The sequence below is a fragment of the Apus apus genome, chromosome 1, assembly GCF_020740795.1.
Source record: "Apus apus isolate bApuApu2 chromosome 1, bApuApu2.pri.cur, whole genome shotgun sequence".
Lineage (NCBI taxonomy): Eukaryota > Metazoa > Chordata > Aves > Apodiformes > Apodidae > Apus > Apus apus.
The window spans coordinates 35839867-35984045 of NC_067282.1; the positions used below are offsets into that span (position 1 = coordinate 35839867).

A 144179-nucleotide genomic window follows, 5' to 3' on the forward strand; every position below is an offset into this window, starting at 1 on the left:
TAACTTCATTTTTAGCATTGTTATTTTGGCTTTTGGCTTTGGTTGATATCAATAGATGAGCCAGTATCAGAAATATAGAAGAAATGTTTTGTTTTTTTAAAAAAAAATCTTATAAACAGCCACTGACAATTTCAGAAGTATAAACGTCAACTGTTTTAATAAACATTTATTGGCAGATTTTGAGTTGCCAGATTTGTTAAATGCTATTCTGAAATGGGATAAAAGTTTGAGGGAGCTGATTCTTCACTCAAGACAAAATTAAAAAACCTCTTAAGTTGCTTTAAAGATCTGATAGTTGAAATAATTAGGTGTCACTAGGTAAAACACAGGTCATATATAAGGTCAGTTAGGAATGTGAGTTTCACATGTGAACTCCGATGTGTTCCTAAGCACTACATGGGCAGTCCACTTGAATGAACACTGCATGTGCCCCAGATCCATCAGAATCACTTCCAGATACTGCAAATATTTTTTGACTCTTTAAAGATACTTAAGCTAGATGTTGTTTAAATGTCGAATACCACTTGCAGTATTCCTTGTGTTATCTTATAGTGATATAGCTTATATGAGCTCCAAAGGTCAACCTTACCACCTTTTACAGATTAAGTCCCAAATCTCATAGCACTGTAGAAATTTATCACTATCTGATGCCTTGAATTGTCAGAATGCCAGGTAAAGCTGTGTATCTAATCATGCTTGACTGGAGGAGATAATGGCAGAGAGTCTGAGCTGCAGAAAACTACAGGGAGGTGCAGAAAACTGCCTTAGCACTGCTTGGCAAGTATGAAGCTCCAGCCATGTTTTGGGCACTCATGGAAAAGATATTAATGTCATTGTGGTTATTTATTCACATTTTGATAAACGCTACCTTATGCATACATCTCACTGATTGAGCACATACAAAGAACAAGAACTATTTTTTCATAAGTTCTTCAGCATGATACAGACCATGAGAAAGAAAAAAAGATGAAGATGTTGGAAACTGGGTAAGGAGATAATTATCAGTTGAAGGACTTGTATAAATGTCCATGAGTAAATAATTATTCATTGCCTTCAAAGATAGCTGAAGACAGAGGTTTGGAAGTATGTATTGTTGATGGGAAGAGGATGGTTCTGCCAGCTCAGCAATGGTCACTTGTTCAATTTGAGATGGTTGTGATTACATTGTTATTTTTGTACATTGACTTAGAACAAAAACAGCCTGGAAAAATATCTTAACCCAAAATGTGGTGATGCATAAATGCCTAAGAATCAGAATCAGACTGAGGTTTCTTTATCTGCCAGGAGAGATTGTCTTTGATGCTTCCTTGCTGCTTGAGCATTCATTTATTTTCATAAGTGATAGTACCTCATGAAATCCATGTAATGGCCCTTGCAGAATTAATACAGTATTATCCTCCCTTTCCTGTGTTTCAGAGTACACTGCAATAATGTTGCCCTCACTGAGCATGTGGCAATGGATATCTGCTGTGGTTATATTCTGCAAAACAGAAGATAAGAGGATTTTAAATTTGTAAGCTATTTGCCAGGTTGGAGAAATTAATTTGCAAGACCAAACTTCTGCAATATTGTGTTTATGTTGCAGTGTCATTTACTGTTTAATAGAAACATTTGCAATGCCCTAGTTCCATCTGTTATAAATAGTGAAGGCTGATAAACACCATGCAAACATAAGATGCAGCTTTCTGGCAAATTATGGGTAGTATAAGAACCCAAACATAAAGCAAGATTTATAACATTTGCATATGTTGGGTTTTTTTCCCCCTGTTACTCTACAGAAATTACTCTAGAGCTTTGAGTAGACACATATAGCACACAAAGTTTTACACTAAATTTTTGTTTGAGAAGACAGGGACAAATATTCACACACACTTTTCACACCTTCAGTTGTGCTGCAGTTACAAAACTTGTAGTGACTGAAGGTTTTTTGATGTAACTGCTTCTAAATATATTGTTATTAGACAAATACAGTTGAAAGGCAAGCCCGCACACTATTATGCACTGCATGAAAAAACCTTCCATTTTTTGATTAAGAAAATGGAGATGAGCCAGATGAATAGCAATAGACACGCAAAGGGCTCTCCTGTTGAATAACGAAAGATGAAACTACTGCTGTTCCCTGCTCTCAGGAGAGAGGAAGAAATTGTGTAGTGATAAAGGGTGAGTGAGTCACTGAACAAGGCTCTTTAGACAGAAGGTGCGGGTGAGGTGTGGTACCAAAAAAAAGGTGTCATCACTTTATAATCTACCAAGACTGAAAAAAAAAAATATTCTACATAAAGTAAAACAAATTTGCAATCTGAAATACCTAAGACGTTTGAGAAGACAGAGTTTAAGTTTATGTATTCTCTTGCTCAAGCTGGACGCCAGCAAGTGAATCACGCATCCACTCAAAAAGTGGAAGAAAGGTTTGTTTGTTTATTTTATTTTTGAAGCAGATATATTTCAAAGGAATTCACTTGTCAAACCTTACCATAGTCACTGCTGACTGTCTATAAGGTTAGTGGATAATTCTTCCTTTACAGAAACTCTTTGGTTTTCTAGTCAAGTTGCCTGACTTTGACTTAACTGTACCCTTTCCAGGACATAGCCACACCGTTTGAATCTTTCTGCTTGTGTGAGCAGATCATGCTATAGACTGGACTTTTTGAAAGCTAAGCTAAAATGCTTTTGGAAAGAGAAGGTGAAAAAATCTCTGAGATGAGTTTTGTACATCCTTCTCCTCAAATACATTTGATCTTGGAATAATTAGTAGAAGGAGACATATTCTTTAAGGCAAAAGGTATATTACGGAAAACAATTGCTTCCCAGACTGTTACCCCAGTGCAGAACACTTTTTCCATATCCACAGCCTTAGCTAAGCAACCCATAGTTCTCAAACATTCATGGTTTCATCTTTTTTTCCAACGTTTTAAGTAGTGAATTCTGAAGTCTTTTTCTCCCACCAGTATAGGGATGTGGCTTTCGTGGGAGCTTCAAACTGGTGAGAAAAATGGGGAGCAAGATGTGTATATTTACAACACACTGCCCAATGTTGCTGTAGTTTAATCCATAAATGTGTTTATTTCTGACTTTTTGCTGCAATACAGCATGTTTGGTTTCTGCAATAAAAATTCATTTTAGATATATCAAGTCAGAACACATAATCAGAAGGTGACCTTAATCTGGAATACAATAAAGTGTGAAGTAAACATATTTTCATCAGAATGATGAAATTTAGAGAAAATGCAGGTCCTTATCCCTCTGGGCATTATTTCCTTATATTCTGGGATTTTTAAATGTGCATTCTTCCCCTTCTTTGTTTATGACCTTTCTGGTAAGGACAGGCATTACCTTATCTTATTCTTTCTGGAGTTAAGTTAATTTAACTTACTGATCATATCAAAGGCCTAATTCTTTTGTACATGTATTTCACTGGATTAGTTTAACTGGGTGTAAAAGAATGCTAAGTAAAGATAATAGGATGATTCATTTGAACACAACATGTACAAATTAAGTTGTTAACTGTATCATACACATTGCCTTGCTTATCATGTCTGATAAGCAAGCTCAACAACATTTAGCTTTGGCACATCTTGTAGGTTCATCAGGAACATAACATTTCATACCAACTTTTAGTTGCAATGAAAGCAAAAAAGAGGGCTCCTGACTGAGAAACGGCTTTTGCCCATGCTTCCTTTCCTTTTGCCCTCCAACTGCTGTGGGGAGAAGTCAGTGTTTTATGCAGCAGCTGCTACTACATTGCAGGAAATTATGGCATGGTCTAGTATGAGGAACTAAGTCTGGTCTATTGTGAAGAAATTAAATTAATGCTAGTTTACCATAGCAAGTTGTGGTGCAAAGTGATGTTCATACAGGAGAGACAGGAAGGTCCAAGCAAAGTACCATGGATGGATGAGATGGGCATTCAACTCTACGTCCCCAGCATAGTCTTTTGTTTGTATGAATCAGCATCCTGATAAAATTCTCTGGTCCTGCCAGGTGTCATGTAAGGTTTGTGGAGAAAGATCTGCATTTTGAGCCTGAATTACAGCAACATTTCAGTTCTACCACTGAATAAGACCATCCCTCTAGAAGGAACTCTGGCCAAACCACCATTCAGGGTAGGTCTGGCAGGTTGCTCAGATTGTCCAGTTGAGTTTTAAGTATTTCCAAGGGTGGAGCTTCCTCAGCCTCCCTGGGCAACCTGTGGCTGCCTACCCTCAATAGGAGTACTTTTTTTTCCTCTTAATATTTTATCAGATTTCCTTTGTAGCAGTTTGTCTTCATTCCATCTCATGCTTTCACTGCACACCCTCAAGGAATGTTCAGCTTTATGTTCCCCACTTCTCCCAACAGGCATTTGTAGGCAACTTCCCCCAGTCTTCAAGGCTAAACAAACTCAATTATTTTAAGCTTCTCATAAGCCATGCACTTCAGGTCCTAATTACTCAGAACAGATAAACAGTTTATCTAAACTTGGACATGAAACACTGTATAGTGTTCACTTATTGGAATTCAAGTCCTAGGCATATAGCAAACTTATCTTTGTGTCCAGGAGACAGAGGAGCCAAAACAAATTACAAGACTTACCCTAGTTGCATGTAAATTGGCAGCATAACCTAAAATCTAAAGTGTCTGAACTAATTGCTGTGATTCTTAGATAAATTAACAAGAAGACTGAAGGGTGTATTTATATGCTTGTATTTGGCATTAGTGCAGAGATGAGTAAGAAATAATTATGTTTTCTTCTGTATAGTCTTCAAAAATATACAGTAAATACTTGTAGCTTTCTTCTGAATCTTTTTTAATTTGGTAGAGTTTGAGAATCCTACCTTAAAGACAGAAGATAGGTTAATGAGTTTCATTTAGTAAGTTTAGCCAACAGGAAAATCTATAGTTATTTGATCAGTCTATCACTATGGGATGAGACTTAAATCAGAGAACTGTAGAATCAGTAAGACAACATATAGAAGTTCTGTAGTTGGAAGACAAACATAAAAGTTCAAGCTAAACCAATGTACATTGTTTTAGCATGATGGCAATTTACAATCAAAACAACTTACCTTGGGAATTAATCAATTACTCGCTATGTGAAGCCTTTAAATTATGGTTGTGTGTCTTGCTAAGAAATGTACTCCAGCCCAATCAGGTCAGGAATTAGTGGGTGAGGTATTGTGACCTCTATTATGCAAAAGCTCAAAGTAAATTGTCTGTGTAGTTATTTCAGTTTTTAACTCTGTGGATCTATAAAGTGGAACCAGAGTGATGTGCCACATGATGAATCCCCGGTGGCTATCTGGAAGAAGTGGACTGGAAGAAATACCTTTCATCTGTGGCAGATACTACCATGTTCTCAAGTTTCCAAACTTCTAATCACTTGCATTCATTTTTGCAATGCCTTTACAAAAAGATGGCAGGAAGAAATTATGTTCTTTTTTTGTGGACGTAAGTTAGCCTGTCTTCTTGATATTTAAAATAACTTGGATTGTATCTCCTATTGCATATAAGTAGAATTTTTAGGGCAATTTCTGACCCCTGAGCATAATGGAAATGAAACACACTAAATAATACAGGTGGGTTAAAATCCGTAATAACATTTCACTTTCAGATCCTTTAAACTTACTTTTTTTTTTCTTCAATCTACTGAATATAAAATTCTACAAAAGAAACAACAACAAAAAAACACAAACAACAAAACAAAAAGAATGCATATAACTTCAGAAAAGAACAGAGAAGAGTTTTTCAAACTTAGGAAATATTTTGTCTCTCTCCTTTTGGCTCCATGTGGAAGCAGAGAAACATTTCAATCACCCAAGAAACCTATTAAGATAATTATGAGATAAAATCTCTGCACTTCGTCTTTCTGAGATGTTCCTAGTAAAAAAGCATAGGGCTTCAGTTTTCTGAAATTTCCTCTAGAAAGCCATTTCTTCTTCACTGAGAATCCTCCTGCTTTGCAGCACTGGGCTCTTTGTCCCTGGAGCTATTCCATCACTTGTGTAGTAGCATACCATCCACATCCTCAGTCTCCTTACACAACAGATTGCAGTAAATCTTCAATTTAATATCCTAAAACCTTTTTCATGAGGCATAGAAATAAGCTTTCCTTCAGTAAGAGATACTTCCTTAGCTTTCCAAAAAGCACAACTTAACTTGAGAAACCTAAAATAAATTGTATGTGTGTTCTATAGAAATCCTTTAAACAAATAAAACAGAGACATTTTATAGCAGCAATAATTTCTTACTTGCAAGTGTTTCAAAAGACTCCCACAGCAGCAGGTGTTAAGGAAGTATCCATCTGTTCTTGTTTCTCTGCACAGAAGTATACAGAATAGATAGAGTTTCTAAATGTTCAGGGTTGTCATTAAAATGGGTTAGCTGTGCTCATCACTTAAGGAATTCCTGATACTGAAATTAAAATGAAGACTATCTCTGGTTCAGTTGCAATTTGAGAATGCAATCAGTGGTTCCCTGAAGAAACATCCTGTCAACTGAGTACTTTTAAAATTATCTCCTTGTTGTGAAAACCACTTTCAATATTCCTGTGACTGAACTGGAAATGCTGTATCAGCAGCATTACTGTTCTCTGAAAATACAGATCAAAACCCAGCTGCTGCAAATAGGTTAATTGGTGAATAAGGTTAAGAGATCTGAAGCCTTTATACTACACCTGAAACTTATGTTTCTATTTAAATATTGAAGACTTTGCAGCTTTTTCCTCCACCACAAGAAGTTCTTTGAGAAACTTCTATGCAAGGCTTCAGAGACCCTAAACTTAGAGTGTTATGGTATAAAGACCAGAGGAATCAAAATGAGAAAGGAGAGATCTGCTGTACAAGATGAGAAACTAAACATATTAGTGTTCTTGCAGGTGAAACAGAAAATGTCTGCAGCAATCATATGAATGAATCTACAAAACATCTATGAAACTTTTTCAGCACTCCAGGATGTTTTTATACCTTAAGTATTTCTGTTTGAGCTACTACGTTGTCATACATTCAGTTCAGAAAATGTATCTTGGCAAGAAGTATGAAAGTGTTAAGAATTAAAATTCCCTCTTTGCTCTTTAGCATTGTGCCCCCTTAAACAGGAGGGAAAAAAAAGTTTTTTTGCATGTGGGAAATATAACAATTATAATATGCTTAGAATTAAAGCTAAAATAATGAGGTATTAAAGCTTTGTATTAGTTGGTGATTTGCAATGGCTGGTAGCTTCCATTTAAAAAACTGTGAGCAGTACCTTGCTCAAATGCCAAAGTTTGATCTGTCCATTATGTTTTCAGTTTTATTTCTATATTCCTTTGATTCTTTGTCTTCTCATGAAGGCACATTGTTTTAAGACCTATGGAACATCTTGCTATTTTTATGTGAATTGCTTGGTCTTGTTACCTGCTAGGCAAGCATTTGCATTCCATGATGGCATAATTCTGGCAATGTCAACCACAACTGTTTACAGCTGAATCTATCTGCAAAGCTTCAGGAACTTAGCTTTAAAATCATCAGTTAGAAAATCTTCTCAAAAAAGTGAAAGCTGGGCAGCCTCTTACTGGTATGGGAAATGTCCAGATTTAAAGTCCAGCTTTTAATGTAATGATAAATACATACCTTACACTGGCTTTTTGTGCTTTATGGAAGGCGTCTTTATTTTAGATCTACAAAAATGTGGGTAGAGGAACCTGTTTTTTTAAGCAGTTTTTCTGTTGGTAAGCAGTAAAATTACTAGAATAGTATTTTTACCGAGGTAAAAAAAACCAACAAACAAAAACAACCCACCATGCTACAATCTGGACAACAGAGCATGTGATACACTAATTTGTTTGATGGAAAAGTATAGTTTGTGTGCTAGGATTGTTTCAGCACTAGGCATTTTGCTAAGCCACCTGCCAGGTTAAGCCACTCTATTAATGTAACCATGGTAATACTGCTGGTGTCAGCGTGAAAGACTGATTTGTGCAGCCAGTAAGGCTTGAGCACCTTAGTGCATAAACTGGAGCTGCTGGGAAATGTTTGGAAATGAATATGTAAAATAGGTATAAAAGGTTCTTTTAGATTGTTTAGTGGTTTGCTTTGGGCAATATTTGTTAACAGCAGGTCGCCCTGTTTATGGGGCTAAGAGAACATGGTTGTGAAGGCTGAAATAGATAACAAACTGCTGGTGGATTCTGCTCTGCTGCTTTGCTTTTTGTGCTTTGATGGGAAACAACTGTTTCATTTCTAGCTGTAAAACTGTGTTAGCCCATGCCTGTGTATCTGCCGATGTAAATCTGAGACTTACAGCAGTAAATGCAGAAAATCTGGAAGCAGACTAACCCAGAAAAACATGAAAGTTTTAATTACACTCTATAAAAATGGTTAATGAGTTGGTCAAGGTTTTGCTACCACATTATATCCCTCTTCTCCCCTTGCCTTTGTTGTTTCCCATATGCTTTTTCCACATACACAGTTCCTGTCCCTCTCACATTTGCCTTTCATATGCCCTTCAGTTACGTGTTCTCCTCACACCTCTAATTTGCAGCTACACTGCTCCACAAGTAATGGGTTTGTTTTTTTTCCAGAGAGGAATGATGATATACTGTCTCCAGCATCAGTGCTGACTTAATTAATTTCTACCCCTATGTCAGCACAAGTGGTGCAGGACTGCATTGTGAACCAGATAGAGAAGAAACCCACTTTAAAGTAAAAACCTCAGCATCTCTTCTGCCCATCTTCTCTTTTTCAGCCAGGTGCCTTGCTCAGATGGTAGCCCTACAAGCATAAGCATATGTAAACAGAATCAAAGGAATGCCTCTGTGAATTTTATAGAGGGTGGAATAGAGTACTGTTTATTTCTGATTTTGTGGCCAGATGAGAGAAAAATATCAGCTTATAAAATCTATATTCATTTTCTGTGACAAAAAGGCAATTTGTGTGAGAAGAAAAAAGAAAGTCCTTAATGACCTCCCTGGACATTTTTATGTTGTATCTCCTTTGGTTTGGTTACTAGCAGCACTACTTGGTGTATTATTTTTTCATTATAATAAATTATTTTCATTCGTTGCATCTTATTTTACTGGTCTGAATTCCAATTGACACAGCTAGCCCAAATTGTTGCTCTAGGCTGTGGACCTGTTGTTGTCAACTTTTCTTTATTATCTCATTTTTTTATTGTCTTCCCCTAAAACATTTTCTTTTGATCTCTTATTTCTCTCTTTTCCCCTCTTCTGTTCGTTTTCGTGGTGAATGCTGGTTCTCAATGTTTCACTAATTTTCCAGACAGCAGTGTGTTTTCTGGAGCATATTTTTGTCCCCCAGGCTGTCAACTGTTGGATTCTGCATAGAGTAGCTGCTGAATTAGCACGTATTTGCTTCTGAACTGATTCAGATTTTTTTTGTTGGCTGTGGAAAAAGTGAGCTTAAGCTTTTGTACTGAATTAAGGAAGTTAGAGCTTTTAAAACAATTGTAGCAATGGAAGCTCACTTGTGGATTTGAGGCTATGCAGCTTTTCCAGTCTGTGAAGCTCTTCCCTTTGCTCTTATGCTCTGTTATTGTAGACTCCATTTGAAACATCTTAGGCATTCAGGATAAATATCAAAGCCAGGGAAGCTAGAAGTGTATACTTGCAAATAATGAGAAGTTGCTCAGGGCTTTAGCATTGCTGTTTCTTCTCATTCTTCATCTTCAACAGCAGAATTTAACCTACAAGTTAGCTGAAACATTTAGTTGGAAAAAGAGTATTTTGCTTTTAATAACTTTAAGTATTTAAGGCTGATCTAAGAATTATTTTGTAATTCTAGAATTCCCTTCATAATTCTTCACTTATTCTGATTATAGGGTCCAGTTCTCTATTGAAAGATGAAAAACCTTCTATGAAGATCTGTAATTCTTTCACATCCTTTTGGTTTCTTGTGTTTGCTAATAGACAGGAAACAAGGAGCACTGAGGACAGAATAATTACTAAAATCAACAGACAGAAAAGATATATAAATAAAAGCAGAATCAGAAGAAAAAGGAACTGAATAATTCATAAGTGAAGACCAGCAAATAGTATGCCCAGTTCTGGCATTTGATTGTTAGAAGTGTTAATTTTGCTCCTTCTTGAAAGTTCTTAAGAAATTTAGTTATTTTTCCAAACTGCACTGGTTTGGGCCTGCAGACTACAGGGAAAAAGTAGTAGTAGGCAAAAGTTTCTGCATCTGAATAGGAAAGATGCATGGCAGTATATTTTCACTGCCAGGAAATAACACAGAAACATTCCTGTCTGTTTAGTGTGTACTCAATCATGGATAGAAAGTCAACTGCTTAGCTGGAGCCTGGCACAGATTTCCAATAGCTTGCTTTTCCTCAAGCACAAACATACAACAGCACTTGAGGAAAACCACCAAGTGAATCTTTTATAATCTGAAAACAATCTTTTAGATTTCCATGAGAAAACAGTAATTATTTATTTGTTTGGTCTTTTTTCTCCCACCTGGCAATTATGTCAAGTGCTGACACATTGCTGGATTATTCATGCCCCAAACTGCTCATATAGAGATAACATCTCCTGGTATTGTGGATATACAAAAAAAAAACCTTAATGGTTTTAATAGTAATAATAGCAAAACCAATACTGAGTTACTACCCAGCCATATATATTGCTGCATAATAGGTAGTCACTGTTTCCTTGCACAGCTGTGCTCTCAAATTTAACCTATGTTTATAGTTAAGGTCATATTCTGTTTGTGTACTGTGCAGGATGATGGTGTCTATGCCTACATTGCTCTGATAGGTGGATCTACAGGCTTCTATTATTAGTGAGACTGGACAATCAACTCTAAAGTGCTGCATCCATGCCTATACTGCAGGTATTTTATGTCACCCTGAGAGCTATTGGACACTGTGTGAAGTGCCCTCTTGCATAAGAGCTATCTCACAAGTTCTTTAGCATGTCTGGGAAGGCCCTCCAAGTGCTTTCCCTAACTTGTCTACTTCACATATATGACACAATTTCACTGTGCAGCCTGTCTTGAGTGGTTTTGCTCAGCAGTGTCCACTAGCATCAACCTTAATTTCACTGAGACAAACTGACAAATTCAACTTGAAAGGCAGAAGTATGAGGAAAGCAAAAGTCTGCTGAGAGCACCAGGCATTCCCTGCCTGGGAAGAAGCTGCAGAGCCTCCTGGTACACTTAGAGCCCTGACAGCAGCATGCTTATTTCCAGATTTCCATCCAGCCCAGAAGGTATCAGTCTCTTAAAAGCAATCTTGTTAGAGATGAGGCACAGCTGTTCAGGGCCGGGATGTTTACTGCAGCCTAGTGAAAGTCTGCAAAGCCATATGCCATTTGATCCTCTGCTCCCTGGCTCTTTACCAATTCAGTGTCCAGAGGACCAGTAGGTTGAGCTGTGCCAGAATCACTGACAAACACAAGCCCTTCTGCTGGCCCTCAAGGGGGCCCACCAGCATCATACTTCTACAAGACTACATTCTGCCGTAGCTTGCGATCCATCATACCCTAGTGATCACTGCAGTGGTTCATCCGTGCTAACGTTCAGATCTGAACTGTCCACCTTTTGACAAGCAGCCACACAGACCTGCCAATAGCACTGTCGTGCCACATATAAATACCCCTATGCTGACAACAACAGTGCCTCAGTAATTGTCTTTTGACAGCAGTGATGCTGGCTTTGAGACTGACATAATGTGCCAGTGTGAACTACACCTTTGAGATCACCATGGCCGGCGATGCATTTTTTGATTTGCAGGAAAAAGTGGGGGGTATGGTCAAATTGAAGGGTTCCAGAAACACGCAGTCAGATGACAAAATCAATTCAAGCAGCCTGAGGAAAAAAAATATAAAAAAATGTTAGCCTTGGCCTTAGTGGAAGTTAACTCTCCTTGCAACATCACCTTAGCTGCACAGCCTGTGGCTATATGTATTGGTATTATGTCCAAGACTTCATAATTCTTAACAATTTCCAGGCTTCTAAATGTGCCCCCTGTTTGACTCTTTTCTTCATCCTGTTCTATTCAAAGCTTCTCTCCTTCTTCCCCCTATTAAAAATCCATTACTTCTGTAATTTTCCCTTCTTCTCTTTACTCTGTGAAAAGTCAATTTCTTCTCCAGATGCTATAAAAGATGACAGCTTCTAGATTGCCACAAGAAACAGCAGGTCAGGCTTGGCCCCTCACCCCACAGCAAACATCTCCCCAGTGTGAAAGACGCGTAGTAACTTGTGCTCCTTGCTCTTTGTCAAGGGAAGATCGTGATAGAAGAAGGATAAGGAGAAAGACTGAGTGCTGACTGCTGTCCTCCCACTTCAGATAGAACAGAAAACATTCACAGGCAGACCTGCATATTTTGGTGGAAGTGGAAGCAATAACACATGCAGTAAAGCTGATCCTTCTGACTGCAGCAAAATCAGATCAGAATCTACCCCCTCACAGGACACTGAGTGATAACCATTTCTCTTAAAAGCCCAGCACACTCCTAGAAATACAGTGACCTGAAATGAAGGCCCTTTACCATTAGCGCTTGATTGCTCTGGGTTACAGATCCAGGGCAGGAATCATCTGCTCTTGCATTCAGTGAAAGAGCCTGTTACATAAAGTAATGAAGACAGCATATTCTGTAAAAGATTACATAAAAACTGAGATCAAAACAGCATTCTTGACCTTGTGAGGGCTTCCTATCAAACCCAGTGTTCAGGGCCTGCATTCCGCTATTGCTGGTTTCAGAACATCAGGTTGAGTGCATGATGCCATAAGTCACAACAAGTGTCATGTGTTTCTTGCCCACTTCAGGCAGGTGCAGCCAACACTCTCAGCTCCCTGGAGTTCTGTGAGCCCGCTGCTGAGCCAAGGTGATTGGGACTGGAATTGGCAGGAGATCAAGGTAACCAGGATGAATCAAGGCATGGGTGGGAACTGTAGGGCTGCTGCAAAAGACTGGCTGTCCAGCTTTTGCTCTCTTGCTCTGTGCACCAGTTCAGCTTCACCAGTGTCCCACTGGACATGTTAAAATAGACCAAATGTTTTAGGTACTTAAAATAACAGAACATCGTGGAAATAACCTCTTTGTCATAATTAAGCTGGTCCAAGGGGAAATCATGCTTGACTAATCTGATAGCCTTCTACAATGTTGTGACTTGACCTTAGCAAGGCTTTTGACACTGTCTCTCATAACATCCTTGTGAGCAAGCTCAGGAAGCGTGGGGTAGAAGAGTGGACAGTGAGATGGATTAAGAACTGGCTAAACAACAGAGCCCAGAGAGTGGTGATCAATGGTGCAGAGTCCAGCTGGAGACCTGTAACTAGTGGAGTTCCAAAGGGATCAGTGCTGGGTCCAGTCCTGTTCAACACCTTCCTCAACGACCTGAATGAGTGTATCCTCAGCAAGTTTGCTGACAATACAAAGCTGGGAGGATTGTCTGATTCACCAGAAGGCTGTGCGGCCATTCAGCAGGATTTGGACAGACTGGAGAGCTGGGCAAAGAGGAAAGTAATGGGTTTCAACAAGAGTAAGTGTAGAGTGCTGCACTGGGGGAGAAATAACAATATGCACAAGTACAGGCTAGGAGCTGACCTGCTAGAAGGCAGCTCTGTGGAGAAGGACCCTGAAGTCCTGGTGGACAACAAGTTATTCACGGGGCAGCAATGGGCACTTGTGGCCAAGAAGGCCAGTGGTATCCTGGGGTGCATTAAGAAGAGAGTGTCCAGCAGGTCAAGGGAGGTCCTCCTCCCCCTCTACTCTGCCCTAGGAGTATTGTGTCCAGTTCTGGGCTCCCCAGTTCAAGAGGGACAGGGACTTACTTGAGAAAGTCCAAGGGAGGGCTGCAAGGGTGATTAAGGGACTGGAACACCTGTCTTAAGAGGAAAGGCTGAGACACCTGGGGCTGTTTTGTCTGGAGAAGACTGAGAGGGGACCTTATTAATGTCTATAAATATCTGAAGGGTGAGTGTCAAAAAGGAGGGGCTAATCTCTTTTCAATCATAGAATCATTGAGGTTGGAAGGGACCTTAAAGACCATCAAGTTCCAACCCCCCTGCCATGAGCAAAGAACTCTACCACTAGACCAGCTTGCACAGAACATCGTCCAACCTGGCCTTAAAAACCTCCAGGGATGAGGCATCAACAACTTCCCTGGGCAACCCATTCTAGTTCCTCACCATCCTTACAGTGAAGAATTTCTTCCTAATAACTATCCTAAATCTCCCCTCTCTCAGTTTAAAACCATTACCAGTTGTGCCTTGTGATAGGAGAAGGGACAATGGATACAAACTAGAGTGCAGGATGTTCCACCTCAACATGCGGAAAAACTTCTTTATTGTGAAGATTACAGAGCACTGGAACAGGCTGCCCAGAGAGGTTGTGGAGTCTTCTTCTCTGGAGACTTTCAAGACCCATCTGGATGTGTTTCTGTGTGACCTGCCCTAGATTCTGCGATGGTCCTGCTCCGGCAAGGGTATCGGACTTGACAATCAATGATGAGAGAGCTGGCAGATATCATTGCAAAGCTGCTCTCCATAATCTTTGAGAAGTCATGGAGATCAGGAGACCTCCCTGAAGACTAGAGGAAGGCTAATGTCACCCCTCATAAGAAGGGTTCTTACAGGTAATTACAGACCCATTAGCCTCACTTCAGCCCCTGGAAAGGTCATTGAGCAAATCCTCCCGGGGACTGTCAGAAGTAGGTTGAAGCACGTGATTGGGAAAAGCCAGGATGGATTTACCAGGGGCAAATCACGCTTGACAAACCTGATCTCTTTCTATAACAAAGTAACCTGCTTGGTTGATGCAGGGCAAGTGGTGGAGGGCGAAGCTGAGTCAGGGGAGGTTTAGGTTGGATATCAGGAAAAGGTTTTTCACCCAGAGGGTGGCTGAGCACTGGAACAAGCTCCCCAGGGAAGTGGTCACAGCACCAATCCTGCCTGAGTTCAAGAAGCATTTGGATGATGCTCTCAGGCACATGGGGTGATTCTTGGGGTGCCCTACACAGGGACAGGAGTTGGATTTGATGATCCTGATGGGTCCCTTCCAATTCAGCATATTCTATGATTCTAGGATAATATTTCCTAAAAAGGTTGGACCAGATGATCCTTGAGGTCCCTTCCAACCTGGCATTCTATGATCCTATGATCTCCAGAGGTCCCTTCCAACCCCTAACATTCTGTGATTCTGTGACTCGCCACTGCACATCCTGGCTCCTTATGCTGAGGTTTCTGCTCCTCCCTGCCATGTTACCATGCTCTATCCCTGGCCTCCCTTTCCTCAAGAAGTACCCAGCCCTCATTGATCCATGACACTTCCCTGTTTCATTTGGAGAATAACTGGTTGAGGCATTTCTTAAAATTTAACATAGCTGCTTTACATGTGGAGCATTTTTAAATAGGACAGTCACACATGGGTACATTTGTGGCAACCAACACAACTAAAATTACTCCCTTTTTTTGCTTGTTTGGTTTTGGTTTTGCTGGCATTGACATCTTTCAAAGGTATTACAAAAAGTGATTTTGTCTCACAAATTATCCTGAAGCTACACATGAAACTTAGGAGTGTTAGTTGTTCCTCACAGACCTTTTTTTTTAATCTCACACTTTTCCATGGCTAACATTTTGAAACAGATGCTTGGAAAGAGAAATTGGAACAAGGCTTTCAACTTCAATGAAGTATATCAAACTAGATTATGGTCTGGACAGAAGGAGACCATGTGAATTTTGTGGATAGTGATGCACTGATTCATTTTGAGTAACATGCATGTTTTAGAGAAAGCTATGGTGGCACAGAACCCCTTAGAGGTGTGCTTAAGTCTAGGTTCACTCCCTGTATAGCCCCAAGTACTCTGATGCTCATTAGCTACAGTGATGTCATTTATGGATATGAAGAGCTGCTCTAAGAATGTTTTATCATGAACAGTGGGTATAGGGGGTCTTACCCTCCCATTTGCAGTTCTCTGACTGCCTGGCAGGCATTGTATCACCTTCTGCTTTACAGTGAAGCTAATTATTTACCTCACTGCAGCACAGCTAACAGCTGCCTAACAGCAGCTAGAAACAGCAAAGATAGGGCAGTGCCCTCCATGAGCCGAAAAACATGTACTAATGGGGACTTCTCATGTACAAAAGTGTATGTGTGTGTGTGTGTATCCAAGTTTGCATATAATGAATTCGTTAGAACACAGGTGTCTGCAGACCTTTAAGAAGGACAGTGCTGGGTACTACATTTTCTTTATAGAAAGTGTTTCATGCCATGAGGTGCAACAGCCAGCCATATGCTGGCATAAATTGCTGGTATAATTGCCTGGTGAATTCAATGAAGATTTAAGTAAGCTTCCATGCCTTAAACCAACATGAGGTAATGCATAAAGTCTGTAATTCTCATTATCTTCTCCTAGGTCACACTCCATCCCTTACTAATTGGCTCTATGGGCACACCTTTTTGAGTTATAATAATGTTTACAACCTTTTCTTGCTAATCTAATGTGCAGCCAGGTCAGACTCCAAATACAAAGCGCTTTTATTCTGACTTCTTTTGCATAATAAGTGTCTGAGCTAGCACTGCACTTCCACCCCTCCGCTAGTGCTTTTCCTTGTCAGCAGCTGCTACAGTTGCTAAGTGTGCAACAAGGGTGCAACTTGGCTGCTAACATTTCAGCTTGGCTCTTCTGCTTAACTTCAGGGTATTCCTCAGCACTGCTTTAAGAGCTTCTTTGGTACAGACATACAGTAGGTGTATTTCAGGGCTCTTATATTAGTTCTCCTTGACATTATTCCTTTGGAAACTCATACTCACCTGGAGTCTCATCCTGATAGAGAACTGCATAAGCTGTGAAAATCTAAACAAGTGATACGGCATTAACTATATGGCTGGCTGGGTTGGCTCAGTTTACTGAACTCTGTGTAGCTGGCTCTGATGATTGCTTTCTATGAGCTTGCATCAAAAATGCATTGTTGCACTTTCCCAGTTAATAATGCTCCCTCTGCTATTTAGTTTTTTGATGATCTGCACAAGCATTATAACTTCCCTGAGCACAGTACTTGTTTCGAGTTTTTTGCTCGCAGAGATTGCGTTGTCAGACTTCTATTTAGGGCTAGAGTATATGCTTTCTGCTAGGACTCCATAAAAGCTTCTAGAGTTACTATATGTGTGATGTAAGGGGTAGCTCAGATTAATCTGAACAGTATAGGTTTTGTTTCCTTCTTCTGTCTCAAGCTTTTTATAAATATTGATTTAAAAAATGATGTTTAAGTTCCTGAAAAACAGCAGCGGTGTAGGACACCATGAACACTGGTGACAAAACCTTTGTCCTAGAGGTTATAATCCATATTATATGAAAGAGAATACAATGAATGAACAGGCCATAGTAAAAAGAAAAAAAAAAAAAGACAATTGTGCTGACCAGTATAGCAAAAGTCAGTCTGTCATGTCAAAAACTTCTGAGTGATTTCCACTCAGTATAGCAAACACAGATTTTCAGGTTGATCAAAAAAGCCCCCAAAACAAAACCCAATAAACTGTTTTGAAGATGCTGCACAAAAATTGAAACATCCCAAGGCCAAGAATGACCCACAAAGTAAAGTGCATCTTCAACAGACCAGGTAGCTCAGTTTTGAAACTAGTGTAGCAAAAAAGAACTAAAATTTGGCACTGATGGGTTACAGAAGTAGATGGCTGTGCCTGACTAACACAAATCGTGTCTTCTGGAAGGTTACTGCCCTCACCTGCAGGCAGGAACCTTGAGCACCAAGGCTCGGGGAGGCATTTTCTTAACTCCTGACCTGCTCTCATTCATCTTCTGGCAGTTTCTCTGAACGCTGGAGCAGAGAGGAAGTGAAGGGACATCACTCATGCCTTGTCTACTTCTGGCACCTGAGGAAACTGGGCACCTACAACAGCAGTTAACAAAACAGTGACATCCTTTTAAAGTATAATCTCCACTAAAAAGGTAGATCACAAAACTGAGTGTTCATGTTAATGGCCAGAATTCTAGGGCAAAACAAACAAACAAACAAATACGGAAGAACTCTTTACATCTTGTGAGTCCGACTGACTGCTAAAACCTCACTTCTCATCCCCAACAGCTGCTTTGAGGGCATGAAAAAACTCCTTCCTACACAATGCGAGTAGCAAGAACGTTGTTTATAGATGAAATGCACTTCAAATAAACTCTTCCTCTACTACGAGGAGGCAGACCGCCAGCCCCCGCCGGCGCTGCGGGCGGCAGAGGCCCGCCCGGGCGCGGTGTCAGGCCGGGGCGGGCAGGAGGAGGCAGGACCCCCGCTCTCCCGCCTCCCAGCCCCGCGGCGCCGCCTCCTCCGCCCTCACTCCCTCCCTTCTCCACCATGGCGGCAGCGGCTTCCGGGCAGGCAGCTGGACGCCCTCCTCCTCCTCCGCCGCCGCCTCCCTCGTTCCCCTAGCAGTCAGTCGCGGGCTTTGTTCGTTCCTCCCTGCGCCGCCTCCGCCCCTTCCTTCCTTCCCTCCTTCTCCTCGCTCTGCTCCCTCCCCAGCCGGAGAGCTGGCCGGGCCAAACGCCCGGGGAGGGGCGGGGGAACGAGCGGGCCTCACGTCCCTCCTCCGAGTGCCGGGGCCCCCTGCACAGCCCGGCGGCCCCGCCCCGCCCCGGCGGCCCTGAGTTCAGTGGGTGGCGGCGGCAGGAGGCGCCATGGCCGACAGGACGAGCGCGGCGCTCTCCGAGTCGGGCTGGTAAGTGGGGGCGTCCTCGGCTGCACCGCGGCCTTCCCTGCCGCCGGGGCCGGCCCGCCAGGCCTCCCCGGAGCCTGACCGCCCTCCTCTGGGGAGCGGGGCACCGGGCACGGCCCGGGGCGGGCACACGTTTGTGGGTAACTCCGAGCAGCGCTGTGGGATTTGAGGGTCCTTCTGTTCTTGAGGCGTGCAGCGGTGAGGGGACGCTCCCGCTCGCTGCGGCTTGGAGCCAGTCGCGGTGTCCAGGGAAAGAGGGTGCCGCTTCCCCGCCGTGCGTGGGGCCTGCTCCTGGAGCGGATTGTGCTGGTCGCGGGGAGCAACTCCCGGCCCCTGCTGGTGGCCCTGCCGGGAGGGACCCCCCGACCCCTCACCCCGGGGCAGGCCTCCCGCCGGCGGGGCTGTGAGCCTCCCCAGGGGCCTGAGGGGGCCGGCGAAGGCCGGAGCGGCCTGCCTGCCTGTCCCTCTCCTGCCTTTTCCCGAGGCCTGCCTCGGCTGGGTGTCGGCGATAGCAAACGCCAGGAGGCCTGCCCCTTGCCGATAGTTTTATTGTTTCGGCTTACACTGTGCTCCCGTTCGGCAAAGAAGATATGGTGGCAAAAGTGGAATTAAAGTACAGTAAATACCCATGTGAGGCTTGAACCCAGGTTATTTGTGTTTTCTAGTCAGTCCTAGCAATTTGGCACACCATATCTATTTTGGAACAGTGTCTTTCAATGAGTTGCACTTTTCATATACATAGCGCGAACTCTGCATCTTGTTTGCTAGCCTAGAGGTGTTCTGGCACCGTTGTCTGGAAGTTGTTCGGTTTTTTATGTCTTTATTTTTAAGTTTTAGTCCTTACCCTTTTTTCCTTAGCTACTTAGAAGTTTTTCACCAAAACAAAAGCTCAGCGTTTGCTACCAAGATACAAAGCACCTTGTAATTGAGTTATAATTGAGAAAAGCTGCTCAAATTGTGAGAAACATTGTTATTTCCAGTGGCATTTTGGGTTATTTCTATTCTGCTGTTTAACTTAGTGGTTCTCCTGGATTGTGGTTTCATGTGTGGCTAGGTTGTAAAACATTGTAAAACAATCTAAAACATGTAGACATCATATGGTTTAGAATAGACTAGGCTATTTTAGTGAGGAAGAACCTACAGCAATCATCGAGTGTAACGCCTGACCACTTCAGGGCTGATCAAAAGTTAAAGCATGTTATTAAGGGCATTGGTCAAATTCCCCTTGAATACTGACAGGCTTGGGACATCAACTGTCTCACTAGGAAGCCTGTTGCAGTGTTTGACCACCATTCCTCATAATGTCAAGTCTGAACCTCCCCGGATGCAGGTTTGAACCATTCCCAGAAATGCTGTCACCAGGGTGAAGAGATCAGCAGCTTCTTCTCCACTTGCCCTCCTCAGGAAGCTGTAGAGAGCAATGAGCCTCCTTTTTTTTTTTCCCAAACCTAGACAAGCCCAAAGTCCTTAGTTTCTCCTCAGAGGACATTCCTTCCATCTCTTTCACCATCTTTGTTGTCCTCCTATGGATGCATTCAGGGACCTTCACATCCTTAAACTGTCCACACAGTACTTAAGGTGAGGTTGCAGCAATGCTAAATGCAGCAGCATATGTCTGAAAAACACTGTTCTAAGTGGTTCTGGAGTGCACAATCCAGTGATTCCTGGCTATCAGTGAACTGAAAGAATCATAATTATTTCATAACATTAGCTTATTTAAAGGGAAATTTTGACTGTAACTGAGATATCACCCCCCTCCTCTTTCGTGCTTATTCCTCTCCAAAAAGGATAAATCTTTCTATAAAAGTAATTTTTATTTTCATGAGTTTGTTGTGGGGTTTTGGTGTGGTGTTTGTTTTTTTTTTTTTCCCCTCTGTGCTCTATTTCACATTCAGAATTTTATCACAGTTTTCGATTCTTACTTGCTTTACTACTTTGTCAGTTGAATGGATGCCACTGGTAAATGGCTTTCAGGTTTTGGCAGTACAGATATGAGGCACCTCTGAAATGATCTGTTATTCTGCAGTTTGGCTGTCTCCTTAGGGGCATATTCTCTTGAATGGCTATAAACGCTTGCAGTGCTGCAGGGTGTGAGCCAAATAGAGAGACTGAAAGATGATCAGGCAAGTAGTGGGTTGATTATCAGGTCCACTGGAATTATGCCTTGACCTATTTGCATTGGGAAGGGTAGTATGAAAGAGGGGCAAATGGATGCATACACTTTTGAGGAATGTGAGGGGGAGTGGAAAAAGTAATAATGTTCCAGAAGTCTTGTTTATCTGAGTGTTCATGCACTTTTAAAAGAACAATAGCCTACACATCCATGCTTTAGACTTAATGTAGTATATTTCTAACTACACTTGACTACATTGGTGGTTAAATCATGTTCTGCACCAAATTGGTTGCCACTGTTGCTGTCACTTCATGTCAAAATGCTGTTTTCTAGTACAAAACAAAGCTGAGTTTGTGTATTAAAATCCATCCCCACTTAACTGCAGAAGCACCACTTTGTGTTTCAAGCCAAGTAAGAAACTGTTGTTCTTCCATAGTTGCAAATCTGCTAGCTTGTAAGGTGCCGATTGTATTGTAACATTTTTAAGTCTTTAAAGATAAAGAGAGTTGGTATGGACACTGATTTATATGAATTTCTGCAATTAGTTTGTTATGATTCTGAATATAAAGGACATTTTTTTTTTCAAGTAGAGCAGTAAACATGGTGTACTTTATACAGTATAGCAGTAATTTGTTTTTTTCCGGCTAGGTATTATAAGAGAGTAATCATTCGTAAAAAATTCTGCAAGTTTTTAATGGTTGCCTTTTAAGCTTATTTCAGTACATCTGTTATGTTTTGATCAGCTTCTGGAAGATGAAGTTGCCCTTCGTAGTAAATGTAACAGTGGTGCCTTATGCTGTGAATCTTTTTTTGGTGGAGGTGTTTAATGAAAATGAGTGAAAGACATGTAGTTTGTGGGCAGAATTGTAGTTCTACTGAAGAGATGTCCTGGCAGCTGTCTTTAAAAGCATGCCTTTTTTTTAGGCTAGTTCTTTTCATTATGCGCTACGCTGTACCTTGGATGCTGTATCTTGGAATGAGATACTGGCTTGGACTTGAGAGATGAGATGAGGTGCGTTTGTATTAAATTGCAATGAAAAAGATATTCTGTCTCAGAAGAGAAGTTCTGTGTTAACTTTTTCTTTAATTATCAGACACTTACAGGGAGGAAGGTTAGGGGTCAGAGTGAGTTACCTTTTGTCATTGTGATAGTTACATTCATGAACTTTGGAACCAGTTTTCCAGTGTTCCCTTTAAAATATAGACCTTACTGGAACCAAAGTTATTGAATCCAGTTTTCTTACTGGAAGTGAAATCTAGAAGGACTGCAGAATACATCCTCCTTACGTAAATGGTAAATCGCAGAACACTTCTTACTGCCTTGCAACAGAATTTTTTATTCTTTTTTTGGAAGTCTCCCAGGTGGCATTTCAAAAGAGAATTGGACAAGTCAAGACCTCTTTGGTGTCCTATATTTTTGCAGGACTTGGGAATTTATTACATATAAAGGCCTGCACATTGTCAAAAATGGACAACATGCATGTCTTAGAGCAGGTTTAGCTTGTGTTCCCACAGATCTTGGGTCTGGTGACTGATCTCCGAACGTGGGAAAGCAGCACATGCAAACTAGATAACTAAGGGATTTTTTTAGTACAACTAAATGTACATGTGAGTTCCTTGTAAAGTAGTACAGATTTTTTTAATTGTGGTGTGTGATGCTGTAAAAATTAGCAAGTCTATGGGAAAAATATATATTCTTGTAAAAGTTCGCATATTTTGAACATTATGTGAACAGTTTTCCAATTATGAAAAGTTATTCCTGGAGATGAAGATGAATTGGAATTGTACTGGTTGTTTGGAAACAAAATAATAATGCTTAGTAATTAATGAGAAAACCCTTACATCAATTTAATACTTTTTTATATACTTTGTAAATTAAAACAGTAAAGTTAGTGTGTATCAAACTTTTAAACTGAATTTTTGGAATTTCAGCAAGTAATGTGCGTCATACTGGGTAACTTTAGAGATAAGATTGATGGGTTCAAACTTGTTTTTTGGAGGACTAATCATGGGACGTGATCCAAGCTCTAAAGCAAAAGGAGGTGCATGCCTAGAAATGCAGGGAAGCACTCACATGGGTGATTCTAATACCTCTTTCTAAGAGTGCAGGAGGAATTTGGCGAAGTGGTCAGTTCCAGGATTCTGCAAGATAATCTGCTTTTCCTGTGTGTTCTTTTTCTCTTCCGCTGAAATGTCTTTGGAAAGTTCAGCTTTGGTCCGTGTGTATGGAGGAAGCTAAGCTGAATACAAGATATTCCTTAGACACAGGGATAACACAGTGGTTCACAGGAGAGATGCATCCTTTTTGAGGTTCTTGAGACACCTTTTGTGATGTATGTCATGTTGTGAAGTTTTGTTGGTACCATGAAGTCTGAAAAGTGCTAGTAAAAAACAAAATTCTACATCAGTGCAGCTTTTGTTTGTGTGTGTCTCTTACTGGGTGATCTGATGGGCTTGCATTCTTGCTGGATCACAAATCTGGGTAGTTAGAACCTGAATTCTTCATGTCATTTTCACTCTGGCAGAGCAGAAAAGGTCCAGTGTTTTACCCTCTGTTATAGGGAATAAACCAAATAAACTAACACTTCAGAGACTTTTAGATACTTTTTTTTTTTAATAGAAGATGCTAGCTGGCCACAAATGGCTCATATTGGATGGAATTGTCCCAGCTTTTACAAGAAACTAATTTAGGGCTATAGTTAATAGTTAAAAAGGTAACATATTTGACAAACAGCCTCACCTAAAGCTTATTTACCAAGAGTAAGAGGTTATCCTCCTCAGAGGAGTCTAGGTGTGGCTGGATTCAATCCCAGACTTGGTCAACCGTTTCTGTCTAAAGTATTATATATGTGCAATCAATCCTTCATATCACTTAGCTGAGAGTACAAAGTTTCAGTGCGCTCATTCACTTACTGAGTATCTGACACCATAAGGATCCTCGCAACCTTGAGGAGAAACCTTGAGAGTTGTTTCTTCTCAAGGGAAATCCTGGTTTGCAGCCTGCTGCCACGCAGGAGAGCTCAACTGGCTCTGTGTTGTCCACTATTTATGGAGTGAGATAATTTACTTAGTCATATTTACATACCAGTTGTAGTTTGGTTGGCGCATGCTCAACTAGCCCTCAGCTGTTGAGCAGGATCTACAGCTCTTAGTTATTGTGTTTTTATCTGTCTCCCAGAGTTCAGCTTAAGCCAGATGCAACCAACAGGATCACCACTGGTGGCTATTGCTTAAGCAGAAGGGGTGATGGGAGCACACAGTGCTTTCACATAGAAGTGTAGTTCACATCTTGTAAATGCCCAGTGTTGCTCACATGGGGGAAAATAATGCAAACCTATCTACACAGTGATGGCCAGTGTTACTCAGAGAAGGACAGTGGTCAGAAAGCTGTTGGGACTTGCTCACAAGATATAAAACAATTGTTAGGTCAGTATGTGTATCAGTGGTGTGTCCAAATCATTAACAGTGTGCATTAATGTAATCAGCCCAGCAAAGGTTTCATAGACAGTGAAAAAGTAGATGAAAGTTGTGGAAGATAAAGATCTTTAGTCTGGAAAACAGAACAATGGAGGAAGAGGTGATAGAGGTCTGTAAAATCCGTAGCTCTTACAGAAATAATGAGTAGAATGCAAGAATAGCTATTTTTCTTAAGACAAGAATTAGGCAACCCCGTGAATTAAACCTGCTACCTGATGAAAAGTGAAGTAGCTATTTAAGCAACCTGTAATTACATTGTGGAACTTAATTGCCACATGATATTGCAGAGCAGAGAAATGTAAGTTGGTTAAAATTGTAATCGGGCAAAGTCAGGTAGGGTCAGATACCCTGAATACTGACCTTTGCAGGGAAATTGGACTACCAGCTCTGAAATGGCTGAACTAGGAATCATTCCAGATGCTTCTAGATAGTTGCTGTGGTTTACATTCTTTACCTGAATCATCAGCTTCTGGCCACCCTTGAGAAAAGGGATTTATCTATCTGTGTTAGACCTAGACTGCGTAAGTAGAAGCACCATTGATGTTAATATTTTTGTTGTTAGGTAAATGTCTTCATGCTGTAGTTCTGCTGAAGTAATAATTTTCTCCTCTTGATTGGAGATGGGGGAAGAGGGAGTGGGAATTCAGAGAGAAACAAACAGGACTGTTGGAAATAAGAGAGAAAAATCCAAAGCAAGTGTGACAGTCCCCTACGCGCTCAGTGTCACCTGTGATTTCCACTGCCTTCCTGTAACTGAGCCTCCTGGTTTTCGTTACTTCCTGGGAGAGACCTTCTTTCTCTCCCTTTGTTATGCCAGATCTCAGATAAATTTCGTCATCTCTGGGGACACAGACTTCACATCTGAATATAAGAGACTGAAGCACTGTGATTTACAGAATTGTTGCAAGTCAGATTGAAGAATGTTGCTACCATGAACCCTATACTCAACAAAAGGAGAGAGAAAAGAAAAAAAGCTTAGTCTACTTGGAGCACATCTAAAACTGAAAGTCCTTTAAATTGTTACAGACTTTTTTTGACATCCACCTTTTTAGTGGCCTAACTTCTCTTGATATATAGTGTGTCTCAGGTTGATTCTCTCCACTCAGTGAGTTCTGTAGGAGTATGTAGGCTTTCCATAGCTAGTCTCCTTTTTGGGGTCCATGGAGATTTTGAATGTATTGTGTCCAGTATACTTAACCTTATAATTCATAGGCTCTGCTGTCTTTTTGAGATGCAAATACTTTGTTAGGACAGATGTTACTTAATGGGTTTGTCTTTGTGACCTAGTAGCTCCCTTCTTTCTACCTTTTACTGTCCCCATGGTCTTTGAGCATGTATTGAACAATGCACATTACCTCTGAGATGGAGATGTTTGCTGAGTTTCATAACATTTTCAATCATTTTTCTGCCGATAAACTAATTGATATAATTGCCTAAACAAGGTGAATGAGTAGGGCTTGTTCAAATAATTGTGACTGATTTACGTCTTCCCTCCCACAAATTTTGCTTCTAAGTATACTGTAAGCAGAGCACATGTACAAACGTGATTTTGGTAGGGGTTTGAGAAGGACTTGGGCAGAGTAGAATACAAAACCGAATTAACTTCCCAACAGAAGAGCAAGTTATAAAAGCAACAAGTGTGTTTAGGAAGTCTACATTTTCTTGATGGTCAGTATCTTTTATGATTTGAGCAAACATAAAAGCAGGTGTGTTTTGAGCTTGAGTGGTCCTGGAGATTTAAATTATTAGCCAGAAAGCATGTACCTTCTAGAAAGTGGAAAACTGAGGGATTTGGAGTAGATGTGGCATATAGATGACCCAGGTCTCAGTAGAAAGCCCTTTGTAAAGGTTTTGTGTTCAGAAATCATGTTGTAAGACCCTTGAGACAGATGGCTTTTTCTCTCTTTAGACTCTGCATGCTCACACTCCCCAGACCTTAAATCCCTGAGCAACAATCTGGTGAGAGGGTAGCTGGAGATTTTGGAGTGAGATGCTGTTGTCATTCGTGCTGATAACAAATTGATATTCAGTAGTTTTTTAGATGTGCATATGTCCTGGTTTGAGCCAGGATGAAGCCAATTTCCTTTTACTGGTGTTTTTTTTTTTTTTCCTTCAGTAAGCTTTCCTTTAACTAGTAGCAGAGCATTAGTTGGATTTTTACTTACGTGTTACTGCTGGACGAAATACAGCTTAATGTACATGTAAAAGTATGTAGTTTTAACTTAGAATTATTCCCACAAATGTTGGAAATACCCTCTACATTGGTTAACTTTTTAGAGATTGCTTGTTCTGTGATAATAAAAGATATAATTAAAATACATTTAAGCCTCATTATCCAAGATGTACATATTGTTCATATTTTCAAGGGTAATTTTCTGTTTCTTTAGGGCAAAAGGAGGATATTTAATTCCAATAACGATAATTCTAATACAACTGACAGAAAAAAAGGAAAGGCCCTCTGAGGGATGAATGGTATGTGAATGTTTCTGTTCACATTTTACAAACTTACTGTAGTGCGTAGTTCTGAGTATCAGAATTTAGTAAGACTGGATGGCTCTAGGACTGATGCGCAACCTTTGAGAGAACTGCTTTGTACATTTAAAGTAAAGAAAGTTACTGGTTTAAATAATTCTGTTAACACTGGCAGTTGAAGCCTGATGTGCATTCTCACATCGACATAATTTTAAACCATTCAGCTTGAGAAATGTAGTGTGGGTGTTAGAAATGGGAGTGATGGCATTAACTGACAGCAAATGAAGACTGTTATAGAACAGACTGCTAAAATTGCTTCTGTGTCAGAATGCAGTGCCTGGGGAGAGTGGTCAAGATTGGCCTTTTCTTTCCTGTTGTTTGTCTCATAGTGCTCTGGGAATGGCTAGGAGATTCTTGTGCTGTGTCATGTCTGAAAAAGAGCTGTTGAGGAAAGCCAGAGAAGAAAATGCCATGTGTGTTCAGACAGCTTCAAGATACTCTCAGTGGCTGGCAGCTGTGTCTTTGGCACGACTCCAGTGTTAGAATATTTGTGTTCAGTTTAACACTTTAGGGTGGCTGCCAATGTTTTCCTGGGGAAATGTGAGTGAGAAACAGTATTCACAGCTTCTATCTCAGCAAGAAGAATTAATGAATTTCATTAGCTGAAGAAAGAAAACCCTCCTCTTTGTTACTTTCGTGTCTTGAATTGCTGTGGCCTGGCATGGAGTAACAAATCTTACCAAGAAGCAAAGCACACAAGAGCCCTCATCCAGAGCTTTCTTCACTGCAGGGGCTGTTTCTAGCATCTGCTGTGTAACAGCAGTGTCACTTGCTGAAAGCTTATCTTATCAAAGTTTGGAGTTAGTGAGGTTATCTTGGGTACATCTCTGTGTGTTACCTGGGAAAGGTTGACATTTTTGCATTGCAGCTATTACTGTTGGATAATTGTTTGTGTACTTATCACTAAATCTCTCCTACTAAGCAGTTGTAGAGACTCATGTTAAAGTTTTTTTACAATCTGTTCAAGTTTCACTGTGTTATATTCTTCTACTGTTGTAAAATACAGTCTCTTGTTAGCTCAGTGTTTAAAATACTTCTATACATGTAAGACATTATATACCATTAAAACATGGACTAAAAGTGTATGTGATCCAGGACCATTACCAAGTGCATTAGTAACATTATTTTTCTGTTTTATGAAGGTATGAAATATGTATTTAGTTCTGATATTGATGGCAGTGTACTGAATGGGGAAAAAAGAACTTTCAACAACTATATCATCTTGTTATTTAGTATTGCTTAATAGAACAATATAAATTGCCATTTATTATGGAAGCACGTTTACATTTCTTTATTTTGATTGATGTTTCCATAATTACTATTAGGGAATAGGGGAGACTTTAAAAGGCATGAGGACAGTTAAGTTTACTAGGATGTTCCAAGTACATACGTTTTTATTTGTTAAACGATAATGCTGTATCTGAGGCAGTTTCAAATACAAAGCAGAGAAGTTGAATTGTAAATTGCATTTTAGAATGGTAACACTAGTGAAGCATTTCATTTTTCAACTTCTTAGAACACTTTCTTTTTTATAGTGAAAAGTACTTGCAAGTGCTAAGGTTTCCATTTAACTGCTATTTGGAAGAGAGTGCAAGGGGAAAAATGTCAGTGAAGGAGCAGAGGAGAACGTGGATGATTTTTAAGGGTCTAGTTCTGCCTGCAGAGTAATGACTTCTGAATGAGGCATATTTTGTGTTGAAGCTATGAGCTGCTCAAGAATGCTGAGAGGATACTTGAATAAAAGTGATGATCTATGGAGCTACTTCTTATTTAAAACAATGTATAATGAGCACAGTCACGATTCTTGTTTTTAAAAACATGCTAGGGGTTGTGGTTTTTTTTAATTCAGCATACCCATACATCTCTGTAATACACATATGATTACTTATAGACCTGGGAGTTGCAGCTTGGAGTTCTGCCTTGTGGCAAGTATCTGCCAAATTCCTCTGCAGCTTTTCACTTGAATGCTGTCTGTGATGTTTTACCTATTTTTGTTTCAGAATAATATCAAATTTGTTTGTTTATAACTGTGAAAATCAGAGTAAGTGAAGGCAGTGGATGCATCAACGTTTATATTTAATATTTGAAGCTAAACAGGTTTGGGTTTGTTTAGTTAAAATTGTTCTTAAATATGTAGCAATATAATTTCAAACCATTTTTGTGTCATTAAAGTCAAGCATCTAACAATTTTTGCAAGGTTTGTTTTGTTTGTTTTTTTTTTTTTTTAAAGGCTGATGAGGACCCTTACTATCAAATTGGCCTGGAACATTTCTTGCATACCTTTTACAGTTTCCTTTTGAATAATTGGCTAAACTGAAGAAAATTATCATGGAATAAGTAAATGAAGAAATAAGAATTTGGAATGCTTTTTATGTGTGAGTTGTTGAGTTTTGTTAAGCTACCAAGTTTTCAACCTTGGTCAAACCTGTTACAAAAATTCATGATTGATGCTCATTAGGATCCTGGACAGTTAGGCAAAAAAGTTCTCTAATGTGTGGTTTCTGAGATGGAAAAAGATTTCCATGTAAAATGCTGCTAAATGTTCGCTAGCCTGTAATTTTCCATAAGCTTGGGAATGGGGAAGAGAAGAGAAAACTGCTTTCTAATCTAACATAATCACTCACCTTGTCTTCTGTTTTCTCAGGTCACGTTTTGGTTCCTAAGCCAAGTACATTGCCATGTGAAAATAACCTGAAGAAATGAAAAAAAAAATTAATTTAGTGTAGAATAATAAGTTTGTTATGTTCTAGCTATGATCATATTTGCTTCATGCTGTTGCACTGGAGAGATGAACTTGGTGCTTTATTATCTGTAGAGCTCCTCTCTTAAATGTTTTTCAGTATCTTCCTTAGGTTTGGGTTCAAGGAACTTTTTGAACACCTGCTTTTTACCTGTTATTTCAAAGAATATTTAAATAAACCATGCAAAAGGTAATATTTGATATGGTGTCTTACCATGTTTCTTTTTTGCAGTTTGTTTATAGCAGCAGTAGTGAAGTGTAGTGCAGGTTTTCTTTTATGCAAACCGGTCTTTTAATTTTTACTAACTTTGAAAAAGTGCTCTAGTAAAACTTTGATGCTATAACTACAAGCGTTTTAATAAAATGTACTATGAGTTAGGAGAAGTATGCTTCTGGTTACATGTTGAAACTGCACTTATGGATGAATACCTGACTGTTTTGCAGTAGTTTGGATGATCATATTTTTCTTAGACCTATACTTGTCTGTAGGTCAATAGTTGAATGAAATGGCTGTACAGCTGACAAACTACAACTTGGAAGTCATTCTTGGAAGCTCTTTAATAAATATGTAGTATTTTCCAGTTTTCGAAATATGAGAGCTGTAGAGCTGTAGAGCTTTCAAATAATGAATTGTAAACACGTATTTTACTGTATGTTTTTTAACATTGCACTGGTGTGCATGTCTTTACACTTCTTATTTTGACTGATTTTTTTTTTTTTTTAATTACGCTATAAATCTAAGTTCAAAAGTCTGTAGAAATGTCTGTTTATAGCATAAAGTAGAATAAAAAGAAACCTTCCACTTCTGCAGGGTTGAAAATAACTTGTCCCTATGCAAAAAAATTTTCTATGCTGAGTTAAAATTATGCAGGGGTAGTAACAGGGATGTGTGTATCGTAAGCCTCCGTGACCACACCTGTAATAAGTTATTTTCTGGTTAGTATTTTCACTCATATACTTCTTTGTCTAGGGAATGAGTACTTATCTTTCATCCTTGTCTTCTGAGCAGGTTGTAAATTATATTTTTGTTTATTTGATTTTGCCTGTTTTCATATGTAGAAAGGAGGGATGTGTGTGGGTTTTCTTAAGAAATTCAGTTTTTTTAGTTAGAGCACTAGAATAAGTTTTATAAGAACAGTACCCACTGTAGCAACTATTCTTGAGGACTTTGGTGACAAAATTCTGTTTTAAAGATTTCAAATAAAGCTGGAGGCATTTGCTTAGCATCTCACTTGGTGAGTCAGCAGGCACTGGGGATGTTAAGCTGCTATTATTTCAGAAATTAATACAAAGTGTCTTGAAGCAGAAGTAGTCCAGGTCTTTGACACTGATATGTAAGACATGCTTTAATAACAAAATACCAAGTAATAATGTTTCCAAGTTTCGTTTTGTAGTTTTATGGTTCAATGCCCTTTCTGTGTGGTAATAAAGTAAGATTTTACAGCTTGAATTGAGAAATATTAATAGTCTCCTTCATTAATACAACTGATAAGCTAAATCAAGTGATTAAAAATGATCAAAATTATACCCATTTGTAGCTTATGTATTAATATTATATGTTATATATTCCAGTCTCAATAAGCCAACTTTTAACTGTTCTTACTGGAAGAAATACACAAAGCATTGCTTTGAGAAAGCATTTTTTGAGATGTTTTTCTCAAAATATAAATATAATATAAAAAAACAGGTTTGCTTGGACAACCTCTGGAGAGGCCATCCGTTGCTCAAAGCTGTTGCTCAAAGCAGGACTAACTCCAAAGTTAGGTCAGCTTGCTGAAGGCCTTGTCCAGTTGAAGTTTGAGTGTCTCTAAAGTGTAGTGTTACAGTGCTTAGCCACTCTTGGGAAAATTTTTCTCTCCCTTATGTCCATTTGAGTTTTTTTGTGTTTCAGCCTGTGTCTTTTGCCCTTTATTATTTCACTCCACACCTCTCAGAATGTGTCTCCTTACACCACCTTCAGATAGTGGGGGAACAAATTATTTCCTTGTTTGGTCTGCTGTTCTTCAAGGTGAACGAACTTGACAAAATGGTGCTCTCATCTTCTATGACATGGGCTTAAGCCTCGAAAAACCTCTTCGTGGCCTGTTTGTTTGTCTTCTCTCGTAATGGGAACCCCCAAAACTGGACTCAGTATTTTGACATGGCTTTGCACTAAGAGAAAGGGAAAAATAGTGTCTCTTGATTTGCTGGGTACAGTTGTGCTAATATAGCCCAGTATGTCTCTAGTCTTTACCGCTATATAGGCACATTGGTTTGTGTTCAAATAGTTTTTCTTCATGAACCCACACAGCTGTTTTCTGTCCAGCCACTTCTCCACCTCAGCAGTATCAAGGGGTATGGATTTGTGCATGTCTTTGAGCTCTGTGATGTTCCTTTTGGCCAAAGAACTGCTGTAGTTATGCCTCTTGCATAGTTCAGTTTTTCTTGCCGTGTCATCCACTGCACCCTCCCTCCCCAAAATAAAAAATTAAAATTAGTTCTCTTGTGTTTTTCTTGAGGAAAAGTGCATCTCTTTTCAACTGTAAAGTGGTTGTGTTAATACAATTTTGATGTGCTTATGCTAGGAAAATCCAGGCTAATTTGTAGTGGAAAAAAATGTATTGTATGACTTGAATATAGAATTTGTGATACATAGAAAGTAATTACTTATTAGGAACCATTATTAGAATGCCCTTTTTTTTTTTTTTTTTTTTTTGTCTGGCAGCTACTTCTGATTTCTCAAATTTATGAACTGAATACTTACAAGAAAGGTGAAAGATCTTTTCATTTTATGTTGAAGTGGTATTTTGAGTTAACTTGGCTACAGAACAAAAAACTTAAATTGTTCTGTTCCCCATGCACTTCTTTCTTTGCTCACTCTCTACAGCGGATGATCTTGGGCTGTCCTTTGATGTGTTATTCAACATTTCTGTCCCAGTACTCTGTCTCTAATCAAGTCCAGTAAGTGATGTCTGCGGAGAAGCCTGATAGTGTGACATATACGCAGAGATGATATCTCAGTCTCTCTCCCCAGCATATAATGATTGTTTTTTCAGTAATTTCCTCAGCTGGACATTTCCTTTCTGTTAAATAGACTTTTGATTAGTTTATTCTGCATGGATTTGTGCAGTTGCTTTTTGAACCTATGTAAAATTTCAGTAGCCACGGAACAGTGAATAACAACATAATGTGCTGTATGAAGTGCTGTTTTTCTAAGTTTACTGAGTTTTCCACTTGTTAATTTAGAGACAGCGGATAACCAATCCCTTTTTATCTCTTTAATGTCACTTAACAACCATAAAAATATATTAAATCTCTTCTTCAGTCTTCTTCATGTTGAAGTAGCCTGTTCTATATAGTTAATCTTCAAAAGAAAGGTGTTTTGTAGATTTGATCTACTTAGTTACCGTCAAATAAAGAAGGAGGATCCTGAAAGGAGTGAGAGTTTGGGAAAATAAGTGATCTGACAGGACAGAGAAAGAGGAGCATGAGGGGAGGGGATACTTGTCATTCAGTCCCCATCTTTATAGGGACAAGTACCAAATTACAGAGAGAATGTGATGTGGTGTGATGTTGATGTGATATTACCAACCCTCTATCCCCTAAAAAAAGTTAATTAGCACCTTATTAAACCAAAAAAAAGGTTTAGCTTTATCATGCAGTCTCTCTTTGAAGACGATATGCCTGTTTTTCTGCTCAGTAAATGAAGAGTGTCATCAGTTACTGTTTCTCAGCTGAGAGGTAATCATGTCACCTGGTTCTTGCTCATCTGCCTTCTTTGATTGTAGTCCTGACCCCATAGTAAACTGTGAATTTTATTTTACTATGGGATGCAGATTATGTTTCACTTTGTACTTTCTAGTTTAAGATTACATCCTAAATGTTGTGACACACACTTGATTTCACTATTTCTTGGTTGGAATATTGGGACATAAATTTTAAATAACTTGCATTAAAGAAAGTAGGTAGTCTGATTTTGAGTCATAGCATCATGATTATTTTGCTCCATTGATAAAATGAAAAAAACCTGAAAATTATCTTTTGAGAGCTACGAAAATCAGAAAGCGTGGTTGTCTTATGACTTGTGCCCTCTACTCCCAAAACTAAACTCGTTTTTGTAAACTTTCCCCTTTAACTCCATGACTGCCTTCTGCAATGCCCTTGGTGCTGTCTGGTGTCTTCAAACTGTCATGCCTTCATTTCCTTCATTTGGTCTGTTCTCCCTCAGAACACATTTGGCTTCCTTACACGTCCCTCTCTCTTTGGCAAGCAACAGCAAGTGTTATGGCTGGTTTGGAGCTAGGCGAGTGCTTCAATTGACCAGTTGATTGCTTCTGCTCAAAATGGATGAGAGCCAAGTTCTGTTTCGCTTTTCCACAATGCAACTGCTAATTTGTATGTCTTGCTTCTACCCGGCAGCTGATTTCTGTGAAACTTAGTGAAACTCAGCATCTTTGAGACCTCTGTTTCTCTGTCAAATTTGGCTGAAATTGTCCTGCGTGATTAGAATTCATCAGTGTGACAGGGCTGCTGGACAGACTGCATAATATATAATCATTGTTTTCTAACGGTAGTTTAATTCAACTCCATTTAAAAAACTTTGGAATTTGTTCGCTAAAACAAAACCGAAGAAACTAGACTTCATGTGAAATAGTTTATCTATTTAATTTGTCAAGCATATTGAATACAAACGGAGGGAGGAGAAATTTGGCCAAAGTGTCTGTCTCTTCCTCATGCTTCTCGCTGGTTCAGCAGCTGGATTGCTTCAATATAAGTGCATACCAGCTCACACCATGGGGATTTGAGCCACACACTCTGCCTCCTGCAGGAGACTGCTTTGACTTTGAATCCATAATGCACACTTTGGTGGAATAGTTTTTCTTCTTTGATGCCATTCTATATTTTATAAATAATGAAACTTCCTTTATAGTTGCCTTGGCATCTTGGGCAAATTGCCCCTTAGACTTAATCACTCTGGGTTAGTTTGTTTTGTTTTATTTGTTTGTTGGTTGTGGCTTTTTTTTGGTTTTTTTGTTTGTTTGGTCCATTGGTTTGGGAGGTTTGGTGTTTTGTGTTGGTTTTTGTTGGTGGTGGTGTTTTTTTGTTTGTCTTATTATTTTTTAATTTTTTAACATTTGGAGCAACTTCAACGGAAGGAGTGGACAAAGGATCAGATACCTAGGCACTAAAGCTGTGGAGAGATGCTAATGCTCACAAAATGCTATGATTTGAATTCTAATTCTTGTGCACAATGTTATTCATCATGCAATTATCCACTGCAGTTATTCTTTGCTAGGAAAATGTGCAGCTGCTGTAAAGTCTTTTAAATCCCTTCATGTTTTATTAGAAACAAAAACTAAAGTCATCATTCAAGACAAATTGGAAGTGACCATTTCCTGAAAGACTTGAGGTAGATAAAATTACAACAGGTGCAGAAAGGATTTTATCAGAATTTTCCAAAATAAACATGCCTGAGAGGGGTGTTCTTCTCTTATGATTTAGTTTATAGGGCTTATATGGTTATTGGCAGATAGTTATCCTGCAAAGCATAAAAGAGTAATTTTTGAAGGAGATTCTCTTTATAGACAACAGACGTTTCAGTGCATCTTGTCTTGAAAAACATCAGATAGTAGAAAGCTAAGTGGTCTTGGTTGAAATGATACTTAAAAAAAAAAAAAAGGCAAACCAACCCAAAACTGAGAAACAAGTTTTTTTATTTTGTCATTTTTTCCTAGCTTTGCTCTTCATCCTTATTTTTCACTTTTGTCACCTTTTTTGTCTTGGTCCTTTGCATGTCTTTGTACCGAACCTCTCAGTTTCCAGTCATATGAGTAGTTTAAAGAGATTTGTTTTCTTCAAAGGAAAGCTGCAGAGTGTTAATGCTGCTGATGGCTGGAGCTGAGCATCTTAAATCTTAGTCCCTGTACCACACCCTCTACACTCTATGGCTGATTCTAAAATGACCCCATCCCAACTCACTGGTAAACACAGGTGGAGCTGTGACTAGACTTGTACTTAAATGTTATATTAAGTTTTGATGCTATGTTACTGTGTTGCCTGTAGAAGTTGAAAGTAGAGTTTGGTTAATTCAGACCTATTAAAAACTTCAGATTTATGAGCAGGATGCATCAATTTAATTAATATCAAGAATACTTTGTGATGCGTGTGTTATGCAGTTTGCTGTGAGCTGAAACCACAGTCGACTTTGTGGTTGCACTTGTTAGCATGGAGATCAGGAATTATGTCTGTGCATCACTCAAACTTCAGAGGAGATACAGGTGTATGAAGTTAAGCAAAATACATAGTAAAGGATTTGTATTGACTGTGGAAGAATGAGATTATGCTTGCTTCAGGAAAGAGTGTGAGTAAAAAGGCAGTGCTATGATCAAATTTGTATAGACGTAGCAACATCATGAGATCAGCACTGTGAGTCATGTGGCTATTTGACTAGCCTTCCTGAAAGCCAGATTTTCTGTTTTCAAGCCATTAACTTCTCATAACTTCTCAGTAGTAAATAGCATATCAGTCTTGCCAAGTTCAGGGAGTAGCTCTTGATCTTTCACAGAGTTATCAGAAATGTCTGAGGTGTAGGCAGTCGTGTTTGTGGAGAGGGATATGAAAATGGTCTCATGAGAAACATACTGTTTTAAATTATATTTTTGACCAGACATTGGCTAGATCCTTGAATCTGTAAAGACAAAATAAATAGTTGACCATAAAGGGTAAGCACAGTCTGAGTGTGAAGGAAGACAGAAGCCCTTACTGAGTTATTCAGGGAGGCATTTACAGCTTGTTAGTGGAATATAGAGATGGAAGAGAGGGAATACCTTCTATTTAATCTTGTAGTTAATTGTATAAAAAATACTTTTTTTTGTGTTCAGTGTGAATTAAAGAGCTCTGGTATATCAAAAATATTTTTGAGCCTTTAAGGTCATGAGGGACTTTTGCATCAAGTATATCTGACATCATTACATTAATAAATGACATGTTGCCAGAATAGAAAAATGGCAAGCCAGACGCCAAGTTGCTTTTTGTGAGCATACTTACCAAAGCACTCTTTCCTTGCCTCCCTGTAGATGTTACTGAGTCGCTCTGTAAGAATTTACTGATGAACTCATTTTTGGACAGTGATTGAGAGAAGACTGCTTTGCATCGGATACAGAAGACTAGGAAGTAAAAGGATTGGAATTCTGACTTGGGACAGAAGCAGAGTGATGAGGAAAGCTGGAGTCAGGACTTTCAGAAGTGCAGAGCTTATGACTATCATACGTTCAGTGCATACCTCAAAATTAGTCTGAAAATGCTGACTATTTGAAAAAAAAAGAGTGTTGTTTCAAGAAGGACATTCAAAGTTAGTGCTGCTCTTTTTGACACTTCTACCTGAAATCTATCTGCATTTTATCCCACATTGTGAAAGGAAGGTAGTTATCTTCTCACCTTACAGAAGCCCTTGAAGGCAGGTTTAATTATTTCATATTGTGCACTTGGATTCTCTGATGGCAATATCTGAACATCAATAACAACAACAAAAAAATCTTCAAGCTGCCATAATTTGTGTTTAGTGTGGACTGCAAATAGTAGCTATTGAAAATAAGGGTGATTGTGTATTATGGTATTGCTTGTGCCTGAGTGGTGTGTTTGAATACACATAAAAAGACAGTTTGACATTTTAATGTGTTCATTTCCTCTCCTGGTAATGTCTTTGAGACACTAGTATGTCTTTAATGTAATTTTTGTATAGTAATACATAGTTTATAAAAGCAAAATACATATTTGAATAAATCCCATCAGGTAAGTTATTGACAGCTTTATTTTTCTATTCCTGAATTTTCTATCTACATGCAAAATTATGGTTATAAAATCAGCTTGAGAAAATTGTGAGTGGCAGCGCAAGATGGAAGAATTTTTTTTTTTGTGGTGCTGCTCCTAACTAGTTACATACCTCTTGTGACAAATTTGAGTTGCACAAAGTAGAAATTTAGATTGATGTCTCTTCAATGAAACATTAATAGTAACTTTTTTTCCAAAACCCAGACATCTGCATTAGCAGATGTTCAGAGGTATTACAATAATGTGCATTTTTAGCTTGTAATGGGTTTCTTTCTTTAATGTTGAGGCAGTCATTTACTTTCTGATGGCAAAATATTCTAGGCTGGACTATGTAAGCAGTTTATGGCTGTAGCTGTGCTGTTGGCTCTGAGAGGTGCACTGCTGTGTGAGCTTTGAGATGTTGATTTCTGGAAGGAATATTATTCAGTCAACCTGACTTCACACAGTCTCCCTTCTGCATGCTGCTGGCATCTATTGCAGCAGGCATTGGTGCTGTAGGCATAAAAGTAACAGTGTTTGAAGCAGCAGTTTACTTGAAATCATCCAGATCAATGTATATAATGTTTGTCTGCTCACAAGTTCAGTCATGGGTGAAGGACTGTAAAATGATACGTTATTCTTGGGCAAGTGCTGTACAAGACTGACTGTTTAGTAGCTGTTTCTGTCTCCCTACTAGAGAGAAGTGTAGGAAGCAGGAGTGTAGTTCCTCCTAAGGTGGACTTACCAGCAGTTTCCAGGAAGCTAGGAGCTTCCTTGGGGCTCTCAGAATATGATTATGTATATAAGTGTTTTAAATTGTTATTTTTGAGGAGAGACTTTTATTTTTCCTAGCATTATGATTCTGCCTATTTTGTAGAATCTTTCTCATGTTTTCTGACATAGTGAAAGGCTGTCTTGCAGTTGCATTCAGATATTGGATAAATCTTAGCTGGAAGTATATAGCTCTTGTCTTGATGCCTGTTGTCAAGAATGTGTAGTCTAGGAGTTACACTCCAACAGCAGACACAAGTTTAATTCTCTGTCCAAATTCAGTTGTCTAAAATTTAGATGCCTGGGTTGAGCTGTACTCTTAAGTCTCCATTAAATTTACAGAAATAATTAACTCCAGAAGGCTATTAATCTCTTTCTAAGCTAGGTGTCCAAGATAAGAAAGATAAATTGCTATGATGATTACAAATGGAGCAGAGTGTGACTTGTTCAGATTCAAATACCTAACTTATCCTCTGCAGTGAGGGTTGCTGCATCTCATCAGAACTGTTCAGATGGCACTAGTTCAGTTTTACATTGCTTTTTCCTGTTTTCAGCTGCGTGGGCATGTGCGTATATATTATGTATAAAGTGTAAGTCATCCCTTTCTCCATGCCTTTGATGCTCTGGAGGTTTGATGAGTTACGGCTGTTTGCTTCACCTTTTAGTTCTAGAAGCCCAGTTCAGAGGGTCAGTGGTAGTTTATAAAATGTTCCTTTTCACCTGAGGCATTTTAAAAGGAGTATTTGTGCTATTCAATATTTTCATCAGCGACCTGGATGAGGGAACAGAGTGTGCCCTCAGCAAGTTTGCTGATGACACTAAACTGGGAGGAGTGGCTGACACACCAGAAGGCTGTGCTGCCATTCATCAAGACCTAGACAGGCTGGAGAGTTGGGCAGGGAGCAGTGTGATGAAGTTCAACAAGACAAGTGTAGAGTCTTGCATATGGGGAAGACCAACCCCATGTACCAGTACAGGTTGGGGGCTGACCTGCTGGAGATAAGTGTAGGAGAAAGGGACCTGGGGGTCCTGGTGGACAGGAGGATGACCATGAGCCAGCAGTGTGCCCTTGTAGCCAAAAAGGCCAATGGCATCCTGGGGTGCATTAGAAAGGGTGTGGTTAGTAGGTCAAGGGAGGTTCTCCTTCCCCTCTATTCTGCCTTGGTGAGGCCACATCTAGAATATTGTGTCCAGTTCTGAACCCCTCAGTTCAGGAAGAACAGGGAACTGCTTGAGAGAGTCCAGTGCAGAGCCACAAAGGTGCTTAAGGGAGTGGAACATCTCCCTTATGAGGAAAGGCTGAGAGAGCTGGGTCTCTCTAGCTTGGAGAAGAGGGGACTGAGGGGAGACCTCATCAAAGTTTACAAATGTGTAAAGGGTGAGTGTCAGGAGGACGGAACCAGGCTTTTTTCAGTGATCTCTAGTGATAGGAAAAGGGGCAGTGGGTTTAAACTGGAGCATAGGAGGTTCCACATGAACATCAGAAAAAACTTCTTTACTGTGAGAGTGACAGAGCACTGGAACAAGCTGCCCAGAGAGGTTGTGGAGTCTCCTTCTCTGGAGACATTCAGAACCCACCTGGACACTTTCCTGTGTGATGTACTCTAGGTGATCCTGCTCTGGCAGGGGGTTTGGACTAGGTGATCTTTCGAGGTCCCTTCCAATCCCTAAGATTCTGTGATTCTGTGATTTGTTTTCTGGGTTGTTTAGGCATAGTTAAAATGGATGTATAGTATAGTCCAGTGTTGTTTTTTTGTTTGTTTGTTTTATTTTTGTTTGTTTGTTTTTCCATGGTAGACAATATTAATTGTTTTGCATTTTAATTATATTTTAAATTATAGCAGCAGATGTTATAAATAATTGTATGTAATATAAATGCGCTTTTTCATGTGTCTTTTCCTTGAAGGACGTGGAGGAAGATAACACAGAAAGGAACGTCTTTGTGTGTGTGCTCTCTTTGTGACTGTGTTGCTTTAAATGTTTAGTTGCTGATCAAAAAGGCTCCAGATTTGCTCATAAAAATATCCAGGTTTTGTCTCTGAATGCTTCCTCAAATTCGGTTTTCCCTTCAGTGCTTTTATGAGGCAGGGAAATGTTATCACTCTTTTATGGATGGCAGCAGTGGCAGAAGCTTTTGCTTTTCCACTTTAAGTGAAGAGGACAGTGTGCCTGTGTGAGCCATGTGCCAAGTCCCATAGGTGTAAGGGCTCAGTTACCTCTACCTGCACAGGCAGGTGTCTAATGCCAGTTGAGACAAAGGGCTAACAGGTATGACCCACAACTTACAGGAGCCTGGTGTGTGCATCTGATCTGGAAGCTGATGGTTTCTCAGACAGTACTATTAGGTACCTTAATACAGAGCTCTTTAAATTGACTGCTTGAAGATTTGTTCAAGATTGTGTGCTGCTTTTGTGGGTTTTTGTTTGTTTGTTTGTTTTTAAAGTAGGAAACTTCTAAAACTGATACTTATAGAAAGATACTTATAGAAAGAAAATCTAAGGGGTTTTTTTTGCAAACATAGGATCTTCTCAGTTTTGAAAACCATGCAACATGTTATCATTCTTGCATGTTGTAACTTAAAGTATAACACGAGAGTGCCAAATTTTTTGTAGGTCACTATGCTGTGAATTGTCATGAGTGTAGGATTATTACATTGTAAATTATATAAATACTTGTGTTAGCACAAAGTTCTGCACCTGGGTTGAGGCAAATACAGGTTGGGATGAGTAAGGATTGAGGACAGCCCAGAGGAGGACTTGGGGGTAGTGGTGGACCAGTATTGACATGAGCCGTTAAAAGTGCACTTGCAGCCCAGAAAACCAACCGTATCCTGGGCTGCATCAAAAGAAGCATGGCCAGCCGGTTGAGAGAGGTGATTTTCCCCCTCTGCTCTGGTGAAACCCCACCTGAAGTACTGTGTCCAACTCTGGACTCCGCAACATAAGAAGGACACAGAACTCCTCGAGCGTGTCCAGAAGAGAGCCATGAAGATGATCAGAGGACTGGAGCACCTCCCCCATGAAGATATGCTGAGGAAGTTGGGGTTATTCAGCCTAGAGAAGAGGAGACTCCATGGTGACCTTATAGCAACTGCCCAATATCTGAAGGGGGCGTACAAGAATGCTGGGGTAGGGCTTTTTACATGGGTTTGTAGTGAGAGGACAAGGGGCAATGGTTTGAAGCTTCAAGACGGGAGATTCAGGTTGGACCATAGGAATAAGTTCTTTCCTGTGAGGGTGGTGAGATGCTGGAACAGGTTGCCCAGGGAGGTTGTGGGTGCCCTCTCTCTGGCGGTCTTCAAGGCCAGGTTGGATGGGGCCTTGAGCAAGCTGATCTAATGGGAAGTGTCCATGCCCTTGCAGGGGGGTTGGAACTAGATGTTCTTTAAGGTCCCTTCCAACCCTAGCCATTCTATGATTATGTGATGACTCTAGTGTGTTGCAGTCCATTTTCACTGCTTAATTTTTGACATTTTTGTTTCTGTCCTGAAGTTTCAGAAGGCACTATAAAACTAAATTAAATGTGAGAGTTTCACTTCTCATTAAGCAGGAATAATTTTACTGGTAAACTTTCTAAATGTGTTTAAACTATTGAAGTTTTAAAGGAAGGGTATGCTGTGGTTTTGGCTAGCTTGGAAAATGCTAGTGACACTAGGAATGATTCTACAAAACCATGATTCATAAATCCTGAAAACCTGTAAGTTATCTGTATAATATTGTGGCATATACTTTGATGGTGTAGTTCCTGATTCATCCTCTATATGGGGAAATATAAAACAGCAGTTCCAAAACTTAGGGTTGTTACCTGAGCTGTCATCATGACAGGTGGAAGCACGATCACAAAAAGAGCAAAAATCTTTTTTTTGTCAGTTCTCTTAATAGTTTTCAACCATTGCTCTGAATTGTCTTAACTGTAATTGTGTAAAATGAAACTGGATTTCATACTGAATACTGAATGTAGAGCTGAAAGTTACAGTTAGCAGTATTAAAATATCAGAGAAGCTTTGGAGTCTGAGAAATGTTATGCGTGCCTTTGAAAGCTGTTCTGGTGCTGAAACACCCATTTATCTCTTTCCCATACCCCAGGATAGTTCCAGGGGAACTCGGGTGAAGATAAGAGTTTAATTAATTTTTCAAAAAGGTTTTGTTTCTTGCTAAGAAATATCTAAAATTTTACAGTGCCTGCATTTTGAGGCTTTAAGTTTGTGTTACATTGTACATCCCTTCCTAAAAAGGGACCTATTTCTTATGTAGTGTTGTTGAAAACTTCTTCCTGGCTGTCAGTAGCAGTATTGGCCTTTTTCTTGAATTTTGATCCATCCCAGTGTAAGTTCTGAGCAGAAAGGAGTGGTTCTGTTTCTTCATTCTATGTAATCTCTACTTTTGTAATGCTCTTGAACATTATTTGTTATCATCCATGTTTTGTTTTTTTTTTCTTCACTTTTTATATCTCTAATAATGATAGCCATTATAGGTGTGTTTTCTCATCAAGAGAACTGTATAAAGAAAAAGTTTCTTCAACAACAGCTACAGTACCCTGTAAATGGTGAGGGGATCTGCTGTGGTAGTGTTGGCTTCCAATTCAGGGATCAGGGTGTTACTGCCAGCCCAAAGACATTTTTGCAGATTATGAAGGAACCTACTAGCTGCTTAATTTAAGTGCTGGTGGTGCAGTAGCCATTGCCTATTGTTTCATTGGTCATTTGCAGTCTGCAGCTACTGTATGCAAAACAGGGTTATAGGAGGATAAGGGAAAGATATCTTTAGAAGCACTGGGAGAATCTTTTTTGGAAACAGGTGATTGATGGCATCACTGTCCAGCCGTCTCTTTGAAGTGATGGTGTTTTTTTGTTTTTGTTTGTGTGTTGTTTTTTCTTTTTAACTCCACAGAAGTGGTGTTACTGTAGCTGTAGTAACAGCTTCCCTCCAAGGATAAAGGAAGTGAGGCTTATAGGAAGAGGTAATGAGTTTTGAAAAAGTGAACACTCTGTTGGGCTCAGAATCCTTTCAGTTTTTAACAATGAGCAAAATAAGAGGTAAATACAGATCAATGTAGATACAGGTGTTTTTTTTTCTGGGTCAGCAACTAAGCTTTTATACTTCAATTTTTTAATATTTTTTTGCGGGGGAAGAGAATTTAGCAGCCAGCAGACAAGAGGGAGAAAGAAATGGGAGCAGGGGCACTCTTTCCTTTAAGATCATGCCTCAGACTTTGAAGTGAGTTATCTGATTAATGAAATAGGTGTTTTTGGTGTCTGGGAGTTTTGCTTATTGATTGCTTGAATTCCATCTGTGGTGCAGTAGCTTAGATTTGTCTGGGAGTCTTTTCTGTGTACATTCAGCCTCTCAAATGTGAATACTCCTGTGCTTAGTGTGTCTTGGCTTTAGGAATCTTTTAAGTCTTCATGAATGCTGCATATGTGTGTAAAATTGGGAAATTGTGTTTTGAAATGCTTTTTCATGGCATAATGTTATCTTTTACTTATCAAGAGATAAACATCAATATACAGGTGCATGCCTTGCAATGCAAAGCTTGTTGCAGTAAGCTGAAAATTAACTTGCTTTTAGTTTATTTCCTTCCTGTTTCAGTAGGGTGCATCTAAAATAGCCCTTTGCTCTTACACAGCTTGGGCTAACAAGTGAGCATTTTCCTTCATAGGCTCTAAGAGGGCAGGTTAGAACCAGTGTATTTTGTACATCTTGATAAAAAGCTTGACAAATGTACTTTAAGAAGGTTGTGAAGCCCCTGTACTTCCCAGTAAAATCCAGTCATCTCCAGGAAGTTAATAGCTATTGGTTGGGGGAATGTGCTGATTCGCCTAACAAGTTTACAAAAGTGTTTTGGCAAGTTAAGAAAGATATTTTGTGGCACAAATACACTGCTTTGTTATACGAAGGAAGGGAATGGATTTACGTTTTGTAGCTGAAAGTGTTTGTAGCAGCTAGAACCACTGGTAAGCAGATCTTCTCATGGCAAAGCATGCTACATCTCCAGAGAAAGGATTGGAATTGCCATTGAGAGGTTCCAGATAATCTTTGCCCTGAATTTCATTATTACAGGCAGTTTCCTTTCCCCCGCAGCCTTCCCCCCACACCAGGCAAGATATATTCATTCTTCTCTATTGTACTGACACAGCCACCTGAATTCGACATAGCAAAAATGTTGCTGTAAGATGCTGCCAACAACTACTTGGCTGCCATCCCACAACAAGAATAGTCTATATCCAAGTTTTTATGCCAAATCATGTGTAGACTAACCTTTGTAACCCATCTCAAATCAGCATGCACTGTCTCTGGGGAACAAATTTGGCCTATTTCTAGGAATACTCTGGCTTTATTAGATAGCTTGCATGCAAACTATGCAATTAATGCCTGTAGCAGTTGTTGCTGAGAAGCTTCCCCACTGTGAAGCAATGTCTGTGAGAAACCACCATTGTAAAAAGTAAATCCTCTTCTCACCTTAAGATTCCACATGACTGAGTCGTTGAATATGGACGCATCAGTAAGGTGTCTATGGTTAGGAACAAGTTACAGTTCATGTCTGTTTACTTTCATCTGACACATGACATGAGTGGCAACTGGCAGCTTTTAAGTGAAAGACGTTGTGACCTGTAGTCCAGGATGTCATGTGAGGACTGTAAACTCTGCAAGGTGTACTGTAAGGTGACGAGTTAAATTTCAGATTTCATACTTGAATGCTAGCACTTAATGTAGTGTCCAGCCACTTGCAGTTGGCACAAAGGGAAAGTTTAAATGGCCATAGGTTCTCCAAAATCTGAACAGTGGGACATATTTTTGTGGGAGAAGTTGGTAAATATTTTGTGTGGGTTTTTTGTTGTTGTTGTCATTGTTTTCTAAATTTGCTTTAATTAGGGCTGAGAAATAGGCTTTTCTTTACATAACATAATTCTTTATCATAAAGAGGTATCACATGGGACATGTTAAGGTAGGGATCTTATTGCATGAAGTATTCCTCACTTCTCATTAATGTCTTTGATATATTAATCTGGATTATCTCTATCCAGAATTAGGTTAAAATTGTTGGCCTATAGTTCACTAAAAAGATTACTTCCCAATATGTCTTCTTTTTGCTATATGTAAAGTTGAACGATTCACACTTTACACTTTTGTAAATTTGGCAGCAGAAAAACACTGGTAAATAAGATTCATGAGCTTTAGCCATTGTTACTGCTCCATTAGATTTTTTTTTTCATGTAAAAATGAGAATCTTGAAACACTCATGCTGGCACTGTGTTCTGTAAACAGTGGCTAATTTTTCAGTGGTTTTATAACAAAAAAATAAACAGGATGACAAGCAAGCACAAACAAATTTAAAATACAAGTTTTGATAAGGAAAAAACAGTACAGCCTTGTATCTTTAATGGAGCTGTTAGGTTTTTCAGATACTTAAGAGAAAATGTAGTTTATGTAAAGCAAACAGTTGCTTCTAAGATGAGTATAACTTATAGTATGAGACAAAATCAAACCTGAAAGGTTTAGAGCACTTCAACAGCAAGTCTGTTGAATTTAAAATGAACTTTGAAAAGGGTGCAGAATGGAAGGGAAACAAAGACAATGTATTTCAATAGGTTTAATGCAGATTGTTTGGTATGTGGAGGTAGGATTAGACAGCTGCATAAGTAGGGTTCATAAGCAGCAGTTCTGCATGAGAAGATTTTGAGTATTTGTAAAGTTTTTTCTTTTTCTTTTGTTTTACACCATACAGGGCATGGTGTAGTACAATGCTGTTGAATGGAGTACAGAAAGCAGCAGTTCTGGTTGTTAATCAAGTATGATGTTTGCAAGATACCTGAAATTTATTTCACTTCGGTCAGCACTGTAAGGCATTAGCTAGTGTGTAGTGTCTGGTTTGGGTGCGTCACTGTATGAAAGGTGTGTGGCTGGCGAGAAGGGAAGAGAGAAAAAGTCTTAAGTAGAGAGCCAGAAAACAGCATGACCTTTTAGGGAAAGTCTAAAAGAGCTGGGGTCATTTAGTTTAAAAAGAGGAGCCTAGGAAATTCAAGACTTAACAAATACTTCAAAACTGTGCACTCTTCTCGTATCTCTTGACAATATTTTGAGGGCAGTAATGAAAAAGGTGTGGTCAAGGAACATCTTGACTTCTACACCTACTTCTGCACCTACCTCTACGAAGTATATTTAAAGGATAAGTTTATTTTGCTTGTGGAATTGATGTGTAACATTAGAGACCAGTCCTGAAAATAAAAATACTGCTGAACATAGGAATCCTGCAAGTGTAATAATTCTGCAGTAAGGTGGAGAACTGTGTACTTACAAGGAAGTGTATTTGTATCACAGATCTTTCCTCTGAAACTATCACTAACTGCCCATTTGAAAACTGGGCAAATCTCAGTTGTAAAGGCCTGGTATCTTAAATGCCTTGTTGCATGTTATTACATGAGATGAGCTTACATTTTTCTTAGTCCTTCAATTTGTTAGCAAGATTTGTTTAGATCTGTGGGGAGGAGGAAGATAGGGAAGGGAAAAAAATAAAAATGAATGCTTCCCCCACTGAATATGCTATGTCTTCATACCTTATGGCTGCAGGTTTTTTTAGATAAATGAGGAGGCGCATCATCCTCGTGTTAATTAAAAATGTTGACAAATAATGTTAAAGTGTATTATGTCTTTATTTGGAGACAAATAAACAAAACAGAGGCAGACTAGAAAGGAGGAGAACATCTGTAAAGATCCTTGTCTCTGTAGCTGTCATGTAGCTGTTAAGGTGAAATCTTAAAACATAAACCCAGGAGTGCAGTTCAGACTGGGATCCAGCTGGCTGGGAGTCTTGGTGCATAACAGGCTCAACATGAGTGACCAGTGTGCTGCAGTGGCAAAGAAAGCCAACAGGATGCTGGGCTGCATCAACAAGGGCATCATCATCAGAGATTAAGAAGTCATCATCCCACTCTACTCAGTGCTTGTCAGACCACACCTGGAGCATTGCATTCAGTTTTGGTCCCCACTCTGCAAAAAGGACATGGACAGGCTGGAGAGGGTCTGTAGAAGGATTCCAAGGATGATCAGAGGACTGAAAGACCTGCCATATAAGGAGAGGGTGAGAAAACTGGGTTTGTTCAGCCTTGAGAAAAAGAAGGCTTTGGGGAGACCTTATTACAATGTTCCAATACTTAAGGGAGGCTACAAAGGTGATGGAGATTCCCTATTTACAAGGATTCACGTGTAAAAGACAAGGGCAATAAGCACAAGTTGCTCCTGGGGAGATTCTGATTGGACACAACAAGTAAGTTTTTGACCATGAGGACAATCAAACATTGGAATAGGCTCCCAGGGGAAGTGATAGTTTCTTCCACATAGGACAGTTTTAAGTCTCAGCTTGACAGGGTGCTGAGCCATCTCATATAAACTACAGTATTACCTAGAAATGTTGGGCCTGATGATCCTTGAGGTCCCTTCCAGCCTGGCATTCTGTGATTGTATGAAGTAATAAGGATTTGCAGATTATTTTTCCTGTGTTGATGTTCAACTCCCAGTTCAACTAATACTTTCCCAGTATTAGTTCCGAGGCTCAGGAGACTGAAATGCAAATGTTGATTTTGATGGTTAGGAAGTATTTCTGAAAAAAATAATGTACTTCAGGAATAACAACTAATGCTTGTTTTATGAGGAAAAAAAATATTATTAAATTGTGTGTGTTTATGTTGGAACTGCTTTTCCTTTATCTGAATTTTGGTATGCCTAATGGAATTTACTTTTTGATGCTATGTTTCGTGTTTCAAGGTTTAGAATGTTTCCTTTTGTTTTGGCAGAGAACTAGCTGTCTGATGATAGACGTGGCTTTTTGATGCAGTGGAATGCCAGAAGCATCAGAGCCTCTCTTTGTACCTTGCAATAATAATTTAGCCTTAACACTGTAATTGCTGTATTTGCCTTGATTTATAATCTGGAAAAGCATATTTGCAAATTACATTAATTTAGAAGGCAATAACATCAGTTTGAGTGCAGGAGAAAGAGAGAAACAGTACTGAATTGATGAAAAATAAAATAACCAAGGTGATTCTGGAACCTACATATTGACAAATATGTGCTCATGAGCATGCAACCCAAAATTTGACAGCAAGATAATGACTTAAAATTCATACTATTTTACACCCAATCAAGTCTTTTTATTGTCATTTTTATGTCATTAGGTTACTGCTGGTAATACTTAATTACTTGACATCCTTACTGTCATGTTTTTTCACATCTTAAATCTAATTCCGCCTTTCTTTTGTGCCTGTCTTGAATAAGAGACTGGTTTCTGTGGGTGAAAGGTTTGTCTAGTAATATTTTTTGGTGCTGACTTGCAGTGAGAGTAGCCAGAGATGGTAATTTTAGGGGTGCTCTGTGTCACCAATCTGCGGACTTCTATCACTTAGTCAACTAAGCAGTGGAGGGACCTTAGTTTGGATTACTTAGTTTGGATGGTGTTACTAAATGGGAATGAATTGTGATGTTTCTGCCAGGTATTGAGCAAAGCAGCCTTAAAAAGTCCAACCAAATAAAAACTCTTAAGTATCCATTACAAAATTGCATCCAGATTCTTAAAAACTGGTTATATAACATTTAGAACTTGTAGTTGTGACTGATTTGTGGGGAAAAAAAAAAAAAAATCAATATCAGTACACGAAGACTCAATTGTCTACATTTATCTATGTGATAGTTTTTGCAGATCGTTTTCTGTATTGGAGGCATTATTGATTTTCAACTCCTTCCCAATTCATTAGTTGATGAAAATAGGTACTAAGCTTCTGTACAGTAAATGACCACTTCATTAGTTATGCTGTATATGCCCAGAGCTGATCTTGGTTAATTCTTGTCTGGCTTTTTATAGAAAGCTGAGCATGGTAATCTGTGACATAATCAGCTTGGTTACTCAAAGGCCATACATATATCAACTGTTGCTGTATATCTGACAAATGTTAGTAAACTAGGACTGCAAATTATAAAAGAATTGTAACATTTGAGGGCATATGCCTTGGATGTTTGTTGAGGCAGAAGTATGAACTACAGCACTTCGTGGTCTGAGAAAGGTGGAAAACCTACCACGTGAATGTATTAGATGAATTCTGAGCTTGGCTTTGTTATCATTATCTCTCTTTACCAGTATCAGCAACTGACTATTAATTTCTCTTGCATTTAAATGTAAAATGTGTATGTTAATTAAGTTATTTGCTAGAGGATTACTAAATCAATTTACAGAAGCTAAATAGCTTTTGCTCTAAGGTATGAAAGAAAACAAACAAAACACTGACCTAAAGTGTTGACAACAGCATCTGTGAAATTGTGCCATAATTCCTATTGAATTAAAACCTATGGAAATAAAAGTGTCTTTGTGTGTGCATATATTTGTATGTAAAAACCAGAAACACCAATATGGAAGTACGATAAAAATGTGTTAAATGAAGGAAGCGTAATTTTAGGTTATTTAAAACTAAGCCTGTATGTTACGTATTAAAATGTAACGTTCAGGTGGAGTTGCAAATTGGATTGAGTTCTTGAAATAACAGAAAGATTTACTGGAAGACATTTCTGAAACTCAAGCTTAATTCAGTCTTAATTCAAGCTTTTGCTCCAAAAAGGAGTCTAGATGAGGTCAGCAGTAGCTGTGCTTTGCTGTGTCTTGAAGAAGTCCAAAGGAGTTCTGCAGCCACTGTGGAGATCCTCTTCTGTGCTGCACTGTGATCTGTGGTCGAAGTCTGCATTAAAAGTATTGTGTGATGTTTTACCATTTTCCATTCTTCTGGTACAGGTGTTGATTTAATGCATATCAGCAGTTTTGTATTTTGGCTTTTGTAGATCTCTTGGGTGAATCCGAGTGATCATGTCCCGGTGGGTTTTGTTGTTATTGCTGTATTTATTACAAAAGTTTTTATATTGTAATATCTTTTTCATAAAATTGCTTAGATATGTATTTCAACAATAATTTTAGTTTGGAAACCTTCCAAATCTATGTTACAGTTTTATTTTATTTCTAAATTTAAAAAAAAAAAAAGCTTACTCATTATAGCTTTTTCTTTCTTTGTCAGTCTTTTTGCATCTCAGTAATTTATCAGCCTTGTCATCTGTCAGGTTTCTTACATCTGCTTTGAAGATTCATTATTATCAGCTTTTATCAAATTAATCCTCCAGAATATTTTTGATCAGTCTTTCTTTTGACTTCTTGTTTGTGTGGGTGGTATAATTAAACTCCCTTTTTCCTTTGAAGCATGTCCACTAGTTTTTTTTTGGTTTTAAATATAAAATTTATCACCCCTTTACTATTTTGCCTAAGCCATCTGTAATAATGGCTTTGAATAAAGTTCGTTGGGAAGTCACAAAACCACAAAATATATTTTAAAATAATGAAATAAGTTTGTTAGAATAAAAAATATTTTAATAGTATCTTAAGTATTTTTTCTGAGCTTTTGATTTTTTTTTTTTTAACTTAGCTGCAACTCATTTTCTCTATAACATTCTGTATGTAACTAGATAGATGGTGAAGCAAGAGCTATATATATTTTTAATCTTCAGAACAAAAAAATACGTGCAGGTGCTGAAGCAGAATAGAGTTCTCAGCTGGACTCAAGATTCTCTTAGTCTTACTTCACCATCACATAAGTAAGTGATATCTGTGTCTACGATTCTATGTGATTGATGATTACCCCTGGGTTATGGAACTTGGTTGGTTACTTCCAGTTGAGAAAGTTACTCTCTGTGTCGCCTGTGTTTACGAAGAACTGAAAAAGTGAAAATGAAGTCATGGGTGAGACAGGCAAAAGTTCCTTCTAGACCGATGCTAAGGAGCTGGTGATTGCAGTCTTTTATTTGGGAAAAAATTATGTTCTTTTTCATCCTTTCAATCCACTTCATTCCTTAATTCCTAGCAAATGCTTCAGATTTTGGCATCTTTAGTATGAAAAAAATTTGAGATAAGTGTTGAATGTAAACCACCTGTCAAAGTATTTATTGATAGCTTTTGCAGTTGTTTTAAAGTTGAAAATAAAATGGCTGTTTACTTTTGTTTATATAAGCCTGGGGCTTAGTTACCTTTGCATATACTGACAGTACTGTTAATGCAATTTAAAAGTATATAACAAATAATACCCTAGAAGTGCAGCTGTGTGATTTATTAAAACCTACCACATGCAAATTGACAACTTAATTTGTAGCTTTTGTCCTTTTCTTCAGTGATTTCTTACCCTGTTTGCAGATGCCAGTGAAAAGACATGAGCATTACAGCATTCAGTGAAGGCCATCTAATTTGAGCTTTTTGAAAAGTAGGGAAGTAAATTTAACAGCTGTGCAGCCCTTTCAGAGAATACCCTGCTTAGTTGTTTCTCGTCTGTACAACTGAGGGCTCTTCATGTGCATTTCATCTTTCCCAGTTGCTTGCTTGGAGAATGGTGGGTGTTCCACAACCAGCCTCTTGTACAACTGAGATATTCTCTTAATTTCTGTAATTTCTAACTCTCGTTCAGGGCTTTAGAGGTGATTATGTTCTTCTATTGGGAACAGAGATCATAAAGGAAAATTGATTCTGGTTTTTAGTTTTGCTTACATAGTTTAGAAAAAGCATTTTTTGAGTGAAATATATTACATTTGGGAAAGAGCAAGCGTGGGGTCTGAGGTTTTTGATGGTTGCATTATTGGAGATGGGTAATAATGGCTAAGTGGTGGTACTAAGTTTTGTGTTTGATTCAAGCACAAAGCTTTTTGTGAAATGCTTGCAAAAGATGTGTTGCCAGTCACGCTGTGGAAGGTACTGCTTACTATGTGCATCACACTAATGCCAGTGTTAAAATGTCTAAAAATCCGTGTTCTCTATGTAACAGCTTGATAAAGAGTATGCTGAAAACTTGTTTTTGATACATAAAGTTTGGAACAGAGTAATTTCAAAGAGGCTGGAGGGAAAAAAACCCAGCTATACATGTGCCAGTAATGAGAAAGAGAACTAGTGGTGTGTGGGTTTGGGGATGTGTGAGAGAAATGAGGGACTGTCAGGCTAACCTAAAAATAGACTAATAGTAATGTTTGCATGTAAAACTTATTAAAAAATAATTCTAGTACTATCACTGGTCACTCAAACTTTTGTATAAAAATAGTCCTTATCTTTTAGAAATGGACAAGAAGCCACATTGGTAAACCTGACTAAAAAAATCATGACATAAATGCAGAATTTGAAACACTTGGAAGTATTATTACAGGGAGTGCGGGGGTACCCTCTGCCTTTGGTGACCCCTAGCAGAAACCTCCTTACTACCAAGTCCTATCTCAGGACCTACTGACCCCACATATAAGGCAGCTTTTCTTTTCTTTATTGTGGGAGAGCAGAAAAATGCTGCTAGCCAGGGAGATTAGATATGTCCAGACCCTTCCCCTCTCTGGTGTTGGCACGAGGGGAAGGAACTAGCTCTGCAGCAAGTTCAGGGAGGCTGGGTATGGAGCAGAAGGTTCCTGAAGGAGCAGCATATTGAGTGTTTGCATTGGGGCTCACATCACCGTATTTGTATTGCTTATACAGTGAAATAATTTTTGTAGTGTTTGGAATCACGTCCAGGGCTGTAATGCACCGAAATTACTGATCTTTATTGCATTCCTACTGAAAGTTCTAAGTAGAAGTAACCTAAAAAAAAAAAAGAAAAGCAGGATGGGGGGCAGTAGTGACATTCTGCTTTCAATATGTAATATAAAAAACCCCACCTTTTTTGTTTGTTGTGTTCTAAAAATACATTTACTTTCTTAGCTGATATTTTTATTGGAAGTCAGAAATCACAGATATATGAGAGAGGTTTAAGCCTTAAATTTTGTTAGCTAAATGTGTGAGAACCTGAGTTTGGGAATTTATATTTTAATTAATACCTTTCCTGGGTTTCAGCTTCACCTGGGTTGGAGACTGCACTTGAGGAAGTGTTGTATTCACAGGAGTGAAAAGTTTGTTAATTGGGATGCAAGTTTAACTGCCCAGGCAACTGAGGTACTGTAGTGGTTGTGCAGCAGTTTTAGGAATGTCAGTATTTTAAAGATAGGCTTAAATACCTTGGTGTTTGTTCATCTAAGTGATTACCTAGATGAAACCATGATTTTCTAATTTTGTGCTTTCTGGATGGTGCAAATAGATTTTGCTAACATAATTTCACTTAAAACTTTGTGGGTTATTAATAGTAATATTAATATTAATAATAATTTTAACTTCTTAGTTTTGCATCTTAAAGGAGCGAAATAGGGAAACAGTTCAAATTAAGTTCCTGTATGGAAGAACAGCTGTAGATGATTCACTGTCAAAATCTGAGGCTGCATGAAGGAATCTTCTAGGTCAAGTTTTATTTGATACTGTCATTAAACACCTGGATGATGGAGCATGAAGTAGTAAACTTAAACATGAGATAACACTCCTTAAGAATGTGAAGTTGTTAGCGTGCTTAGGGTCAGAGTTCAAACTGATACTAACAAATTGAAGAAGTAGTAGAAGAAAAATACATTTGTATAACTCGTCATTGGTATAAGTACAAGTTATAGAGGAAAATAACCAATATACAATATACAGAGCAAGATTTACAAGATATAGAGACTAAGTCTTTAAAAGTGATTGCTAAAAGGAAAGGCATGGTCCTTTCTCCATAGATGTGTGGAAAAGAAGAGGCGACAGAAAGCAGTGCAGCAATGTTAGACTTGAGGAAAAACTTTAGCTTTCTGACTATGAGAATATTAATAGTAAAATTGCCGAGAATGCCACTGAATCTACATTTATCATTCCTTTCAGACATTTACCTTGTGGTTAAAGGAACAGTTGACCCTAGTTTTGGCAGGGGTGTTGAATCTTCAAAAATCTTCTCTATTGATTTTCACCCTTAAGTTCCGTTTTATTTCGTCTGTTAGCTTGTATTCTAAATTATTCTTTAAACAGAAGGTTCAGAAGTTGAAGGGAAGAACAGTGTCTGTTGCCTTCCCAGTGTTGTTATGCAGGTTATAGGGTATGAAAAAGCCTTCTTTAAAATCTGTTTTTCATATTTAGCATAATTATGTTTTAAAATGTACCATGTTGGTATTTCTTTTTTTACAGCTTTAATGATAGGCCCTCAATAAAATTTGTAACATTGCAGTGTAATTCCTTTTTACAACTGAAATTCATTAGAACATTTTGAAACCCTATTAAGAGAACTCCCAAGTTTTAAAAATAGTTAATACAGGAGATACGGTTCTTCTGCTGTGGAACAATACTGGCACCCAGTGGTGGTCTCGCACTAGTGCGTTCCTTGAGATTGCTCTTTGCTTTATTGTTAAAATTGTTGTCTCTTCTTTCTTGGTGTTACCAAATATGAGAAATTTGAAAGTTCTCTGTGATTTCCCCCCCTTTAAAACTTTGTCTTTTGTGTGGCATGATTGTATAGATCCGCTTTCTTAATGAAGCAAAGGAAGGAACCTTCTGATTTCTGCATACACATTGAAAATATCTATATAGAATTTATTATAAAACTCGAGCATTGTTTCATGTGGCTGGCACTGAATTACAAGAGTAATGTTAGTGCAGTTTGTGTTTCCTGGTAATATCACAGTGATTCTGCAAAGAGTTGTGCATCTGAAATAAGTAAGTTTTATAGAGCAAGTTTATTAATATTGATTTTCCTTATTTACTTCTTTCCTTAAAGAAAGCTTCTCCTTAATGAAATATTAATTGCAGAGATGACAGGAGAAAATTACAGAGGATTTCTAGAACAATGTAATATGGGACAGAAAAATGATTGAAGGTCTGTGTGTGTGAACTGTTAATTACAGCTAGAGAAAACATGCTTTTCAAGAAAGCTGCTTGACAAATTGATATTAATAAAGTTAAGTTGTTTACCTGGTGGATTTAATTCTAGAATAAATTTCATATTTTAAACCTTTTAAAATGTGTGTTTGTACACATAAATGTTTGTCTGCAGATAAGTATTTGGTTGATCAGTATAGAGCAGAGAGGCAAAACTGCATCTTCCTTTGGGACTGCATGTTTCTTCAGTGTTTCATACATGGGTGTAGCTGTACAGAAATTTGTCTATTTAGGCACGTCAAGTGTAATCTGTTCTTGATGAAGTAAAGCAGAACATAAAATGAGGTATGTAGATGTGCAGCTGAGGTTGGAACTACAGAGTTACAGCTTAGCAATGGGAAATACTGAAAAGGAGAATGTGCACACCTATCATGAGCAAAAGTGGGTTATTACATTAATATCAGACTTGATATGAAGGAACAGAGGGAAAACATCTCTGCCTGTCACTGATGTAATATGTTTTCCTGTGTATTACAGAGGAAGAATTACTGAAATCTGTTTTTCACAGAAGCTTATTGAGAACGTTTTGACAGAAAAATTGCAGATTTGGATTTATATCTGAATATTTTGCCTAGGAAATGCTGATTCATTACTAATGGCTTTGTTTTAGTGCTTCATCTGAAGGTAGGGTGAGAATTTATGTATTTTCTATGAGATCTTTCAACAAAAGCTGTTTCCAAGAGGATTGTACTGCTACACATCTCAGATGAGGGGAGCTGGTGCCGAGGGAGGAATAGGTGCCACTATCCCTCAGGTTTCAGCAATCAAGATGTGGAAGAAATGCAGTAGAAGCATTTATTTTTCTCTCTCATCTGGTCTTTTCTCCCAAGAGAATACTCCACAAATATCTGTCTTAATCATTTGCAGCAGCTTTGTGCCCATTTATTATAAATGGAATTATTTTTTTTTTACTTTATATTAATGTTCCAAGGCCACAGAATCCCTAGGTGACTCATTCAGCATTACTTGCTGTAGTTCCTTTGATATCAATTGAATTGTCTGCATTACTTCCATTTATAACTTTGAAGATTTTTTTAAAACATGTGAAAGAAAGAAGTCTAGCATGTATTTTTTTCTTGGAAACGAAAGGTAGTTGCAATGTTTTTTGTTCTAGTTACCAGTCCTCATAAAATTTCAGTATGGCTTTGTTGTGTGTCTTGAAGTTTTGGTTTTTTTTTGGTGGTGGTTTTAGTATTTCCATTTATTTATTTATTTATTTATTTTAAAATTTTCCTCAAAAATAGAAACGTCTTTTTAGGAAGCTTAGGATTTTGGTGGGTAAAGCCAAATATCAGGTTGCCAGTTGAAACCGTTTCCTCATTACCTCATGTTAAGTTTTTCTGACTTGTCTTCCAGGGCAGCACTGTATCTTAAGGAAATAATTTTTTCTCACTGCTGTCAGTGTAGAAAATAATGTCAGTCACCATCTCCTGGCTAGTCTTTGAATTCTTAAGCAGCTTTGTGGAGCTGGACTGCTTATTACACTGCAGTTCTCACCCATTTGTGTTTTTTTGTGTATTTATTTGCTCCTTCACTTGAAGTGAAGGTGCATAATTCTGAAACATTTGTTGTTTTGTCCCTATCTTAGCACCGGTACTGTTCAATATCTTCGTCAATGACACAGGCGGTGGGATTGAGTGCTCTGTCTGTAAGTTTGTAGATGACACACTGAAGTGAATGGTGCAGTTGACATGCCTGAGGGATGGGATGCCATCCTGAGGGACCTGGACAAGCTTGAGAAGTGGGCCCAGGTGAACCTCATGAGGTTCAGTGAGGCTACGTGCAAGGTCCTGCGCATAGATCAAGGCAACCCCCGGTATCAATACCGTTTGGAGGATGAAGGGATTGAGAGCAGCCCTCAGGAGAAGGACTTGGGTCCTTCTGGATGAAAAGCTGGACATGAACCAACAATGTGCAGTTGCACATTTGGAAGGCCAACTTTATAATGGGCTGTATCAAAAGAAGTGTGGCCAGCAGGTCAAGGAAGGTGATTCTGCCCCGCTCTTCCAGTCTCACAGTACTCTGGAGTCCTGTGTCTAGTTCTGGAATCCTCAGTACAGGAAATACTTGGAGCTTTTGGAACAGGTCCAGAGGAGGGCCACAAAAATGATCAGAGAGATGGAACAACTCTCCTATGAGGAAAGGTGAGGGATTTGGGATTGTTCAGCCTGGAGAAGAGAGGCTCCAAGGAAACCTTATTGTGGCTGTTTTATTGTTAAAGGAGGCCTATAGGAAAGATGGGGACAAAATTCATAGTAGAGCTTATAGTGACAGGACAAGGGGGTAATGGTTTTAAACTAAAAGAGGGTAGATTCAGACTAGATATAAGGAAGACATTTTTTACAATGAGGTGGTAAACCACTTGATGAAGTTGCCCAGAAAGGTGGTAGTTGCCCCATCCTGGAAACATTCAAGGTCAGGTTGGGCTCTGAGCAACCTCATCTAGTTGAAAACAGACCCTGGTTATTGTAGAGGTCAGTCGTTAAAAGGTCCCTTCCGACCCAAAACATCCTGTGATTCTGTGAAATTTGTTGATTGTGGTAGCAGCATTAAACTGTTACAGTCAAGTTATTCCCTGTTCCTCTTTGCCTTTTAAAGAAAAGGTGAGGACAGCTTGGGATGGAGGTATGGAGAGCAAGAATTGGCAAGCTTGTATGACACTGACAGGTACCTCTAGGAGATTGTAACTCACTAGCTGCTTCCAGCAGTGCAGTCTGCTTCATGGGTGGTTTAGGATTGCTTCCTACCCCTAGGCAGTGGGAAATGCATTGGATTACTGTAGTAAGATCATATGTAGTTGACCTTTCATTATCTAAGGTTGCGATAGGTCATGGTATTTTACACAGTGTGCAGAATGGTGGATGTTGTGAGGCATTCATGGATATAATAGACACACAGAGCTGCAGGGCAGTTCTCTTTGGCTTTTGAGAAGGTTTTTACAGTCTTTGGGTTTGTTCAGGGTCAGTTTTTTTTTTCCTTCTGCTAATAGTTAGAACAAAAAGATTGAATGGCCTTATGCTGTAAAGGTCCTAGCATCAGCATATCACATAGCCTTATTAAGAGTAGGTAGGAAAGGGGACTGTTTTCTTCAGAACTTGGCAAAAAGATTTCAGACTTTATAATCTGTGTGTTGCAGGGGGAGGATTATGCCAGTTGAAGAGTTAATTTTGCCTGTTTAAACTCCTTTTTCATACTTGAGGATACAGATGTATGTTTTTCAGTATAAGTGCATTTACTTACTTAAAACCAAATTATTTTAATTAAGATTTTTCTGTAGGGTTGTGAAGAAAATCTAAACGTGCATTTGGAGTACTCAATTAAGACAAAACAGAAAAGTCTGACTTGATACATACAAGTTCCAAGTTTCTATTAAAGGAGTTGTGATCTGTGTTTTGGCTACTTCTGGTGTACAGTGTTTTCTGGTTGTGGTTTGTTCTCCAACCAATTCTAGACCATTTCTGATGAAATCAACACCTTTGCATCCTGTTGCACAGAAGCAACACCTGACACATTATTGGAAAGATACCGGAAAGTTGTTGATTTGATTTTTGTTAATGAAAGTAATTTTAATACCGAGATTTCTTCTTACAGTTTTAAGTAATTTATACTTTCATATTATACATATCTATAAAAACCAAACCAACCAACCCCAAACTATAAAATGTCCTCCCACTGGTGTTCACAGAGTTTGCATTTTTGAAGACTATTTTAATAGTAGTTTTAATCTTTTGCTGAAAAGCTTTAGTGTTTGTTTAAATCAAGCTAACATGTCCCCAGTCGCATTTCATGATTGGTACCTCTGTTATGCTGGCAGAGATTTCAGTCAGGTGGGTAGTGTTTTTGCTACATGCTGTTGCTTAAAATTAGCATATCCAAAATGAGTGGTCTTTTCAAGTGGGTTTATCTCTATCCTTCCATCTTAAAAAGTTTCCAAAGTAATAAGACAAACTAAACTGAACATTTATATATAAATTTATGTATAAAAGCTTATGAACTGAAAACTTTGACTGAAGCGTGTGATTTTGACAGCTATGATTCAGTCTTTGCTTTGGAGTGAGGAAGTAAAACATGACTCTGCAGTGAATTTTGTGATGGCAGAATTAAGCGATTTTGTCCTATCCGTGGAAGATTTAATTCCAGGTCAGATTCTTGTTTATTCGTTATCTAAAAAACATGTTTTTCTTGCTGGGAAACAGTAGTGCTTACATCTAAATACTCAGCTTAGAAACACCATAAGGGAACTGCAGTCCTGTTAACTTCAGCAGAATTGAAGGATGACTTAATTTATGTTAGGACCAGAGTAGGAAGAATCTTGCCAAGACTTGCCTGACAGTCAAAAACTCAGTTTATGGATTTTGTACTCCCCCCCAGTCCCTGGTATTGAATTTATGTTCAATTTTACACTGAAGATAACAGAAGGTATGCTTGTAGAGTTTATGATACTGCTCTTTCTAGGAAGTCTATTGGTGTAATTAAACCACAGTTGAAGCCTCAAGAGTATGATAGTGCCTGTAGGAAGGATTTGCTCTTGTTTCCTCTGGCAGGGAGTGGGAGTGCTCTTCTTCTTTACCTTCTGACTCGAGATAATGAGATCCATCTGCTTATTCACAGTAGTTACCTGAATCTTCAGAGGTCTTAGTACTGGAGCTCAGAGTTACTCAGCTGGAAAATCCCAAATTCCCAATGCAAGCCCCCAAACCTTGCCACCTTATTCTTCTCAAGCATCTGCCTTTTTCTATTAAAAAAATAGGATTGTTTCTTCTTATGTTCTTATATATGTATTTTGTTCCAACCTGAATATTTAGATCCCATCGGGTGTCTGAGTTAGAGCATAACTAGGATCAAAAAGGCCTGTCAGATGTACTTTCCTTCAAATGTTTTGCCTTCTTTGTGTGTTACACTGTGTGTGTTATTTTTATGAACTTCTTAAAGCACTCAGGAATATTTATTTTTAATATTTCTTAAGCTTCTTAAATAATTCTTTTATTCTTTGGGGAATGGTGATGTCTTGCTAGGTAGTTACTTAAAAGTTACTTGGGCAAGTACTGTGTTTCAGATTGAGTATCTAGCAAATATCAATTATTTAATGATTGCTCTGATGTATTTAAATAAAATTAAGAGCTGTGCAGAGAAGACAGATTGTAAGCTACATAGAAATGGAAACTGGGGCTTCAAATAGGAAACGTTAGGCAAGATGAGTAACAAATGTCAGAATTTCTGACCACTGAAGTTAAAATTACCTTCTTTTTTAAAGTGTTTTTGAAGGTTAGACTAGGTCAGCCCTTTTTAGTTGATTGGTTGAATACATTTAAGACTTTGTTAGTTTTCAGATTAATATATTCATTGTACTCTCACAGGATTTTTACAGAAACATCCTGATCCTGGACTATCAGCATGAAGGCCACAAAAGCTGTTTCCAAATGTGATTATGGAGGACTTTTCTATTCTTATTTAATCTTTTTCACCATATTTGAATACTGATACGCTGTAATGCACTTCCACTTTTATTAATTGCCTTATAGTTCAGTGAACAAGAATGTATTTTATAAGCTGGCAGTGTTATGTGCCCCAGCCCTTGAGGGCTTAACCATACAGTCTTGCTCTTTAGAAACAGGTGTGGTTGTGTTTTGTTTTGTATGTGGCATGTGTTTTGTTCATTTGGTTCGTTGGGTTTTCTCCTTACAAGTGCATGAGTGAGAGTTTACCACTTATATCAAGTAAACCAAATGGTTGATTTTTCAATCCAGGTTATTTTTAATTTGGGGTGGGTGGGAGGAGGCAGTGACAAGAAGGGTAGTGTTACCCTCTTAGACGTAATCAGTGTGATGTCTGTTATTGTGTAAGTAGAGCTCTTTTTTTTTTTTTTTGGCATGTGGGGTTTTATTTGTTATTTGTAGGTTTTTTTTTTTTGGTGTTTTGGTTTTTTTTTAGAAATTAAGGAAGAAGAAATCTCTTACTCAGTCTCATCTGAGTGATAGGAAACTGATTACATGAAGTAAATTTCCAAGTATTTTTAAAGTTAAAAGCTAAATATAGTAATCTTCTATACAGAAAATAATGTTTGCCTTATAGATGCATCATGTGATATTCCAATATTTTTTTCTTTACCAGGTATCTTTCAGATGAAGGAATTGAAGCTTGCACAATTTCTTCTGAAAAAGTCAATGCAAATGACATTATCCTAGTTGCCCTTAATGTAAGTTATGATTGTGAAAACTTTTCTTCTGACAAATCTTGCTAAAAATGATATATCTGACAGCTCAAGCGTTGGTTTGTCTGGCTAATAAAGTGCACCTTTGTGTGATTTATCTAAAGGATAAGAATACCTCTCTGCTTTTGTGTGGGAGCTCTGAGCTTTTTTTGGAAATGATATCTACTCCAAACTGTGAAACCTGCGGGGAAAAAACATAACTTGCAGTCTTTCTATGTTTATGAAATGCAAATCTGAAGTCAAAAGTACAAACAGTAATAAAATCAGAAGTGCTGTGTACTGATGTGGGTATGAACTTGTAGTACAAAATATTAGTTGGGATGAATAAAACACCCTTACTTAGTTTGACTTCTGGATATGATACTCCTTAAAGCATATTCAAACTAATGGTGAATTTTCCTGTGAAGTGTATGTATTTATAAATTTCTTTTTACTGTGGAAATCTGGATTAGTAGTCATTATTCCTGCCAACAAATATATACAAAAACATACAAGATGGAGAAACAACTTGGAAGCAGTGAACCTTAGTACTTTCAAGGACATGAGAAAAGTGTGCATGTGAATTCCTGTTTTTCTGAATTCTAGTATGTACATTGATAGTAATCATTAATGTCTTCTCCCTTTCAGTAACAATGAAAAGAGAACAGCTACTTAATCCACACATGTATTACTTAATTTATTCAGTCAAAATAATGAGGGAGAGTTTTGAGAATTTTGTTTGCTTTGTTTAAAACTTTTCAGTCATCCATACTCAGAAGTTTTAAATCTTGAGTGCCCTGTATGCGACATTGCAAATGAGAACTGTTGGGGAGATTTTGTCCATCTTAGTGATTCAAACACCGTTGGTTTAAAATGGTACTCTGAAAAGAATATCCCCTCTGCTCCTTTCATTTATTTTTTAAAGCATGTGTTTAGTTGCTCGTGTGTGCATGCACCAATTCATGTTACAGTTTTGAAAAGAAGGCAAAATTATAATGCAAAAATGCAAAGAATGTAATATAAAACATGGAGAAGGTAAGCATTTTGTTTCTGGACCTTAGTGGCATGCCTATATATATATCTGAGAAAGCATTCATTTGTTATAAAAAAACCAAATACAATACTTCCAAATTGCTGGATGCTACCCTAAATGTTATTATATGCTGGAATAAGTGCTAATGTGATAATTTGTGCATGTATGTGTTGTATTTGTTTGTTTGATGGATAATAATAATAAAAAAAAAAATCCGCAAACGTTATGTGAGTACTCCAAAGCCAGTTTTAATTGCATATCAATATTTTTATCATTAAGTCAGTTAGAAGATTAAGTTGCCTGTTGGGTAAGTAGGGAATAAAAAACAATGTGGATTCGACAGCAGGATAACAGTGAATGTAGATTCCACCTCTTACAGATTCACAAATACTTCCCCTGATTGCTAGAGACAATGTTTAAGGTAGAAGAAACCAAGAAGTCAACCAGCATTTTTGTGTCTGTGTGTGAATTGCTTACATGAGTATGAAATAGACGTAAATGTACTTTTCAGTCGTTTAAATATTTTTATTTTGCATGAGATCTTGCAAAGAGTTATAAAACATTGTCTCCTTCCTGCAGCCCCGATTGCAAAGCATGGTGCTAGAGAGTTGTAAATTTTAAGGGTAGGAAACATACAGGAGCAGTTTATAGGAGCCTGTGTGCTATACAGAGACATATATAACTGACAGGTGACAGATCAGCTCCCTCAGGTGGGCTCAGATTGAAAACTGAATGTGCTTTTTTATAACTATCTGTGGCTGTCTTGTGCAACAGAAGGTGGGTTGAGTATTTATCCACTGTATAAATATTCAGAGTAAATAGTGTAGAAGAGCATCCCTACAATTAGATTTCCATTTGTAGGGTGCTAATGTTTCTCAATGAAAAAACAGCATAAGCCAATTGTTTTCAATGCTTTAGATACTAAAATACAGTGCTGCTCAGTTCTAGATTAGAATGCTGGAACAATAGTCAATTGGTTTATAGTAATGGCAAGTTAGTGTGCTAGTTCTACTAATAATTGTACTTAGCCCTTTTACTTTCAGGAGTGTTTATGACTGTAATAAATAAATAGAGTTTTCAGCTTCAGTACAATAATCTTGCACCAGCATGTTCTATTTAAAACAAGAGGCTTATTTCAAGCCTTAAAGTTTAGAAAATGTGTTCTAGGCTGCACTGTTCTGCATGATTTTTTTTTAATACATGTTAAATAAACTAAAAAACTAAGGTGTAAAGTTCCAATAGGTTTTGTTTAATTTTCTGTTTTCACATAGAACACCTTTTAGCCATCCAGTCCATGCTTTTGTCATATATCAGCATAGTTGATATGATTGTCCAAACAGTGTTAGATGAGGAAAGTGTTTTTGTGGAGATTTGTTCCCTTAATTATATGTATACTTTAAGTGGCCATATTGCACAGTTGATGAATAAAATCATGTAGGTGTGTACCTCGCTTCCAAAATAAGTAATCAGACATTTAAGATACAAAGCATTTAGTAGAAATAAAATGTAAGTTTTGACAATACGTATAATTGCAAAAATAATCCCAACCTTTTTATGAAGAATTTGTGCATGTAGAAACACACAAATGAAAAACACTTCTCTCTTCAGTGCCAGGTGGAGAGGAAAGAAAGAACTTTACCTGTATTAAATGCCAGTTATGTCCAATAATTAAGCATTAGTGATTTCATCTATTAGAGGCATTTTAATAATCTTTAAAAATATGCTTAAAGCAAGACTATAACTTTAAAAGCAAATTATATTTTTTATACCTTCTTTTAGTAATTTAATTTTTTTCATCATATGCAGTTAGAGGAATGGGTTTTTATTGTCAATAAATGGTGTTACAGAAGAAATATCCTTCTTCCTGTTTTATTTATTTATTTATTTTGAAACAGGATATTTTAGGTTAATATTATCTTGTTTTCTCTATTAATTTCAGACAGATTTAAGAACGATTGGCAAGAAATTCCTCCCCAGTGACATCAATGGTGGAAAGGTGGAAAAGGTAGACAATTGTTTTTACTTCATTTTTTTCTGTGTTCTGTGATTTACATGTGATGACAGCCTTCAGTGGTCCATTAGTCCGGTTTTGTCATTATTTCACATACAGAAGAACGCAATATTTGATTACATTATAGGATAAATGTATGAATATATTCGTTTCCCCACCAGGCTTCGTAAAGAGGGAACTCTTATTTCTCAACCTTGAAGTGCTTATTTAAATACTAACAACCTTAGCCACTTTATCACTGAGAAGTCCTTTAACCTGCTTGATCTTGACATGGTAGCAGAAGTTCATTTTTTCCCTTTCTTTATTCTTGAAAGGGCAACAAAGCAACAAAGGAGTTAAGCAACTGTTATGATTCATGGCAATACAAGTTGGTACTCTATTATTTGACTTGCTGATATCACAGAATCATAGAATCATCCTGGTTGGATGGGACCTTGAAGATCAAGTCCAACCATAACATAAATCCCGCTACTATAACCTAATTTACCCTGTTCAGTGCTTAAATCGTGTCCCTAAGCACTACATCTATATTTCTCTTAAACCCTTCCAGGGATGGTGACTCCACTACCTCCCTGGGCAGCCTTTTCCAGTGTCTAACCACACTTTCAGTAAACAAATTCTGATATCCAGTCTAAACCTCCCCTGGTGCAGCTTCAAGCCATTTCCTCTTGTCCTGTCATTATTTGCTCTAGAAAAGAGGCCAACTCCCACCTCCCTACAGCCTTATTTCAGGTGGTTGTAGAGAGCAAGTAAGGTCTCCCCTCTGCCTCCTCTTCTTCAAACTAAACAATCCCAGTTCCTTCATTCTCTCCTCGTAGGATTTATTCTCCAGACCTTTCACCAGCTTGGTAGCTCTCCTCTGGCCACACTCCAGCAACTTGACATCCTTCTTGTAGTGAGTGGCCCAGAACTGCACACAGTACTCAGAGTGCGGCCTCACCAGTACCAAGTACAGAGGCACAATCACTTCTCTACTCCAGCTGGCCACACTGTTCCTGATGTGGGCCAGGATGCCACTGGCCTTCTTGGTCACCTGGACACACTGCTGGCTCATGTTAAGTTGGCTGTCAACGAACACCCCTAGGTTCTGCTCCACCATGGAGCTTTCCAGCGACTCATCCCCAAGCCTGTAGCTTTGCATGGGGTTGTTGTGGCTGAAATGCAGGACCCGGCACTTGGCCTTGTTGAACCTCAAAATTGGCCTAGGCAGTTGATCCAGCCTGTCCAATATACATTATTATAGCTATTCACTCTGTGTCATTTTCCTGTATCTGTGTATCCCATAGGTTATGTGGATAAACCATGTTAGAGGGTGTAACACTTCCTATGCTACAGAACAGTACCATACTCGAGACTTGGAAACTTGGATGTACGTAACATTAAATCATGTTGTATGTTTAAGACAGGAGTTAAGTTTGGCCTCTTCAGTACACCCTTCTGGTTTTCTTAGCTACATACAAGTAATAGAATGAATAAATTAAATAATTTTATGTTAAACCTAGCAGTTGTTCTCAATTCAAGTAGTTAATCTCTAATTTACAAGTATTGACAGTCTGTATGATTGATGTGAAAGTTCTGAGGAAGCTTTTTGTTACTGTTGAAATTCAAAGAGTGATAAAGCAAGGTGAGTTTGTTTTAATAAAGCAAGATTGATGGGAAAGGCTGTTAAGCACTGTTTGTATTTGCTTTTTCTGCTGATAGTATTGTCAAAATGAAGTGGTGACTGCTGTTAGCTCTGGCTTCTGCAAGAACAGCAACTTGTAAGAATCTTGTTCAGGATTCTGGATTACATGCTGTTCAAGATACTTCTTTGCTTAAAGAATTTTTTTACCATGTAAAATAATTTGATTTAGCTGTTTCTTGTATCTATTATTTTATTATTTTTCTTCCTTTTCAGTATCCTGTTCTTGAAATATGGAAAACAAGCAAAATTACTGCTTTTTGTGATGCCGTGTTTCTGGAGTCTTCATTTTTCAGTTACTTGATTGGAGTATCACTTTGTTTTGCTTTTCAGATCATGCAATATTCGCAAGGTCCAAATGTATTTGACTAAATGTAATTCTTCAGAGTATTAAGGTTGCATGTGTAGTAATGTTTACATTATTGAATTTTGCTGGTGAAAAGTTTTCAGTTCAAAGTGACTTTTTTCAGAGTTTTGTTGCATTCTGGTAGGATTTCTTTGGAGGTAGTTGTTCAGTTTTCATTTATCATTTCAGAGTACACTTAGTAACTTTTCCTTTAGAGAGAACGTCTTCTAAATTTCTGTAGTCATTACATAGTCGTCAGTTAAAGGTGAAAGTGTCATTGATGGCTTCAAAACTTTGGTGGATTTTATATATGAGAATCTTCTTTCATGCATTAAGATGTTTACTTCTAGTTTAGCTGCTCAAGTAATAAGTTGTGTTTTTCACGTTTCTCAGCTGAAACTAGGAAAGGTGCAGTTGTGCCATTTGTTCCCACAAACCCTCCCTCCCCCATGCAAACAACAACAAAAAAATCTTCCACAAAAACCCAAGGGATTTGTGCTTGAAAACGATCGTGGTTAGTGCTTTGACATACCTGTGAGATAACAGATACTCTTACGTGGGAAAAAACCCTTCTGCACGTATACACACACAAATACATCTATATTTTGTAAAAATGAACATCTAAGAAAATGAAAAGGTGGAAAAGATGAGAAAAATCTACTTTAATTTTCAAGGATCCCTATTAAACTTGCTGCTCTCTCCTCAGTGTATGTTCAGTTTTGTGTTACTGTGTCCTTTTGAGAGTTCTCATTTTTGTTACTGGCAGTACAAAGCAGTATATATTTAGCATTTTAAATAAAAAGAAGTAACTGTTACTGAATGGATCTTGATAAATTTCTGCATGAGATTGTCTTAGAGTTGATGGAGATAGAGAACTGGATAATACGCTGCAGGAATCCTGTCCAATCCAAACTTTCTTTCTGAAAGTTTGTTTGATTCAAGGTATTCCTCTTTTCCAGATTATCAGATAGTTGAGAGAGATCAGTGTTCTACAGACTCTTTCTATTGTTACTGATTAAAGAATACAAAGGAGAGGAGTATTTTTTTCTCTTAGGTAGCAACTCCTGACAATTCTTTTTTTTCAGAAGCTGGGGAAAAAAGCAGGACAGAAGAAAGCTATAGCCCCTAATGGTCCTTGTGAAAGTCAAATATTTGTTTAACAAAAGGTATTCCTTAAATCCTAGGGATTTACATACTTCTGTCAGTAGTGGTAAGAAGCCAGGTTTTTTAACACAGGAACTTCTAAAATTAAGTTTGTCTTACTTTAATCAACTCTCTGTGTTTGGATCATAGCTCTTAGAAAATTATTCTAAACCAAAACAATTACTACACAGAAATGTTTTATTTACTCATTTATATCTGTGCTTTATATGACTTAAAAATATTTAATATTACCAGCATTAGCCACAAGATGGCCACATTTGCATAGGATTTTAAAAACCAGAACCTTCCTAATTCCATCTGGTTGTTTATATACCATAAATATACATTACTTTTAAAGGAATAAAAAGGCAAAGAAGATTATAAAGTTCTAATGTATAATTTAGTAATGATGTTACAGTTAAAATGTAACTGGTTTTCTTTTGAGTATTTATGTGCCACTATGATGGAAACACTCATTCCAGAAGAAGTTCATGAAATGTGCAATATTTCATCTTTTCTGCTGTCTCTTAGGTGCTAGAGCTCAGTTGAGCAACAACAGATTATTCATGTTTATTTCCCACAGGGTTCAGAATTACTGTGTACTCAGCCAAAATTGAAATGTGATGAAGGGTTAATTGGTATTTGTTTTGGTTTTAATTTATTTATTTTTGTGGTGGTGTTTGTGTTTTTTGTAGGTTTTGTTTTGTTGTGTTGTTTGTTTTTTCTTTAACATAAACTTTGGCGTGTATAGGAAAATATGCTACTTTTTTGGATAGCCAACAGACAGTGATGTCCCTTGAGGCTGTTAGATCCTAATTGTACCTCTCTTTGAAGAAGCTGTGTTTCTAGTTAATATTTACAAAGTGGTTGTACTTGAAATTTAATGCAACCAGATAGTTTTCAGAGCTGATTGTTTCTTTCTTTAAAACACTTTGTCAATGAGATCATGCAATACAGCATGTGAAAGGGTATCTGGACTCCATAGGATGTTGGAAGTATCGATATTTGTGTTTCTTTGTTTGCTCCCCCCTAATTCTTTTCATTCACTTCTTTTCCACAATGTGCAGTGCAGGGATACATGAAACATTACAGCTGTTTCGCTGGAAAAGCCATATTAATCATGCATTAGAATGTACCGTACACGAGTGATAGACATTTAACATGACTGCTTGATCAAATTACACTTTCCTTTGCCTGGAGGCATCTGTTAGTGTGTCTACGTATTACAGCATGTTTGTTCCATGGTGGTAACAGTTTTGTCTTTTCTGTTTTGCATGTACAGCTGGAAGGGCCGTGTGTTCTGCAAATACAGAAGATACGCAATGTTGCTGCACCAAAGGATAATGAGGAATCTCAGGCTGCTCCCAGAATGTTACGTTTGCAGATGACTGATGGACACACAAGCTGCACAGCTGTAGAATACAGTAGCATGTCAAAAATAAGGTGAAAAACTTTGCAAAGTTTTGCTGTGATACTTAAATATCCTTGAAGTAATGGGAGCGTTCTTAGTAATGCATGGAAAAAATGCTTGACAAAAACAGGTTTCCCTCTCAAATCTCATATGTAAAGGAGAACCCTAAATTCAGTTCCTGCACCTGGGTCAGGGGAATCCAAAGCATAAATAGAGTCTGGATGGAGAATGGATTGAGAATGGGCCTGAGGAAGAAGACTTAGGGGTGTTAGTTGATGAGAAGCTCAAATTGGGCAGGCACTTGCAGCCCAGAAAGTCAGCTGCATCCTGGGTTGCATCAAAAGAAGTGTGGCCAGCTGGTCGAGGGAGGTGATTCTACCCCTCTGCTCTGGTGAGACTCCATCTGGAATATTGTGTCCAGTGCTGGAGCCTCCCACCTAAGAAGGACAAGAGCCCCTGGAGCAAGTCCGGAGGACTGCAAGTCCTGCTCAGTTGAAAGGTTATAACTGACTGTGTCCTGTTTTTTACAAGAAAAATCATAGTTCCCAGGTTGTGTCTCTTGTCGTATCTTTCAGTTATGGGCTGGAGATGGGTGATTCTTGTATGCATCTGCTGTTGTTTTTCATAGGCTAGATACACATGAAAAGAAGGTAAAGTATTTCCTTGTGGGAGTTGACCACAGGGAGGGAGCACCCATATGTTTTTAAACGACAAGAGTAATGAGAGACGCAGCACTACAAGATAGATGTTTCTAATACATATTCTGGTACAGTCCTAGGTGGTAGTAATGTATAGAAAGCTTCTTTTCTAACAGCTCTTTGTTTCTTCCTAAGTTAAATGTCTAAAACAAATGAGATGATTAACCATCTGGAGATGCTCTGCTTATTAGCTATAAATGCATCCTAGGATAAAGAACTTAGGCAACTGACTTTGAAACATCTTCTGTTAGTCTAAACAAATCACATCCTTAGTTTGGTATCGTTAAATTGGATTTTAACCAAACAGACAATTTGCAAACATTCATCTCTGTTTGAATCTAATTTGCAATATGGCATTTTTGTGTAATGAATGGGAAGGGTTCCAATAAGGCTATTGAAAAGTGCTGTGCATACTGAAGGAATTACTGCAAAGGTTTTTGATGCTAATTTTTTATTATTAAATATGACAATGGTAGAATTATAGTAAGAATAGAATTTTATATGGTTTTGGTGGCAGAATATTAGTAAACATATTTGAATTACTTGGCTTTGTTTCTGCTTCTAGCCTGAACACTCCACCTGGAACAAAAATTAAGCTTTCAGGAGTTGTTGAAGTGAGAAATGGATTCTTGCTGTTGGATGACAGTAACACAACAGTTCTTGGAGGTGAAGTGGAGCATCTTATAGAAAAGTGGGAATTACAAAGGGTGAGGTAACACCACTGAAAATGCTTGTCTAAATGGATGCAAATTACAGTTGATGACATCAAGCTTAATGTGTTGACTGTGAACTTTCATAGGATAAACTTTTAGAACATTACTGTTCCAGGATTTTTAGGATTCAGCCAAATATATGTAAATAGGTTTTATGTATAATGTTGCAAATGTAGAAATGATAAGTACTCTTTGCATGGGAGCTGATGCCTTTCGTAGTCTGCAAGGATTGAAAACATTAATCAAACAACATTAAATTGATTTTAGTGCAGTCATGGGTGGTTGCTTTCCTAAACAGTGTTTCATACCAAAATATCATAATGATGCCTTTTACAATTACTGTCTGCAGACTAAGTTTTTGAAGGAAAAAAAAAATATGAGTGTAGTGAAAGCACTGAAATTGGTAACCCTATGTTTGAATTCTGTTTTTTAGATTTCATTAGTCCTTTAGGTCAATTTTTAATTAGAAAGACAAGTTGGAGGTTTTAATATCTTTCAGTGAGCGAGAAATGCTTGTAAGCTAAGCCCTTTGTATTTCTCATTCTCATTTACTAATTGCAGTTTCCCAGAGTGTCATTTTCTTTTTCTCTTTGACCAGCTCGCAGTACATATTCAGATTCCCAGCATCAATGTGGCTGTGTCAGAAATGCTGTGGGTAACAAGAAAATCAGTTTGGACAGGTGAACTGTGACCACTGGAAATTGTAGTTCCATTTCTATATCCAGACTGACAGCACAGCACTGACAGGGCTCAAACAAGTCTATAGAAGCCAGATGCTACTTGCATGGTAGTTTCCTCATGAACTTGATGTTTCTGTCCTGTTCAGAGTGGTTTACGGAAGTAAGCAAGATTGTCAATTCTCATGGATATCTGAGTGAGGACACTGCCACTTCTTGTCTAATCTTGCCACTGAAGCTTAAATGAAATGTTGAACTGTGTTTGCAGAAAAAAAACACAACAGAAAACTTGTATTTCTGTAACTATTTCAAATTACTTGTTTTTAAGCCTTTTTTTTTCTCTCCACTACCATGTCTGAGAAGTGTTGATGATGAAGTAACTGTCTTTTATACTTACTGCAAAAGTTAGTGCTATTAAGTACAAAACCTTAATTCTAAAGTTGTTTGTCCAGTCTTAAATTATTGCCCTTGCATCTACCTGTCAGCTTTGGTTTTTTAAGTGTTGCTGGTGAAGTGACAGTAAATAAGTAATTAAGGAGTAAATGAGAAGAGAAATATAAGGTAACATGTAATGGACTTCTTTAGGTGAGAATGTTTTCCAAATAATTATTGCTTCATTGTATTTCTATTGTTCTGGTGGTGAATGGTGTTTCAATTGGTAAGGATCAGTATCTGAGAGGTATTGCTGGTACACTTCTTATGAAGGAAGAGTACTTGTATTGCTGTTAATCAAAATATCAGGTGATATGTAAATGAAGGCTGAAGCAAATTTTGCTCAAGTGATTGGTGAGACTGTTTGGTAAGCTTTTATATTTTTAAAACAGAATCTGTCAAATTATGGATTATCTAAAACTACAGTTCTCTAGTATAGGTTACGATTTTTCTGTTGTGGTGAAGGTAAGGTTAGATGATGGGGAAAAAGGAGTTGTTTTATGTATATTTCAAAATTAATATTAGGAAGAGGTGTGAGGGTGTAATGATAAATAATTTTTAGGAGTTCGGTCTCATATTGTAAACCTTTGTTTCTTAAGATTCCCTAGGAAATACTTTTTTTGTCACAGTCCAAGTACCAAGGGTAAAAGAAGCACATTAAGTGTTTATAACAAAATTTATTGTAACTTATAGCTGCTGCTGTGCTACCAGCAAATTCAATTGTAAGCTAAAAGATGTTGGTTTTGTTACTAGTTTGCTTTTTATTCAGTGCAAAGTGAAATTTACTTATCAAAGCAGTTATTCTTGCTTCTCAGCAGACATTGCTACCTGTGAAGAAAGTTTCAAGGCTGTTACTTAACTTGAGGCAGAGTTCTTTAATTCTGGATAACAGTTTTCTCCAATAAATTGTTATGATTCAAATCCATATAGCTAAATGTTAGTAAATATGCAGTCAATTTTTAAGTGCTTTTTTGCTATTTGCAAAATTACACATTTCAACAGTAGTTTGAAACAATCTTGTTCTTGTATGTGTTTCCTTGATTCTGATTTGTGACAGAAAAAAAAAACAAACAACGAAACCTTAAACTTAAGCATGTTCTTCCTGATTATAGGACATGAGGAATTAACTATGATCAAATGCTGGAGTTCTTAGGCTATCCTATAAATATTTTCACTAACTTGATTCAGTGCTGGAGTTCATTCTAGCATTGCCTACGTTTCTCTGGATCCAAATAAACAAATGAAGAAGTGTAAGGTTTGTGCGACCTAGGGTGCCTACCCTGGGGAAGTGAAGCAGCTTGGTCACAAAATGACTGTTGTACTGTGCTGCTTCAGTTAACAGATACGGGAAGGTATGACTGTTCTACAGTGATCAGCCCTTGGTTAGCTCCTAATTCTAAGGCAGAAATTTAAGTGAAATGATTTAAACTAAACAAAAAAAAAGTATGATTTCTGCTCTTCTAAGTGCTTTGTTTTGAATAATTTATTGAATGCTCTATCAGTGTTTTTTGCTCCAGCACATGAAGAAAAGGATTTTTTTTTTTTTTTCACCCTTGAAAGCAATTAATAACTGTAAATTACTTAGAAAATGGTCTTTGGTTCCTGAATGAAAGTAATTAACTTGAAAAGAGTGAACCAAGTGTTTTCCTTTGCCTTTTACTTAGCCAAATTAATCTCTTAATTATTTTAAGAAATTTTCTGATAGTATAATAGCTTAAAGCATATTCACATTTATAGTACAGTTCTCACATGGTAGAATTAAATCTATTTTACATCAGCATAATAAATGTACAGGTGAGGGTCATGTATAGCCTTAAGTAATTAAAACTTTCTCTGCCAATGGGGAGTTGTGAGTGATGTATATAATCATGCATGACTGTCCTAGTGGAGGAAAAAAGGGATAATAAGAAATGAAGATTCTAAGACAGATGCATTATGTGAAATAAAATTTTGAAGCATTTTAACAGCATTAAGGACCTGTTCACACTTTTTTCACTTCTGAAACCAAATACTTCTGTGTAATATGAAATAATTAACACAACCAAATGTTGATTCCAGTTAATTTAATTCTCTTGCAGGTTACAAAAAGTGTATCAACTGTGAACAGATATTTTAATGCAACATTTTACAGATGCATCTTTGTTTTGAAGCCTGGATTATTGATTGCCTAATTGTGGCTAAGAGTTTAGAGCACTTCTGTTCTATACAGATTATGTGTCAGAAATTGTTATGCTTATTGTTATGGTCTTTGCTATCCAAAGATGTGCTGATCAGTTGAATGTGTGGCCTTTTCATTGGAGAAATTTCCTAGTGGCACAGCATTTTGTTTCCAAGAGTGGCAAAAAGATGGTTTTCAGGGAGAGCACACAACCTGAGAGGATTAGTCATCCTCTCAGTATTTGCTTATGCTTGGGTTCATTAATTTCACAGAATGGTTGAGGTTGTAGGAGATCTCTGGAGGTGATCTGGTCCAACACCCCTGCTCAAGCAGGGCCACCTTGAGCTGGTTGCTCAAGCAGGGCCACCTAACCAGGTAGTTTTATGCTGTTTCCATGGATGGAGACTCCACAACCACCCTGGGCACCCTGTGCCAGTGCTTAGCCACCCTCATGGGATAAAAAGCAGTTGTCTGATTTTCAGAGGGAGTCCTCCTGCAATTCAGTTTGTGGTCCACCTTCTTTACAGTCTCCCTTCAGGTATTTGTGTAGATGGGTAAGATGCCCCTGAACCTTAATTTCTCTAGGCTGTATTGATCCAGTTTCTTTTTAAATATGTGCCTTTTTTAAACTATGTGCCTTTACAGGCTCTAGTGACAGCATATTGGGCGCTATGTAAAGACACTGGGTACTGTGTAAAGAAACCAGTTGCTGTGTAAAGAAAAGAAACATCTGCTGCCTAGTTTATGTTCTGTTTTATTCATTTAGTGTAGATTTTGGTATGTAAATGAGTTTTCTGCATTTGCTGTTTGTGTTGCCTTAATGATTTTGCAAGTTTTCATAATTTTCTTCATCACCCTGCCCTTTGTCTAACCTTCCCCTTAAGTGCCCCAGGATTTTAACTATATAATAATTTTTTATGCTTAGAATGTTAATCTTTAAAGTTTCATATACTTTCTGAAATGGTTAAATTTTTCATATAGTCTGCTTTCTGTTTGCAATTGATTAATCAAAAATTTTCTTTTGCAGAGTTTAGCAAAACATAACAGGAGTAACATTGGAACAGAAGGTGGCCCTCCCCCTTTTGTACCTTTTGGGCAGGTATAGTGTACTTCTCTGTGTCATTTCATAAAAAAAGATGTATCATGATATCGAGGATGTGGTTCTAGTTAGGTAAAAGCTATCAAAACACCCTAGATTATAATCACTTGGATCTAAAAAATGTGCCTGCTTTAAAAAAAATTGCATTGATCCTGTCACTTGGTTGTGCCAATTTAAATTTAACATTTTTCCTCTCAATTTCAAACTTAATTTTTTTTTTTAGTATGTGGAACCTTTGATTCTTCTGGTGAGATTTGGTAGGTGCTAACGTACTCCTTTCTGAAGCATCTAAGGTATTTACAGGATCATACTAGCTGTATCATGAACTAAGCTTAAAATGTAAAAGTCTGAGTCATTATTTTCAGCCTTTCTGAGGGACCAGGAAGAGTGTGTTTTCAATAAAGACATACAGATGTCCTATGTCTGGATTTTGCAATCATATTCTTTATCTAATGGAATAATACTTCATTTTTTTTTTTCAGATGAGAGGAGGCAGGATTATTAACCAAAACTTTTTTTTGCATTTTCAGAAATGTGCATCTCATGTGCAAGTGGATAGCAGAGACCTTGATCGCAGGAAGACTCTGCAAATGACCAATACTGTAAAACCGATTGCGGATAACGATGAATTTGAAAAGCAGAGAACAGCTGCTATTGCAGAAGTAGCAAAGAGCAAGGAGGTTGGAATGCATGTGTTGCAGCATTTGACTTACTGTGGCTGATCTTTTGTTGTCAAGTATTTCACTCTTATATGACAAATGTTTTCTAATGTTTGTAATTCTTGTAGTTCTTGTAATTCTGCTTGTGATTCTACTCCTGTATCTTTAAAAAGATGAATCAAAAATAGTCCTTTTGGATTAATGGGTGTGTTCTTATTTTAATAAAGCTAATACGTGTATCGTAAAGCTTTATTGCATCTACAATTTTGATTTGATACCCCTATTAAAAAATGTCATTTTTGCAATTTAGTTTGATTTAAGTAAATGCAGGTTATCCATTTTAATCTGACTTTTTTTTCCCAATTCTCAAAAAAACATGATTGCCTGCATTCAGTTGGACAGAATAGCTAGGAAGTTTAGTTGTCGTGTGTCAGGGTTTTGTGTTCTCCCTTGGTTTTTGGTTCAGTTTATTTTTCAAATTTGCTTGGTAAGTCATAAAAACTAGAAATATATGCCCTTTTTACAGTCTCATTTGGGCATAGGGGAAAAAAATACCTAATACAGTTGTCTCTTGTGTATGTGTGAGTTTGTGCTTTATTATTTTATGCAAAGCATAATAATAAAAAAATACAGCTGTATCAAATTCACTGCACTACTTCTACTAGCTAAAGATTAAGACTTATTTTCATAAGTTCTGTTTACTGAAATGTTATTTTTGTGCTTATCTAAAGACCAAGACATTTGGAGGAGGTGGTGGCAGTAGCAGAAGTAATCTCAGTGTGAATGCTGGAGGGAATCGAAACAGGGAACTGTTCCAGAAAGAGAAGATAACAAAACCTGAGGGAAAGAATGAAGGTGTCTACAGAGAACTGGTAAGGTGGATGGCTTAAGTGGATCCTTAACTGTGTACTATTAAAAACTGAAAAACAAATGTAACAAAAATAAAATAAAAAATACCCTGAGGAATAAGGGCTTCCCTTTCAATGGATTTTGAAGACTGTTTAGAATACTAAGGGTGTTTTTATACCTTACTGAGTTAGGAGTTTTGATGTGTTTTTTTGCAAAAAAAAAAAAGGATGTTGTCTTGTCCAGTAATATTTAAATCCAAGTCCTTGTGAAATAAATGTAGAAGTACACATGGTAGAGGACATGACAGTGTAGTTCTGTTACCTTGTTTAAACAAGCCTAACAGTTGTGCGTGTTAACATTTATTATTTCATTTTAGGCAGGAAGACCTTAATCCTTTAATTTCAACACATCAAATAATGTTTTAGTGTAGCTTTTATTCTGAATTACTTTAATATTTATTTTAAGAATCTCTGTTAGACTATTTCCTTGACATTAAGAAAACTGAGTGGTACTCTGATATTGAAAATAACAAAGTAGAAATACTTCTGTTGTGACATGAGAATGTTATGCTTGCAAAGTGGGTTACCATTGGAGAATCTGAACTGTGCCCCTTATTCTAAAACATCGCTTTCCAATATATTTCAAAACTTAATTTTGCTGAGGAGTGTTGTTTGAGATCACTGCATTGACTTAAGTGTGTATAAGATGAGCTGCCATTGAAGTTTCTTTTTTGATTACTTCAGCAATCTAAAAGTTCTTGATGGAGGATGTATTTGTTATCAAGAACAACCCTGGAGAGGAATTAAGTATGCAAAACAATTAATGAACATGATTTGAATGATGAAAGTAGACTGAAAAAGAACTTGCAACAGTGTAGTAACTGAGTAAACCTGTATTACAATTGATTATAAACAATTTATTTATTGTTGAATATTTTCTATCTTATTTACTTTTACCAAAGGTTTAACAATGGTTTAACTGTTTAGGAGCAGTAACTGTCTGTTATAATTTTGTTTGTATAGTGTATGTCATTGTCTTGCATCAAGGAGAGCCTCCAGCAGTGCTGCCTTTCAGCACTGTGCTCAGGAATGTTTATACAGAATTGAAGAAACACAGGCTGAAGTGACCTAAAGAGATGGTTTAGTTGTCCCTCTGCCCTGTGTTACACCTTGTCATTCTTGACAACTATGTCTTGACCTAAGTAGACTTAAAAAAATCCCAACATGACAGACAAAACCCCAAACAAAACAAAAACAAAAAACCCCAACCAGCCAAAGAAACCCCTGCAAAATTAAATAATTGTTTAAAGCATCTTCTCCTTTTTTTTTTCTAGTAACTGCAAGAAATTTGTAAAATGGCAGTAATTCCAGCTTATCTAAACTTAGTGTTATGTCATTTGGCATATCTAGGTGCTATTTAGAACAAGCAAATATGAACCCACAAAGCCCTTATAGACAGCCTTTTTCAATTATAATTAATGATTTGCATATCTTAAAGTAATAACTAATTTGTTTTGTCTTTTTATAATTGTGACATTACATAGGTTTGATTATTAACTTTCATGTGCATTGTTGACTTGTGTGTATATTTAAAAATAGTTAAAGGTTTTTAATCTATCTGTTGTGTTCCTGTCTGAGATACCTGAAGTCCTGTATATGTAGAGCTATGTAGATACAGGTAATGGAATCACAGAATAGAACATAGAATGGTTACGTTTGGAAGGGACCTTAAAGATTACCAGGTTCCAACCTCCTTGCTATGAGCAGGGACACCTAGACTAGGTTGCAAAAAGCCTCATCCAACCTGGCCTTAAACATCTCTATGGAGGGGGCTTCCACAACCTCCCTGGGCAACCTATTCCAGAGCCTTACTACCCTCACAGTGAAGAATTTCTTCCTGATGTCTAACCTAAATCTCCCCTCTTTCAGTTTAAAACCATTACCTATCACTTGTCCTATCGCTACCCTTTCTGGTGAAAAGCCCCTCCCCAGCTTTCCTGTAGGCCCCCTTCAGGTACTGGAAGGCCGCTATAAGGTCTCCCTGAAGCCTACTCTTCTCTAGACTGAACAGCCTCAACTTTCTCAGCTTGTCTTCATAGCAGAGGTGCTCCAGCCCTTTGATCATCTTTGTGGCCCTTCTCTGGACCCTCTCCAACAGCTCCATGTCTTTCCTGTGCTGAGGGCTCCTGAGCTGTACACAGCACTCCAGGTGAGATCTGACCAGAGCCGAGTAGAGGGGCAGAATCATCTCCCTGGCCCTGCTGACCACACTTCTTTTGATGCAGCCCAGGATATCATCATGTTCTGTACAGTTTAGAATAAGAAAGCCTGTATTTCTGCAAAACTAAGTTGTTTGTGTTCCTCTTCTACAGAACCTTTTGTAGATATTTTTTCTCCATGTTTTACGAGTCTATAACAGGGTTTTGTCTTGTCTGTAAAAGCTGTGAAAAGGGTTCAAATAAGAACAAATAGCTAGTTTTTATACCACTATTACTTGGAGAGATTCCTCTTAGTTTTCCTTTCAGAGAAAGTACATTACAAGCTATCAATACTATTCCAGTTTACAGTGTAAGAAGGGTAATCTGGGGGAGTTTGTGCTTTAAGCCACTTAGTGTTAGAATTGAAAATGGATTAATTAGAAATAATAACAATAATATTAAAAAAACCCTATAGTTACTGATTGTTTGGACCTAAGAGAGAGACCATATGTGAAGATTTTATATAAAATGGAAATCTCTATCATCAATTAAATATGAAATAGTGTTTCAGTTAAAAATTAATGAAAACTTAAAGTCCAATCTGGTGCTCATATATGAGTCTCTGTATCTTACAATTAGTTCTATGTGTACCTTTTATTTCAGGTTGATGAAAAGGCTCTAAAACACATAACAGAGATGGGTTTCAGCAAAGAAGCAGCAAGACAGGCACTTATGGATAACAGTAACAACCTAGAGGCAGCATTAAATTTTCTTCTGAACAGCAGTAAACAGAAACCCATTCAGGGACCACCACCTAGAGGTAAAACTTGCAAAGAAACACTTTCTGACAGTGTCTACAAGTAAAATAATTTGTGTATGGTGAATGACTAATGTAGTTATTTAAGGGCGTGTCTGCATGTTTTTTTCCTGGAGTCTAGAATGCATTGCAAACCTGAAAGCATATATTTAGAAAAGGCCTTTATGTATTGTATTATTGTAAATTTTTTTTTAATTTCAAGACACAGATATGAATATTCTGAAACAGAAAATTTAGGGTATCTATTTTGTCCATGATATCATCTTTAAAGATAGAAAATACAAACATAAATAAAATAGTGTGTACACTTTTAACATTTTTTCTCCACTCACAAATAACTTTTTATGTTTACAGGTAAAGGAAAGGGCCGAGGCCGAATAAGACCTGAAGATGAAGAAGAGCTAGGAAATGCCAGACCATCTGCACCAAGCACACTGTTTGATTTCTTGGAATCCAAAATGGGTACTCTAACAGTAGAGGGTAAGTTATTGAAATTAATGTATCCGGAACCAATATTGGATGGTGTTGGTGGAATTCTTTTTACTAACTTCATCATCTAAAAGGTGGTTCCTAGAAATTCCTCCATAGTTAGCTGTGAAAATCCCAAGGAGTGCCAGAGAGCTGTTTCACTTCTTTGAAGAAAGGTCGAATAAATCACACTGTGGTTGGTTGTACTTCTGTCTTGATTATAGAAGAGCTTAGGGCATTTTTTGTCAGGCTTACATGTCTGAAAGCCAGTAAGTCCTAGTTTGTTAATCTGATTTGATAAAGACTCCCTCAGCTTTGATGTACTTTCATGTTCAGAGGTAAAAAAAAGAAAAAAAATGTAACTGCAGTCATCCGTCCTCAGTTTATAATAAACAAGTTTGGTGTGCTTCCCAATTAATCTTAGTAATTGTGGTAAGCTTAATTGTTTTTGTATTTTCTCTCTGTGGAGGGGGAAAAAATAAAGTATTTTTGGCTGCTATTTAAACAACTATTTTCTTCTGGTTTTCCAGTTGAGTAACTGTGTAAGGAAAGATATGATTTTAGAAAGAGGGAAGCGAAATAAACCCTCAGGTTTAATGCAAAAGATCTGGGATTTTTCTTTTATGTCCTTTTACTTAATTTTCTTTCTGAAGAAGCCATACAAAAGTGTAGTTTATGCACCAGGATGTCTGTTTAAGTCTAAATTATTTAGTACTTTGGAAACTTGGACAGATACATTAAAAGAAAAAAGAGGAAACTCCATACATCCTGAGGTCTCCAGATGCTGCTGTAATATTAAAGTAAAACTCAAAGTAAGCTCAGTTGTAAGTGGAGATCACTTTTACATATGGCCTTGGAGGTGTTTCAGTGGCCAACATAAAATTAAAATATTTGCTTCCATTATTTAACATGAAGGTTTTGTGATGGAGTTGTAATTTTTATCTCCCCATAAAATAACACTTTATAAAAAGGAACAGTTTGATATTTTGGAGTTTTCTAAGGAATGAGTGCATTTAAGGAATGACTGCATTTAGATGTATTTATTTTTTTAGCAAGTTCTAAAATAGTCTTTGTCAACTGGTCATGATAGACTCCTGTTTTCTGTATTTTCACTGGATTTGGGCTTAAACAACAGCAAAACAACAACAATTAAAAAAGGCTAAAAAAACCCAACCAAACTAGTATGGGTGAAGTGGAAGACAAGCTTGTAGAAAATAAAACTGAACAAGTTGCCCTCTTGTAAAAGATACGGCTGACTATAATGGGATGTTATTCTCCCCCTCTGTTCTACTCTAATGAGATGCCACCTGGAGTACTATGTCCAACTCTGGAGCCCTCAACAATAGAAGAACATGGAGGTGTTGGAGCAAGTCCAGAGATGGGCCACGAAGGTCATTAGAGGGCTGGAGCACCTCTCCTATGAAGACAGGCTGAGAGTTGGGGTGATGCAGCCTGAAGAAGAGAAGGCTCCAGAGAGACCTCATAGCTGCCTTCCAGTACCTGAAGGGGGCCTACAAGAAAGCTGGGGGGACACTTTTTAGCAGGGCCTGTAGTGATAGCCCAAGGAGTAATGACTTTAAACGGGAAGAGGGAAGATTTAGGAAGAAAGAAGGTACATTAGGAAGAATTCTTAAGTGTGAGGTTGTTGAGACACTGGCACAGGTTGCTCAGGGAACCTGTGGATCCCTTCTCCCTGGAAGTGTTGAAGACCAGGTTGGATGGGTTTTTGAGCAACCTGGTTTAGTGGGAGGTGTCTCTCTAGTTGGAACTAGATGATCTTTAAAGATGCCTTGCAACCCAAACCATTCTATGATAAAATACTTTTCAAATACACAAGCGTTCTGTATCAGCTGATGCAATTTTCTACACTGTTCAGGTAATGAATATAATTGCATTTTCAAAAGCTGTTGGGAATTGTGCTTGAGATACACCTTTTGACAATTCATTTTGCTTACCAAAGATGAGATGGATTTTTACAGTGAACAGAAATGAAAACAGTTATTTTGTTTTTCTCTCATATTAGACATGGGTTTTTATTTGAGTAAGTTTTGTGCTTATATGGAAAGATTAATTGAGGCTTTTATGTGTGACTAGAAGACATTTGAAAGACAATTAATAAAAATAATCCCTGTGGGATGTATGTCTTTCTTATTGTCAAAAAATTTACTGCAAGTAAGAGTAATTTCCCAAGAATTGGGAAATGAGTGATTTGCTTCTGTTAAGATGATATTGCTGTTTTTTGGTGCTTGCTTAGGGGGACTTTCATGACCCTTTCTTTGGGTTTACTCCATGTATATAGTCAATGTGCTGTAGTGTAATAAAGCATAGTGTTAGGTGAGTAAAAAAAATTTAATAATAGCATATATACTACAGTTTGTAACCTTCAGAATTGTGTTTCAAAGATAAATACACTTTGCTAATGTGTATTTTTTCCCTTTTAAATTGAAAAAAAAAAAAATTCTATAAATATCTTAAGAATAAAAACATAGTTCTATGAAAACTTTGTAGAGGCTTTGTCTTCCCTCAGTGGCAAAAAGTTTTGTCATATTTCCTAACATGATATGCAGGGCTTTTGTTTTGTGGGTTTTAACACTGTTGGTTTTACTAGCATTTTCTGAATGATAAGTAAGCAATCTGGCATACTATTTCCCAGTTCAAGGTTCAAGGGATTTTTTTGGTGGAAGAGTGTGGCCAGTAGGTTGAGGGAGGTCATTCTCTCCCTCTACTGTGCCCTGGTGAGGCCACAGCTGGAATACTGCATCCAGTTCTGGGCTCCTCAGTTCAAGAGAGACAGGGAGCTACTGGAGAGAGTCCAGCAGAGGGTTACAGGGATGACAGGGGGATTGGAGCATGTCTCTTATGAGGAGAGGATGAAAGAGCTGAGACTCTTTAGCCTGGAGATGAGAAGGCTGAGGGAGACCTTATCAATGTGTGTATCTGAAAGGTAAGTGCAAAGGAGATGGAGATAGGCTCTTCTCAATAGTTCCCAGTGTCAGAACGAGAGGCAACGGGTACAAGTTGGAACACTGGAAGTTCCATTTAAATATAAGGAAAATTTCTTTACAGTGAGGGTGTCCGAGCACTGGAACAGGCTGCCCAGGGAGGTTGTGGAGTCTGCATCTCTGGAGATATTCAAAACCCACCTGGATACAGTCCTGTGTAAAGTGCTCTAGGTTTTCCTACTTCGGTGGGAGGTTGGACTAGGTGATCTCTAGAGGTCCCTTCCAACTGCAGCAATTATTCGATTCTGTGAAAAAACAAAGCTTGTTAGCATTTTTAAGAGTTCAGAAAGTGTTCAGATTTTTGTTTAATCTCTTTTGAAGTATTTCTGCCATTTTTCCTTATGAAGAAATAATAATGCATGTTGTTGTACTTTCTGTTGTTTGAAAGTCAGTGGACTTTATATTAGTTGTTTCAGTTTAATGTTGTTAGTTTTTATTTTCCTTATTTAATGTGTTTTTCTGTCCCAGGTTTTATTTTTATCATTCAGTCTACTTCAGATGAATTTTTCAAGAAACACACAGGCGTATGCTGAATTGTGGGCTTTTTGTCTCTTTAAAAAGTGGTTTTTTTTTTCCTTTGCCAAGTTGGAGAGTACGTATGCAGTATGAATTCAAATACGTCTTTAAAATATTGAAAAAAATATTTTTCAGCCATTTTCATGCCTCTGACGTTGAAATTTCTTAATGTTCCATGCTAACTCTGATTACATGTGTGTTAACAGTGTTTGCTGAGTGATCATACATCTTCAGTGATTGTACTTAGCATTGTGAACACTTTCATCTTGAAGTCTGCATCCAAGTGTTTGCAGAAAATGGGATATCTATTACTAGCACGTTTTTAATTTTGTGTGATCCTGTCAATTGTTAGCAATAGAGACATGTAGTTCTCTCTTAGTATTAGAAAAGTAGTGGTTTGAAATGAAAGCCACATCAGGGAAACTGTTAAAAACAAATATGTAACATGATATAGCCCAGAATAAGGTATCTCCATTAATTCTTCTGCATAGCAACTGTACTAAGCAATGCCTAGGCAGGTGTTTCTCCATTTATATGAAACATAGTGTAGCCTCCACTTAATATAAAATAATATTGTTCTGCAGTATTTCTGGCCCCTTGCCATTCTCTGTGGTCTCTAAAATCCCAGTTTGTTTTTAGATATTCAGAGAGATGGCCTTTGTATAGGGATAGTACTTTTGAATAAATGAACACGCCTCTACTGTTATGCTAATAAATATGATGACCTGGAATAGCCATATTTATCATTATCACAAGTATTAGGTCTTCTATACACTTTAGACAGATTGAAATGTCTTCTGATTGACTGAGTCTGTGTTGAGGCAAAAACAAAAAGCAGTTTTGCTGAACTGAGATAAATTTGATTATCTCAAAGGTCTTTTCTAACCAAAATGGTTTTGTGATCCTATAAATATTTTTTTAATTCCGTGCCATGCTACACTTTCTTTAAAAAGTACTTGTTTATTTTCAAGAATACAGAGGATTTATCTGCTTTTCTCTGTGCATCCCTCCTTGTTTTTCTTACCTAGCATTTCTGATTGCACCTGAAAACTCAGTACTATTAAGAATTTCTAAATTCACTTCTAGATTTACAGTAATCCAACAGTAAGATAAATCGAAATACCTTTGTATTTTGTTTAGAAGGTACTTTTTAGAGATAATACATTAAGCTTTTTCTTGTTTTGGTTTTTAAAGAAGTACAAATTAGTTGTAAGAAAGTAAAGTGTTAGTCTTTTGCCCTGTAAGAGGTGTCTTGTCATTTTTAATGTTTGGTGACGCCTATTCAGATATTCAAATTAACTAATTTGAGTTTTGGTTGGAGAGAGAAACCACCTGACAAGAATAGCAGGCAAAACTGCTGTCAACCAGCTGCCTTTGCTTGAGTTCAGATCATGTCTACTACTGAAAGCATAATATTTTCCCTTTAATCTCCTTATTTTCCTTTTGTTATGAGGAACAATTAATTCATATTTGCTAGCTTTTATAAATAAACACAAGGATTATCAGGGAGAACAAAACAGTGCCAAGAGCTCTGACTATAGAATTTAGGAATAATGGACAAAATCCTGAGAACTAGGCATGTTTCAGACGCTTTGTCTCTTTCGGTTCATAGGGACTGAGAACACATTGGTATTCCATTTGCTCAGGATCCAAAGCCACAAAAGCTTTTGGCAGAAATATACATCTTTGAAAGACTCAAGCAAAAATCAACATCTTAATATTTATTTGTTTGTTATTAAATGGTGTATGTGGTGAAAAATATAAGGATTATTTTGGTTAGAGCATTAACCCAGGATGTAGAAGGCTGAAACCTTTTCAATTTCAGAAGTGCCTCTTCAGTCCTCTGAAAAGACAGGCTGTGCTTGAGGAGGACTTGTCATGCTTTTCCTGCTAAAACGAACCTCCTGTGCAACACATTGCCACATTAAGGGGATAACAGAAAAAGCAAGTGAAGAGATAGCATGTCTGTGTGGTCTGTTGATAGGGCCACAGCAGGAGGGAGAAAGTCATAGGCTGTAGTCTCTGTTCCTTTCTCCAACATTAACAGTTTCTTGCCCTGTTTCTTACTTTGACTGAGGTACAAATTTTGATTTAAAGGTGATGAATTAATTCTACTCCAAAAGTAATTGTTTCAGCAATTAAAGACCAGCCCTTAAAATTAAAAATTCTAACTGCTGTATTATGTTATTCCTTTCGTGCCATATAGAGAGAGCTATTGAAATTTGCAGTCCTAGTAGCTGTTTATAAGAGACAATTGACTTGTGTTTTATCCATCAGCTGTGTGTATTGAGCTTCTCTATCCTCTTGTTTTTCCAGCTTTTTTTCTGGACTGCTTTATCTCCTTTCTCAACAAACTAATTTTTCAGTTTTCCTCTTCAATTATGCATTCCATAACTACCAACCATACACTTGTAGTGGTTTGAATGATGCTGTATGGCATCAGTATCGTATGAACTCTTGTCTCTGCTCACACTGCATCTTGAACATCCTACCTAATTTAGCTGCAGTTGATTTTATGTTCTCCATCACTGTCGTCTGCAGGAGATGAGTGACAAAAGAGGCACTGACCATGTAGGGGGCTTTGCAACCAGTCACTGTTCACAGAGGTTTTCTTACTCTCTCATATTAATAATTCACCCGAATGTCCCTCAGAAGAAGTAGGACTTTACTGCAGAGTGAGCATTTATTGTAAGCAGAGGGACACACACACAAACTCCTAGGGACTTAGACCCCGAGATCTCCAAAGGGACAGGAAATTTCTGTGCTTTCAAAATTGAATTTCTGTCCTTCTGCTTAACTGTTTATGCCTGAGGTAAACCAGGTTATGTGATGGGTGATTTGGGTTTTGTTTTGTTTTATTTTATAATATGGTAACATACAGTTTGGACAATTTGGGGCTAGTACATCTTGTCTAAACTTATTTTTGCTGTAGTATTGTGTTAGCATTGGTGGCATATGTTGGAAACTTTAGTATTTCTATTGTCTCAGGAGCTTCTTTTTAAATACATGAGAGAAAAAATACAGTAAAATTAATGCGTTTAAAGAGTAATAGAAAATAGTATTTTTTTTTCAATCCTTTAATCCTGAAAAATCAAATCTGTAGTGAATGCAGTGGCAGTGTTTGGGGACTTTTTTGCCACTTCTTTGCTATCATTATCCCCTCAGCTTGTATTTATTTTGTTTCATCAGAAACATAAACTCAGGTTCCAGTTCCTCAGCATTACTACATTGTAGAAAGAACAATATTGATATTTATGTAAATTGACAAAGGTCTCGAGTAAGTGGAATTCTGCTCTATTACACAAAGTGTGTGGAAATGTATAATTAATTTTCCTCTTGTTTTTTAATCTTGTGGCCAATGCAAGATAGAACATGCACTGTGGGTAGTTATCTCAAATACATGCTTTTCACAGAATCACAGAATTACTGAGGCTGGATGTGGTGTTGGTGAATATGGTTTAGGGGAGAACTTTGTAGAGTAGAGATGATGGTTGGACTTGGTGATCTCAAAGGTCTTTTTCAACCTGAATAGTTCTATGATTCTGTGATTCTATGAAAAGACCTCTGAGATCATCAAGTCCAACCTGTGACCTAACACAACCACACTGGCTAGACCATGGCACTAAGTGCCACATCCAGTCTTTCCTTAAACACATCCAGGGATAGTGACTCCATGACTTCCCTGGGCAGTCCATTCCAGGGAATGGAAAAAAGTTTCATAAAAATACAATTTAATACAATACAAAATACAATTCAGGTTGGAAGGAGAAAGCCAAATCACTGCCACCAGTGTGAGAAGGGCCACTATCTTTCAGTTTAATCACATTATTAAACATCCACAAGGGAGAGCCACAGGAAACTGTACTGCTTACATTCTATTGTGCATGGAGGAGTGCTTTTTAAACTGCAGTGGCTGGGATTTCCAGCTGCAGCAGCTCCTGCTTGTTTCTTGTAAGCAGGGGATTGTGATTGGTTCTGTATGTTCCTCTTGAGTCATCACATGCAGAACCTGAAACTGAGAAACACTAGTCGTCATCTTAACTATCTAGCACATGACAGAAGCCTTGTCATTAATGCTGAACAGACCTCAAGAGGAAACGTTTAAATGCTAAGTCTATCCTGCCAACTAGCAGAATATTAACATGCCTAATCTAGTCTTTCACCCAATTCTCAAGCATTTGGTTACAATAAAGATGTCTGGGCTTATGCATCTCACTGAATTAGACAGAATAGCATACCAAATCTTCCTGTTAAATACCAAATCAGTATTTGTTTATTGCTACCCTGTAGGAACTGTTAGTTTTCTGGGAACATTAGATAGTGGTTTGTTGGAGGTGGGGCAAGAAGATGTAGAAGCAAGAAACAGAAGCTACAATAGACAATCTGTGAATAAAATACCTCATTTTTTAGTTTTTTCTATTAAAAAAGTACTAGTTGACTAGCTGACTAGTACAATCTGAAGGATGGTTACACTTGCGTGCTTCTGTATGTCTGTCCAGTGTATGAGCCCAGACCTGTGGTCTCCCTGGTAGATGGTCTCTCAGACCCATGGTCTTGCTGGTATTCAGCTGCCAGGTCTTTCTTGTCTCACTTAGCAGCTTATCCTATCTCAAATTTGCCAACCCTCAGACACACACTATAGAGAACTTAATCACAGAAGATTTTTTAGAAACAGAATTTAATGAGATGAGACAAGCTATGGTGATCATTTGCAGGAGTTGGCCCAGCAGGTGTATTGAGCAGGAGCCTACATATTTGCAACTGTCCTCTTTAATCTCATTTCTTCGTTATATTCTCATGCTTATTCCTCCTGGATTCATCTTGATCTTTCCCCTCAATTGACTCTTCACCTAAGTATCCAATATGAAAATTCTGTTTGCCTAAAAGAAATAGAATTCCATAAAGGGTTTCACAGATCCCTAAAATTTCACTCCTCCAAAGCATCCCATAGCAAGTTTGCTCTTTCTCATGAGATGCCTGATAATCTTGTTTTTATTCTTATCAGTCAGAGTTCTCATATTTCTTTAAGGTAATGCCTGAGTGTTTCCTGTTACGGCTTATTGATCAGAGTCTCCAAAGTTCTTGGCTTTCTTACTATTCCCGTTACCTACAGTTTGTCAGCTGTTGATTTTATCACTTCTATTTCTTGCCTTTGTCTTATATGCTGAATAGTTGTTAACAAGTTATTTTTACAGAAAGTTTCAATACTGATTAAAAGTATTCATTTATTCTCCTAATTTTTCTTGCTCTTCCTTTTTCCATGCTAGAATTCTGTTATTGTATCTTAAATGGCTGTTGGTTGAGTGAGTTATTGATGTCCATAGGGAGAAATGAGTAACATCCTGGAAATTTATGCCTGGCTTTTCTCTTACTGGTAGGTGGTTTAGTTCTAAGTACAGCCCAGAATAGTGTATATTTTCTGATAACTAGAAATTACAGTTCAAATGTCTCTGCTAAATTTTCTGTGTACTGCTCCATGTCTATATTACAGAAGTAACGGCTGCATACTTTTCTCAATAATAGTATTACTTTTTTTCAGTTAGAATCTAAACACTATTTCTAAAGTATGCTTGTCTGAAATACGTTAATAATTCAAGTAAATTTTTTTCTTTGTAGAACCAAAATTGCAATTTCAGCCACCGCATCAAGTACAGCACAAAGTTATGAATACAGAACAGAATGGCATCAGAGAGAATCATTCAAGACACATCTCTCACATGAGACAACCAAGGAATGAGAAGCCTCCTCGTTTTCAAAGGGATATTCAAAATTCTAGACAGGCTTCAGAAAGTGGTGGGTTACCAAGAAACAGAGGTTCTGAAAAGCACAGTTCCTTAGAACACTGGACAGATGAAAAAAATAAAAGTGACAGACATTATCCTAGAAATGACAGGCCAAAGGATTTGAGTTATCCTGTAGCCACTCACCAGAGTGATATTACTTTCAAAAAAAGGGATAACAATATGCAAAACAGAATAGGAAAAGGGGTGTCTTTCACAGACTTCAAGGACAACTCTGCTGCTCAAGATACTACAGACTACAATAACCAGAAACGTGGGAAAAGGGAAAACCAAATACACAATTCTGAAAATTTTTGTGATAGGAAGACACGAACAATAAGTAGTGAAGGCTTTATGGTAAAAAGTGAACAACATTTTGGTGTCAACAATGATTACCAAAATCCTGGTAGAACTGATAATTTTAATGCTGTACCAAATGGAGATATTGAGCATCATCAGAAAGGAAGACGAGTAGGACCTATCAAATCATCAGGACCCACTGCAGTCCCCTCTTTTGATGATAAAATGTTGTATTACAACACTGGTCCCAAAAGGAGATCTGGACCCATTAAACCAGAGAAAATACTAGAACCACCGATTCACATGGAATATGGAAAAAGTTGGAGACCAGGGGATGAGTGTTTTGCTCTTTATTGGGAAGACAACAAGGTAGGACATTGCCACATGAGAGGTATCTCAAATTGTATCTTTACTGCTTTGTTACTTACATGTGTGAGATTTAGCACAGTAGCACAGAGACCCAGGTCTCCGTTCGTAGGTGTGTATTGTGCTTCTTGGCTGGCTTCTTGTTCTGTTTTTGTATTGATTGTTGCTTGTATTCATTGTGTGAAACTTAAAGCACTTGCGTCATCTTGAAGGTGATTGTTTCTCAGATTTACATGGAGTTTAGGATCAGTAGGCTCCTAACTGAAGACTTACGTGCTGAAGATTTGAAGGGACGAGTATAGATATATGTGCCTATATTTTTTTGCAAGAAACGAGATACCTGGAATAGTCTGCAATGTGTAATGCCTTTTTCTAGAGTAAGTCAGTGTGCAACCTTTACCAGTGCAAGGGAAGAGCAGAGTCTGCAGAAATGGAACTGTTTAAAAAAAGTCCCTCTTATATTTCAATCATCACAGGAGGGAAACAGCAAAAGATGTATTTTTTTTTTTAGTAGCGCTAGTTGACGATTAGCTGAAGAAGTTGTGGAACAAATGGGTTATGCTGCATGATAGTTTCATTCTAGTGGTTTTTAGAAGTTTAAATACTTCCTCTTATTAGTAAGATTCGTCTTGTAGCGAGACACTTTGATCTTCTCCTTTGCCAGAAAAGTTTTAGGCTATTTGATTTGTTATTATCTGTTCAGGAGTTGCTGTCTCTCTTATTGGGTACTTTTTTTTAGTATTTGATGCTTTTCTGATAATATGAGAACTACCTTAAATATTATTGTTATTTGGATCAGGTTTATTACCACCATTTTCTGTTCATTTTTTGTTGTTCTTTTATGTTATTTATTTAAATATTTTTTTTCCTTTTTATTTTTTTTACAGTAGTTTTAGCTCAGCAGCATGATTTTATCTTTCTGACTTTTGTTTGTATGACTAAAATAGATAAGGCATGCAAAATTTTGGTAGTGACAACATAGAGTGAGTTGACTCTCAGAAATAGGAATATGTAGCTTGAATGGGTGGATTAATGTGAAATATAAAGGCATATTACGGAATTTTTTCCTATTTTGAGAAGCATATTTGCATCACTGTGAGATGAGTTTTTGAAATTCTGAATAGTATGAACCTTAAGTAGATAGGAGGTAATCCCAGACTATTACCTGAGAAGTACTCGTTACATCAGAAGGGTTTTTAGTGAGGGTTATGGTTTTTTTGTAGTTACAATAAATGCTGCTGCTCACACCTAGGACAATTTTGAAATGTGATTATAAAATACAGTACTGAGTTTAACCACATTAGGAGGCAATGATTTCTTCGTGTTCAATAAGATAAAAGTTGTTTAATATATTCAAGAAAGCTGATCTGTGTCTACATCAATGTAAAGAAATTAAGTTTTATGTTTAGAAAAAGAACTTTCTGAAGGAGCAACTTCATCATATTTTTATCATATTGTGTTTTAAAATAGGTGTTTATTAGTATATACAGTGTTTATGGCTGATAGGCACTTACTAATACATGTATTTTAAGAAAAAGTCTAGCACTAACACTTCTATATAGAACAGCATTTGTTAGTGATTAATTTGTTTTGCTTTCAGAGAACTGAAAGCAAGTCTTGAATGTTTAATGGCATAAACTGCATATTTTTTCAGTGAGTCTTCTAAATGCATTCTACCATGGGGAAATGTAATAGCTGGTACAAATTCTATTCAAAATATATCACTAAGGATAGATGTATGTAAGAAGGTAGCTAGTAAGCTCTTTGTGGTAATTCAGGTTGTATTTTGTGACCTTTGAAAATTTCTCTTTTAAGTTCTACCGGGCAGTAGTTGAAGCTCTCCATTCTTCTGGGACAACTGCAGTTGTTAAATTCTGTGATTATGGAAATTATGAAGAGGTGCTTCTCAGCAACATCAAGCCTGTTCATGCAGAGACATGGGTATGTGATAACAAGTTGTATTAAGAATATAAACTACATAGTCTGTACAAAATATGTAGTCCCTCAGAAGTGAATGCTTACTCATCCAAAGAGTGCTCATTGCATGTGTAAAAAAATAGTCAAGCAAATACACCAACAAAATCTCACCTTTTAGTTTCTACAGGAAATTTCATAGAAGTGTATTATCATGTGGCATTCTTCCTGTATACATTTCAGTTGTATTGTTTGAAAATTAAGAATTGACCTGTCAGAAAAAAAAAAAGCATATTTTCTTTCTAAAATTTGTTGCTAGCTCTATTAAACACGGTTTTCTGTTTCTCTTATGTACATTGTCTGTTGTTCTCTAAAAGTTAGGAAACAGTCTTTTGAAATACCTATTCTGAAGGGATTTACTATGTGTGTATGTATAGGTAAAAATAGACATTTGTATCACTTTATTTTGTATCATGATTTTATTCTTGTTTCAGTGTTTTCTTCTTTGCCAAATGTGGTGGAGGTGTATGCCTCAAAATCTGTTTCATGAGATTAGAATGTATGAGCTTTTTAGAAGTTGGAAATTTAAAAAGTCATTTGCAAATGTCATGGAAATAGAGTTACAGTTTGATTAAAAAAAAAATATGTCAGGAGTGCACAATTCTTTGGTGTTTACTCTTAATATAAAAAGCTGCACAAAAAGTATTAATATTTGTATATAAATACCTTAATGGTGAGTTGATTGTACTTTTAATTTCTCTACCTCTGGGTCATATAGCCATGATACTAACTGTTGCAGAGGCTGAACAGTCAACTTCTTTCTCCTGTCAGTGGTCTTTTAACTTGAACTAACCTGTTGCCTGTAGGTCTTGCATGCCCTCACGGCCTCTGAGATGGCCTTTTTGTATTTAAAAATATACCTGAAGCTTTACCCTTTTTTGCCTTTATCTACATCCCAGTAGCAGTGCTGTAAGGTGCTAGTTTCTTACTATATGATTCTATTTATTTTGACCCATTTTCTGGGTTAATAATCAGCCATTTCTTCATCCTTTTTATTACAAGCTTGAGGAGTCACTCTTATTTTACTGTAACCCTCTGAAAGTTAGCTGTCATAGTCTGAGAACTTCGCCTGGAGTTAAGACTAAGCTGGTTGAGTAGCCTGGTGCTAACCTGAAGCAGTGGTAATTTTATCTGCCTCTTCTGTGTATCTCTGACCATATGTTCTTCTTCCCTCTCCTTCCATGTTGCCACAGGATGAGTCAAATGAGTTGTACCCCTTTTTTGTTCCCCCTAGGTTTGTTTGTTTTATTTCAGAGTTAGTATGTTAAAGCTGACACAAGGTGGTCAAACAATATATGGAGAGGGGATTCTTCTACTGAGGTAGCATAGTCTTAGCATCCTGCTATGTCCTGATCTGATCATTGATGTTTCCTTAGTTGTTACTGGAGGGAAATAAAGATTTCCCAGGGACCTTTCAGCTCATTCAGAAATGAAAGCTACCTTTCTCAAGGTTCATTTTTCGCTCAAGGGAATGAAAGGGTGAATAATGTAAATTCAAATGACTAAATTTAGAACATTGTAATTAAATAAGGAAAATGCCAACCAACATCTTAATGATAAACAGAAAATTTATGGTTTCTTTCTGAAGTTTTAGGATTTTGCTACTAAAAGGCTCTTGCAGCTATAGCTTCTTTTGCAGGAGAAAGTTGATTAGCACCTTGCTCTTAACTTCTTTGTGTTGGGATGCTAATTATGCATTTGCAGTTCTTAATCACCAATTGGAGTCATGCCCTAATAATCAGGTTTGTGTTTTAAGCTGAACAATGTTAATAACTTTTCTTTGTCTCAGTGTTCATATTAATATATTAACTTACCACACATAAATGCAAGATGAAGCTCTCATGCTACTCATTGTCAGAAGAATCAAGTAACCGTGTGACATTTCTTCTTTTCAAGAGAACAGATTTTAAGCTAACTTTTAATAATTATTTTCTTTTCACTGATCAATGTTATCAGCAACAAAGCACTTGTTTTAATATAAGTTTCATGCTGAGTTATTTCAGTTCTTCAGGTAATTTCAGAGAGCTAAGTCTTTCTTAGCTATCTGTACTGAAGACTTGTTACTAATGTAGAAATATACTGTATATGAGTTCTGATTGCCTAATATTGCCAATTTTCAGACTATTTTTGAAAGAGTTGTTGATATTAAAATATCTGATTGACTTAAAGATATACATTTAGTTTATGTATAAGATTTTTTTAATTTTTTACTGTTTTCTTCAGGACGCTTTTGGATACTCGTGTTGAATATGATATTTTTTTTCCCAACAAATATAAACTGGTGAAAGTATACCACAGGGAAGAAGGAAAAAAAAAAGTGACCTTATTTTGAGGACATGACCTATTGTTTAAGCATATGAGTTTCTGATCTACTTACGGCTGTTACAAAAACAAAGTAATGAAGATTCTTTACATTGTTAGTAGGTTTAATATAATTTCATTCTCTCTTCACCCTCTGCTGGTTAACATCCTGCTGTCTCTTCTTGCTGACTCTAATACTGAACTGCACTGCATTAGTACAGGTTTTCTGGGTTTGGAGTTTTCTGTTTGGTATTGGGGTTTGTTTTTCTTGACTCTAGATCGAATCTACCTGATGTTCTCGGCGTACATTGTGCTTTCCACTTTCATGGAAAAAGTATCTCAAGACACCTTGATAATTGATTGTATACTATACATCACACAGATTGTCCTGAGTCCTTGTAAGATTTCAGCCCCTCCGACACCTAATATGCTGTTATTTATTTCTGATGACTAGAATTACAGGGCTAACATATAAAAGATAAAGCTGTTTTTGCAGAAGGTAAATCAAAAAGCTAATGGGGATTTTTTTCTTCAATAATCACATAAAATACCCATAAATCTATGTAAGAACACTAAACCTTTTTCTTTTCTTAGTGCTTGCAAAATATGTCTTAGGTATACAATTAATAAATATCTTTAATAATAAAATTTCATTTGGATTCCACTGTTTTAGAGTTATTCTAAGTATCTTGTATGTAACACTATAATACTGTATCCTTCTGTTTCCCTCAATGAAGCAGGGGTCAGTTAATGAAAATATTATAATCCCAATGAAAAAAATTACTGAAAAGCCATTGTAGAAACAAGAACTGCTTGTTTTTTTTCATGTAAAATGTGTAAGATTATACGAAAAACTGAAACGCATGCAACGTTAAGGGCCTTCCTGCTCACTTAATAGTTTGTCGTGTGAAAAAAAATAATAAATAAAGTCAAGATAATACTAAACTTTTAAGTCTTAATTTTATTCTTAAGTTACAGGATTTTCTTTCCTTAATAAATTCTGAAAATCTGTAGCCTAAGTGCCTATCTTGTGACATTTTCCTCCAAAGCCAAGTCCTTGCCGTTCCTTTTCTGTTCTGCATTTCCTTAGTGATGTGATAGGCCTTGTTCCACCATTTACACTACGATTACCCTTCTGTTTTATTTTATATTATTATATGAAGGAAATAAAGATTGTAGTTTTCCCACATATATATGCTATGGGTGATTACTCTCAAAACAAGCTAGAATTCTTATGAACTTTAACATGCTAATTAGTAAGTGAAGTCTGTAGTTTAGCTTAGTTTCCTCTTGCACTGTATTTCTAACTAAAGAACCAAGTAGTCAAAAATACTATTAAGATATTTATAATTCTAGTTCTTCTATAATCTGTTTTATTCTGTGGGGTCTGAAGATTCACTTTCCTGCAGTAAGAAATGAGTTGAGGAAAGAAAATAGCACAGAGTCTTGGATTATCATCAATTCATGCTGGCAGATATTTGAGAAGTAAAATTTGATAATGTTGTGTCTTGTAACTTCTCAGATTTCTGAAACCTACAGGTGTTGAATTATTTTAAACTGTAATTCAAGGCTTTCTTACACCTGTCCCTTGTTTCAGGTAAGTAATGTAGTAAGCTCCTGTGAGTTTTCTGAAGGTCTTCAAACCTCTGTCCAAAAATCTGAAGAGCAATGCTTAAAACCTCTAAATGGTAAAGGTTTACAGATGCGTCTTTAAGCTGGAGCAGACTTTTGCCTGTTTTATGGGGGTTTTCAACCCATTTCAGTGTCTTAGGGTAAAATTTGTAAGGTTTGTGACAATGACAAGGACTCATGCTTTATTTTCTTCATATTAGTAATGTTATTTTCAGGGTTATTTTGTGTCCCAGGAGAGATGTTTATAGAATATTATTAAATGAGTGCATGTGGATGTCTGAGCTAGACATAATTGTTCACATTGTGAAAGAATAGCAGCAATTAATCATATTTTGTCAGAATATCTTTGGAGAGCATAAACAGAAGAGGAAATCTGTGTGATCTTTCCTACAAAATTTGCTGACCTTCTCAGAACTTGGTACATATAGATTTTTAAAGTTTTAGAAAGTAGTATTTGCTTCAACCTGTACACAAAGTGTTTAATATCTTTGCTCAGTTAGTCAAGAAGTATTTTTTATAAGTGTAGAACTGACTAATTGTTCTAATTTACTGAGGAGTGTAGAATGTCAAAGATTTTGAGATTAATTCCATGTTCGTTTTAAAAATTAAGAATGGTGTTCAGGAGCTCTTTGCCAAAGTGGAATACCTATTTCTCTAATGAGAACAAGAGTTGGTTAACAAGAAAGCAATAAATACGTAATGACTACGTAGAGCTGTTTATGTTTTGTGCATTTATTTTCTATGTTCCACCTAACATCAGACATCATAGGGTCTTTGAAACTTGGGGCTTGCTATTATGCAGTAGGATATCAGGGAACGTCTTCATTGCTCAGAAAGATCGCTACAGGTTCTATGGTTATGAAGCACATTTAGCATTCTTATTTTCTTTTTTGTTTTGTTCTTTCATTACCCTATATTCATGTTCCGGTTTGAGCCAGGACAGAAAAAAAATTCTTTTCAGTAATTTCACTTTTCACTTAAGTCTTTTCTAAGTAGCTGCATTTGCTGAAATTACCAGCATGTTTTTCAGTCAGTGTTTACTCCTAGGACTGATAACACTTGATGTTTATAGTTAATGCTGGAGAATGGTATGTGGAAAGACTCTTGCTTATACTTGCTCCTATTGAAACCAAGGTCACTGTTTGGTTCTGCTAAACTATTTATGCACCGGAAACAAAAGGGAGGAAAAGGGGTCACACCTGCAACCCTCCTGTGGGGAGGAGTGGACCAGACAGGGGGCCCAAAATTGACCAAAGTATTCCATCCCATATATGTCATATTCTATATAATTCTGAGGGATCATGAGGGTCAAGCTCTTTTCATCCATGGCTGCATCCTGGGAGGACTCTGTCCATTCTTCTGCCTTTGATCCCAATCTATGAGTTCCTGAATCCAGTTCCCATTTGCCACTGAGTCCAGGAGTTCACTCCAGGACTTCTCTAGGGTCTCCCCTGCAGTCTTAGTGTTAACATGAGCATGACTGAGGGGAGGCATGATACTGGTTTTGTATATATTTTTATATAGTTAATTATTTTATTTTTCATTATTTTTATTTTTCTCCCTTATTCTTTTTCCTTTTTTAGTACCTATTTGGAAATTTAATTTCTAACTTTTTCCTGGAAATCCTGAGAGCTTATTTCCTAATAGTTCATATCAGATATAAAATATTTTCCTGAAAAAGTTTGTGTAATTATATCATATTGTTTCCTTTTAAAATTTATTCCTTGTGTAGATCTGTTTTCTGATCTATTGAACAATTTTGTTCTTTTCTTACATTGTATTTTCTCATATAGGATTTCCACTGTGGGTCAAACTGCATACAGGAGAAAGTTAAAGCAGTGGTGTTTAGCTACTGCAGTTACCTTTGTTCCTTCCCTAGCAGAGGTCCCCCAGTATATCTTTTCACTCTAGGACAGAGATGATGAACCTTCTTGACCATTACGGCTGAAATTAAAATTTTACAACATATTCGTTGCAGGCTTGTTGTGTCTTCTTTTCTTGCTTGCTTTCCTTGCTTACCCATTCCAGTCTCACTTCTTTTCTGCGTCATCGGCCTCCTTTTGATGTCTGACACTCGTTAGGCCATGTCAGTAATCCTTACTGCTGGACATTGCGAGGCCCAGCCATTGGAAATTGCATCATAAGTCATAGAGTTTCATCATCACTCTCCAGGGGAAGGAGATAAGTTTAGTCCTTGGAGAAGGAGTTCACTCTTCCACAAGTTCCAGGACAGTTAAAGGAGGGAGCTGCTCAGCAAAGGTTGATCTCTCAACCTGGAAGAGGACTTCCCTTCGTATCAAGGAGAGAAGGGAAGTACAGTGAATGTGAGTAAATCAGTGTGTGTGGGGTTATGATGTAGTACTTCAGTGTTTTTTAACATGTGGAGATTGTTGGTTTTTTTTTACTTCTTTCCTAACTTACTGGCTAGTAACATATAGATACAAACATTTGCTGAAGATTTTATTTTAGAGCTTTAAAATCATATAATTGTTTAGGCTGGGAAGACTTGTAAGATAGAATCCAGCCATGAAACTAGCACTGCCAAATCCAGTGCTAAACTATGTCACTTAAGTGCAACTTCTTCACATCTTTTAAATACTTGTAGGGATGGTGACTCAACCACTTCCCTGAGCAGCCTGTTCAAATGCTTGATAACCCTTTCAGTGAAGAATTTTTTCCTCATATCCAGTCTAAACCTCCCCTGGTGCAATTTGAGGCTGTTTCCTCTTGTCCTATCACTGGTTACTTGGGAGAAGGGACTGACATCCACCTCGCCACAGCCTCCTTTCTGGTAGTTCTGGAGAGCAATAAGGTTTTCCCTCAGCCTCCTTTTCTCCAGGCTAAACAATCCCAGTTCCCTCAGACAATCCTCAAAAGACTTGTGCTCTAGATCCTTCACCACCTTCTGATACAAGGTCAAGATGCCGTTGGCTTTCTTGGCCACCTGGGCATACTGCTGGCTCATATTCAGCTGGCTGGCTGTCAGTACCCCCAGGTCCTTTTCCTCTGGGCAGCTCTCCAGCCATTCTTCCCCAAGCCTGTAGCATTGCATGAGGTTGTTGTAGTCCAAGTGCAGGATTCAACACTTGGCCTTGTTGAACCTCATACAATTGGCCCATTGATCCAGCCTGTCCAGATCCCTCTGTAGAGCCTTCCTACCCTTAGGCAGATCAACACTCCCACCTAACTTGGTGTCATCTGCAAGCTTACTATGGGTGCATTTCATCCCCTTGTTGAGATAATTGATAAAGGTATTAAGGAGAACTTGACCTCAACACTGAACCTGGGGGAACACCACTTGTTCAATCCTGCAGCAGTTAAAAAAAGTTCCTAATGTTTATAAGCATGTTTTGCTTATTTTTTTATCCTATTGTCAAATTTGTAGGATGACATGATCTATTTATTTTTTTAAAGTAGTGGTTAATAATTAAGAAATAGGTGTAATTCAGCATCTTTCATTTTAAAATTTAAGCAGACTGCGTATGTGTAATGTAGAGGTCCTGACTTTCAGTTAAAGATACTGTCTTTATGGGACTATTCTAAATTGCTTCATGGGCAGTTTCACTTAAATTTCTTAAATTGCTGTGTCCCTGCACCATCTGTAAGCTGGTGTTGTTTGTTTATTAGAAGTTGAGATATATTTGTTTAATTTTTTCCTGTATATTAAATATTTTTCTTCCATGTCTTACTTTCTACATTTTTTGAGTTGGTCATTTGCAAGTAGAATGACATGGGCGTTTGTTTACTGGACAGAGAGATATGTGTGTGACATTGTGGATTTGTATGCCAAGTTTTGTCATGGGTGAGCACGTGCATACAGCATTCTCTTTCACCTAAAATGTGTCCACAACTCACCGCTTCCCTGTTTAGGTTTTGATAATGTTTTTCTTTCCCTAACAGCAAAGCATTAGATTTCTCATAGTACCACTTAGGACTTTCTCTCTGAATTTTTTCTTGGCATTATTTTCTGATTATAGGCTAAAATAAGTCCAGCAATACAGCAAATATTTTTCCCCTCATATGGAAATGTATGGTTTACAAGTTCACTTAGTGCAAAGAAACTGAATGCTGAATTTTTTTCCAGGTCTATGTGAGTATTCTTTGTAGCTATATATTTAGGACTGTGTCTCTATTACCAGTGTAAGCTAGAACTTCCCAGAGGTCTTAATTCAACTTGATGTTCTGAAAAACTAGATGAATACTTTATTCATAACCAAAAAATAATATTGGGAGAAGGAAGGGCTGACAGTTGTATGTGAGAGAAGGGATGGAGATGGACCCTTAATTTGCTGCCCTTTTGTGAAAACTGGCCCAATTACTCCTTATGGTAAAATTACTCTTTATGGCACATAACTCCTTAGAGTGGTTACTGTTACTGATTTCACCTTGTTAAATTTATCTGTTGAAAACCTTTCCACTTTCAGTTTGTGGCTTTCTTACTGAATTCAGTATTTCTTACTGAATAGAGAAAACTCTGGTTTCATGTTATTTATATAGCAGATCTCACTTCAGTGTATCTTCTTTTAGAAATAATTGAAAATAAACCTTTAAATATTTATAGTTTGATATTGATACTGCTCAGCGTAAAGAAACTTTTACTAATAAAAGGGATGTGTAAATGTGTTAAATATGTATTTCTAAGGAACTTTTACATTTAATTAGTCTTTTCTGTATTGAGAATGTAGTGACAGCTTGCAGGAGAGTAGGTTTGTTTCAACACAAACCTCACAAGAAGAGTTGCACATTTATTTTCATATGTGCCACAGGGAATGATTACAAGTATTAATAACCTCTGCAATACCCTTAAGTGGAGCAGATAAGCTAGCAAAATGTCTGTGGGATAATCATGCCCCAGGCTTACATTATCCTACTTTTATGGAAATGTAATTGAAATGTAGTCTATTTAGAAAACAAATGAGTGCTTTGTTTTCAGAGTGTAAGAAAAGCAATGAAGTGCAAAGAAACGTCTAATTCCAAGTTAACTCTTGTGTTGCTTTCAGCAGTCTCACGTTTAAGTATGTAATTCTTTTCTTGTCCTTCTGTTTCCCATGTCTTTTTAAGAATCTACAAATTGTGTTTCTTACGATCTAATATTTATTGCATCACTCGAAACTCAGAATGTGTATTGTCTTAACAGAATAATGTAAAAATTAGCTGTGCTTGAAGCACAGCTGTTTTTGTTGCAACTTATATTTTCAGCAGTGGAAAATGAGATAGTCATATTTTAAATTTCATAAATTAAAAGTGTATATACAATTTTTTTCAGGATTACTGAGTAATTTTTTATAAATGTTGTATCTTAAATTAATGTGTAGTTAACTTTATTTGATAGACTGCTGCCCTGAAGAATACATAGTAGAATTTTACAAGAACTGGCCAAGAAGATGTATAATTATTTGGTTTCTGATGTTTCATTACTAAAAGTAAACAAAAAAGGTTTTTTTAATTTTTTTTTTTTTTGGTGATGCTGGGGAAAAAACTGCCCAGGGAAGGATCATCTTGAAATCTTTATTTTGAAAGTGAAAAGGCAGCTAATTTTATACTGTAGCTCCATGCCACCTAGTTTTACATACCTAGTTAGGAACACACTTAACTTGTGACCCATGTGTGTTCAGTGGAGGCAAAGACATACCCTCATAAAGATCAATTCTTTTTCCTAAGTGTAAATAAGGTAAACACATGGTTTGTATATATTTTAGCTGGTGGTTTTTTAAATTGCATCGTTTGTTTTAATGAATTCTTAGTGACTTTTGAATTTGACTGCTCCTGCCTTTGGGAAACAAAGGCATTGTACAGAGCTTGAAAGTGGAATATAGTATTTTGCTTGTGCAGTACATCAAAATCTCATACAATTTGAGAAACAGTAGAGGAGAGAAAGATGGCACTAGTATAGTCAGTTAAAACATTATATGAATGGGTAGGAATTATTCTGGCTGTATATAGAATGGCAACAACTAATAATTGTGTATTTGCAGTTTAAACTTTGAGGAGGTTTTAGTAAATCATACAATACCACGCAGCAGTTGTCTCCCTTCAAGGATAAATTAAATTTATGTTAAGGTTTTGCAGTAAATCTCTCAGTAGTTTTTGAAATACATTTAACATTGCTACTTCTGTCACAACAATCTTAAGTTGTATAGTGTATTATAGTGAAGCTAAAGCTAAAAGCTTCAGCAAAGCTATTGATGGCTTTGATGTAAAATTCAAATCAGAGTTGCATATGGAATACTCTACACATAGTATGTTGTGTGTATACACATGTATGTCATCTGTACTAATTATCTAATGCTTGTAATGGCCCATATGTAGCTAGATGCTTATGAGGGGTCGTGACTTTCAAGTGGGGGAGGAACATGTATCCCCTATAACTCCTCTGCAGTTGTTTATCCTATCCTTTACAGTCAGAAAATAGTGCCAATGTATCAATGCAGTCAGTAAGAAATATCTTTGTAGTATTTTGTAAGTCCTGCTGCTGCTAAGACTTGAGCTTCCTTAGTGGAATTGGCCCAACTCAGATTTCCTCAGGCACATACTATTAGAATAAATTTAAAGTTAGATTGAATAAAAAGTTCTTGATACAATTTATTTTGAAGTTAAAATCTTTTCTTTTTGAGCCAACTTACAAATTCTTACGAATTCAGGACAGTGATCTATTGCTTTAAATTAAATCCATTTAGACAATAATTCCAAACATTTCAAATGTGTGTGAACTTTTCATTTTCTTCTTCCTTTTTTTGGTTGTTGGTGTTCTAGAACAATGCAACTGTTTCCATGTATTGCAGTAGATCCTGGCTAGTCTATTGATTAAATATTCTGTAGTTCGTCAACTTGCTTGTTTTATCCAGAAATCAACACTAAAACAATACTATCTCAATGTGAAAGAAAAAAAAAAACACATTTAAACATTTTCTTTATATTTTGAGATTTTGTTTTCCATTTATTAGAGTAATTTAAATATGTTTTCTTGGTGTTCCTATAGGTTTCGTACATATTTTTCCAAGGATAGCCAAAATACCAGAATCATCCAATCGAGAAGATAAAGTGATTATTTTAGCTCTTTCTTTGGCACCTCAGTAGAATATATGTGAATTCCTAGAAATATGTATATAAAACCACAGATAGAGACAATGAGGAAGAATGAAAGAATGAATGTAGCTTGAATATAATTGTTCTGGCTTTGTGAGATAGAAAATATGTATCATATTTCATGTCATATTTTTCCCTTTTATTCATGATTCAAGAATGAAGAAATGCCTGATTCTTTATTTTTTAATTATCTTTGCGTTTCTCTCGCTTTATTTTCACGTGTCATGTAAAATGACCAGTTTTATTAGAAGATAATAGTTTTGGTGTTTAGGATTATTTAAAGTTCATTACCATCTATTGCAATTATTTTAAATTAAACAAAACAAAAACCACAAACAAAAAACAAAGCAGCAAACAAGCCCAACAACCTATCACACTGTTTAAGTTTTTAAAAAATTGGAGCAAGTCATGTTTGCTAAAAGAAGTAAAACAATAAAAGTTAGAACCAAAGAAATCTCTAGTATAAAAATTATTCGTCATTAGAAAGATGTGGGTGGTAGTGGGGGTTAACAGTAAAGAAGTCTAGAGTAGGTTTTGTTTTAACTTGTGTTCAAATAGTAACTTTAGGACTTTTTTCTGATATGTGTGCAAACAAACATGGACACACTGATAAGAAGTTGTTAGTTCAGCTCATAAGTCATTATCCTCTTCAGAGATACTTTTATTTGTTCTTAATTAATTGCTTCTGATAGTGAAATCTGTTTTACACACCCATAATATTTGAATAAGAGAAGATTAATTGCATATTCTATAAGATTATTTTAATGGGAAAGGAATTTAAGAGTGAGTGGGGATATGATTCAATGGACTGAGCTGATGACCAGCTCTGAGAGAAGGAAGGAGTTCTTCCTTCCTAATCCTGACCGTCTTGCCTTTGAACCTGCATTAGTTGAAGGTTCCAACTATACACCTGAGCAGGAAAGGGAGAGGAAAAGTGGAAAGAAGAGCTGTTAAAAAGGTGCAGGAGAAGAGAAAGGAAAACAGTTTCAGCAGTAGCAATACCTAACACTGGTGCAGCTGTGTATGGCACTTCAGCCTACATGTTAGAATTTAAGGGTGTCACATAGTTCCTTTATAAAAAGTTTTAATTGTAATGTGTTTATACACTTCAAAAGATCCAGACAAGAGATAAGTAACAATAGTAATTGTGTATGTTAACATTCTAAAAGGCATATTAAATGGTTAATCTACAAAAAATGTTATGTCATTGCTACAATAGAACATATTTATTAAAAATAACTGTTTTTTTTAATTTAAACACTGTCATATGCCTACAATTAATTATGTGTGCTTTTTAGACATCAGTGATACATTAACTGCAATGTCTCACATAATATATGTGAACATACTAAAACTACATTTTCCCAAAAATGTAATGCTACCCTTGCTCCTTTAAAGGTACATTAAGAGCTTATATTAATTATCGAGGGGTCAGGTCTGTGCAGGTCTAGTAATATAACCTTTAGTCTCACTTACCCTTCTTTCTCATAGTTTAACTTGGAAATCTGTATGACCACAGGCACAGTCTAATATAGATGTGTTGTGCACTGTGAAAAAAAATGTGTGAGCATCTGCAAGTTTACAAAGATTATTCTGTGAGAAGATTACTCTGTGAAAGGAACCAGTATTTTAAGCAATGAGCATAACTTGTAAAGAAATTGATCAAGAGCAAATATGTTCAATTATTCTGTAGGAGGCACTTAAAAAATGCTCTTGTCACAAGAGTCAGTACTTGGTTAAGATGCTTAAAAAATCTACATTCTACATTAGTGGTAATTTCCCTTTTACTTGCAATTTTCACACTTCATTTGATAGTAATTTTTGAAATTATGCCCTGAAACCTCTCTGAGCATATAATTTAAAAGTTGTGCTTTTATTAAAAGAGAAAACCTATTTTTTTCATTAAATCCTATTTTTCTTCTTAAATTGTTATGGAGTTGTAAGAATCCATTTAAGAACTTGGATAAAGTAAAAGTTTAAGGGAATACTTTAGACATTTTAGCCTGTGATTATTATTTTTTTTTTCTTACAAATACAGGATATGTAACATACTGCGATATAATTATTGAAGCTTTTTCTAGGAAACTTGTGACTTTTTCAGTATGGCCATAGTGTGTTTGAGTTTCCTGTTTGGTTTCTTTTTTTGTTATATGTGGAAAATACCATGATCTATTTTCGATTGATACAAGCATGGGTAAGTAGAAAGTGCAAAAATCAAAGATTAAAGTACTCAAGGAGATCAACGCTGGATGATTAGGGGGAAAAAAAGCAAGTTGTAAGAAAGGAGTTTAACCAGCAAAAGCAGCAGATCACTTGGTGTGTTAACAGCAGGAGGTTAATGTTGTCAGCCTAGTGGGCATGCACAGAGGCATTAAATCTGGACTGGGAAATGGGAGTTGAAATGCATGTGAAAAAAAGTTCATTTTGCAAGGGAGCCAACACTCTCTGTACTGAGTCCAGCAAATTGTCCATGGCTTGAGTATGTGATTGAAATTAAAACTAGAGCTTAAAATGAAGCAGTAGTTTGACATTACTGAAATGGAAAATGTCTTCTAGTTTCTGCCCCTTCTGTCTTTACTTTATTCCCTGTTCCTGGCCGCACACAGCTCCTTCATGCATCCTTGCACAGCCTGTGCTGCTTGTCCCGTACTAGCCCACAGAGAGTCATAATTGAAAAGCCTTAGCAGGAGGGTCTGCTGAATAGAGCAGAATTTTCTGTTCATAAGCAGGAGTAGACAGAGGGAACTAGTTTTGTTGGTGGCAAGCTGTTGGAGCAGCTCAGCTGTGACTTGCAACTGCATCCTAAATGTGAGTAGAACGTTCAGCAAAGCTGTCCTGCTCTTTACTGTCATCCACCTGTTCATTGTTCTCAGAAGTTATACAGTAAGTATTCAAGAACTGTTAACTAAACAAAAAAATTCCAAACAGTTCTTTTGAATACACTGAAAGAAGTCTTGCAGTTGAAATTCAGTGAGAAATCTTTTAATAAAACATAAATTTACTCTGCTCTGATATTGTCAATTTTAAGAGTAGGTTGATTGTTAGAGTATTTTAAATACTGGATTTATAACTTTATTCTCCAGCTATGAAATCCATTTAATTGTTTTATGTAAAAGCATGCTGGTGGTCAGTTGGCTGGACTGAAGTTACTTGCTGGTTCACTAAGCTCAGCTGTTAAAGTGTGGTGGTGATACTCAGAATATGAGTCCAAAATACAAATACTGAGTGTGCATATATTCCCATTTTACACTTGTTTAGTTCTTATCTGTCTTGTGAGGTGGAACAAAAACATCATAAGTAACAGCAGATTTTTATGGCAAAATTTTCAATAGAAGCTGGAATTCCCAATGACTTATCCTTCCCTGTTTGCTGTCTTGTTTTAAATACCTAAAGAATTCTGACATCCTCCACCCGCTCTCTCATGTCATTCTAACCTGTTGGTGCAATAATTTCATTACGTGTTTCATTGTTAGCATTGTAAACCTTTCCTTGTTTGTTTTTTTTCCTATGGATCTCCTGTTTTTTGCTAGCTTTTGCAATTGTGCTTAGTGGTATCATTTAATCTCAGGGTACATAACCCTAGGTAGGCATCCTGCAAGTTCTGCAAGTATTGCAGAACTCAGTCCTGGGTCCTGAAATATTAGATAAAGAATAATAAGCTGAAGGATGGGGATGATAAAATATATAAGCTTTTGGAGTAGTGTATTAATATAAAACCTGTACTGGTAATAGAAGGGAATGAAAATGCTCCCAATAGAGATTTGTGGCCACCTTTGCTTTATAAAATGTAATCTAGATCTTACGTGGATAAGGTAGTAAGAAATGGAATAATTTAGAATGACTCACAAGCAACTGATAAATTGAAAGCAAGCAGCCAGAAAGATTGGAAAAATGGAGTTGGTGGCAAGATGTGTGACCTAGTTGGCTACAGTTAAAATGGATGAAATATAGACAGCTGAATTTTTGTCAGTTGAAGAACAGAAAAAAGAAGGAAGTGAAGGTTAGAGATACTAAGTTTTGCCTTCAAAGGGTGGATGCTCTTCCAGAAGATGGATTGCCATGTTGAGCATGGACTGGTGAGATTTTAAAGTAAATTGAGATAAAGATGAACCCAGAAAAATATGAAAATAAAATTAAATGGTAATAGAAGAAGGATGAAGGAGCAGCAGCAGTGGATTGAGGGTCAGTGAGCAAGAAATGGTGGAAGAAAAGAAGTGCAATTACTTGCAAAACAAAAACCAATGTTTAATAAGGATGTGGCTTGGCAAATTATTATTTTGGAGAGTGTCTTTATTCAGTTAGAATCAAAAGTGAATATGTAAGACCCAAGAAACAAATGACGTGTCATCAGACATGAAGATTGCAGACTTGAACAAGACAATCGGTAACTGTGTGGGGAACCACTGTGCATAGAGAAGGAAGGAACAGTTGAAAGATGTTCAGTTGCTCATTCATTCTGATTATAATTTGCTGCATTGCTGACTTTCATTTCCTTCAGAGCCTTGATCAAGTGGAAGTGATTTAATGTGGTTTCATGTTTCACTTTTCCCTATTTTAATAAAAAAACTTTAATTTGAATGCATGCATCTGAAGCTTTTCATTCTGTGTGTAAAAACAACTACACAACAACAGAAATGTGTAAGACAAATTCTGGTTTTGTTTTCTGAATTAAAAAGATCAACAACACTAACTTTGAGATTTGATTAAGATTTGCTGCTCTAAAAACTTATGTACTTACCTATTTTATATACATATCTTCAGGAGAAGGTTGACTATTACAGGTGAGATTTGGTGCACTAAACAAATTAATTTCTGTTCCTTTTGAGAAAAGACTACCAAAGTTACAAAGAAAAAAATAATGTCTAATTTGCTACAGCATGAAAACACCAGTATGCATTGCTGAATTTTCAGTCATGCATATATAACATTTAGTTTTCCTGCTTTGGAGAAATCCAGATACAGAGCACATGGAAGTTCACAAATTTATTCTGGAAAAGTGAACTCTTTTGTGTTAGATTAAAGCTTTGGCAAAGATTTTTAACAAAACTTGCATCTTTCTCTACTCTTTTGGTAAATAATATGGAACTATTTTCAGCTATTCAGATTTCTTGGAGTATACTTAAAGAGGTAAAAGTATTTAGACCGCTTCAGGCATCTAGGTTCCCTTTTAACATTTTGATGCTAGAACAGCTTGTCTTGTCAGTGATGGGAGATTACTTGAAACTGTGAGGATTTTTTTGGTTAGACATCTGCTTTTCTAGTTTGTTTTTTTCTTTTGGACACTCAGTGTGTCTGAATGTCTTTATATGAGGGAATTGATAGTGCTGCAAGGAGTAAAAGAGGCAGACTGACAAATAGAAGTTTTATGGCAGAATTCCATGGTTCTCAGCCTTTGGCTACAGTGCAACTAAAAGCTATAAATCAATTATGCTGTATTCAATTGTGTTGAAAATCTGTTTTCTTCTGAAGTTATTGCAGACTCTCTCTAGTAAGGCTTACCCTGTTATTCTGCAGATATAGTTATGACCACAGACATGCTCTGTAAATTGGAGACCTTACCATGAGGAATGTGGTTGTCTATTATTTTAAAAATGCATGTTTATTGATATTCAAACTGATTCAGAAAAAGACATTTCTTGAGTAAGATCTGGCTTGTCCCAACAGAAGGAAACTAGATTTTCCTTTCTCTCCCTTACACTGAAATACTTTACTGCTGTGACTTGCTTACTTTCTGTTATATGCATGCTGCACTGAGACAGTTCCTGGGTTGGAATTGTTGGATGAACCTTTAACAAATCATTCAATGTTCCTTGTTTGTGTTTCTGTTTGTTCCTAGGTTGTAAATAAAAGGGAATTATGTTCTATACTCAGTACTTTCTCCCAAAAGTGGATTTCTTACACTGTTCCCTCTAGACCTAGTGTCTGCTACAGTGTAGTGTGAGGATATTAAAGAAATGAAATAACTGTTTCTGTGGGACGCTATCTGACACTCATGTTCAGAAACTTTTTAATTTTTTCAGCCCATATTTTTTTTCTTCTGCTCCTTTTTATCAACTCTGTAATGTTTTGAGAATTCTCTAATGTATACCACCTTAAAATACTCCATCAGATGAATGTTTTTTCTTTCAGTATTTCTTGACTAAAGCAAATAAGTAGCTATTTTAATCATCCTTTGTAAATAATTCTCCAGTTTCTTGTTTGGTGCTTGTTTTTTTTCTGAATTCCATGTAATTTGTCAATATCTGGTATTGAGATGCCTAGGAGAGAATGCAATGCTGCAAATAAGTAATTACCTCACCTCTCATTATTCAGAGGTTATGATTACTATTGCTGCCCATAGAAAATTTGTATCTAAATTGCTGTCCGCTTGTAGGTTTTTTTCATTATTACTGCATCATATATTCTTATCTACTGTTTCAAATCTGTGTTTCTAGTATGCACATTGCCAGGTGCTGTTCCCTGCTTTTCCATGTCCTCATTATTTTCGTTCATTCCACGCACACTTCTAAAATCCCCAAAGCTGGTATTTTTCTTGCTATAGCAGGTTATCGGAGTTATCTTGCTTCATGAGTTTGTTGCCTGTATGACTCTTGAAAAATAATTTTGCTTTAATATATATGCTTTTTTTTCCTGCAAACATTTAATAACTGCTGCTGCTGCCCTGGGGATTGAGTTTTGAGATTCTCAAACTTGTATTAGTTTTTCTAGGTTTGAAAAACCCACTCCCCATTCATTAACTGACTTATTTTATTACGTGGTCGTCAACACAGAAGCAGCAGTTGCTACGTGTGCTTGAATTAGTTCATACATTTATGTGTGTTTATGTGTTGTGTATATATGTGTGCATATGTCTACTCATGTATAATGTATTTACCTGCAGTTCCATTTAAAACAATGCTATTTACCTGCAGGAGGAGGAAGAAGAAACATATGAGCAAACTCTGGAATTCCGCAGAGGAGGTGATGGTCAGCCAAGACGGTCCACACGACCTACTCAACAATTTTATCAACCCCCAAGAGCTAGAAACTGATGAATAAGAAACAAAAGGTAAATATATATATTTTATTTCTGGATTTATATTTCAAGAAAAGTCGATCTGGATCGATCTATACTTGAGTGTTCTTAGTTTTTGTGAAGTTTGTGAGAGAAGTTTGTACAACTTTGTCAGTTGTTTGTGAAAGAACACTCAAGTGGTGACTATTTTTAACAAATAAATTCTTGTAATCACCCTTTTGCAAGCAAATAGACAGTGATTGCTACACCTGCAGGGAACTACTGATATTGAATCAGTGTTTCATCATTTAAGTGAAAGTTTTATGATTGTATCTTTTAAGTGTAAAAAAAAATTTGTAGGGATATCGGTATATTTATGATAGAAGTTGTTTCGCTGAATTTGGTGGCTGTAGGAAGAGATTTGATGGGGAAGAGGGAAGGCAATAAAAACACTTTGGCAAATAGCTTTTTAACTTTGCTTTATGTAAAGCTGAGCAAGCTTTTACTTGATCCTTTTTCACCTGAGGCCAACAGCAAGTTTATCTCATTCACAGAATTATAGAATGGTTAAGGTTGGAAGGGTCCTTAAAGGTCATCAGGTTCCAACCCCCCTGCTCTGAGCAGGCACACCCCACACTAGATCAGGAACTGGACCAGCTGCTTCTCTGAAAGAAATGGCTGGCTGTCCCTGTGAACTCAGTATTGTCTTTGTCCAAGGTCCCATATTCTACTTTTTATGAGCCATTTATGTGAAAAAATATTCTTTCTGTTCCTTTGCTTAGCATGGAAAGGAAAATTTGCAACACTAAAATCAAATGTCTGTGAATAGGGAGGTGCAAGGCTTAAGAATATTTACTTTGAATCTTGAGGATGTACTTGCACCTATGCTTTATTAATTAGCAGAAATTAAGGTATTATATGCCATCCTCAGAAAATACACCTGATATGTACATTCAGTTAATTATTTTACTAAACAAATCAGGTGTGCTGTAATGCCTTCATTTTACCTGCAGATAGATCTTCCAAATCCTTGATCTTCAAATGTTTATTAAAAGTCTATCCTGGGCCCCTCAGTTCAAGAAGGACAGGGAAGTGCTTGAAAGAGTCCAGCGCAGAGCCACAAGGATGATTAAGGGAGTGGAACATCTCCCTTATGAGGAAAGGCTGAGGGAGCTGGGTCTCTTTAGTTTGGAGAAAAGGAGACTGAGGGGGGACCTCATCAATGTTTACAAATATGTAAAGGGTGAGTGTCAAGACGATGGAGTTAAGCTTTTTTCAGTGAAGACCAGTGATAGGACAAGGGGTAATGGATACAAGTTGGAGCATAGAAGGTTTAAGATGAATATCAGGAAAAATTTTTTTACTGTAAGAGTGACAGAGCACTGGAACAGGCTGCCCAGAGAGGTTGTGGAGTCTCCTTCGCTGGAGACATTCAAAACCCGCCTGGATGCCTTCCTGTGTGATGTACTCTAGGTGACCCTGCTCTGGCAGGGGGGTTGGACTAGATGATCTTTCGAGGTCCCTTCCAACCCCTAGGATTCTATTCTATGATTCTATGAATAAAGCAAGCTGTGTGAAGTTGCATGCTGTTTGGTGTACTGTGCAATGTGTCTTTGTCTTGAATCTGATTTTTTATTTTCCCAAGTACTAGCCAGTTTACTTTTACCAAGCTCTTTTTAGTTCCTTCCCTTGTTTCATTCCTCCACCTTCAGTTGGCTAAGTAGGTGCTGCTGATCTCTGCAGCTTTTGATATTTCTGACATGCAATAACATATGACTTTGCTTTTTTGAACCTATGCTGAAATATCTATTTCATTTGGGAGAGTATTGTCAATATAAAAGCAAAATTTATTTGTGACTCTTGCCAAGGTGAGAATTAATCTATTTTTGCCCATATAATTTAATTTTCTATTTTAAGTAAGTGTATCAATCATTATCAATAAACATGTCATGAGATAATTTATGCAAAAATTATTCCAGCATATGCACTAAGCTGAGTTCTAAATCAGCTTGCTTGGCTCAGATGAGTGTTGGTGTGATCAGCTGAATGAAATGCGCTCAGTGTTGACAGCAGTCAAAACCAGGAGGATTTTTTGTGTCTTTAGGTAATATTTTTAGTATTTCTCTAATTTTACAGTATAAATCTGGAAAACAGTGTTTTACTTTGGTCAGCTGGGAAATGGGGGAAAAGTGACATCCAGAGAGAGTGGTAGTAAATCCTGTCTCTCAGGAAGAGTGAATGAATTGTTGACAAGTAATGAACTTGATTTTTCATTACAGGTTTTCTTATAGCTTGCTTTGAAGATTCTAGCAAGATCCTGGTTTAAATGGACAGCAGTCTCAGTATCAAAACCTACCTGCCATAAAAAATAGTTAGAGCCCTTTCCTTGCCCCAGTACAGGCACTGTTGTTTAATGTCAGGCATCTTTAAATAAAGGAGTTAGGTTCAGGTAGTAAATACTGTCAAATAAATAAACTTCAAATCATTTGTCGGGAAGTAGCAATGGACTCTTCCCATCCAGGAAGTAAAATATCAAGATACATTTTGGAAAATGTGTCATGAAGCCGAATATAATTTTACAGTACTTTGCTTTAAAAAGTATATCTTCTACTGATAATACTTTTAATATATCCTTTTATTTTTTTTTTTCAACATAATTTAAAACTCTCTACCTCAGTTGATGAAATGAGGTATTTCCTGTGTCCTCTTTGGGTCCAAAACTTGTTTACTTCAACATATGCTCAAGTTAGAGAGATAGTGCCAGTTTGTCCTGCAAAACTGAACTTACTAACCCAGTGCTATGTACAATCAGTGGCATCTTAAACCTGGTAAATTTTGGCTACTTTTGTAAGTCTAATTCTGTTGAAGTATTATGCACGTTATCTTCTACAATACAAATAGCAAATACTGTAGGAGTTATACATACCTTACATACATACATACATACCATCTTATATACATACCATCTCTGTAAACAGCAATTCATTATTAGAAAATACAACTTATTGGTTTGATAGGAAGATTCATTCCCTCTTGGTCAAAACATTCAATGCCTTCTTCATTGACTGCCATAACTGAATTGTCTTGAACTTTAATTAAGTGGAAATTATCTCTTAAGTGGCTAAAATGTAGTCAGTTAAAATATGTATTTTATATTAAAACTATTTGCTAAATCTGGCTATTCTAATTAGCTGATTTATCAGATTTAGGCTTGTATTTGGAAAATTTCACATATGAAGCTCAACTACATGTCAACATAAAATATTGTAAGAGCTATTGGATGTTAATACTGAGAAGAAGGTGTTAAGATACAAAACTGGTCATAGATTCTTCAAACACTAGGATCACTCAGAAAAAGGAAATTGAGAAGCAAGAGATGCCTTCTATGTAGAGGTTGGGTGGTGCTGCTTAAGCAGTTAGCTCCTGTGTTAGTTCCAGTGAAAACAAACCTTTATTTTGTCTAGAATTTGTAATATGGATTTTTTCTTCTGCCACTGTGTTCTAGTAAATATTTGGCAAACTGAACATGTTATTCTTGTCTCTTCAAAAGTGTGGCATTTGTGGTCATCTCTGAAAAGTGTCAAAAAGTGAGAATTCTTCCTCAATTGAAGAGCACTCTATTGCCAGTCTTTTTGAGGATAAAAATACTGTAGTGCTGTATCCAGAAGCTTTTTCTTTGTGGTAAAGACCAGCTTTCTCCTGCTAGATGTGCTTTCTGAAGCTCATGTCAAATCCATTGTAGCTGGCCTCATTTGCCCTGTTTTATAGGTAAAGTGTTGTGAGGAGGTGGTTATTGTGATACTATGGTGCAGACAACTGTCAAGTATGGCTAATGGCTCCCTGTAGTAAACCTCACACTACCATGTATCTTATACTTAGGTTGAATTTGAAATTAATTACACTTGACCTGGTACTGGTTGAAGACAGTGGAATTAGAGAGAAAACAGAAATGAAAATCTATTAAGCTTTTTAAAAAATAAAGTAGAGAATATAATCAGATATTCTCTCATTTTAAATGTAGGTGGAAAATCAAACCATAGCCCGTTTCTAAATTGCTTTCAGCTTACCCAGTCTTGCACAGCACTGTAGCTTTAATGTCTTGACATATAAAAATTCAGGAATATTGAATGTCAGTTCCTGTAAATGGATTGCTGTATGGTTTTTTGCTCCTTTTTATTCCTTAGAGCTTTTGAGAGCATGGCGTGTTGTTCTTACTTCAAGTTTTTTTATAATCTGTTAGATGAAGACATGATTTATCAGGGGAAGTTTTAAGGGATCCAGTGAGACAAAAAATTACCACATCTTTCCTCTGAAGGGTACTTTACTTCTTCACCAGGTAATTCATTTGGTATTTGATCACCTTTACTCCCTGAGGGACTACCTCTGTGTTATGTAAAGTAACTGGTTGTTTGTTTTTTTCCTGAAAAGAGATGGAGAGCCCTTGTTGATGATTATTTTATATTATAAATCAGTAAATTCTGTAGAATTTTCAATATTGAAGCATTTAACATTTAAAATGTCAAGGTTCCTGGTTTTCAAAGGCAACTTAATTCTAAAAGTAAAGTTTGCTGGCCACAGTTGTAATGGGTATGATGAGTACATATCAAAAAAGAAACATTAGATCCATACATTAGACATATCGCCTCAGACCCAAAAGCTCTTAAACTTACCTGTATAACGTTAAATCACTCGACAGGGAGGACTTAGCATAGGTACAATGCAGAAGTGAAGCTATACTGCTTCCTGGATTAGTTTTCAGCATAGTCACCAAGTTTGCAAATCTGGAATTAGCAATGGCAAATATCAGCTCTTAATACTGATAAATCACAAGCTCAGGTGTGAGGAGGTTTAAGTTTTTTAAATCTTGAGTCTTTTAAAAGTGGAATTTCAATCCATAGGGTTGTTTAGCTTGCAGAAGGCTCTGGAGAGACCTTTCTGCGGCCTTTCAATACTTAGAGGGGGCTTATAACAAAGATGAGAACAAACTTTTTAGTAGGGCCTATAGCAATAGGACAAGAGGTAGTGGTTTTGAACAAAAAGAGGAGAGATTCAGACTAGATATAAGGAAGACATTTTTTATGATGAGTGTGGCGAAACACTGGAAAATCCCAGAGAGGTTGTAAATGCTCCATCCATGAAAACACTCAAGGTCAGGTTGGATGTATGGCTCTGAGCAGCCAGATCTAGTTGGAGATGTTCCTGCCCATGACATCAGGGTTGAACTGATGACCTTTAGAGATTCCTTCCAACCAAACCATTCTATGATTCTATCCTTCTGAAGAGCTTCTTGCCACTGTGTTCTTCACTTTGGGTATCAAGAACAACTGCTGAAAACTTAGAGGAAATCTTGGCTTGGTATTTATTATGAAGACAGAGTGATACAGTAGTCATGTTAGGATGAAGCAACAGAGCTACGGGGTTGTCAGTACCTCTTACCATGGTTGCAGTTGACCTAGACATGATGTTTGTTAATGTCCAGCTGCTATGTGGAGAACTAACTTATCAGAGTAGCTTATCAGAGCACTGCAGAGAGAGTCCTTGAACTCCCTTTACATTGTTCAGGATATAAATCAAACACGAGCTTTAACAGGTCTGTAAAATAAGATATTCCTCCTAGAAAATTAAGATATTAGAATCTAACAATAATAGAAATACATCTTGACCTTACACTTCTTATATAAAATGTCATGATAGTTTTAAAAATAAGGGGAACCAAGTAATCAGAATTGAGTATTTTGAAGGATCATAGCTTTTGGAGGAGCTTGAAAAAACCTAAGAGAGTGAACCTGTGAGTACCTGGTGATTATGTGTTTCTTGAGTCTTCCTTTGTTCCATGACAGAATCAGTCTACACCTTGTCAGACTTCAGAGTCTGTATTGAATTCCTTACCAATGGAGAAACTACACTTTTGGAATATGTCATTGCCAGAAAGTGTTCTTTCCTTGTATTATACCAATCATACTTACGGCATTTCAATACAGCCTTCTGATTTATTCTTTTAAAGACTTTTATCTCGGGACGTACTAAACAGCAGATATTCAATCTTTTGGAGGAAGAAAGTGAAATAATCGTAAAGCACATATTGCACAAAGAGCAGAGAGTTTTTATGCTTATATATTGAATTTTTTTTCCATTTAGAAACTTTCTTGGGGTGGATGGAAATCCACTGGAAGCGCCAACTTGCTGAAGACTTCTAGAAGAAATTGTGGCTTCTTCCAAGCAGCAAGATGGAGCAAAGAAAGCTCGTGTGAGCAGAAGGAATTTGGACCTGACATAAGAGACTTTATTTTAAAGTTCTTAGTTATATGAAGCTGGATACTTTTTACATATGAAAGAGGCACATTGTCATTGCTGCCATCAATAAAATGACGGTGCACTATTCTATTATTTGCCTTGTATTCTTTTTACTGAGCTTCCATTGTTAGTTAACACTGATGTATCATGACTTTTGTTCATTTCTAATTGATTTTGTTTCTAGTAAAGTAAAAGTAAAACTTATATTTTCTCAAAAGTGGACAGGATTTGGCCTTTGATTTAGATTTTAGGCTAGCATTAGTGAAATATGTTAAAATTTTCAGCTAATCATTGTACAGTGATATTTTTAATAGATTTTGACTGTGTTTTCTGTGCTTTCCAAAGTTGCTGAAGGCCAAATTATAAATTTGCCTGTTATGTTTTTCATTATCTGTGACTATAAGGTTGATGGGGAAAAAATAATAATCCGTTTCAGTAGTCATTTTCTAAATAATTTTACGTAAATATTTTCATTTTAGGAATATTTATATTACAGAAATAGAAGTTTCTAGAAGGTACAGGAAAGTAGTTTAAACAAAAAGTACCAAGAGATACCTATGAGTATTTTAAACGTAATTATGTGTATACATGCATAAGGGTGCAACTTGTTGAATAGTAGATTCTAACTTTCTTGTAGCTTTAAACTGCTTTTATTACTGCATATTGTTAGACTTTTTCAATTACCATTGATACTTGAAAGAATCCTACGTCAAACTACTCTTCATTCTCATCTTTGAATCTTATGTGATTATGACAAATAGTTGAAATTTCAGTTTCTTTAGCTGAGAAGCACTCGAGATCTATGTACCATGCAAAACCCTTCTAAGCTTTATTCTGATTATTTAAGATTGAAATAGCACATTTGTTTTGAGGTAGTTCCGTAAAGACAGGATTTTGCCAGACCTTATGTATTGATGGTATAAGTTGTACAATTAATTCTACTGAATTTCTCTCTTGAGTGCTCATACAGAATTTTGGATAGAACCTGGCTTATTTGGGTGAAAAGAAGTTTTATATTGATGATGTGATGGAATGTATTTGCAGTACATAATGTTGAGTACTGTCCGAATGCCAAGCACATAAGTATTTGCAGAATTGTAAGGAACCAAATTTTTGCTGCCTTAATGGATCCTAAGCAGCTTCTTGAGAATTATAATGCAACTCACTAATAATTCTAAAGAAATTTGGAAGCTTAAAACTTTAGCTGTATGGTGTTGAAGTTCTTCACTATTAGCTGACACGCAACAATTTTTATGAAGTCTGTTACATTTAAGTTAGAAACCTCTTCCAATCATTCTGGTCAGTTCTGCTAAATTATACCAGCAAATAAATAAAGTGTAGAACTAATACGTTGGATGTTGGATGTTGCTTTGCTTCCAGAATTATTGCTAAGACCACTGATAGCAGCTTTTCAGCCTCGTAAAGCAATGCAGCCATAGCGTGATTTCAGAAATCAGTTTCGATTTTTCTTTACAAATAGACTGTGTATGAAATGAGAGCCCTACAATCACTGTACCAGACCAATTTCTGAAATTAAAATAACTTTTATGTTACTTTGAGCTTTCATTCTTGCTGTGAACTGAATAATAAAATTCAGAAAACTGCACTCTGATTTAGTGAACTGTAGAAAATAAAGCTTACTTAGGAAGATTTGAAGGCTGTAGTAAGAGAATGCAGCATTCCTCTGTAGTGGTTGTGGCATTCTGAAATTACCACATGTATGTACAACTGCCTGTAGGCAAATGTTACACATTTGAGAATGTGTTTGTTAAACAGAAAAAATGATGTTCTTGTCTTTTCACTGGTGCAGAGGAACTGGAAAGCCAGAGTAAGAAAACAGCTGGAGAGTCTTCTTGAAAAGACATGTTGTCTTTGTGTATATTATGATTCTTCTCTACTTTGACTGAAATCACTTATTTGGAAAGTCTGCCTGTTTAAGATCTAAGGAATCAGTGATTTAATAGTCAAAAACTGTTTGCATCAACCTGTTCTGAAATGCAAGAATTGGTGTGTTCATGCTCATTGATTCCTAAATCTGGAAACAACATGATGCTAAACTAGGTATGTATATAAATTGTTTTCTTGATCTACATAATCCATTAAAACCAGTGTCAGTGATAATGTAGTGAAGTTTACATACTCAAGAATGACATTAATTTATTTAGCTTTTGTTAGCAAAAAGTTATCACAACTAAGTAGGTCTTCAAACCTGATGTCAAAGTTAACTTCTGATTTGTTAAATGCAACAGCAAAAGCAAGGTTCTGAACTTTGTGGGGTCACATCTCTGTAGTTAAACAAAAAAGGCAGATAAGGGGCACTGGATCCTGATCATCCGCACTATTTACTAGCTCGATTTCTGACTAATTTGGAGTGTTTCTGACTAGCTATTTCTAAGACAAACCTGTTATAAGGCAACTTTGCCCTTTACATGCTGGAAATGAGCCAGTCTGTGCCTCTTGGCCTGTGAACCAGTAGGTTCCAGGTTCATGGCCCTCTTTTGCTAAGATTATAGAGTTTATGAGAATTTCTGTCTTGAATTTTAGGAATGCAATTCTAATGAGGTGATTTACTTACCATGGACTTGTATATAACATTTTTACCAAAAGGAAATGAAAGAAGAAAGTTAGAATTTCTGATCTAAATTATTCTAAAAGTTATGTGCTAAGTTGCCAATATTATAATTAAGTAATTTTGTTCTCCTTTATGTTGTTGAGATATAAAATCACTTGGAAACAAGAGTTCTGGGTTTATCTTGCATGTTTTCAGAGTTATGTAACAATATCTGACTGAAGTAATGTTTTCATTTAGAATATATATATTCACTTATATACATTAATATGTATTAATATAGCTTTTTCTTTTGTCACTAACAGGTACTTTCTCACTAAGTCTTTGCCAACAACTGTACAAAGCATTTTGAGGATCACTTGTCAAGATCGCTCTTCCAAGAAACACTGCTGAATTTGTGTCTGCAGAATCTCTCTGAAATTACTTTAGCCTTATGCAGATTAAACTAGGTGAGAGTAGGGCTTTCCAAGGCAGTATTAAAAACACATATTCCATTGCATGGCAAAAGGTTGGTAACATAGGCAGGACAAATCTTATCCATGAGGTGCACTTGGCATTAGATACAGAATGAGGAGAAAGTTCCCTGGAAGTTTAAGAGTTAGCATGAGGTAGATCTGAAGAGATATTGCAAGTGGCCTAACTAGCTAATGAAGATTGGTCTCATGGTAGCCAAAGAATCTGGCAGTGTCAGGTGAACTCTCCCTTTCTAGCATTAGGGTTGGAGGAGGATAGTGGTCAATGGTGCAATGTCTAAGTGGAGGCAAGTGACGAGAGGCATTCCTCAGGGGTCAGTACTGGGAGCAGTGCTGTTTAACATCTTTGATGCTGACATGGACCAGTGGGATTGAGTGTATCAGCAAGTTTGCTGACAATACCAAGCTGTGTGATGTGGTTGACACGCTGTAGGGAAGGGACACCATCCAGAGGGACCTTGATGGTCTGGAGAGGTGGTCCAATGCCAACCTCACAAAGTTCCAACAAGGCCAAGTGCAGGTTCCTGCACCTGGGTCAGCACAACCCCAGGCACAAATCCAGGCTGGGGGGAGAATGGCTGGAGAGCAGTCCTGAGGAAAAGGACTTGGGGGTGGTAGTAAATGAGAAACTCAACATGAGCTGCCAGTGTGCGCTCACAGCCTGGAGGGCCAACTGCATCCTGGGCTGCATCAAAAGAAGTGTGGCCAGCAGGGCCAGGGAGGTGATTCTGCCCCTCTGCTATGGTGAGGAGGCCACACCTCGAATACTGCCTACAGCTCTGCAGCCCTCATCACAGGAAAGACATGGAGCTGTTGGAGAGGGTCCAGAGAAGGGCCACAAAGATGATCAAAGGGCTGGAGCACCTCTTCTATGAAGACAGGCTGAGGGAGTTGGGGCTGTTCAGCCTGGAGAAGAGAAGGCTTCAGGGAGACCTTATAGCGGCCTTCCAGTACCTGAAGGGGGCCTACAGGAAAGCTGGGGAGGGGCTTTTCATCAGAGAGGGTAGGGAGAGGACAAGGGGCAATAGATCAAATCTGGAAGAGTGGAGATTTAGGTTAGACATGAGGAGGAAATTCTTTACTGTCAGGGTGGTGAAGCACTGGAACAGGTTGCCCAGGGAAGTTGTGGAAACCCCCTCCCTGGAGGTGTTTAAGGCTAGGTTGGATTATGATCTTTAAGGTCTTCCAACCTTAACCATTCTGTGATTGCCTATAGATGCTTTCTTGCAGGATAATCCCAGTTAAACTGTCCTTTTTTCATTGATAAATAATCAGTGATGTGTTCCAACTCCAGTTAAATCTTACAACTTTCTTGAGAACTAGATAAGCTTCAAGAACAGCTAATTGCACTATTTAGCTAGCTTGGTTTAGCTTCTATTTGCTATGCAACTCTTGACCTGTATTCCTTTGTTTGGTTTGGTTTTTGTTTGGTTTGTTTGTGTTTTTTTTTTCTTTCTTTCTAAAATGTTTTAGAGAATCTTTGCAGGAGATCAGCAGTTAAGCTATAGAAGGTACTCCAAACTTGTAGGCACTGACCTTCTCATAGCCTAGTAGGCATATGAAAAGCTTTATGTATTAGTGGTGTCCTTCAAAGTAATTATAAAGACTCATAATTACTTTCTGATTTGTTTTCCTCCCCCCCAATAGTAATGTCGATTTCTTATATTGGGTTCTTGTGGCTTTAAATTACAATTTTGTTTTGGGGTTTTGAGTTTTATTCCATATAATTTAAGAAGTAAAGATAGGAATTACATCAGTATTTAATTTTCCCACAAGATTGAGAGACCATAAAAAGTCTATTGGGCTACTGGTGGACAAAATTATATTCTGGAAATTATGGTGGTATGTATAAAACCAGAATCTAGTATTTATTAAAAATAAATCTTACATTGTTCAAATAAGTAGGAATCATGGGAAGGCAAAGGATTAGGTGTGTAGTACCAATAGAGCACAATGGATGATCTGAAAAAAAATCTGCAACTGTTTATAAAGATGTTTGCAATCAAAATATAGTGCCTGGTATTACTTCACTAATCTATTTCTGCCTTAAAATGGATGCATAAGTAAGTATTTTGCAGAATTAATGTCATTTTCAGGCAGTTGAGTATGTTATGGAGTAGTTAGTAGCTGGTATTTGGCTTAGACACACACGTCTATGGGGCTGGATAGGATCCACCCAAGGGTACTGAGGGAGCTGGCAGATGTGCTCACCAAGCCTCTTTCCATCATTTACCAGCAGTCCTGGCTAACTGGGGAGGTCCCAGTTGACTAAAGGTTAGCAAACGTGACCCCCATCTATGAGAAGGATCAGAAGGAGGATCCAGGAAACTGCAGGCTTGCCCATCTGCCTTTGGTGCCAGGAAATATTATGGAGCAGATCAAGAGTGACGCCAGCAGTTTAAAATCCAGCACACCTGCCATTTCATTGCTCATTTCAGTGAAGTCACAGAGGCGAGGGGCTCCAGGGCAGGGATCGTACCAGGTGACCCTTTCTCAGCAGCAAAAAACCTGGCAAAAGTGCAAGGAGAGGGAGGGTGCCCCAGCCCCACACTGCTCCTGGCACCAGAATGCAACCCAGGAGCTTGGTGAACAGAGCAGACAAACTGGGCATGTCACATCAGAAGGGCGTGGTGCAGCAGTTTGCGTGGAGTTTGTGCAGATAGGGCGGGCAGAGCAGGTGAGCTCGGCTGGAAGTCCTCACGTTCCTAGGAAAAAATCCACTCAATCCAAAATCACCATCGAAAGAAATGTGGCAACCCAGACTGGCCTACATCAAAAACATACAGGTGTCCAGGTGTCAGGCTGTATGGAATGTTTGAGCCTGTTGCACTTGCCAGAGGACAGCAAAGACGACACGTGTGCTGCGGCCAGGTAATTGATCTGCTCAGCCTGGTTGCAGAGCTTAAGGAGGAAGTGGAGAGGTTGAGGACTATCTGGGAATGTGAAAAGGAAATAGACTGGTGGAGCCACACCCTGCTATCCTTAGGGACAAGGTAGTGGATAGAGTCTCCATGAGAGGTAGGGGATCTCCTGCCCTCTTGTCACCAGGCAGAAGGAGGGGACCTAAGAGATGATGGAGGGGAATGGAAGTAGGTCCCTGCTTAGGGCAGGAGGCGAATCCACTCCAGGCCTCTCCCATCTCACCAGGTACCATTACAGAACAAATACAGGGCTCTGGAGATAGGGGGACCAGGGAGTGGAGGATGTGGATAAAACCCTATCCGAGATAAAACCCCAAGGGAGTTGCTGAAGCAGCCAGCTCCATGCATTGAGGCTGCTTTTGGTAAGAGCAAGAGGAGGGTGATTGTTATAGGAGATTTCCTTCTGAGGGGAACTGAGGGTCCCATATGCTGACCGGACCCTCCCCATGGGAGGTCTAATGCCTCCCTGGGGCCTGGGTTAGGAATATAACCACGAAACTTCCTGGTCTGGTACAGCTCTCAGATTACTACCCTATTTTGATCTTTCAGGTAGATAGTGGTGAGGCAGAGAAGAAAGATTTCAGGGCCTTGCGACAACTGGACAAGGGATTGGGAGCACAAGTTGTGTTCTCATTTCCTCCAGTTCTGGGGCATGATGAATGGGTAAATAAGAAGACGCACCAGATCAATGTCTGGCTCCAAATCTGGTTCTGCCAGCAGGGCTTTGGTTTTTCTGAGCACAGTTTGATTTACAGGGCACTGAGCCTCCTTGCAATGGATGGGAAAACCCTGTCTCGCAAGGGGAAAAGTGTACTAGGGCAGGAGTTAGCAGGGCTCATAGACAGGGCTTTAACTAGACTTGAAGGGGGAGTAGGATAAAACCAGGCCCACCAGAGATGAGCCTAGGGGTGAAGGGCCAAGGATGGGGGTGAAATCAATAGCCCAGCTAAAGTGCATCTACACTAATGCATGTAGCATGGGCAACAAACAGGATGAGCTGGAAGCCATTGTGCAGCAGCCATTGTGCAGCTATGACATAATTGCAATCACGGAAGCAGAGTGGGACGACTGGAATGCTGCAATGAATGGGTATAAGCTCTTCAGAAGGGACAGGCAGGGAAGGAGAGGCAGTGGCATGGCTCTGTACATTGAAGAGGGTTTTGATTGTATAGAGCTTGACTACAGTGGTGATAAAGTTGAGTGTTTATGGGTAAGGATGAAGGGGAACGTGAGTAAGTCAGATATTGTGCTGGAATTCTGTTATAGACCACCAAACTAGGATAAGGAAGCAGGTGAGGTGTTCTCGTAAGTGACTGGCTGAAGTCTCACAATTGCCTGCCCTCATTCTGGTGGGGGAATTCAACCTCCCGGACATCTGCTGGAAATATAACACAGCAGAGAGCAGGCAGGCTAGGAGGTTCCTCAAGTGTGTGGAAGCTAACTTCCTGACTCAACTGGTAAGTGAGCCTACCAGGGGAGGTGCCTCACTAGACTTTCTTTTCACAACCAGATGAGGACTAGTGGGAAATGTGGTGATCAGAGGCCATCTTGGGCTTAGCAATCACAAAATAGTTACATTTTTAATTCTTAGTGATGAGAGGGGTTAGCAAAGTCTTCACCTTGGACTTCTGGAGGGCAAACTTGGGCCTGTTCAGGACACTGGTTGGGAGAGTGCCTTGGGAGACAGTCCTGAAAGGAAAAGGGGTCCAGGAAGGCTGGATGCTCTTCGAGAAGGTAATCTTAAAGGCCCAGGAGAAGGCTGTCCCCATGTAATGCAAGATCAAAGGGTAGGGAAGACAGCCAGCCTGGTGAACAGGCTGCTTTTGCTGGGACTTAGGTGAAAAAGGAGACTTTGCCCCCTTTGGAAGACAGGACAGGCAACTCATTGAGTACGGGGATCTTGTTAGGTCATACAGAGAGAAAATTAGGAAGGCAAAAGCCCAGCTGGAGCTCAACTTGGACACTGACATAAGGAACAACAAAAAAAACTTCTATAAATTAATCAACAATAAATAAAGAGCCAGGGAGCATCTCCATCCCTTAGTGGATGTGAGGGGGAACATTGCAACCAAGGATGAGGAAAAGGCTGAGATATTTAGTGCCTTCTTTCCTCTCTTTAATATTCAGAGCAGCTTTCCCCAGGGTGTTCAGCCTCCAGAGCTGAAAGGTAAGGACAGAGAGCAGAACAACCCCCTCATAATCCAGGATGAAGTAGTTAATGGTCTGCTTTTGCACCTAGATGACACAAGTCTATGAGGCCTGATGGCATCCACCCTAGAGTGCTGAGGGAGCTGGTGGGAGAGATCACTAAGCCTCTCTCCATCATTTATCAACAATCCAGGTCAACAGAAGGGGTCCCAGATGATGGAAGGCTGCCTAATGTGGCACCCATCTACAAGAAGGACCGGAAAGAGGTTCCGGGGAACTACAGGCCTGTTAGCCTGACCTTGGTGCTGGAGAGTGAGAGATCATCTTGAGTGAGCTCACATGCAAGTGCAGGGTGCCCAGGGGATCAGGGCCAGCAAGCATGGGTTTATGACAGAAGTCTTGCTTGTCCAACCTGATCTCTTTCTATAACCATGTGACCCACCTTTTGGATGAGAGGAAGGCTGTGGATGTTGTCTACCTGGACTTTGGTAAGGCCTTTGACACCATCTTCTACAGCATTCTCCTGGAGAAGCTGGCAAATCATGGTATAGATATGTATAGTCTTTACTGGGTAAAAAACTGGCTGGATGGCCTTGACCAGAGAGTTGTGGTAAATGGAGTTATATCTAATTGGCAGCTGGTCACCAGTGTTGTCCCTCAGGGCTCAGTTTTGGGGCCAGTCTTGTTCAATATCTTTATCAGTGATTGGGATGAGGGGTTGAGTGCACCCTCAGTAAGTTTGCAGACTACACCAAATTGGGTGGGAGTATTGATCTGCTTGAGACTAGGACAGCTCTACAGAGGGACTTGGACAGGCTGGATTTATGGCCCAAGGCTGATTGTAAGAGATGCATTAAGGCCAAGTGCCGGGTCCTGCATTTCGGTTACAACCCCAGGCAATGCTACAGGCTGGGGGAAGAGTGGCTGGAAAGCTGCCCAGCAGAAAATGACCTGGAGGTGCTGGTTGACACCTTGGCTGGGAATGAGCCAGCAGTGTGCCCAGGTATACAAGAAGGCCAACAGCAACCTGTCTTCTATCAGGAATAATGTGGCCAGCAGGACTAGTGAAGTGATTGTCCCCTTGTACTCTGCACTGGTGAGGCTGCACCTTGAATACTATATACTGGGCCCCTAACTACAAGCAAAGCTGGTGAAGACTCTAGAGAACAACTGTTGTGAGGAGCAGCTGAGGGAACCAGTGTTGTTCAATCTAGAGAAGAGGCTGAGGGAAGTCCTTATCACTCTGTACAGCTACCTGAAAGGAGGTTGTAGTGAGGTGAGTGTTGGTCTCTTCTCCCAAGTGGCAATTGATAGTAGCAAGAGGAAATGGCCTCAAGTTGCAGCAGGGGAGGTTTAGGTTGGATATGAGGACACATTTCTTCACTGAAGGGGTCATCAAGCATTTAAACAGGCTGTCAAGGGAAGTGGTGGAATCACCATCCCTGGAGGTACTTAAAAGCCATGTAGATGTGGTGCTTAGGCACATGGTTTAGTGGTAGACTTGGCAGTGTTATGTTAACAGTTGAAATCAATGATCTTAAAGATCCTTTCCAACCTTAATGTTTCTGTGATACTCTAATGGGTAGAATGCACAGTATTTATAGAAAGAATCTCAAATATAAGATCCTTTGAATGTGTCATTTGTATCAACACGGTTTGATTTTTCTGTTTTGCAGTAATGTGATTATCTTGATGTGGATCTTAAGAAGGCCTTTAACACTGTTCAGGTGTAGGTGATGTGCTATTGTTTTCTACTAGGCAAATAAAAATAGTTTGCCACTAGATTGTTTTCTCTTTTCATTGGTGGTTAGAAATAATGGTAACTACATATTGTTGTTTCCTTGATACTAATGGATGCCACTCTTGTAGTAAGAGTATGCCATATAGGCTCTTGTGGAGAAATTGTGAGTCATACACTGAAGCCTAGCTAATCTGTATAAATGAATTTATGTCTTCATCTGACCAAAACATTGATGCGTCTTAATATAATGTTTGAACCTCCTGCTGCAGAGAAAGCATTTGTGACTGATGAGTCACACTGCTTCTTTGTTATGGACAATTCTGTTCTGTTTAGGCAATAAGTGCACATGGGGTGATCCATGTGTCTGTCAAGAAAATGTGTCCAGAGTGGAACTGCACTCTTTAGCAGGGCCATTTCTGACTTGCAGTTTGTAAACTTTTAACCCTTGCAGTAGTCATTCTTGCAACTTTTTCCTGAGCAATGTAACACCTACAATTCAAATCCAGTGTAATGCAGAATAATAATGATATTTGGGTTGGTTTTGGTAGGGTTTTTTTTTCCTGGCAAAAAATCTATTGTAAAACAGGAAAAGGAATTACACGTCAGGATTAGCTGGGCCATCACAGAAGCTGTATACTTTTATCAACTTATTTCTTCAGCATAACAAATAGGAATCTCCTGAGTCCTCTGCATATGAGGACTTTGTTGTTGTTGGTTTTTTTTGTGGACATTGATTAACTTATCCCTTTGATATAGTTTCTTAGCCCTTGAAAGCACTTAGCTCTGTTGTTTCCAATTGCTCCTATAACCAGATCATTTCAGAATTTAGTTCCTCAGAAGGCTAAAAATCTTCTAATTACAGCCTAAATGTATTCAGTTACACACACTTGTGCTTTTGTCATTGTTGACCTTCAGTTTAAAGAGTTCTCATCTGACCCTTGAAGTATTTGTGGGCAATTTCTGAACTGTGCTGAATTATGGCATGGCAGAACAAATCACAAATCCCGTTCAGTAACCATGTGCAGTGTGAAAGCATCTCCATGCTTTCACAGGAGGCTGTGAGACTCACATGGTACTTCATGCTTATACTGTGTGCAGTGATTTTTGTTCAGTTGCATATTTCTTCATTGAACTGATGAATTTTTTAAACTTGTAGTTTCATGTGCCTTCTAGTAAACAGGGAAAAAGTCTGTACAGTATTACAGAACAGTGCAGGGTAGATGGGGCCTTAGGAAGTGTATCTCCAGACCAGTCTCCTACCCAAAACAGGGTCAGCTATGACATCAAAGAAGATTTCTCATGGCTTTATCCATTCAGGTCTTGAAAACGATTAGGAGTGCAGATGCATGGCTTTTCAGTGCAGCCTGCTCCAATATTTGACTGTCTGTCCTCACAGGGAAGAGTCTTTCCTTAGATACATTTGGAAACTGTCCTATTTTAACATGTGCTTGTTGTCTTTTGTCCTCCTGCCATGCACCACTCTGAACAGCCTGTCTCTGTCTTGAGAAATCTCCCTATGGGAAGGCTGCTACTAGGTCGCCCTGCAGCTGTCTCTTCTTGAGGCAGAAAAGGAACATTGGTAGGACAAAGCTTGGTAATAACAAGAGGTAATATTCAAGTAACAGGGTGCTCATGAGACAGTAATGCTCTGTGTTTCAGAAGACAAGTGAAACCTTGGCTCAGTAAGAGGGATTTGCAGTAAGAGGGATCTGCATGACAGGGAGTACCTGTTACTACAGCATACTGTGTGATATTTATTATTCTAATGACAATTCCTGTGCATTTTTTTCCATCTTACAATGTCTCATCTCCTTGTAAAATAGTAGGAAGATCCATAAACAGGCTATTTTAAAAATAATGTAAAGAAAGCAAAGATAAGGATATAATTGTGATAGAAAGAATTACTTGGATTGCATTCTCTAAGACTGGATGATCTAATGCTGCTACTGTGAATTTGCCTGAATATATTTCTAAAATAGTTTGACTTACATTCCTTATATGCTGCATGACTGTAGCACAACAGAAAAAAAAGCTCTGGAAGCAGATACGGGAGTTTTGTCGATGTGCTGATGTTTCTTGACAAGGCGTTGACCTGGCTGGTTGTTAAATTCCACCCTGAATGTAAAGACAGGCAAAGAGTTGAGCACACCTGACACATGAACTCACAGTAGTAACTGAGCCTGAGGAAGACAAGGTTGCTTATAGTGTTGCTATCAAATCTTATATATGCTGTTCAGAATGCTTTGAAGGAAGGCAGGGAAGTCATCTGCTGACAGCAATATTTTATGTTTTATGGTGGGACCCAGAAGCAAAGTAGTCTAATGCTGTCAGAGTAAAATCTCTGTGCTTGCTGCTTGTTTCCAATGTGGAATAGAAATTAATGTCTTGGACAATGTCAGGAGCAGGGCTAGCTGTGGACACAAGATTAACAAAGTCTGACAAGTATCGACGTGGCAACAGAGAAGTTGGACTAATGTGTCTATTCCCAGCAACAAGACTTGAGGAACAGGGAGCTCCTGGCATGGTCTCTAAACTGCCTTCAGTGAAACTTAGAACTGTACAAATCATAAGGATAGGCATATCCTGAAGTGTCCATTTAATGACAAATAAATGCTCTTTTCCTCCAGGACTTTCTCTCAATGGGTATGTTTTATTCCTAGCAGTTACTAGTGGGAGCTGTAACATTTATCTGTTTATCCTATAAATATTGGAATAGACTCTGCTGGTCACAGAGTAATCTGATAGATTGGAATATTAGATTACTACATCATATTAAGTATGGTTCTTCCTCTGTATTTATATATATATATGTAGACTGCGGAACTAAAGCATCACGTGAGGATTTATGCGAGACTAAATTTTAGGAGTCTACATTTATTGAGCCTTTTTTGGTCCAGTTCCTCCAGCTGCTTAGTTCAGTGTGCCAAATATTAAAGTTGTTAGCATATTTAGAACTTTGCAAGGAGATTTATACTGTCATATGCTGTAAGATAAATAACCCAAAATACAATATAAAAGTCAAGATCTGTGTGTGATGAATTGAAGGAGTTATGGAGGGGAGATCTCAGCTGTTCTTGGCAAATTCAGAAAGTACTTCCACTTTATCTAATGCCAAGTAATACATAATTAAAAAGATCAAATTATAATGCTGTTGTTCATAGAACGTGGTTGATTGAGATCCTTGTTCATTCACCTAAGATCTGTGATTTAATATTTACATTGTGAGAGAAATGCATGACTTGGAGCCTAGTAGTGCTTATCTTTTCAAAGATATATTTGTAGAACATAGTTCATTATAAATATCTTAGGACAGGGAAACCTGAGCATAAAATATGCTGGAGTGTGTTCTCTGTATAATAACTAGATCATGTAAGGGTATACATTTTCCTTCCTGAGCTAGTTATACTGGTAGAAATCCTCCTGTTGTGAAGATTAATGATAATTTAAAGTGTCAGTCCCTTTCTCATATGAAGACAGATTACAATAGTATAAACACTGTGACTGTACCAGTATAGCCAAAGCAGAATTATTTTTATTCATGTACTTGTGTCATTTGCTCATGTGTTCTTTCATATGAGCAGGACAAGGACCTGATCTTGAGAGATTGTTGGGCAATGTTTGAAAGGGACTGGCTCACCAGTTTCAGGAAGCTCTGGAAGATACTCGTGTCACCAGATGCTGGGTATGATTGCTTCAGCCCTGTGGAAAGACAAGTGTCTGTGCTACTCTGTGATACAGAGACTGTGAATGAGAATCATAACCTCTCCCTTTTTCCTCCTTGCTAGGAGGAAACTTTTTCCAGTGAAAATATGCCCATACTTCATCCCACATATTTTTGGCTATAGGGTGACAGCAGTCTAAGAATACCTGACCTCCTCCTATCTGTCTTGTCCTGCCCAGACTGTGTTTCCTAGTGTGGATTGTACTAACCTAGTATTACTTTTATTTTTTATTCTTCTACACAAGCAAACAATCCTGCAGTCAAAAGAGCCTATTGTAATCAATAAGCCTTTTTACCTGGTAGTTGTTGGAAGCCTTCATTGCAATGAGTACAATGGCAAGTAGATGCAAGTGCTGGCTTTATTTCACTCATTTTCTGATTGAGAGAGAAACAGAGAAACCACTGCTGCTTTTGTTATAGCAATTAGTGGTAAATCTAGAGCAGCCAGACTTGAAATGTCAGTTCATCTCTCTGCGCTCCAGCTATTCTTGATTTGCCATCCTATTTTTGTACGTTACCTTTACCCATTTTTGCATTTTTCACAGTCAGTGGTCCAGATTTGCATTAATGGGCTTAAATGATCTTTTAAAGCTATGCAGAGCTGCAGTACTTCTAACTAGAGCTGAGGGTTAACTTTTGCTCTAGATAAATGTTTTAAACGTGTACAAGCTGAACAGAGTTCTAAATACCTAGAACACTGTGTTAATGTACTACAGACATTGTTTATATTGCAGGAAACAATTATTGTATATGAAGGCTATATAGTGCAATAGAGAAACATGCTAAAAATAATGCAAAACCAAATAATAATTGCAATTAAGCACTTGTGTCAAAACTAGTTTAAAAACTAAATATATTGTTGAAATCATAACTTCTTATATGAGAACAAAAAATGTTGCTTTCAAAAATAGTATTTAATTGTTTTGGGATCTAGCATCAATTTCAACATTTTTTTTGCTCTAGTTTGATACCTTTGCTTTGAACTGTGCCTTCTCTGTTTCTCTGTTACAGTAAATCTAATATTCACTGTGGTTTATGTGAATATTTTATTTTTCTGGGGAATAAGATTTCTCTGCATCTTGGTATCCCTAAATTTCAGGCTTAAATCTGTTAAAAGTAGCAGAAACTTGATTCTATCCAGGCTATTCAGAAACACCAAGTAGACATTTTCTTACTTGTATAGTAAAATAGGGTTTGATTCTGAAAGGAAATCTAAATAGCTTTTGTACTCCTTAGCTGAAGGGAGATCTGCTTAAATTACAGGAAGCTCATGGAAAATGTATGTTGAGCTGGATTAGCTCAAAGCTCACTTTTCAGTGATGAAGTAACAAGTAGATAACATTTTTTAAAAAATAAATTAAAAAAAAAAATCTGCATTGTTTCTTTCTTGGCTCTTCCTCACCTTTGTTCTTTTAAAAAGGTATGTTATAATAAATCATTTGAGATGATCTCTCTGTTTGTATGGTGCTCAAAAACACTGTGAAAAGGTGTCACTGGTTATGAATGCAGACAGATTGACTAGATAAACTTATAAAATACAAAGAAATTTTATCTCCAATAATTTACTTATGAAATAATATTAAAAAATACTGTTTGTATGAGGAGAAGCACTGTATGACAGTTTCTTTAAAAATATTTTATTAAGAAGTGCTTAATTTAAACATACAAAATTCCTTTACCCCCCCCCCCCCCCTTCAGATAGATTGGAAACTGAGAAAATGTTGCTCATCCTAGTTCTCAGTAACCATTCTCTGTCAGTCTGCATTAAAGACTAGAATAATTACAGATAGCTAGGAGGACTAAACATAGGTGGTTATGGATGCATTACCTACTGCCAAAAAGAATGGTTTTCAGGAACTGGAAAGGAATCTTGTCTGTTGCTATTAACAACCCCTGAAACAGTTGAGTTAAGCTAACTGCAGTGTCTTTTACAGGTTGCCTGAATTATGTAAAGGAAGAGTAATTGCTAGTTGATTTATCAATTAAGTATTTAAGATCACTGTCTTTTCTAGTAATAAAGCAGTACCTCTTATTCCAAGAGAATGTTTATCTTTCATTAGTATTATTAGTTCTATTTATATATGTGGAACTAATATATATCCAAACCATATATAGTTTGGATAATTTGCTGGTTTTCTGTTACACAGAATGTTACTTTTCTCTACATTCCTTCTCTTTCTGTCCTCAGAGAGAAGGTACTTCAAACAGAGCAGTGTAGAATTTTCTGGTTAAATGGGTTGCAAGGAGAAACAATATCTGTCTTATTTCCATTTTTATTGCACCAGGAATCTATTAATCTGTATTTTTATTGGTTTATAAAATGGAGTGAAGCTCAACAGTGAAGGACTGCTTTTCTCATTGTCTCTGTTTTGTTTTTTTTTTTTCTTTCATCTAAAAGTTGTTTCTCTGTTCAAATTTTCTTTTATATTGCAGAGAAAACCTTACCTTCTATTTAGTAATTTTGTCTGCATTCAGAGGGAGAGAATTTAATACATTTTAGAGTTAGAATCAAGTCATACAAATGGAACTGAGTAATCCTAAGAGAAGATTTTCTGAGTTGATTGTATTAATGTGACTATTGCAAATGACTATGAGTTTCCAGACATTTAATTAGTGCCTCTAGCAGTACGCTCTTTTCAGCTCCAGGTGCAGGATTCTGCTCTGCAAAGTGGCTGTAGCAGCACCACTGCCGTGAGATGGAGCTCAACTTCAGTTCTTTTCTTTCTCACCAGGGTTCTCCCCTGCCAGGTAATTTGGTTTCTTTTCAGAAAAACAGCCATCTTGGGAGCAAGACAACCAGCAAGTGTATAAATCTGCCTGTGGCAATGCTTGTTAATCTGGGTAACACAGTATAGACACTTCTTCAGTTACTACAGAAAACAGATGTGCAGATGCATTTTCATCACCCTGGTGCTTAAAGTATGACAGACATACATGATTTCATTTCCTTTGCCCCAGGCAGCACTGTGCTAATCACAACTAATCATAGTATCATGGCATCACTTATATTGGAAAAGACCTTTAAGATCATCAAGTCCAACTATGAACCCTACTCTACCATGTCCAGCATTAAGCCATATTCCCAAGCAGCACATCCAGATGACTCTTAAACATATCCAGGGATGGTGACTGCACTACCTGCCTGGGCAGCATGTTCCAATGTCTGACAACCCTTTCAGCAGAAAAGTTCTTCCTAATGTCTAGTCTAAATCTCCCCTGGTGCAGCTTGAGGCCATTCCCTTCTGCAGTACTCTTGGGTGCAACCCATCTGGCCCCACAGACTTACGGATGTTTAGGTGGTGGAGCAGGTCACTGGACATTTCCTCTTGGATTACAAAGGTCTCATTCTGCCCCACCTCCCCATTTTCCAGCTCAGGGGACTGGGTGTCTAGGGAGCAGTCAGTTTGCTAAAGACTGAGGAAAATAAAGCATTTAGCACCTCAGCCTTTTCATCATCCTTTGTCACTATGTTTCCTCCTTCATCCAAGAAAAGACAGAGATTCTCCCTAGGCCTCCTTTTTTTTTAATGTATTTGTAGAAAGTTTTTTTATTGTCTTTTGACAGTAGTAGCCAAGTTGAGTTCAAGCTGGGCTTTCGCCCTCCTAATTTTCTTCCTGCATTGCCTTACTACATCTTTGTATTCCTCATGAGATGCTTGTCTTCCCTTCCAGAGGCCATAACCTCTCCTTTTCTTCCTGAGCTCCAGCCACATCTTTCGGTTCAGCCAGGCTGGTCTTCTTCCCCAGTGGCTTGTCTTTGGGCAGATGGGAACAGCCTGCTCCTGGGCCTTTAAGACTTATTCTTTGAAGTATGTCCAGCCTTCCTGGACTCCTTTACCCTTCATGACAGTCTCCCAAGGGACTTTGTCAATCAGTCTCCTGAACAGATCAAATGCTTAGTTTAAGTCTTTGGCTCAAAATGTCAATGACTTCATGTGAATACCTTCTGTGCTGTCTGCTCAGGAACAGGTGAAGATCTGCAGAAAATCTCAGTAGTATTCCTACACATTACTGGCTCAGTTGTTGCTTCGTATCACATCTCTGAAGTAGCTCCTTGCACATGTTATCTCTTCCTGATAGAGGCAACTGCAGAAAGGACTAGGTCACATACTCTGTGGGAAAGCGGCTCACTTCTGCAGATCTGGTAGATAACAATGCAAAATACAGCAGGGAAAATCAAATAATGTATACATTTCATGAAAATACTGCAGTAATTTTGCATTTTCTCCATGCAGCTAGGCTAATTTGAAACTGCTCAGATTTATGCAGTGCTGCTGGCTTTAGTAATGCATTGTTTTGTTCTGTGTATGTCTCGTGTATGGTGAGAGAGTGAAAAAAAGAAACTAAGGAAATTAGTTCAAATGGTGCCTAGACATTTGGGATCTGTAAGGCTGGGGGCAGCAATTTTACAGGCTGAGATCCAGATTCCCAATATGACACACAGACCATAGTATTTAAAATTTGACATGAAATAAAATACAGAAGCATGAATGTACAAATAATATAATCAGATAGGAGCCATATCCCCAGGGAATCCTGTGGCAAAGGCATCCCTAGAACTGGGATATGATGCAGTTACAATTTAAAGAAACTTACAGCAAGGATGACTGACTAAAGGTAGAAGTTTGAGAGCATTAGAAAAACACAAATGGTGTGAAAGGGAGTGTGTGTGAAAGAGAGACAGGTTCACTTTCTCATATGAATAAAGCAGGGATTACACCTGTCCTTAAGATCTGTGGTGAGGGGAAGCAAGGTCCCTGGTGTTTGGCTTGGACCAGCTTGGTTGCCATCCTTTATAATTTTCTTCTGGTTCTGTCTCTCTCTGGGCCCCTTTTGCTATGTCAAGCACCATATTTATGTGAAAAAAGACCCAACTCTGATAGTTACGGAGTCTTGTCAGATTCACCTGTGCTAAAAATATGTGCTCTTGCCTTGGAAGCTCTGTTTGGGACAGTACAAGCAGCAAATATAAGCTAATCCTGGGGTGCATCAGGAGGGTGGCATATGGCTTCTTCCTCTGGGAATGAAAGGGAGGTTTCAGAGAACCATTACCTTTTAAATCCTTTCCAGAACAGGATCATCAAGAGCTAGCAGCCCTTCATAGCTCTCTCTAGGTACTAGCAGCTGTCCACAGAAGGAGGCATGCATGGGAGGAGAACTGCATTTCCATTCCAGGTCCATTCCAGGTACTGCCACTTCTGAGCTAGCATAGAAAGCCACCAGTTGATTCAGAAGCGTTTGAGATTGACTGCTGATCAAGCCCATCTACTCTTTCTTATTGCTATCAGCTGCTGCCCGAGCATGCCCTTTGGCATGGTGTTAGAGACTGTTCAGTGACCTGCAAGGTTATGTGCAACACCCCTTGTGTCTCAAACAACTCAGGATGGAGTCCTGTGTTAGGCAAGCATGAACAGTGCAGGGGAGATGGCAGGGTATCCCCCTCCCCTCACTCCTCTCCGGCTTGCTTCCCCGGGTGAGTTTCCAGCCGCTCCTCTACATATGTGCCAACCACCAGGGCTCACCTTGGAAGAAATCCCCCTCCCCACACCCATTCCAGAACTCTCTGGAATGTCTGGCTGCAGCAGCTGTGGACCCCAGAACCTTTCAGAGATTTCCAGAACGATGAACAGTGTAAGTGCAGAAGCTCAGGCTGCCCTGAGTGTGGTCTCTGGGGGACAGGATGTTATAACGGGTGACAGTGCATCATGTGCTTGTTGACCCACCACCTGTGGACTAGGACCTGAGGCTGGCAGAGCTGGACAAAACACCGAAAAAGACCTTGCTGGAACAAAGGGTGGTGATATATCTGTCCTATCTGTCTTTCCATCTTTCTTTCTTCTTCTGCCTTCCTCCTACATTAAAGGCTTACAACATCCTAGCCATTTTCCCTACTTCGATCCATTCACTGGTTACAGGAGTGTTCACTGTGAGTCAACACCTTTGTCATTGCCCACCTTTAACATCTGAGTAGTGAGCTCTAAATAAAGCATTTGTTTTGGTTCCTCTGGGCCATTTTCTGGCTTCTTGTTTCACCCGCACTGCCACCCAGATGGCACATGTTGACTTTTTGGGGTATAAAAAAGTTTTACCTCTCTCGAAACCCACCGACTGGGACACGTGGCTGGTCAAAACCTCACTGTTTAACCTTTGAGCCTGTGGTCTGACCTTCAGTTTCAGCCAGCATGGCTGTGAGTCAGTAGATTGACTGCAAGTTGGGAGCTCTGTTGTTTTATTGCTGTTACTTTCCTTTGGATGAACACCAGGGCTTAGAGCTCTTTTCTAGTTATTTTGTTCTAGTTTGCCAAGTTTCCCAGTTCTAATGGAGAGACAAGGACAAATTTACTATAACTACAGCAAACTGTAATGGGTAGAACAGCCTGTTGAAGAGGAAAGTGCATTCCTGTTGAATTGCCCGGAAGAGTTTCCATTCTTCCTAAAGGTCTTTGAGGCTGGGGAGAAGATTGTTATAGGTCTGTTCTCGCGGGTATGACAGAAAGGAATTAGGGTTATGCAACAGAGTGTATGAACCTTTAAAATCTTGGAAAGGTGACTAGTTCTGCTGCCTAATGTAAATAGGTGCAGTTGATGGCTGTCAGCCCAGAGGAGCTTGTTTTCAATTCAGAAGTTTCAGAGTTTTCCATCTTAGGTGGGGAAAACTTTAGATAAAATAATTCTTGAGATGAAGGAGGCTGTCAGGGGAGGAAGGTGCATTGTTATGTTATTTGAAGCAAAGCATTGTGCCCTTGCTGTAAAGAAGGCAGATGGTATCCTGGGCTGCAGTAGGCAAAGCGTTGCTAGCAGGCTGAGGGAGGTGATCCTCCTCAGGCCTGGTGAGGCCACACCTGGGGTGCTGGGTCCAGTTCTGGGTTTTTCACTGGGAGAGAGACATAGACATACTGTAGAGAGTCCAGCAAAGAGCAAAGAAGCTGATGAATGGACTGGAGCATCTCATAAATGAGGAAAGGTTGAGAGAGCAGGGAATGTTGACGTTGGAGAAGACTCAGGGAGGAATCTTCTCAATCGATATAAACACTTGAAAAGAGCATGCAAATTAGGACAGAGCCAGGCTCTTTTCATTGGTACTCGGTGACAGGACAAGAGGCAATGGGCACAAACTGAAACACAGGAAGCTCCCTCTGAACGATTTTCCAGCGAGGATGACTGAGCACTGGCACAGGTTGTCCAGGGAAGTTGTAAAGTCTCCATCCTTGCAGATATTTTAAAACTGCCTGGGCATAGTCCTGGGCAGCCAGCTCTAGGTGGCTCTACTTCAATAGGGTTGTTGGGCCAGGTTACTTCCAACCTCAACTGTTCTGTCATTCTTTGATTTTGGTAGAAATGTCTTTTTTTTTCTTTTTTTTTTTTTTTCCTTGAAACAGGAAATAGATTGAGTTTATGCAGAGTAAAATGCAATCAAAATGGCCAGAAAGTAGTGAATAGTGAGTGTCTGGTGACAGGAATAGTAGCAGCCCTTGACCTATATAGCAATTATAGCAGAAGTTCTTGTTCTGCCTAACAACTCCTGGGAAAGAGACCTTAAGTGGGTGAAAGGACGCAGGAACCTGCAATAGATGGGGGAGTGTTCATAGTAGTGGATAATTTAAAGTCTTCCTGCTGTGATATTTATAACTAGAGTCCTGGAATGAATTATCCATCTGGGGATACATCATTAACTAATGAGAATTATGAGATGCTTAAGCTGATGTTAACTCTTCTAGTTCAGTTTGAATTAAGCCTTTGTTAAGGCTGGAGATGATTAAGCAGGAGATAGAGTTGTCTCAGATTTTAACCTAGAGGAGCAGCTAAAGACACTGAGAGTTCCTGAACCCTGTGGTGAAAATAGAAATTAATTTTCTCTCAAGAGATGTTAAACAAGTGACCCTAGAACAATTCTTCTAAGATATTCCCAGGAGGAGCCTGGAAGTGGGATTGTTACAGATGAATGCTGGGCCTAGAGATGGCAGCAGTACTGGTAGAAATTCAGCTGAATGTGTACCTAGGCAGCAGACACCAGAAGATTCCAGACCCTAAGGCATTTCACTTGTATAAAATGAGATTTACACATTTAGACCTTCTCATTTGCTTTTTTTCCACAGCTAAGCTGGACCATCTCTTCTCCATGTAGTTCCTGGAAGTGAGTTCAGAGATATCTTCTCACCAGGAAGGACAAGATTCATGGCAGAAAAGGAAGGGTCCATAATTTGTTTTACCTTTGGCAAGGAAAGTCAGAAGTTCAGAAGCTATCCCTTCCATAACCTGGTAATTCTTTTGTTCCTGCTTCAAACCAAGAAAGGAGTGGTTATCCTTCAAGTTGACATGGCCTAAAATAGCAAGAGGAATTCAGGCTCTGCAGTTGATGAATTCTGGGCAGATGTTTCTTCAAGAACACCTTAATCTGGGGCTCTGTGGGAGCAACAGCTTGTAGCTGTGGACAGAGGCCTGGTGGATAAAATCCTGAGGCAGGCTGAGAAGCATTGAGGCAGACAATTTGTGCATGGGCCTCTGTATCCAAATAAAACTTGAGAGAGCTGCCTTTTTTTTTTTTTTTTTTAATATAGAGAATTATTTTTGGCTCTGTCAAAGTGACAGCTGGTGAACCCTAAGCCCGCTTCTGGGATATTTCTATTTGAACCACTAAATGCCCTTTTGAATGGGTCAAGATGGAGAAACAGAAAAGTTCCCATTCGTATGATGAAACCCTGAAAATCTTTTGAAGTGTGCTATGGCCAGATGGTTCTATCAGGATATTAGCACTTCAGAAGTTATGGACAAAAGCAAACCTGAAAATGTCTAATTGCTATTCTCACCTTTTAATCAACACCACAAGGAAAAAATCCTGGTCTACAAGCTGTGTATGCTTCTTGTACATTGCAGTAGAACGTAAAAATACCCCCAAGATACTCCCTGTAAAACAATATTGTTTGTCTAAACATAGGAGAGAAATGGTATTTTCCAATTCTACTGGAGAGGAGGGAAAGAAGCCTCTGGGGTATCTATAATAGGGTTCATGGCCCTTTAAAATTCTGGGAAAATATCTGGAATTGCTAGATAACATAGACACAATTAGTAATAGTGGGAAGAATATAGATGGGCAAATACTTAGTTTACAAGTTTCAATCATCCATTTAGGGTAGAAAAAAATAGTTTTAAAAAAAAGACTCATTCTCATGTAGAGAATCAAATTAAATCTCTGCTGTTTGGGCAAGGACTCCTGTTTTTTCATTCCAGTTTTTCTGCTCTTTATTCTGCGTTCCATTTCTCAGAGAGGACTTCATTACCTATGAACTGTCCCAGAAGCTGTTCTTGCAAACAGGTACTCACCTCTATGTTTTTTCTGCTTGTGTTGCAATTTGGAAGAATTGAAGACATGTTTTTTTGTTTGGTTGTTGGGGTTGTTTGGGTTTTTTTGTTGTTGTTTGGTTTTTTGTTTTGTTTTGCTTTTTTTGTTTTAAAGAAAGATTCACTTAGCTAAGTGATGCCTAAAGTATTAGCTTTTGGGTGAGGAGAAGGCTCAGATTGAGTAACTGTGTATATCTTTTTGCTGTTGCTCTGAAGGGAAGGTCAATTCAGTATGCTTTGCCTAGCTCTATAAAGTCAGGTCCTTTTGTGTCCTGTTGCTTTGCTACCTATGGGAAGAATATGATCAGAGAAAGCAAGGCAGAAACTGTGCAGCTGCATATGGACTTTCCCTGCAGCTTTTGACAGTGATCAGTGAGTGGTACTCTTGTGCAGGGTTCTCTTGGCTCAGTTGCAAAATAATCTTTCCAGATTGCAAGACCCACACAGACCCTCTATCTGGTTTGAAGTGTGACAAGGTTATTTGTTTGAGAAGTTGATTCTAATTGCATTGTAATTTGAACATGGGCATGCATTCCTGTATTATTGGATCATTAACTGAATGCAACAACAAATTAAAAATTGGGTATGAATTTATGTAGGCTGGAAATTTAGGAGTTGCCTAAATTAGGTTTGAAACAGCCCAGCAACACACCATTTTCAAGTTCATTCTGACCCCTGTGAAATTTGCTGAGATCTATCACAGACCCCCAAATGTCTCGCAGGTCAGGTATACACTTACTCTTGACTCCAGGGCTTAACACTAGGATCTATTGTGCCTTTCCTACATCAGGAGTCATCTCAGCCTTTCCCTCTCTCTGGCAGGAGCTTTCAGCTTTGAAATCTGCACGCTTCAGTAAAAAAAAACTGTCTGATTGGTGTGTATCCCTCATCTTCATTCATTGAACCCCTGGACTAATCATACTTGAAAGAAACCTGTTAACCTCAGCTGAGGACATCAGTAACCATAGAATTGTTTCTGCCAGTATTTCTTTCATTCCAGTCATGTTGGTCTTGGAATACCTAAACTTCTTTTGCTCCCAGTGTCCTGATTCCTAATGCAAATTCTACTTAATTCTAGCTAGGTTTCTGGCACATCCTAGTTTTGTAATCTTTATATCATAATTCTGCAATTTTCTGAAGAACCTGGCATAAGGCATTTACATTAGCCAGGCTTTTTTCAGTGACATCCAGTGATAGGACAAAGGGCAATGGGTGCAAACTGGAACATAGGAGGTTCCACATAAACATCGGAAAAAAAGTTCTTTACTGTGAGAGTGACAGAGCACCGGAACAGGCTGCCCAGAGAGGTTGTGGAGTCTCCTTTGCTGGAGACATTCAAAACCCACCTGGACGCCTTCCTGTGTGATGTACTCTAGGTGATCCTGCTCTGGCAGTGGGGTTGGACTAGGTGATCTTTCAAGGTCCCTTCCAACCACTAAGATTCTGTGATTCTGTGAGTACCCTCTTTCTATCCTGCTTATCCTTGAAGGTTACGGCAGGTTCCTAACTGTTCCTTGGGCACAACTAATATGACCAGATGGACTGATATGTCCCAGAGTTGGTTATCCCTGTTGGTGCTGCAAGTCATCTTAGCTCTGTGTGCTGTGAATGATTCATTAGTAAATTTAATTATTCCATTCCAACCTTATAAAAGCCTAACCTCTCAAGCTAAATATTTCAGGTTTTCTTGGCTACGATTAAGGCAAAAGCTATCAATATGCCCTTCAGGTCTTCATTATTTTCTGATGTGTATATCCCACAAACAAATAAAAGATCTCCACTTCCTCTTATGCCAAACCATTAATATATTTCTGCTTAGTTCTGGTTTAAAAGACATAATCCAGCAAATGTCTGCCTCAAAACCAACCATAAATCTTAATGTTTTACCAGCACTGACACTGGTTCTACTTCTATGGACAAGGTAGGATACTACAACAAGTAGTCAACATTAAAGCTAGTTTTCCAGACTCTTCTGTCTCAAGTCCTGGATAGCTCTACCCTTATAACTTACCTACACATCCCTACATGCCCAAAGATCAACTGCAAGTCAACATCTCTGTGACAGCAGGTCTTGCATTATCCATTGTTAATCTTCCAGAATTTGTCAATAAATCTCTCTTCACACTCTTCCCACCACCCCCCTTAGTTTTTTACCCCCCAGTTTTAACCTCTCTTTACAAAATCCACACTGATTCTTCTCTTTTACAGTAGTCTGTCATGTCTTCTAATTATGTAGCTTTGAAGAAATCAACAAATGCATAAATAAGGATCATCCTGTTACACAGTGTACATGGAGTTCAAACAAACTTTTTACCTGATTGTTAATTTAAAGCTCTTTCAAAAAGTAAGTTGCTATGAGATAAAATGGAAGCTGCTCTTTGGCAGAGGTTACTGATTGATTATGAAGAACAAGAATAATCTGTTTTCCAAGAGGGCAAAGGTCACTGATAATGTGTTCTCAAAAAGATCTGTGCGGTTTAAAATAGCCATAAATAATCTGGGGAAAAAAAAAGGAGTTACTAGTGAGATAATAAAGTCTGATGATTATAAAAAAATATTGAAGGTAGTTATAACCGTGACAGTAGAGGGAGAAGGCAAATGGATACTGGCTCCTCTGGCTGCTCTGAAGTAGGAATAATAGGACAGGGATGCAATGCTATATGGCAACTTAGTGATATAATGAGGAAGGATCAACAAAGGAATCAAGAGGATGTGTGAAACATTTAAAGCTCAATAGATCAGGGTAGGTGACAGGAAAAAATTTGAAAACCGACATAACTGTGAACAGAGGAAGGTGGATAGCAGAATTAAACCTATAGAATACAGGAGAAAGAAAAGGGTGAAAGATGGGAGCTAGTAGATGACTTAGAACAAGGTTTTGAGGTGGCCATAGTAACTGGAGGGATGGGTGCAAGAAGAGAGGGGTGGACCCGTCCTTCCACAAGCATTGTGCAGTGCATAGATGTGGGACACTCGGTGCCTTTTGACTTCAGAGCTAAGCAGCAGCCCCCAGGCCTCTTTTCCCCACAACCATTTAGGCTTCACCTTCGTATGTATTCTTACATGTGCACACAACTTTCAGCTTCTACAACACATATACATATTGGTACACTTTTTGTTTGATTTGTGTGTAGTGGGTTTTTTGGGTTTTTGGTTTGTTTGTTTTAATAGAAGAAGGTGTGAGTCTTCTCTGTAGGGTGAAGTAAGGAGGAAAGGACTAGTCCAACCAAGGCTCTCACTTCCTACTAGGAGCATAGTGGCCTGGAACTTTGGTCTACTCAAAATGGTAGGATAAGGGGGCACATGACCTCTGACTAGACCTGGGATAGACAGGAGCCATTGTAATAGTTTAACAGAAAGTCTTTGACTGGAAGAGATGTCCAAGATCATCTAGTCCAGAGTCAACTCTGGGATGTTATTTGAAGACTGGGTTTGGGATAGGGACAATATGGAGTAAAAACTCATGTCTACTGAAATACTAAGGTATCCTGAGGGAGAAAGGGACAGGTGAGCTGAAATCAAATAGGAAAATGAAGTTAATTTCTTTTAGATTTGCATATGTAACTTCAGCTCAATTTACCTATTTCCTTAAAAGCAGATTTCAACCTTAATTTATGGATAATTTCCAATTGACAGTCTCTGTGCATTTAACCAGCCAGCTGTAAATATAGACATCGAGGTGATGTTCAAGCCACCCACACAGCATACACTGAATCTCATTACTTTTTGTACAGTGGAAGTTCTAGAATAATGCTTGTTCTGAAAATAATAAAAAACATTTTTTCCTGCATTATTTCAGCAAGAGAAAAATGAAGACAAGTTTGAAAGAATGAAATAGTGTAATAAAATCCATCTGGAGACTGAGAAAGATCTCAGGCAGCTCACTCCAGGGATGGATTTTGCCTGTTCTGCAATGCATGATAACTTTTCTACCTGTATTTTTTCTTCCTTTGAGATGATATTTTCTTCCTGTGCTGAGTATAGGGTGGTTACATTTCATCATGCAATGAGAGTCCTCGTTGTAATTTGATTCTGTTGTAGGTTGTTCACAGCCCTTTACCTTTTCTAAATCAATATCCAATCACTGTTCCTTCAGGAAAAAAATTTACAATTCATTAAGTCTTGCCTGAAAGAAGAGTATGAATTTTATCTCAATAATGTGCATGCCAAAGTTCAGTGAATCATTTAAATCTTTTTCATTGTTTTCCATTTCTTATGTGATGGAAATATCATTTTGGAGTTGGTAGAGAGCAAGGCAGCAGGACTAAGCCAGAAAACTAATTTATTAAACACATTTTACAGGGCTTCCTATTTCAACAATACTTACCCATTCTTGAAAAGGTTAATCTTACTGGTGTTAACAATTGCCATCACATGCTTTTAGTCATGGGTTGAACCTGTCTTTTTCAGTTTTTGTGTAATTTAATCTTTTCATATTCTGAAGTGTAATGACTTTTAAAATAATGCTGTTTACCTTTCTCCCCATTTCCTGTGCATAAACTGATGTTTTCAGCCATCTAATGCGAGAAGGATTTTTTCCTTCTATGGAGGAGGTGGAGCCAGTCTCTTTCAAGTAGTACAGAGGTAAAGGATGGGAAACAACAGACACAAGCTGCCTCAAGGAAAATACTAATTAGACATCAGGAAAAAAAATCTATAGTAAAGGAAATGTGATATTGGAACAGGTTGCCTTGAAAAATTGTGGGAAATGCTTGAAAATACTCTAAACTCATTTGGGTAAGGCCCTGAGCTACCTTATCTAATGAAAAAGCTTTCCCTTTTGCATAGGCAAACCAGATGAACTCCTGAGATCTCTTTTCACTTAAATTAGTTTATGATTCTGAAGTACTCACCAAGAAATAATCAAGATGCTGTTGCTGACAGAGAGCCATCCTCCTTCTCAGGCTGTACAGCCACTACTTCAGTCAGCAAATGTACTTCAACTGAAAAAATGTGCAACATTTTTCTAAGTCTAGGGCTGTTCCCTGTTGCATATTAAGGCTGTCTAAGCTGATATAAGTGATCTCTGTCTTCTTAGTAATTGCCACTAATGAGCCAACTAATGCTTTTTGTCCTACCACATCTGTTTTTTGCAACTATGTGGTGAGGGAACTTGTAAAGATGGTAATTTTTTCAGCGGGATGAATCTAGGCTGTACTGTCACATGGTGGTAGGAACAAAGAAGAGAAACCCAGTCTGAGAGTACTTTAAAAACTGAGTCCTTCAATCTATGAAAATACTAAAGAATTATTTAAAGCCTTCTTGTCATATTTTGCTTATGCTCTGGAAATTGCCTTTCTCACATGGTAAATTTTGATCTAGCAGTGGAGCCCAAGTGAGCAAGAGAGCTGATTCAGGTATATTTGGCATTTTCAGCAAAACTTAGTTCTGTCTTCTAAGAGATTATAAAAATAAGCAGACTTGAAACTATGACTCTGACATTTGAGGCTATTTCACATGTAAATTTCCACGTATAAAATAAGGCTTTGAGGATCAGTCCAACAAAACATAGAATTGTATGCATTGATGTACATTTCCATTTAAATTTAAGAATAACTGAAAAAATGCAGA

General features: G+C 37.9%; 1 protein-coding gene across 4 annotated transcripts; it reads left to right on the forward strand.

Annotated features, from left to right (window-relative positions):
• Positions 1-18348: 18348 nt before the first annotated feature.
• Positions 18349-117250, forward strand: TDRD3 (tudor domain containing 3). Of its 4 annotated transcripts, none has more exons than XM_051616918.1 (14): positions 18349-18643; positions 60982-61066; positions 64033-64098; positions 68557-68717; positions 69949-70090; positions 74391-74462; positions 74993-75142; positions 75853-75993; positions 78831-78987; positions 79339-79464; positions 88587-89419; positions 91232-91357; positions 109321-109457; positions 115542-117250. In XM_051616918.1, the coding sequence occupies exons 1-13, from the start codon at positions 18603-18605 to the stop codon at positions 109438-109440; spliced, it is 2220 nt and encodes a 739-aa protein (XP_051472878.1). In that variant the 5' UTR covers positions 18349-18602; the 3' UTR covers positions 109441-109457; positions 115542-117250. The 4 variants fall into 4 exon arrangements, with proteins under 4 accessions (XP_051472878.1, XP_051472899.1, XP_051472889.1 ...); XM_051616929.1 differs by lacking the exon at positions 18349-18643 and adding an exon at positions 60275-60292; XM_051616939.1 differs by lacking the exons at positions 109321-109457; positions 115542-117250 and adding an exon at positions 93614-94636.
• Positions 117251-144179: the final 26929 nt, after the last annotated feature.

Excerpts from the sequence above, each read along its gene's own strand:
- TDRD3 (XM_051616918.1), top strand. The coding sequence starts at position 18,603 with ATGGCCGACAGGACGAGCGCGGCGCTCTCCGAGTCGGGCTG. Across the intron at positions 79,465-88,586 it reads GGGTACTCTAACAGTAGAGG|AACCAAAATTGCAATTTCAG; the intron begins GTAAGTTATTGA and ends TTTTCTTTGTAG. Across the intron at positions 91,358-109,320 it reads CTGTTCATGCAGAGACATGG|GAGGAGGAAGAAGAAACATA; the intron begins GTATGTGATAAC and ends ATTTACCTGCAG.